Source organism: Podarcis melisellensis (genome assembly GCF_964234715.1).
Source record: "Podarcis melisellensis genome assembly, chromosome: 9".
NCBI classification, from domain to species: domain Eukaryota; kingdom Metazoa; phylum Chordata; class Lepidosauria; order Squamata; family Lacertidae; genus Podarcis; species Podarcis melisellensis.
In genome coordinates, this window is record NC_138541.1 from 18,192,363 (window position 1) to 18,336,541 (window position 144,179).

Sequence of the window (144,179 nt, forward strand, 5' to 3'; positions counted from 1 at the left end):
TAGCTAAAGTGGTGCTTCAGGATAAGAACAGTTTCAGGTTAAGAACAGACCTCCGGAACGAATTAAGTACTTAACCCAAGGTACCACTGTATTTGAATCTTTATTGTTTAGGTGTATGGATGCTATTGTGTATTTTATTATCCATTGAATTCAAAGGCTACCATCTCTGTTGAATTCTGTTGATTTTAGTGGGGGAATAATAGAATCAAAGACTTAACTATTAAGGTCCTCTCCAACTCTTTATCTAGTCCAACCCCCTACAATGCAGAACTCTCAACTGGATAATACCAAGGAAGAAGAGTCCACTACTTCTCATGCACTTATCTTCCACAGTCAGACAGTTGTTGCCACCATAAAGTTCTTCTAGATATTTAGTCAGAAGCTACTTTCTTGCAAGTTGAATCCATTTTGGTTTGGGTCCTACTCTCTGAAGCAGGAAAACAAGCTTGCTCCATCCTCCACAAAGACAGCCCTTTAGATATTTGTAAAGGGCTATCCTATCTCCTCTTGGTCTCCTCTTTACCAGGCCAAACACACCGAATTCTCTCTTTATGCTTGGTTTCCAGAACCTTGATCATTTCAGTCAACCTCCTCTGCACACGTTCCAGCTTGTCAATAACCTTCTGGACATAGTATTCCATGTGTGTTCTGGCCAAGGCAGAACAGAGCAGGACTATTCCTTTCCTTGATGTGAAGAACTGCCCTGTCCCACACTGCTTTTAATGGGTCTCGTTCCCTAATAAATTGACCTAGATTTGCTATAAGCCGACCTGCTCTTATGTTTACTTGGGCATGAGCTCCTCAAAATTCAACAGAAACTACCGGATGGCCCATCGCGTTCCACCGCCTGAGGCAAAACAGGAAGGTGCTCACACCACACAGCCCATCCTGCTACCAGACACCCAGCCTTGCTTACCAGGGCAGCTGTGGCTTCCAGCAAGATGGCACAAGGTGGTTTTGTAGGGCTCTTGCAAGATCTCATTGGAACCAGTGGCTTAGCGTGGGGGGGGTGCAGGGGTGGCCGGCCGCACCGGCCGCAACATCTGGGGGTTAGGGGGCGCAAATCCACGGGTTAGGGGGCACAAATTACTTGCCTTGCCCCGGGTGCTGACCACCCACACTACGCCACTGACTGGAACCCAGAAACCACCACAGCCGCTTGCAGGGCACCCCTTCAAGGCACACCCCGCATGGATTGCCCCATCCTGAGACTTTCTTCTTTTAGAAGTAATTATAGAATTACACCGCCTTAAGTATGTGCGCAACACCGGCTCACAATAGGGCCTGGGAGCGTTTCGTTTTAAGTGGACCGTGCTTAAAAGTTGTTATTTATTGAAGGGAGACCGTAGCCTTACGTATACTTTGCTGGCGTCCGAAGAAACGTTAAAGAGAGAGAGCTAGATGAGTCCTGGCTGTTCAGCTAGTTCTGCGGGAGCTCGGCTTCCCTGCGCCGGGTCCCGCTCTCCCCGCCCCCTCCGGGCCTCGCGCGTCTCGCGGCTCCCCTCCCCTCTCAGCTGGAGAGAGAGCTTCGCCGTCCCTCCTGAGCCGGGGAGGGGAGGAGCGACGCGAAAAGGGGCGGAAGTGCAAACAAGAGCCCGAGGAGAGCGAGCGAGCTTCGGCTTGCCGTCTGCTCTCACACGCTCGCGAGTTTGCTGGGAGCGCCTGCGCGTCGTCGGTGTGCTGCTGCTGCTGCTGCCTGTGCGCCCTGAACTCCGCGCGCCTCGGAAGTGAGTGGAGGGGTTTTGTCTTTTGCGCGGGAGGGAGTGGAAAAAACGGGCTTTTGCCGGAGGGGCCACTGCGCCGCCCGAGGTAAAGAGCGAGGAGGAGGAGGAGGAGGCTCCCTTGCAAAAAGGCAAAGGGGAGCGCGCGGGGAAGCCCTTCGCGTAGCCAAAGGAGGGCGGCGGCGGCGGCAGGGTCTGCGGAAGCGGAGAGCGACGCCTTTGCCCCGGGCGTGGGGCGAGGCAGGGAGCTGCTCCTCTTCCTCCCCGCGGCGCCGGCTCACTTGGAGCCGTGAGGGCGTGAGAGAAGCCCGCCGCGAAGGAGACCTGTGTCGGTAGCAAAGTGCGCGCAGAGGAAGGGAATAAAAGCAGGGAGGGCGAGCTCAGCGAACGAGGCTCGAGTACCGAGAGGCAGCTCTCAAAGTCCGGAATATAAGACATTCAGAGATTTCTTATTTCTCTTTCCAGTTCCACCCATCCACTACCCCGACTTTATCTTTTCGGAGAGGCGCACTCCTGTCCGTGGCAATGGGGTGAATGAAGTCTCAAGAGTGTCTGTCTGTCTGTCTGCCTCTCCCCTCTCCCCCCTTTCAAAGACCTGTGATCGAGTAAACGGGAAGTGAGCAGCCAGCTATAATCTTGTTTGTTAGGTGCCTGCGCTGCCTCTCCCTGGGGTCCTTTCCCCAGCTTCACTTCCCCCTTGAAAATGAAAATCACATTTCATCAGCAAGACTTTAGCTAGCCGTTCCTGCAGCCTGCTGACAAACCTGTAATCCGGACGTGGCAAAAGACAGCATGGAGGGGGAAAGAGTCTTAGGGAACACATTCAGGGCAGGGCAGGTTGAAGGGTGTGGGATTGTTTGATGGCTCTGTTTTTCTGGCCGTTGTCAGGGCTTTGGTAACTAGGCTGCAGGCAGATAGAAAAAGTAGAAGTCCCCTGTGTGTGTGTGCACATACATGCACACCCACATGGTATATGGTTAGTGTGGCTTGACTTTTAAGGGTAGGGCTTTTTGGTTTGGTGCCCTGTAGCTGCCATATTTTGTGGTATCCTTAAAAATATAATGCAGCGTAGCAACCTCTTCCTTGCTTATTTAACTATACAATCTTCATGGGAACAGATGCCCATCTGAGACTTTAGGGGAGCAATGAGATGCAACTTAAACATTGCAAAAATGTTGCGTTGGCAACATTAGCCAAGTGCGAGTCTTTAAATGTCAAAATGAGCATCTAAAGTCTCTTGAGGGGAAACGATTGCAGCTTCAATGAAACGCGGAGGTGAAACGGAGATAGCAGATGGTGGTGCTAAGCGAGTCTTTAGTACGTATGTTCTGCATACAGTGCATTAAACCAGATAACTACCTCCATTAATGCATTAATTTCCAGAATATGACATCCTCAAGTATAGACATGTCGTGTATTGCAGAAAGGGGCAGTGAGCATGTTCTATGAGCGGTTGCCAGTGGAGGTTAAAGCACATTGCTAACCTCTGACATTCTGTGCTTTGAACTCCTGCCTGTAGCAGTGAGTCTCAGGTTTGGTTTTCGGACTGGCAGAAAAAGATAAGGATTTTTCGCAGTAGTAAGGCTCTCTCTTGAAGGAGGTGAGATACCAGTACAGGTAGTCTTTCAATTTGACAACCACTAGAAGGATTCTGGTTCAACTATGTGCTTGTATTTAGAAGTTTGCCTTGGTACAGTGTGTCCCCCACCCCTACCTTGGGGAGGCTTGTTGTGCAGTTTGAGAAACTTTAATATGAATTGTTGTGGTATGCTAAACCATATTTGGGCAGCGTTGTCAATGCCACATTAAAAAATGCTACTGGTTTTGTAGTTTTGCCCCCCCCCCCCCACCAAAGCAGTAAATATTATTCAAGGAAATAAGAAGTATCCTTTATAACACTCCCCAAATCACTTGGGGTAAATGCATTTCCACATAAATACTAGGTAACTTTAGTATCTTTCCATACCATGCTTTGGTTTCGTTTTACAGTCTGTGCAGCCTCTCAGCCTTTCCAAATCGATGGGAATGGATAACAGCTTCTACGTAAGGCTCAGTTACAATATTTTATCTCATGTGGTGCTGAAACACTTCGCTTGAACTTTGAACAGCAGCAACAAATCTACCATTTAAAAAATGCCTTAGGCTTCATATGCAAATATTTCGCTTGCAAAATGTTGGTTTGTGTTATGTAACTTCTGCTAGCTACTGCTTTGTGTGCTTTAAAAGTTAGGTAGAAGATTTCAAGGGCTGTTATTCTTTTTACTGTATTAACTTTAACACTTGCTGTAACTGTACAGTAGTGTTCATATGCACGTATTTCTAAATTCATAAAGTCTGAGAAACCCTTTTTAAAATGAAAAATGATATAATTATTCATTTTAAGAATGTATTGTTTTATTGATTCCTTTTATGCAGTTTTAAAAGGAAGTTGCTTTGACTATTGGTCTATAACTTTATTGATTGTTTAATAACAATAAATTCAGAGAGCTGCAGATATTTCACAGCAAGAAAGCCAGTGATTAAGCATTCATAATTATTTACTATCCTAACCTGATATGTGCTAAGGTACATGCATATGTGTGCAGACCCCAATTCCACATTTTGCAGTATCATTTCAGCCTGAGCTTAGGGTAACAATTGAATAACCCTTGTGACTTGTAATTATTGTGTAACAATGCATTTCTTGTTGCATTGTATCATTTCGGCCTGAGCTTAGGGTAACAATTGAATAACCCTTGCTATTTGTAATTACTATGTAACAGTTAATGCAATTCTTTATTCTTTCATCTGTGCTCAGATGTTTCCTTTTGCTCACCTTAAGGCAGTGGAGATAGAACCCTTCCTTATCTTGGGGTGACACTAAACATTTAGCATAATCCTCCATGGTTTGACTGAAAACAAATAAGTGACATTCAAGGCTTTGGAGAAGCTAGACAGCAGAGGTTCCATCTTGATGGCTTGAGGGCGGTTGCAGAGTAGGAGGAAATGGAACAGCCGCAACCTAGAATCCTTTATGTGCCATGTTTTCAGTTCCATTCTCTTGCGCCTGTGAAGCATTTTTCCTTCAGAAGAGAGAGACTGAGGCAACACCCAGGGCTGAGTTCTGAGGGGACTCGGCCATGGAATCTATTTTTGGAACTGGGCTGAGCAGGGTTCATGTATGGCATTTTTCAGTGTGTACACAAAGCATCTTGAATGTAAACCTAAACATCATATGTGTAACATAGGAAGCTTGCTAGGGGTACATTTTGCTAGCAAATTTGGACTTCTTCCTCTGTGTGTGTGTGTGTGTGTGTGTGTGTGTGTGTGTGTGTGTAAAGGTAAAGGTAAAGGACCCCTGACAGTTAAGTCCAGTCACGAACAACTCTGGGGTTGCGGCACTCATCTCACTTTACTGGCTGAGGGAGCTGACATTTGTCCACCATTTTTCTGGGTCATGTGGCCATCATGACTAAGCCGCTTCTGGCAAACCAGAGCAGCACACGGAAACACCGTTTACCTTCCTGCTAGAGTGGTACCTATTTATCTACTTGCACTTTGACGTGCTTTCGAACTGCTAGGTTGGCAGGAGCTGGGACTGAACAACGGGAGCTCACCCCGTTGCGGGGATTCGAATATGTATATATATATGCAGTATCTAGCATCTAACCTTTAGCATAGGAGCTACACCTCTCCAGTCCCCACCCATGTTTAGAATGAAAGAGGAAGCTTTCTGAGCAAAGATGGCTCACTATTCTATCTGTAATTCTGTTGCTTCCCACCTTTCTATTGGTATTGGCAACACAGAATAAGAAAATAGCAGCAGAAGTGGGGAAAAAGCACCTAGAAATAACACCTAGCACTTATTTATTTTTATTTATTTATTTATTAAATTTGTATACTGCCCTTCATAGGTGGATCTTGGGGCAGTTCACATCATAAAATACAAAATATAAACAAATATATAGTAAAAACAAGAAAAATGAAACAATAACTCCCCCCTCCTCCCACAAACACATTTAAAAGTATGTAGGCAGCACATGAGCAAGATACTCAGGGGAGGGAAGCTCTCACTTTGTGCGAGCCTTAGAAGCACACAAGAACATGATGCATCTCTATCTCCAGGTGTTGAGGGCCGTCTGTCACCACCCAGAAGCTCAGCAGAGAGCGAGAGAAGGACAGCCCCCTTGAGATATTCTTTCTATTTGTGAATGTCTTACAAAGTAAGCGCCCATTCCCTCTCCACCCTGAATCCTTTGCATCTGCTGGAATATGGATGCGAGAGGTTTGTTCCTTTGGTCTGTGGCACATGGAAGGTTCAGGGAAGGGGAAGAGAAAGAGAGATCTCCTTCGTGCTCATCTGCAAATAAAATTGACAGGAAAACATTCCTTGTTTGCTAGTGGCTAGGCTACCTGGATAGGGATACTACATTAGTGTAACCCTGTGCCTTCCTGTAAAAGGATTTCAAAAGGGCAGCACCATTCCAGGGAAGTCCCTCTTTCCAGCCTGGTGTAACGTAGACTACAAACTTGTAGGTTTCCAGAGCAAGGTCTCTAAAGACCCTGGTGGGGAAGTGGTCCATAAGATACTAGTTGTAGGGCAGGCTTCCTCAAACTCGGCCCTCTAAATGTTTTTGAGACTACAATTCCCATCATCCCTGAACACTGGCCCTGCTAGCTAGGGATCATGGGAGTTGTAGGCCAAAAACATCAGGAGGGCTGAGTTTGCGGAAGCCTGTCTTAGGGATTTTAGAGAGAATTGGTCGCTACTGCAACATTTCATGGTTCTCTGTGGCTGAGCAACCATCAGTTACGTGGTAGTTGCCAAACAGTCTCTTAAGAGAAGTTGAGTTAGAATTCATTGTGGTAATCCAAGCAGGATTGCAAATTCCCTGTCATGCAGGAAGTGGTGCAGCTGGACAACCAGCCAAAGCTAGCAAAAAGCACTCCTGGCACAGATGCAACCAGCATATGAGGAACACGAGGTGTACTTCCAAGCTGCAAGGTCTATTTTTAGGCTGATATTTGCCCTGTCCAAAACTGGCAAGTACTCATCTCCTTATTTTACGAACGTCAGTGTTTCTCTTACAAAGGTTCTAGTTAATTGGTTAGTCAGCTTTTGCAGGGTGATTTGCATCAGAACGTTTTCTGAGGCCCTAGAGTATGGTCTATTTTAGCAGGCTTGTTTTGCTTGTATTTAGTAAACAAAGCTAAAAGCTTTGAAACTCCCAAGCTCACCTAGTATTTGTTTGCAGTGTTGCATCCATTCATTGTTACTTTTGACCTTATGAAATAATGCCCCCCCCCCCCGAAAATTCAAAGGCAGGGCTTTGGACGTTGGTGACTCTCCTCTTAGAGACTTCAAAATGTTAATATCTGAAGGCCGTATTGCAATTGTTCTTTGTAAGTGAGTTTCTTCAACTTTCCAAATAATCTTTTAAAACTTCCTTACAGGCATTCATTCTCTGGAATTAGACCTTGACTTCCAGACGCCATGAACAACTACAGCGTTTCTTTGGTTGGTCCAGCCCCCTGGGGTTTCAGGCTTCAAGGTGGCAAAGACTTCAACATGCCTCTGACTATCTCTCGGGTGAGCCTATTTTGCCTTTTAAAAACCTTTTTATGTCAAAAGCTGCAGCAAATATGTGCCACTTGAAACTAGTGAAAAGGAATATTTGGTAACATTATGTGCCTGCTGAATGAAGAGGCATTCAATTCAGTTGGGTGCAATTGGGTATTCATCTTGTTTTTAAGAGAAGTAGCAGTGTCCTGCCTTGGAAGTGGTGGTAATGGCCTTCAAAAGTTTATTATCTGACATAGTCACTAATTAAAAGAGTATTTCCTGTCCTTTTGTGTTTGTATCAAAATTAGTATTTTGCTCGTGTTCTTGCTTTTTATCAGTTGTGCATCTGAGTTACGATATGATAAGAGAATACACTTGAATGTGTTAATTGTGATAGACATTCTGGTTATAAAATGGCAAAAAGCAACAGCCAGAACCTGATTCACTTTCCCTTCATTTAGTGTAAGTGAGATGTGGGGAGACAGTGCTGTGGGACTTAATTTAGGACTGGAACTTTGTTAAAATGCCCAGGTCTTCTCATATCCATACTTTGGTAGGTAAAAGTAAACATATGGACTTAACCTTGGATGGTTAAGTCCAGTCAAAGGTGACTATGGGGTTGCGGCACGCATCTCACTTCAGGCTCAGGGAGCCAGTGTTTGTCCACAGACAGCTTTCCAGGTCATGTGGCCAGCATGACTAAATCGCTTCTGGTGCAACAGAACACTGTGACATAAGTCAGAGCACACAGAAATGCTGTTTATTTTCCCGCCACAGTGGTACCTATTTATCTACTTGCACTGGTGTGCTTTATAACTGTTAGGTTGGTAGAAGCTGGGAACAGAGCAAAGGGAGCTCACCACATTGTGCAGACTTTCTGATTGGCAAGCCCAAGAGGCTCAGTGGTTTAGACCACAGCACCACCAGCATCCCCCCATCCTTTGGTAAAAGTAGTCAACTGACTAGGAAAATGCTGTTGAATAATGTATATGTGCCCTGTGAAAGGGCAACCCTATGACTTTTTACCCAGAAAATAGTTTCCTGTTAACTATTCCAGACTAGAATACTTACTACTTTCTTTTGCAAAGGTAGCTCAAATTATTTCATTTAAAAATATTTAAAAGGGCCCTTGTGTGTGGTGATGGTAGACAGAAATGTTTCCCAACATCATAAGATCAGAGAGAACAGATGGATAGCACAGTCCAATAGTCTTCAATGTTTTTTAACCCTGGATCTTCCTATAACCCAAGCATACATTTGGGAACCCATGATGGTAATGTTTGTGGTTAAGTCCTCATCCACCAGTTGAAGGCCAATGGCATAGACAACGGAAAAACAAAGGAAATGGGTAATATAGCAGAAAGGAAATTCAAAGCAAGCAGTTTAAGATAACACATTAGGGGAGTCAACACTTGGAAAAATGTGTTCTCCAAAGCTGATTATGTTGAGGAGTTCTGAGCTGTCATGGAGTCTCTAGGTTGGATCTATTTTGTAAGTTCTTTTAAACTAGAAAAAATGTGTATTACCATGCAGGAGTCTTTAAAGTATCCTAGGGTAAATAAAGGGACTGTTTTCCCCCCATTGCATTTCTTTCCTCTGCTTCCTTAAAAGACAACATTTTTAAAATTGTCCGGCTAACACATTAATTCCCAATACATAACCCACTAGCGTCTTGTAACAGCAGTGCTGCCTTGGGCTCCTTTGGGAGGAAGGGTGGGATATAAATTTAACAATGCAAGTCTCATGAAAGCAAATGCAATTTATGCATCATGTGTATGTGTGTGTGACAGGTCCCCAGTGGATTGCATCCATATTAATAAATATGAACTAGGACTACAAATACATTATACACATACACACGCAGTCCAAATGTAGATTGGAGTTAATGTTCAGTGTGTGTTCCTTTGTACGGCATGTTGGAATTAACACACTTCATTCTGGTATGCTGATCAATTGCTCCTCTGATAGTATAATGGAACTGTGTTGTCTTATGGGTACATCAGAACAGAGTGTACAACACAACACTCTTCTCTTCCCAGTAAAGCCAGAAGTGCTAGCTAATTAAATGTTGATAAAGAAATGCGCGAACAAAGGAGCAGAGCTGTTTATGTGCCCTTTACCAAGGTCCTGCTGTCTTGTTGTGACCTTCTTGGGTTTGGGGGAAGTCATGCGTGCAATTCATTCTGTACTGCGAGAGCAAGTTATTTTTATGGCTTTGTATCGGGAGCTGGCATCTCCATACTGCTGCGTACAAAGGGAAGCTTAAAAATACTTTTCAACAGCACTTTTAAACGGTGACTAAATAGAAATTAGTTCCTAATGGATTTTATTATTAGCAAGAGCCATCCATAAAAGCAAAAGTCATATTCAGTAAAGCACCAAGAGTTTCCTTCATAAAAACTGCTGCACTCACAGCTTCAGTAGAATTGGTAGCTGCCTGTTTGAAATGGAAAAAATGATTTCAGCTTTCAAATGCCGGGTGAAGTAAGCTCAAGCGAATGGAGAAGGCTTTGATCTGAGCTAATTGCAAGCTACGAAACTTTAAACAATTTGCCATTTTTACCTTCACGGTTGCCATAGCAAGCCTGCTATTTTCAACCCGGCTTATGGTTCTGGAAATTGGATTATGGGGAAGACCCATGGAATCAGATTTAATTTAGGGCAGCCTTTCCAAACCTGGTACCTTCCAGATGTGACGGGCTATAATGACCGTCATACCTGGCCATTGGTGTGCTGGCAGGGGCTGGTGGGAGATGCAGCCCCATACATCTGGAGGGCACCATGCCTGGGGAAAGCTCATTTAGTGACTAACTTCCTAGAATGGAAACAGTAAAGTAAAGGTAGTCAGCAAGGAAGAGAGAGAGAATTGGAAAACATTTAATGGGAGTAAAAAGCGGACGGGAACAAAACTGTGAACGGAATTAAAGGGTATTTTAGGAGTACCATTATATTAAATCACCTTATGTATAATGTCTCTTTAGATTAGGCATTTATTTATTTTGAGTATTTATGCCCACCTACTAAATGAAGTTGTCTAGGTGGCTTATGATATATAGCTTAAGATACAGTAACATAAACAAGAAATATTATAGAAGTAACAAAAACTCATCATCGTCCCCTCCCCGAGCCCTCAGTTACTCCAGTTGTCATTCTGCTTCTGAATCTCTGGAGCAGGTCTTGGAGGAAATGACCCAGACTCGGAAATGACAGCTGAAGTAGCCAGATGCTGGTCCCCTGCAGAGCAACCTCCTCACATTCGCTGCTGCTGTTTTGCCTTGCAGTTCCTGGCTCTGTAGGCAGATGCAAAACAGGAAGCTGCTTTATACTGAGTTAGAATATCAGTCCATCTAGCTCAGCATTGCCTGTACAGTGGTACCTCGGGTTAAGAACTTAATTCATTCCGGAGGTCCGTCCTTAACCTGAAATTGTTCTTAACCTGAAGCAGCACTTTAGCTAATGGGGCCTCCTGCTGCTGCCGCACCGCCACTGTGCAATTTCTGTTCTCATCCTGAAGCAAAGTTCTTAACCCGAGGTACTATTTCTGGGTTAGCAGAGTCTGTAACCTGAAGTGTCTGTAACCTGAAGCGTATGTAACCCGAGGTACCACTGTACTGACTGACAACAGCTCTCCAGGGCTTCAGGCAGGGGGCCTCTCCCAGTCGTCCCTGGCATTGCTAGGGGTTGAATCTGGAGCATGGAAGCTCTACCACTGAGACAGATACAGTACTAGCATAACAAAGCTTCTGATCCTGTTCCATCTGCCATTCTCAAGACTGTGAAGGAGGTGCAAATGGGCACGAGGCGGTTTTGCTCCTAAGCTGAAAAGCAAGCACAAGAACCTTAGCCAGTAGATGTAGTTTAAAAACACTGTTGAGTACTTCCAGCATGGTATTGTGTTCATTGTTTCTGTTGACTAATAGGATGAATTTTATGCTTGAGTATGTATCAAATCTCCTAGGAGGCCTCTGAATCCCCCTTCTTTTGCTTGATTTTCAGAGGGCATATGTGGGTATCCTCCCTATCATAATTAGTTGTGCATTCCTTGTCTCCAAGGGAAGCTGGTTCCTCTGTGAGTCTAGTGAACATACGTTCATGCACCACAGTTGCTGGACTGGGGTCGAATTATACCACTATAGGAAAAGCAAACATTTTTTCTTGCTTGGCTTCATTCTTAAGTAGGTTGCAAATCTGGACTGTTTAAAATAAGAAACTTTCAGTTAAATGTCAAATGAAGGCAAGCCATATAGTTTTAAGATGCCTTTCATATCAACTGAAATGCTTGAAAGAAGCATGACACAGATTCCTGGATCTGTTGTGCACACCTCTCTCCTCACTCCAATAGACTTAAATACTTATGTCCTCTTATGAAATACGTGTAGCAGTAAACTTTGTAGAGTTTGTTTACTAGGAGTGACTGCCTATAAGCACAACCTAGTGGACAGAAAGCTTAATTTCACACCTGTAACAAAACAAATGAATGAACGAGTGGAAAGTTGCAGATGCATATGTTTACATAATATATTTGTATGTTTTGACCCCACTTCTCTCTCTCTGCCCTCCACTCTTCACACACAAACATGGTAGGTTTAGCCACTCAGTAGTTGTATATGTGCTCTCCGTAGTTCACTCATATCTGCTGAACGTTCCACTTATCCAGATACAGGAACACTCAACTGGATGATGCTGTTAACCATGTTAACCGGATGGAGAGGGGGAGAATAGTAGGTTGAGTAGCTTGTGGCTGCAGAGGAGATGGAAGGAAGGGAGGGAGGGAGGGAAAAGCTGCAGTGGGAGCTGGACTCCAAGCATGTGTTCTGCAAGTATTGGCTGTTCTATTGTGGGAAACCTGGAAATAGTGTACACTGAAGCTTGTTTGTATTGGGACCAGAGATAGGTTGGGCACATAGCAGCTCACGAGATCATACTTCAGCTGAATAGTGGGTGGCACTACTCATTTGTCTTTGTATCAATAGAGGGTTCTCAATGGGAAAGCTTCTGAATGAACTTGCAACCTAATTTGCTCTGTGCAACCAGTTCCACACTAGTTTCAGGGGGAATAGGACCTTTCTGGGCCACAATGCTGGGGAACACATGAAATGGTGGTGAAACTTGGCATGCCCAGGTGCCCAGTCTGTATTTTAAAGGGCAAAGAAGCAGTTTTCATGTGCCCTTTCCTCTACATTATACTGCTTGTTACTAGTTATCCACAATGCAAAATGTAGCATGAGAAACCATCCTAACTGAATCTGTTTCTACCTTATATTCATTTCAAAGAAAGAGCATTAACTGACAGGCAATGACAAAGAAGCAGATGGCTAGTTGCAAAACATCCAAAATGAGCCTTTGGGCAAGTTCCACACAAGTACATTCTGTTTAATGTAAACAAGGAAGAATTAGACTTTGTTTTTCTTATTTTCATACTAAACTCAGAGGGCTGGCTACTCCAGTCAGTGTCCCCACCATTTTGAAGAGCTATTTTTAGTTGAAACTGCTTTCTCATTATTCATTTGTCGATGGTTATCTTTAAGGGCATTGTGAGAAGAGACAGGGAGTTGAAAGGTTTGTTTGTTTTTCTTGGTTGAATGCCAGGAGATAATATGGCTTCCTAACTTTTTTGAAAGGAGGGGAGAAAGCCTTCCATCCTACTATCCATATAAGGAAATGCATGACAGAAGATTATCTTTTGTTTGCTTAAAATAGTGGGAAAATTGGTATTTCCTTGACCAAATAAAATGTTTTTCATAGTTGGCTTCTGAACTTTAGGAATGCAGCAAAACCCTGTCAGTTTAGGCCTTAAATGGATTCATGCAGTAAGTCTAATTGTTTTGTCTTGTGTCTGAAGATATCTTTATTTTTAAAACTTGCTTAATTTAGTTTACTGAGAGTGTCTATTCTGAGCAACAACCTAATTTTTTACTGCATCATATGATTGATGTACGATACCAATGTGCTTGTCTGCTAGACAGGAGTGAAACTTTCCCCATCAGAGAAAATCTATTCATCCATTGGATTCTCTTTGTACTTGTGCTCTGTGTAATCCCTTGCCACCTATTTATCTCTTTTTTATTGATTGATATTTTGTACTTTATTTGAAAGCATCAAGAGTCTGGCATACTTCTTTTTTTACCTACTTACTTAAGTGTCCACTTCACAAAATTGGCTCATACTCAAGACATGACAACCTAGTCTGCAATAAACTTGTTAATCCTACAGGAGCCATAAGCAAGTCTCTTTGTGCTTGCTGCAATGGACTAACACAACCTCTCTGGAATTAGACACTTGATCAGGAGCTCCAAAAGTTCCCATGTGCCTCACTGCCAGAGCACTTGGTAGTATTGCCTTAGGAATATGAACCATTTTTTTCAGTCTTTACTTGGCTGTTTTGTTGCTTTTCTTTGCATCCTTTAATGCTCTTAGAAAAACATGGTTGTGTCATACTTACCAGGTACTTTTATTCCTGTTTCCCTTGCACATTTGTTTTACTGTTGCATCATATTGGCTTGGCTCCCAAGTTAACTAAAGGAAATTAATTCATGGAAGGAAAGCTTCTCATCCCTTCCTTCCCCTTGCAATCACCTGCACCCTCTGCAAAGGTGTTCATATGAATAGTGGCCTGAATGACGTGGAATGGGACATGGTGGGTATTATGGGCATGGAGAATTATCCGAAAATTGGGGAACTTTCCTATGTGGACTTACTGAGTTCTTTAACTTCTATTTCGGGATTCATGCCATTGCACTGATGTTGTGAAGATAATCCACAGGGAGCCTGGAATTATTTTGTCATATGCATTCTCTCACTACCCCCAATCAGTCAAGTTGTTACAATCACTTCTTCAGGATCTCTTTAGTGACTCACCTTTAGTGTTATAGCCTTAGCTACTTTACATAATTTTGTCATGTATGGATCTTGCACCCAGCCCAGCTTTCTAGATGTTCAATGAATGTGAATTTAAGCTCGGAAAGAGCCCATGATTTTTATTACATAACACTCTGTGCATGTTATGCTTAAGTGCTAAAGCAAACACTCTTTACATGCAACCCAAAATATCTTTTAAACATATGGTCTCTTGGCTTATATAGCTTCTTTGTTCTATGTCAGTAATAGATGGGGGTTGAGGGAATTGGTCTTTCCCATTTTCTATCATGTGCTTGGCAGCGCTTCTGCAATATACACAATTCATTTGCGGCTCATGGTAGGTAGAGAAAAGGGAGCACTTTCCCTTTCAAAATTAGTAGAATGTATATGGGTTACTCAGATATGCAAGATTAGTCTTTTGGGAGCTGCTGCTCAAGGGCATGATGGTCAAATGGTATTTTATAGGGCAGTAAAATAGTGTTTTGTGTTTCCTACTTGCATTATAGTTAGCAAGCTGCAACACAGACATAACAAACTGCATAAGACAAGGAACTGATGTGAAATATTAAAGTTAACTAATACAATAAAAACAGTAACTAAGAGTCACCATTTATCAAACTGATTATTCCAATCATAATAAGAAATATTTATTACAAAGGGAAATTGAAATAAATGTAAGCAAGCTGATACATTATTATAGTATCCGTGATCCATCAGCACAAAAAATGAGAGCTTGAATGGTGCTGTGTTGTGCAACTCCGGGCCATCTACATGAGTTCAGTACAATGGTACCTCGGGTTACAGATGCTTCAGGTTACAGATGCTTCAGGTTACAGAGTCCGCCAATCCAGAAATAGTACCTCAGGTTAAGAACTTTGCTTCAGGATGAGAACAGAAATCGTGTTCCAGCAGCGCGGTGGCAGTAGGAGGCCCCATTAGCTAAAGTGGTACCTCAGGTTAAGAACAGTTTCAGGTTAAGAACGGACCTCCAGAACAAATTAAGTTCTTAACCAGAGGTAGCACTGTATAGCAGAGTTTGGGCACAATCAACCTGTGCACCAAGTTAGGCCCTGGACACATCCCAATTTGTCCTGGCAAGGCTGCGTCTCCTAAGCCATGCCCTCTCACCCCCTCCTGGCAGGTAGAGATGTGGCTGTGAGAGAACAAAAGGAAGGTTAAAAGTGTGCTTACAATTGTTTGTTAGCAAGCAAGTCTTGCTGTCTTCAATGATGAGGAACTCTGCAGGGCCCTGCTGTCACCACTGATGGACATTGGCGGCAAACCTTGCTTGCCAAAGAACAAATTGAGGCGCTCCCCATCCCTATTCTAGCAACCAAAATTGGAGCAAGACCGCAGCAGCTGTATGTATGTATCTTAATTGTGCCCTTCCATGTCATTGGTAGATTAGGTCATGTTGTTAAACCATTGGTATGGTAATTCTCGTTGCTGCCTTTGGGTTGATGTTACTTCTGGGACTGAGTTCCAGCAGTCATGAAGTGTTGCAAGCTTGACATTGTACCAGACAACTCTGGATTTAAAATTAGGAACAGGCCACTGTTCCTTTGGTTTCTGCTTCCCTCTCTTGTGGATGACAAGGCAGTTTGTAGAATCATATGGTGCTGCCATCATCCTACCCCAACTTAGCCCATGTGGTGGAGTGTTCTTATTGCTGTTTGCTAATAGAAGTAGCATCTTACTGAACCAAGATGCATGATTGTCCCCCATATGACTGCGTTAGACAGCGATAAAACATGTGAACCAGAATCACTGTAACAGAGCATGTTGGGTATAAGCATCACTGGTTTTATGCAATCCAGAAATTATCCCTCTGTCTCCCCTGACATTCCAACAGATTTGGGGGCACATATCTTGAACTGCACATTTATTCCTACTTTCTTTGTTATTTGTGGAAGCCTGGCTATTGTCATTGATCTTTTGGTTAACACAGTACAGATACTTCTGTGGCTGCAGCATACACGATAGACGTTTCAGACTTTTGGAGAAGATCGTGGGCTATAAGCTAAGCCAGTGAGGGTTGTGGTAATCATTTCCAGCTTTGTCAATGTGGTGCAGAAACTCCAAGTGACCTTCATGATCTTTCCCCTTTGTGGTATGTCTGTGTTTCCCAGTGTTGTTAAGTGACATTATGGTGCCTAACCAGATGACACATTTCCTTTTTTGGTATTTTGTAAAGCAGCTTCTCAGATGAACTTCAGGAAGAAATAGTAGTGGTTTGCATTTTTGTATTGTGGGTGCAGAAGTTGAAGGAACGGGTGTGTTTAAGGAAGAATTGGGTATTGGGACTTTGAATAAAACTCTGCTGTCTGAGTGTGGATTACAAATCACCTTATGCTTCTGTCATAGAAATATACTACACTAAGGAAACTGAGTGCTTTCTAGGAGGCGTGCTTACTGCTGTGTTGGTGCAAAGTTGCAAGTTGTAAAATTACAGTAAAGTTGCCTGCAGGTAGACTGGCACAAATTGGGGAGTGGAATCTTTCTAAATTTAATTGTACATTATATAGTGAACTGAGCTCTTTCAAAGAAGTTCTCAGAACCAAACTTTGCAACACTTCTTTAAAAAGTGGAATGAGATCCTCTTCCAGTGCCTCTGGCCTTTTGGACTGTCCCAATTTCCTCATAGAAGATTTCCCCCTCCAGATTGAACTTTTAAATGAAATGCTGATCATGGCAGGATTAAGTGTCATGAACTTGTTTTGATACTTGACCTGGGTGAGACTGCTGCCTTAAGTACTTAATGAATAGCCTAGGTCAGCTCCATAACTGTGCAGAATTAAGTTGCTGTCTCACTGACATGGCACCAAACATTCTGTTATCGTTTAAAGCCTTGGTCTGTCAATATTTTGATCTAGAATTGAATTAGTTCATGTGAATCCATGTTTTCTGGTGAGTTCAGTTATATATGAAATATACTAAGGTGATTTATATTGGTAATCGTTTGTATATGTATACTCATGGTATTTTTTCAGGTGCACATATGCAGTGTTAGAAACTCAGATATGCATTCTAGGTGCCAAATGGCTCCTTAAACCAAGGTTACAGTCACCAAAATGGAACATTTAGTTGCCATTTTGGGACAAGGCAACTGTAAAGTCTTATTTTTCAAAAAAATGGGCTGACTGTTATTGATTCTCATTTAAACATCTGGCCGTTTCAGACGACAACCTTGAGCTAGGTTAAGAGCTTTAAGAACTTAAAGAAGAAAAGTCACTTTTCCCAGGGACAGTCCACATATGTATTGGCCTATTCTGACCTCTTTCTCTTAATGGTATTGCTCCTGCTCAGGTTGCACAGAAATAGCATTTTGGTTCCAGAAATTCATTCCGATTGTGCAGATAAAATATAACTGATAGAATTCTACAGGATGGGGTATTAGTGTGTACAAACAGTCCAGATCTGATGCTTACCAGGCATGTACCTCCAGAAGGTGGAAATGTCAGGCACCATCTTGGTGCCCAGGCGTCTTCACTTGGTTGAAAGTGGTCAAAAGCCAGGTTCAAAATGCACCTGGCTAATTTTGAACACTGCACATATGGCCTTGTTAGACTTTCTTAATGGATGTTAAGTATTGAGAAGTGACTTTTCACACAGCTGCCCTATGTGACCTTAGCACCCTGACTTCCACTCTCAGTGATATTCTGCAATTATAGCACTGAAGACTCTTGATATTTAAGGACAGATTGAGGTGCTAGTAGTGCTATAGTGTATCACAAAGCTGCATCTTTTTTGGAGAGTTCTTCAAAGCTGTAGTGCTCAGCTGCTGAATACAGTACTTTCATATATGTAGTAACTAGTTCATCTGCAGATAAGGACTCTACAGTCCTTCTAGGAACTTCTATGAACAATAGAGATGTTGGTAGTGGGAGAAGACTGTCACTTCCATTCACTCCTTGTGGACTTCCCAGAGGCATCATTTGTCCACAGTCTGAGGAAGGACGCCAGACTGAATGAACCATTGGTGAAAATGTGACTAAATGGCCTGTCATAGAGCAAGCTTTCATTTTGGAGTGCTGCCTTGTTGGCTCAGTTTGCGGTGTGAATCATGAATCAAGCAGACACCAGTCAGAAGTTGGTCTGAAGATTGAACCAATGCACACAGGAAACATTGATGGCTACAGAGAAATAGGAGCCATGTAATAAACTGTATTGGTACAAGATTGGAGCCTACACTGCTGCCATGGCACTCTACTTGGGGACAGCATGGAAACTTCATTTGGTTCTGAATATGATGGCTAGACCTTTGTGTGGGGGGTGGAAAGGCAGATCATATGATGCCAGTTATGTTTCAACTTCATTGGTTTCCAATTTGTTCCTGGGCTCAATTTAAGGCTCAGGGATCCAGGTGGGGGCACATGCCAGTGGTTGAGCAGGTCAAGAGGCAACAAGGGGAGCAACAAATGTGACTCCTGCCTTTTGTACAATAGACTGCATTCCAGTCATGCCTAGTCATAAGTTTCTACACTTCCACCTGTGTCTCTATCCAGGCAAGCAAGAGGCATTAGCATAATTCTAGGACACTTTCCAGCCAGGCAAAAGCACTCAAGGGCGTGGAGCAGGGCCAGTTAGGCATGTGGCCCGGGGAAAGTCCCAAGGGCCTGGGAGACTTGGACCACCACTTTCAACCCTTGGGCTCATGGATCCCTACCTCTGATCTAAAGAACCACCTGAGGAATTGACTCTTTGACATAAGAGGCTGCCTGAGATTTGCAATTCAGTTTCTGAAGCATTCCTCATTGTCCCTTTGCCAGTGAAAATACAGCTGTTGGGAAGCAAAGACAGGGTCTTCTTAGTTATGATGGTGCAGCATATGGAAAAGCTATTGTGTTAAGGTGGACATTTTTTTTAGTCGAGTTTTTTTATGTTATTGGTCTGCTGTTGATGGTGTGGTTTTTATGATGCTGTTTTACTGTCATTTTTATCGTCTTTTAAAAAAACCCATTATGATTTATATCATAAGCCTTTGCGAATTGGATTTTGTTGCATGTAAATTCAGGATATAATGTCCAAATAAATAAAAGTTGAAGTCAAGGTTAGCTTTACAGTTTATCCAACACTGGGAATACTTTGAGTTAAAATCAAGCTAAAAATTCTTACTTCATAATTTTCAACATATTTGTTCCCCCCCCCCAGCTTTTGACAGCTAAAGGAGAATTGCCTTAGTTTTGACTTGTTCAAACAGCAATGTCATGTTAATGGTAGCTGCCAATCTGATAAGATGGTGGTTAGCATCTTGCTGAAAATAAAATGCTTTCTGAGGCAGCTGATTTTCCTGCATATAGAGAAAGCCACATTCAAAATAGTTGAATGTGGTAGATTTTGAGCTTGTAAACAAACAGAAACAAACAAACAAACAAACAAAAACAGAGCTAAACTTCCGTCTATTAACTGTTTTCACTTTTCCATGACTGCAGAACAGGAGAAGTTGCCAGCCTTTTTGGACCAGAAGGCACAGCTTAGATTTTGAGAGAGTTCTGGTGGCACCTATCACAAAATAATTGCTCTGTGCACACATGCACCAAAACACAAAAATAAGAGACAGCCACCACGACAACCTTATGGAAAGTCAGCTACGTCCTGCTTGTGGAGATCACACAATATTGATATCATCCTCTCTCTTGCACACAAACACTCTGATGCTGTTGTTAACCAATAGCAGCAGGGAACATTCCTCAGTTCCAGGGAAAATATACAAGGTAGCCACACGGCACTCGCTCTCATTTCACAGAAATTGCTTTAAAAGTACCTGCACATTTTGATCCATAACTTTCTTTCCAGGAGGACTAGAGACTTACTTAAAACAACAACAGCTCAGAGTCTGGGGCACCTTCCCAGGGCCACCAGTAAAAGCCTTTGCCCACCAGTGCTGAGTTGGCAAGCCCTGATATAGAAGTTGAGGAGAAAGCATAAATACGACAAGTGGGGCTTTAAGTGTTCTTTGTATCTTGAACTTTGACTCACTTTTAGACAAACTCCTCTCCTTTCACAGTCATTGCAACTAAAGTCTCATGCCTCAAGATACAGTGTCCAATGAAACAATTTTGCTACTAGCTTGCACAGAGCTGGGTTTCAAATATCCATCAGGGTTCAGCTTCTTCAGCCTGTGTGAAATTCTAGTGTACAGCTGGAAGGCTATGAGCACTATTTCCTAACTTCTTTCTTTTTTGTCATCCTTAACAAATACCTTCCATTGTGCCAGAAAGTAGATGCTGTATGCAACAGTTAGTGGAGCTGAAAGTGTTGCGTCAATTCCACCACCCACCCCGGATATTTATTTGTTGTATGCTGGGTCATATGTAATTTTATCTTTGAATGCAGTAACACAATACCACAACTTCGAAAGTGTGCATTTTACTAGCATGCCTAACTTCTCCAGCAGCATAACGTGTGAAATAACTTTGAGGAAACAAATTAAAATGGAAGTTTGCCCAAATTTTTAGGAGTGTGAAGGTATTGGGATACTGGTTTCCTTGTGCTTCAATAGTGGGTTTTTTTAAATAATAGACAGTTTTACTTATTTATGTAGTTATTGGAAAGTTTTGGTGACACATCATCAGGATATGTTTTACCACTTTAAGTCAATTGCATAAAGATTTAGTTCAGGTGCTAGTTCAGTCCTTGTACTTCATAGTCATAAGTAAAGGTAAAGGGACCCCTGACCATTAGGTCCAGTTGTGGCCGACTCTGGGGTTGCAGCGCTCATCTCGCTTTATTGGCCGAGGGAGCTGGCATACAGCTTCCGGGTCATGTGGCCAGCATGACTAAGCCGCTTCTGGCGAACCAGAGCAGTGCACGGAAACGCCGTTTACCTTCCCGCCGGAGTGGTACCTATTTATCTACTTGCACTTTGACGTACTTTTGAACTGCTAGGTTGGCAGGAGCAGGGACCGAGCAACGGGAGCTCACCCCATCGCGGTGATTCAAACGGCCGACCTTCTGATCGGCAAGACCTAGGCTCTGTAGTTTAACCCACAGCACCACCCGCGTCCCTCTACTCGTCATACTCAGCATAAATTGTACAGGTTGTGACACCTAGACTGCTAAGTGGTGCTATGCAGCCATTGCTCCAGAACCGCTAGTTAGCAATTATCCAACTGCATGTGTTCGAAAAGCTATAAAGTGTTGTGTGTTTCTCATGCCTTTTATTGTCTTTTCTTTTTAATAGCCTGGGAAAAAGCTCCTAACATTTACTGGATTTTTAAAAGCACTTTCTCCCTCCTTAGCTTCCCTAATGTGTCTCTTACTGCAGCGTATCCTGTACGTTTATGCCCATATGCCAAACCAATGACATGCTCCACATCATTTTACTGCAATAATCCTTCCAGATGCTAACTAACTCCAGGCCATTCCCATGAAACCTCCCACTGCAAACCGAGATTGCTTTTCCATTTCGGTTATGCACATCAGACATCGAAAGGCATCAGACATCAAAAGCATCAATCATTAAGTCCTTTCTCCCCCCCCCCCCCAGCTTTCCGAAAACAGTGCTTGATTTACCTTGCAGAGTGAAATTGTTGGCCATGAATTGCCCAGGCTTTACTGGAATAAAATAAGCGTCCGTTTTAGAAACGGTAAATCTTAAGCTGCCTAATGCTGGCTTTTTGGTTGATGGCAACTAATTGCTACTTTGCCATCCCTGAAGAGGAAAGGTCTTATCCAAACACCAGTGATGTGCATGCACAGAAACAAGTATTTATATGTGGGTCTTCTGTAATGGCAGTGTATCAGAATGCTGAGTAGTGGTGGAGAGGGCATCTGGGAGCACTGTTTCAGCTGGCCCAGGATGCAGGGAGACTAGATGCTGGCCCTGGATGCAGGGAGACCATGCTGGCCCTGGTATCTGGGTGTGTAGTCATATGCCTTGGCCGCACCCCCTACAGGCTTCTTTGGTGCTCTTCTTGCACCTGCTCGGCCTGCGCTCTGTTCCAGTATAGAATCACTGGTAGCTTTGGGGCTGAGTAGGAATTGTTTGCCTACCTGCAGATTGGTCAAGGAAGTTTGTCTAGTCTGCTCTTTACCAAATCTGAGAATGTTGAGGGGGCTGTGCTGTTAAATAATTTGGATGCGTAGTTAAATTGGTCAAATTGTTGGCAGGGCATATACAGGAAAGATTAAGGTTAGATAACAGGTGACCTTCCTTAGGTACTTTTGAAGGTGAAGGGCTTTTCCGGAAACTAGGCAGCTACCTGGTTTGTGGAGCCCTTAGCCTGGAAATGGAACATTACATCTACCCAGAGTTGTGGGACAGAAAGTACTCTGTAGTCAGCATCAAGTGGAGCCAGGGCTATTCCCTGTCATGCCCCTTGAAATGGGTAGGTTTTGGCCACCCAAGGTTGAAGTTTAGTTAGGTCCCCACTCTTCTCATTTCCCCTACAGGTACTGTAAATAAAATGTTCAGCCCATTACTTGTGTCTTGCCTCTTTATTCCTGGGTCTCGTCACACACAGATTAATTTAGCTTCAGCAAAGCTACTGCATCCTTTGCCTTCGAACCCACAGCATTAACACCTTAACAGGTATTTTTAAAAGAGTTAAACATTTGTTTTAATTGTAAACGCTTCTCATGCAGTTTTCTTTGGGGTAGCTCTAACCTGCAAAAATGTGGCTTACTGCATAGTGAAATTGTGCTAATTGTGGAGAGAAATGTGTGATGGACTTCATGCCACAGTTTTCTTTGATGCAGTAACTTCCAAATTTTTAAACGAGCAAAGTATATGCATTGAAAATTCAGAGTAAAGTACTGTTATGTATGCTTCAATTCTACAAATTAATGTCTGGTATGTGCAACAGTCTACACTGGAACACCATGTCCCCAGATTCCAGGAGTGTGCATTTATGACGTATATGACCTCTGATCTATATCACTTTGGAATCTTGGTTCCAAAGTTTGCTTAGGAGTGCTGTAATCAGTAGTGGATGCTGAATGTGCTACTTGTTTGTGCCTGTTTTTTCCTAGCACTTACTACACACTGGTTCATCAAGCAAGCACTATTTAAAATTTGTCTTAAAGACTTAAAATCAGAGTATAATACTCTGTCTTTAGATACTGTGTTTTAAAATATAATCGAAAAGCACTTCTGCATATGATGTATTGGAAGTGGGCATAACATTAAAATATTCTTTAAAGTATATTAACTTTAAATTTTTGTCTTTCTTCCAGGCATCTGTTGTGTGTTTCAGTTCCTTGTAATCTTATTTGCACATCTGGACATAAGCAGAATTTTTTACTAAAACACGATCCAGGAGTTTTGGAAAAAAAATAAGGAATATATTTTTTAAATCTGTAGGGTCAGTTCTCTCACTTGGGATGAGAGATGAATCTAAAGGTTCATTATGTAGCTGAACTGAAACTTAATATGCAGGGTAGTGTGTAAAAGTGAGGTGCCAGTGTAGGCTCTAAATAACTTCTGCCCTCCTCAGAGCATTAATGTTGAGTCTTTCTTGTATGTTACTATTGACAGTAGAGTTCAGGGCTTTGCAGAATCTTCTCCTGTGCTTGCTGTTGCATGCAAAGACCAAAAACAACTCAACTGACCAGTATGGTTAAGCTTCCATTTTTTCTTTTTAATTGGCCAAACCATTATGGAAAAAGCAAGGTTTAAAGTGTTTGTTCTTAAACGATAATATCCAGCAGTAAGCTCTGCAGGCCCTCTTTTTTGTATTCTGAGGACCTTAGGTGCAGAGTTAAGGTACTGTATTTTTTGCTCTATAGGACGCACCCGACCATTGGACACACCTTGTTTTAGAGGGGGAGAACAAGAAAAAAAATATCTCCCCCTCTCTGCTCAGTGCCCCTTCAGCAAAGTGGCAGGAGAAATGGAGACCCTTCCATTTCTCCTCCCGCTTCGCCGAAGGGGCACAGCACAGCTCGCTTCGCGTTGCTATCGCTGAAGCCAAGGAGCCTGCATTCGCTCCATAGGATGCACACACATTTCCCCTTAATTTTTGGAGGGGAAAAAGTGCATCCTATAGAGCGAAAAATATGGTATATGCTTGATTTCCCGCCCCCTTGATTCAGTGACGTAGCAGTGTTAGTCTGTTACAGCAAAGAGAAACCACAAAGTCTTAAATCATAACATACCACTAGGTGTACCAAAGCCCTGGAGTGCACTTGACATAGGTTGAGTAAACACCCTGAAGTGTACATCCTAGATGTCCACATTTGTTTTTCAACATCTGAGCTTTCTGTATCCACTAATCTTTTCCAAAGATTGTCCCTTTAACTTGCTTTAGTAGCATGTGCTCTAGATCTTCCATCCCATGGCCTTCAACAAGGTTGCAGGAAGCAACTTAGAGTCATGTGTGCCCATTCTGTTCTTTAAGGCTCTCAAGAGATAGCCTTAATGAACGTGTGTCCTACCTGACCCCATTGTGGACCAAGTTCAGCCAATAAGGTGTTGCAGAAATATTTATGCTAATGTTGTTCAGAAAGGTGGCTCCCAAGTTATTCAGGAAAGCCAGGAAGGAATCTGCACGTCTCCTAGTTAATGGCTGTACCATCGTAGGTAGACTTGTAGATTAGCTTGTAGATCAGCCTCTTATCACCCTGGGGCTTTCGGGATGTGCTGAACGATACCATGGCCATATTTCTGGAGCTGTTGGGAGTTCTTAAGGGCACCAGATTGTGAAAGGCTGCTATAAGATCCTTTTCACCACTGAAGAATTTAATTAGTTTTCAGATCATTCTGCATCTATAGATATGCCCAGACTCTTTTCTTTTGCTGCAAATTTATTTATTTACTTACTTACCACCCTTCATCCACAGATCTCAGGAAGGTTCACAACATAAAAATACAAGATAAAAGCATAAATAAATAGAACAAAAACAAAACTACTTCTCTATGCCTAGTCTGTTTTAGTGACAACTTTGATGGAAGCCAGTAGTTTCCTCCTACAATCATCCATTCCTCCTTCCCCTTATATTTAGCCTCTTTTACTGTGCCTCCTATTTCTTTGACTTGATGTTGTCAGCTCAGCCATAATAAATAAATTCTGTCCAGTTTTCTAGGAAAGGAATTTTGATTTATTTATTTATTTCGCTTTGAAGTTTGTTTCCACTGTACTCCTCAGCAGTACTCAGAAAGCAACATCTGTGTCTCTTTTGAAGCTAATCGCAATGTGGTAGGAGGCTTGTAATGTCCGAGAGACCTGAAATTATGATGCATTGTTCAGGACATGGCAAGGGACATAAAAGCCCAAGGCAGCTCCAGGATACATTTGTCATTCTTAATGTTGACACATTGCAAAGCAAAACTTCTAGAGCTACTGTTGCTTTATCAGCATAAGGTCCTGTTCTTCGCCTCTTTGATGCTTTCCTCACCCTAATCTTGTTTTTCAAATGATCTCCCCGGTCCCTGCTTCTTAAAACCAGTAGCTTTTAATTAAAAGGAGTTAAAATGTCATTATTACAACGTTGCTGCTTTCCAGGCTCCATAACTAAACATGATGTTGGAGGTATCTGGAGGCCTCCACAAGATTATCTTAACCGATTTAGCTACGATTCATGACAGTGATATGAAGCTTTTTAAGGCTGTACTGCTATATGCTAAAGCTGGTCCCACCGAATTAAGCAGGGCCCATTTGGTTTAACTTGGATAGAACTGGGTTTCACAATTCCTACAGAAAACAGAACTGAAACAAAATTTATCCCGTTACATTGTTAACATGGAGGAGCAAGAAAATGAGAGTTTTGAACAGTAGCGGGATTTTCACTGACACTGTGCTGCTGCTGTTTTTGTTCTTTTTAAAGGCATAAAGGATCAGAAAGGAACTTCCAATTATTTGAACCACCTTTTAAAATGAAAGCTTTTTAGCCTGTATGTTCATAGTGACAGCTTAAACTATTCCAGCAACTACACTCAAATCTCTGCAAGGCTCAATTTTCACACTCATCTCTTCCTTATTTGGACACTGTTTTTCTCTCTGCTTTTTCTTGGATGTAAAACCTCATACCACTTGTCAGGGCATGGACCTATTTGTCCTTTATTGTAGTCACTGTATTTTAAAGTATGTATTTTGCCTCCCTTGTGGTGGAATTCTTCTTAATGCACATTTAAGGTTTTGATTATTATTATTTTTTACACTACAAGCTTAGGTTGTTGTTCCTTTTTTGTAGATACAAACTGTGTACAGTACATAAATATATATACACTGCCTATAAAACAACCCAATTACTGCTAGGGCAGAGGTTAAATGAAAGAGTGTTTCCAGCGGTGGTGGTGGTCATATAGATGATGCAATATTAAGAGCCTTCATGGTTTGAGAACAGAACGTCAATTGTGCAATGTTACTTTGATGCAATCAAGCACTATTTTACAGACAAAACCCAACAAATCTTTAGTTGAAACCCAAAAAGAAAAGAAAAATTCCCTTTCTTGAAAAAGTGGCTGCGAAAGGATGAAAGCCCTTTTGGAGGAGGCTTTGTTGTTGCTGTTTCCCAACACCTATCTTATGAAATACATTTTTCCTCTTATACAAAGCCTATGGGCTTTTTTAGTTTTGTGTGTAGGGTGGGTTTTTGTTTTTTTTGTACAGCTTGGCTCTTATGAAATACTCAGGTGGAGTAAATGAAAAGTAGTGCCTTCAGTGAAGGTAAATGTAAGGCTTGTGATTCTTTTCTTTCTTTCCTTCCTTCCTTCCTTCCTTCCTTCCTTCCTTCCTTCCTTCCTTCCTTTCTTTCTTTCTTTCTTTCTTTCTTTCTTGTTCCTAGTCCTTGCAGTTGCAGAAATTAGCCTTAAGTGCATGTGATTGAATGACTGCTTGTAAAATCTTATAAGCAGACAGAATTGTCTTCTGGAAACAGGGTTTTAGTGTTCTTCATAATGCTTTAACCCTCTCCATGACTGATAGAAGCACAATAAATTATTTGCTGTACATTATTGCAGTGTGTGGATATGCTTGCTGGAAAACACATTTAAAAGCTTTAAGTGTATATCAAGAACTAGGGGCAGTTTGAGCTTTTTCCATATGCAAACACAGGCATCAAGCTGCTATTTTTGTATTAAACATGTAGCCTTTGCACCTCTTAATAGGAATTAGTCTTGGTCATTTTGTTATGAGGAGTTTGCAGGGTTGTATTTTCTACCACTGGCAATTTTCTTTCTGTATCTTTCTTAAGAATATCCACATGAGTAATAAAAATAACCATGTAGACCGCAATCCCATATGCTCCTTTTGAACTCAGTTCAGCTTACCTCTGAGCAGACATGTATAGGATTGAATACTCTGTAGATCTCTGACTGTGCTTTGTAGGATTTTCTGGCAATAAAATATTCCATAAGCCATTTGTTTATGATAGTAAGCCCTGTAGGTTTTAAAAGGCCAATGAATGAACGCTTTCAAAAAAACCTAGACTGCCATGAATAAAGATTGTGCCACAATAAATTATGTCACCATAAATTGTCAGAAATCTCCTTTTTTGAGCTTTCTTGCAAATAAGGAAGCACAAAAGGAGTCCAAGCTAGTAGACCAAAATTACCTTACATCTCAGACCTACTTGATGATTTTAAAGTGTGCTGCAGGGAGACTCTCCTAACTGTCTTTCATTTTCTTTTTTTTATATGACCATTTCTAGTTTCTCCATTATATAATCCTAAACTGGGCTGCAGTCCTGTACAGTAAAACAGAAAAAACAACACTATATTAAAACCAGTTCAACCCAACTTTACAAAAGCAGATAAAAATACAATAATGAAATAACCAGGGAGCCACAATATGGGTTCCTAACTTACAGCTGTGATAAAATTCCTAACAATCCACAGAAGGCCAAATAAGGAGATGAGTTTTCACTTGATGAAAAAATGACAACAGTTTCACTGCTAGTTGTGCTGCTTAAGGGGAGGAATGCCCTAGTCAGGGTGTCAACACTGATAAGACTCTGTTTCACCACTTAATTAACTTTTCTTGATGGTGCAACAATGAGAAGCATACAGTGTCTCTTAGCCTAATTTACCGGTTCTGAGAATAAATGTTGGGAGAGACTATCCCTTTAGATGGATGGATGAAAACCAGAAATTGACCAGTTACTCTGAGTAATACCCCTCCCCACCTTCTCACTATATAGAAGGGTCTGGAAACTTCTGTTTCAGTGTATCTGAAGAAGTGTGCATGCACACGAAAGCTCATACCAAGAACTAACTTAGTTGGTCTTTAAGGTGCTACTGGAAGGAATTTTTTTTGTTTAGAAATTGACCAGTTTGTTTAATTTTTAAAGAAAAATCTATGACGGCAGCTTGAGGTTGAAAAACAAGACACGCTGTCCTAACATCACATTATTTTATTTGTGAATTGTTTCCCATGTAGCATCTTGTATAGAAAGAACCATATACATGTAAAGAGGTTTAAACATCCATGATTGTTAAAACTCAGTGTGTTACAAAGTCAAGGGATAGAAACATCAGTAGGAGATTGCACAGTGCATATAAAGGGTTGCAGTGGTAGCACTTGTACTGCTACTTGGGATTTGGGTGGATCCATGAAAAAGGTAATAATAGTGGGAAATGAGGGCTGCTGCTATTAAAAGCAGAACCAAACTGAGGATGCAGAAATTGGAGCCTTTCTGTTTTGCACACGGCATTCCTGGGAAAGCACAACTCCTCCCTTTCAGATGAAATGGAAAACAAATAAGTGAGAGCTATTGGTGTCCCAATAGTCAGATCAGATCAAGAAAGAAGGAAGCTTTCTTCATAATACAGCTGATGTTGAAACATTCCTTCCCAAACCTCCAGACAGCACTTATGGTTTTTATTGCTCTAACTTTCTTTTTCCTTTCCAAATACCCCAAATGGCCTTGGGTTTGTTTTGATAGATTGCCTTTTTATAGAGAGGGTTTCAGTGAAGTGCAGCTAACTTGATCTTGTGAAACAGCTTCTCCAAACAGCCCCAAACTGTGAATGAGTATCAAGATGCTCCGCTCCCCAGACAATAGAATCATAGAATAGTAGAGTTGAAAGGGATCCCAAGGGTCATCTAGTCCAACCCTCTACAATGTAGGAATCTCAGCTAGAGCATCCATGACAGATGGCCATCCAACCTCTGCTTAAAAACCTCCAAGGAAGGAGAGTCTACAACCTCCCAAGGGAGGCTGTTCCAGACCAATTCAGTCTGTATCCCTAGCAGCTGTTACAATTGCTGTTGACTTAATCTCAGTATGAAATAGGGAAGGTTTCATAGTGCCACAGGTGTAAGCCCCATGTTGGATTTTTACTAGTGTGTGTGTGTGTGTGTATGTGTATGTGTATTTTCATACACAGAGGTGGGTTGTGCAGCTATCCTTGGAATGGTCACAATTTTGATCCTTCCCAAAAGGTATGTTTTTGTTTTAAAAGTAAAAATAAAATTCTCAAATAGAGATTGAAATAATATATTTAAGATACACATAATGAATATGGGGGGACAGAATGTTTGAATAGTCCCCAATCCTTTATTGTTATGCAGCAATAAAGACCTGGAATAAGTAGCACATCAAGTAGATGCCTAGGCTGAAACCTTTCTTTCTGAATGCTGTTTCAAATTGGCTGTTGGTCCCAGAGCATGGTCTATAGCTTCTCAGAGCTACAGTCTTGGTGAAGCTAAGCAGGTTTGGAGCTTCCTTGATAGAGGGCAGTCTGGGAATCCTATGTGCTTTGGTTGAATGGAGGAAATAATATAAATGATTTTTGTATGTCTCTCCTGCCTATATTAAGTGGTGCAGTCCCACTAGACTGTGCCAGATACCTCTTTGGAGCTATTATATGAAAACTAGCAGTATAGATTTTTTTGGAAGGCAAAGCAGTAGTGGGCTGTGTGCTCACCAAACCTTGACTATCCCAATGGTCCATAGCACTTCATGTCCTCTATTTGCAGGGAAGAATCGCTCTACTGTTAGCTCTGTTTAAATACTCTACACTTTATAAAGTAGTGTTGCTGTTGATTTAGGTACCCTTGGGAGAAAACGACAAGTCTGTAATTATTCACATACTTTCAATGCCAGTATTATGGGAGAAGTCTTCACTGCCAACTTCTTCCTCAGTACTCATTGGCAAACTAGGAATTAAAGACCAAATTTAAATCCAAAGCAAAATTACATAGATGGATTACAGAACAGTTGGATATAGTTAGTATGTGATAGAAAGGATGATGCAGCCAGCTATTTAAAAGGTGTGAACCATCCCCATCTAAGAGCAAACTGCATGCAGCCGAGTGGCAATAGCACAGAGCCACAGAGAAAAAGGAGCAAGGCATCAACATGCTCCGTGGCTTGAACCCTGAAGTACAGTATAAAGTAAAGGTAAAGGGACCCCTGACCATTAGGTCCAGTCGTGGCCGACTCTGGGGTTGCGGCGCTCATCTCACTTTATTGGCCGAGGGAGCCGGCGTATAGCTTCCGGGTCATGTGGCCAGCATGACTAAGCCGCTTCTTGTGAACCAGAGCAGCACACGGAAACACCGTTTACCTTCCCACTGGAGTGGTACCTATTTATCTACTTGCACTTTGACGTGCTTTCGAACTGCTAGGTTGGCAGGAGCAGAGACCGAGCAACGGGAGCTCACCCCGTCGCAGGGATTTGAACCGCTGACCTTCTGATCAGCAAGTCCTAGGCTCTGTGGTTTAACCCACAGTGCCACCCACGTCCCTGAAGTACAGTATACAGAAGTACAAAATCTTTTCTTAAAAAACAACCGAAGGCGCACCTACCCCCCCCCCAAAAAAAACCCAACCCAGTGAACACTGAGCATGATTAGTGGCCTGCAGGAGCCACAGAGTGTTGAGTGTCAACTGACAAAGGAAAAACTGAAGGCAGGGGAAGAAATAATAGCCCTGCTTAAGCTCAGTCTTTAAAGTATGCCTGGCTGCAGCTCTGAGCAGTACTCCTGTTATGGATTGAAAATACGCTGCAACAGGCTGTTGCAGGTCATACTTGTAATGTAACTGCTATTTCAATTGGTGTGGCTGGTGGAAAACTGAAGCCAGAATTGTGTGAAAAGTCATACCTGTACTTTTGATAGAAAGCAACCAAGCAACTTTGCTGTGAGTATTCTTCATTGTGTAGCACTATAATTGTAGCAGAGGTCTATCTGCTTAATAAGCATGCTACAGGAAGCTAAAATTTCTTGGCCAGATCTTCTGACTACAAATTTATCATGTTGATGCAGCTAGGCAAGTAGAATGCATGAAGCGTATTCTGAAATCCTTATTACTGAGGGCTGACATACCGTGGCATGGTATGTGTCTAATGACATTTACAGTACCAGCAAATGTCATGTACATTTTCATGCTGGGCTTTCGGCTCAGGCAGGCTCTTGTGCAGCACTAAGTAAATGGCACCTTTGTGAAACATAAGCTGTTGAATACCAACAGCACTCAATTTTTGCAGCACCTTCCACTGGGGGAACCAAACATTTCCCCAACCAGTTTGCTCATTTGTGACTCATTTTGAGTTTTGAAATGAAAGCACCTTGCTGTGAATCTGGAATTGCGTACAAGTTAAATTAAGAGAATGTGAAGGTAGGCATGATATTGGAATCGCCAAAAATATCATTCTGATTGGACTATATTTGCTTGCACTTATTTTTTGTTTTCATAAACAAGTGAAGTTATTCTCTTTAGGTTTATATAATTAATAGGCGGGCTTTAATAATTCTCAGAGTTATATAGGTAAACTTGTTAGACTCTACCAGGGGAACAAAGTCTTTTGGCTTAATGGAATGGCCCTAGGAACAGAACCCAAGCATACACATTATCCACTAAACTTCACATTTGACTCTAGCTGAGTCTTACATTAGACATTCACTGAACTCTAAGGGGGTTTCCAACCTGCACAATTGGAAATCTTGAGAGAAAAACACTAATGATTCCCAGGACCCTCCAGAAGGCACTTAGACTCTTCTGAAACAAATAAAACATAGGCAGCCTGCTCCAAAAAAACAGGCAGCCACTTCTAATTCCTGTAAATATAAAAATTAGACAGGGCAGGAGGCATTGGTGAGTGTGCAAAAGTGCTGGTGGCTTCATATTGTGCTCTCTGATGTATAGTCAGCTGGCATTTCCTGCAACATATACTCTCACCATCCTGTACAGTTGACATCTCCCCCCTGCTTCTGTATACCAAAGGCAGTTTGACTATACATGAAGGTAAGAAAAATGCTCTCAAGAAATATAATTTCCAAATAACAACCCATTGTTATATGGAGGGTAGTTTATGGGAAGAAAAATATGTGCAAGATCTTATTTTTCAGCACTAATCACTTGCATTTACTATATAAAATGAACATACAAAATAATATGTTTGAGTGCAAAGTTAGGAAACTTCACTCGAAATCAATTCCCTGTTAATTAGCACTATCAACAAGAATGTAATCCTGCTTTCCATTTTGACAAGATGAATTTTTACTGTAACATTAGCCAAAGCCACATTTTAACATAGATAACTCCCAGGAGGCCACTTTGTCTTGCTTATCAGAGGGATATCAGCACATATTTTTTAAAGGCACGAACACTTTTTTGGGGGGTTTGAGCATTTCAGCGCAAAGCTGAAAAAGATCTGCTGCTTTGCACACATTGATTTAGACAAAACTCTGAATCGTCTAGTGGCTGGTGGAGGTGGCAAAGGAGTGGGTGAATTTAAGCATGAGAATATAAGGTGCTGGAGGAACATATACCTTGATCTTAGTATGATTATAAAATCAGGAACATTGCGTCTGCACTGACTTAAATAGGAAAATAATATTGCTGTAAGGAGGAAGGTGTGTGGCAACAACCAGTTTAGAAATAATGAATCTTGGACTCATGTCGAAACTGTTTGTAGAAAGGGAACCTTGCTTGTCCTTTGGGGAGGAGGAATCCAGAACATTGCAGTGCTATCAGGTTATAAGAGGATACAAGAGAAATAAAGAGGGGATCCCTATATATAGCAGTTGGCTGAGTGTGCAGTTTCTTCTATGAACCATTCCAAATCAGACATCTAGCATGCACTCTGCCAAAAAGCGACATGTGTTCACCAAAAAGAGCAAGCAGCGATAGCAACACATCTTGAGTGCCATTTCATAGTCTTGCAGCTCAACCATACCACTGACTCTTGGATCTGCTGCAGAAATAGAAATTTTGTAGGACCGTAGTTAGCTAACATGCTGTCAATAAATAACCTCTGACACTTTTTTTTTTAAAAAAAAAAGTAGAAAAGCTTGGATTAATTGAAAGAGCCAGGAACAGTTGCTGCATGAAACAATGAGATTAATTTCCAATAAAATACAATGTTCAAAACGAGGCTATAGGGTTAAGGAAATGCTGATGGGAGAGATTAGGACAATAAATGTCTCCTCAGCATCTTCCTGACCATAGCAAGTACATCAGAGGTTGTTTCACAGTTATCTCTACCCTTCTTGAAGACACACAGCTCTCCATCTAGACAGCCAGTGAGGCATTAACAGGGACAAATTCTAGCCAGATGAATGTTAGCTCAGTTGGTAGAGCGTGAAACTTTTAATCTCAGGGTCATTGGTTCTAGCCCAACATTGAGTGAAATATTCCTACATTGCAGGGAGTTGAACTAGATAACCCTTGTGGTCCCTTCTAACTCTACAATTCTATGATTCTGACTCTTATGAAAGCTTTGTTCCCCTAGTTTATGAAGGTGACCCGGAAACTACAACTAATCCAGAATGTGGCAGCTAGACTGGTGACTGGGGGTGGCCACCGAGACCACATAACACTGGTCTTGAAAGACCTACATTGGCTCCCAGTACATTTCTGAGCACAATTCAAAGTGTTGATGCTGACCTTTGAAGCCCTAAATGGCCGCAGCCCAGTATACTTGAAGGAGTGTCTCCACCCCCATCGTTCTGCCTGGATGCTGAGGTCCAGTGCTGAGCGCCTTCTGGCAGTTCCCTCACTGCGAGAAGCAAAGCTACAGGGAACCAGGCAGAGGGCCTTCTCAGTAGTGGCGCCCGCCCTGTGGAATGCCCTCCCATCAGATGTCAAAGAGATAAACAACTACCTGATATTTAGAAGACATCTGAAGGCAGCCCTGTTCAAGGAAGTGTGACAGTTTAATGTATTTTTAATCTCTGTTGGAAGCTGCCCAGAGTGGGCGGGGTACAAATAATAAATTATTATTATATTAATATATCTGTTTTGCCTTTCCTACCCTCCAGAACTGGAAGCTGAACTAGCTTAGCTTACTGTTGCACTTGCAACAATTAAAGAATATAGTCCCATGGAACAGGATGGATAACACAGAGAAAAAAGGGTGGCTTAGGTCAGCCTCCTGCAAGCATCCCCAAAAGCTGAAAGGGCTTTTTTTCTGATAGAGTCCAAGCTTAGACCTGGGAGTCATTGCATGACAGAAGATATGCATGGGGAGATTCCTGCGAATAGAGCTGATTAAGTGTTATGACACAGGATAAAAGCCAAGGCATAGCGACAACTCCACCCTTCTGCTGTATTATGAGAGAGGTGCTATTGGAAAGTTTCTCAGGAAATAAGAAGGAGTACCTGATGTGATTAATGCAGGGTGTGTTTGCTGGTTGTAAGGCTGCAATGCACTTATATGAACTGGCTCATTCCCACATAACATTAGTGTGATGGTGCTGCCTCAGTGGGCACTAATGGATATGGACGAAGCAGTGCATGGGGTTAAAGGCATTTAGATGTGACCAGCAAAATGCGGAATGGCCATGTTCAGGTTTCTTGGACAAATCAGTTGTTTGTTTGTTTGTTTGTTTGTTTCATTTATGAAACTCCCAAAACTCTACAAGGAAAACATGCGCAGAATAATTGCACACATAAAAACTACTAAAGTGATTGCATGTAGGAATGTGTGTGTGTGTGTACAGTCATACCTCAGGTTGAATGCGCTTCGAGTTGAGCACGTTGGAGTTGCGCTCCGCGGCAACCCGGAAGTAATGGAGCGCGTTACTTCCGGGCTTCTCCGCTTGCGCATGCGCATGCGCAGATGTGCCGTCGCTAGTTACGTTTGCTTCTAGATACGAACGGGGCTTTGGAACGGATCCTCGTTCGTATCCAGAGGTACCACTGTATATATGTATATGTATATGTATATGTATATGTATATGTATATGTATGTTGAACCAACACACATATTAAATCAATTCAAATTCAATACTATTACCAACTGGGATAAAAATTATCTACTTAGAGGGTTTGTTGAAAGAGGAACAACTTCAATTGGTGCCTGAAAGACAATGCAGAAAGTGTCTGTATGATATACAAGGGAAGAGTGTTCCTCTTTTGCGCTGTGGGGGCATTTCTACTTGCTCGCAGCGGCTTAAACTCTTAAAGAAGTTTGTTCATGTGTGCACAAAAATGCAGTCATAGAATAATTAAGAGAAACAGCATTTATTCACTAGGCTGAATAGAAGAAATCAAATGACAGAGATTAACATTTTCATCTAGCATTGCTATATTTGAAAGGAATTGGCAAGAGCAGAAACCCAAAAGTGAGACTGATTTATCATTTGTGAGTTGAGTTATGGTTAATAGCTGGGAAGTAATGGTTGGAAATGCGAGCAATGGAAATTTCTCCCCTCCAAGACCGAATGCTCTTTATGTGAATGGGGCAGGGGTAATTAATTTATCAACAGTGAGGTCTATGTAGCAGTACAGCAGTGCAATAAATTATTAGAGAAAGGTATGGAAGGCCCATGCCGTGAGACACTTGAAACTAGGCAGAACAGAAGCATATGCCGAACATACAGAAGGGAATAATCCTACATTGGCAGGCTGAATGGAAAGGATAACTTGCTCTTTCCATCTTTATATTCTTTTAAGATTTTATTCATGTTCCCAGTGGCGGTGCTATTCATTCACTTGCTGCTGAATAATTACTGAACTGTTTTCATTCTCTTCAAGTAAGAGATGCTGATTTTGCCCTTGCCGGTTAATTTGATCTAAATTTTAAAATGTTAAATAGCTCAGTTAAAGGGCATGTATTTAGACTTAATTCTGAGGTTCTCTCTGGCTGTTGCTGCCTAATAATACCAATATATACTTTAAAATGAATTTTGATCAAAATAAAAGGGTTGTTTGTTGGGTGTTGCTCAGCAAAACAGTGGAATAAGGAGGGGACAATTTTTGGTGACTCTCTCCCCCCCCCCTACAGTCCCCACACCCCCTAAATCTGCTCCAGAGGAGTTTTTTGGGGGGCAGTTAATGCAGAGCAGATTGTGGGGGGAGGATGCAGGGGGCTTGCATAGGGGAAGAGAAATCACTGAAAATTAGGTCTCATCCTATTTTGCTGACAGAAGCCTTACTGCACAACATCAGTTGATAGCATTTGCAATGATCTACTAAAATTTGTTTCCTTGCAGTTAGATTCTTGAAGCATATTATTACTGCAAGATCTGCATATTTAAATGTGATCTGTAATTATTGAGCTCTACAGAGCATGCCCTCCTGGTTGCTCCATTGCCTTCACCTGTACATCTTGAGGTGGTCACTGAGAAGGACTTCTCTTCTGTTTGTTCAGCCTTTAGCATCCCCACCCTCACAAGGCGCCAACCATAACAACATTTTGGTGTCTGTTAAAAGAGGTGGTTTTTTTTAATTGAGCATTTGCTAATTTGTATCAGTCAGCTTTTAGTAGTACAGGTGTTACTCAACTAAGTCACACACAGAAAACAAAATTGGGCATGATTCCTAAGATAAGTTAACTTGAAGTAGGTCACTGGAAGGAAAGTTTCCTATACGCTGTTTCCAATACCATCCTACATTTTTTAAGAGACTCCCAGTTTTTCAAAGAAACTTTTCGGTGGACAAAGGTGGCTACAGAGGTGGGTGAGAAACTTTCCTTCCATGAACTTCTTCCATATTAACATTTCTTAAACTCCTACATTGTTAGACATAAGGAGTTTTTGGGCCTATTTTAGGCACCTCCCACTTGTATTCTCAGAAAGCATCTTTCCCCATGTCTGATGTAATATAATAGAGTATGAAGGCTGCTCCCTGGAACTGCCTGGAATGTTGTTTGGGCTTCCATTTACATAATCAATGCAGAAATAATGCATGGCTACACCCATACTTTGTGCTGATGATGGCGGCAGCTTAGATCGAGTTTCTGGATCCACTTATCTCACTTTCAGTTTTGTATGTCATTTTGTAGTGCTACTTCTTCACTTATAACTCATGAATAACCATGTCACATTGAATGATAAAGGATCTACAGTTCTAGATGCAATATGCTCACAACATGAGAGTGACCTCTCTAAAGAGATGCGAGAAGTTTCTGGTTTTCACTACTGGTTTCAGTGAAGGTTATTGACCTGCCCTGGGCAAGTGCAGGCATGTTTCCTAATTGGTCCGGGGAGTTGGGTGTGTATTCACAAGGCCCTCTCTAATCTGTACTCCGCTGACAACTTTATGGATGGAGTCCCAATTTCATGTGGATTGGTGATGCCGATTTCCCTAGATCTGTTTGCTAACAACTCTAGGTCCATAGCACTAAAGTTGCACTTGGAGGCATGATCCTCAAGATGAGGAGGGGGTTTGCTTTTGAATCACATAGTCCTACCAGCACATTGCTGCCACGAGAGAACCTATGCTGAGTACTACCTCAACACAGTATAACAACACAATATAGTTGTAGAGCTTGATATTCTTGATCTCAGGGTCGCAGGTATGAGTCCCACATTGGGCAAAAATTTCCTGCATTGCAGGTTGTTGGACTAGACAACCCTCACAGTCCATTCCAACACTACAATTCTGTAATTCTATGACTTGTTAGTGTTCTGTACTGATCACTGTATGGTTGTAGCACAACATGACCCAATTATTTACTGACATGCTGGAAGCTAATTTGTGTAAAGCTTAAGTGAACATTGCCAGTGGTCAAATAATCAAGTAATCCTTCCCCTCCATCAATTACTGTTGGAGCTGGACTTTAAAGTACGGACTGAATGCTCTTTCCTAGAGGCCACCATGCCCTGCTGGGATTGCGTGACTTGATCCTTACAATGAATTCTTATTGTAAGAACGTTTGTAACATTTGGTTTTTGAATGACCACTTAGAAATTTCACAAACTCTGATTAACTCTTGGGTGGTAATTTTTTAAAAATTCATACTTATATCTTTGCATTTGTTACCTTGCAGTTGAGTGATGGAGGCAAAGCGGCTAATGCAAACGTGGGAATAGGTGACGTTGTTCTCAGTATCGATGGGATAAGCGCCGATGGCATGACTCACCTGGAAGCACAAAACAAGATCAAGACCTGTTCAGGCAAACTGACTATGAATCTGCAAAGGTAAAACCTTTTTTTAAAAATATATATATATGTAATAACTCTTACTTCTAAGGAAAAACCACACATTGTTCTTTTTGTATGTTGGAATGCATGTATATCAACCTTTGCCTGGTAGCATCCTTTGATGTTTTGCGATGTAATGGAGTTATGTAGCTTGAAGGGGCATCATTAATTTAGTATTATTATTTTACTAAAATGGTTGGGTGTATTTGTATGACCCAAACCTGTCAGATCACCCTGTAGAGAAATATCTCCTGAGCTTTTAGCTTGCTAATACAGAGCTAAAATTTCACCTAACTTAGTGATATTTGTAACCTTTCCTCCTTATACTTCCTTTGAAACCTTGTATCATGTCTTTGTTTTTATGTCCTAAAGGCAATGAACTAGTATACTCTGAACCTATAGAGAATGAACTATCATTTTTAAAAGCCACCACCCCTCCCCCAAAATCTAAATCTGCTTCTGTGTCCAAGTATGAGACCTGACAAAACGTTTGATTGCATTACCTATTGCTTGTAAGTGTCAGTGTCCTATGTATGTTTTTCCATCCAGTGATTTGGTTTAGGGAGGAATGATAGTGGTGGTAGAAAACCAGAGTTTTAACTTGGAGCTCAGCCTAGGACCAGTTCTCAGTAAGGAAGCTTCAGCCTTGGAATATGAACAGTACCTAAAAAATAGAAGCCTGAGAGCATCTCCACTCTTCATCGCTGAGTTGACTATAGCTCATCCTGCACACCTGGAAATTAGGTTTTAGAGTGCATTATTTAGGCAGGGTTTAGATTACAGTAATATAGAATCATAGAATAGAATCATAGAGTTGGAAGAGACCACAAGGGCCATCGAGTCCAACCCCCTGCCAAGCAGGAAACACCATCAGAGCACTCCTGACATATGGTTGTCAAGCCTCTGCTTAAAGACCTCCAAAGAAGGAGACTCCACCACACTCCTTGGCAGCAAATTCCACTGTCGAACAGCTCTTACTGTCAGGAAGTTCTTCCTAATGTTTAGGTGGAATCTTCTTTCTTGTAGTTTGGATCCATTGCTCCGTGTCCGCTTCTCTGGAGCAGCAGAAAACAACCTTTCTCCCTCCTCTATGTGACATCCTTTTATATATTTGAACATGGCTATCATATCACCCCTTAACCTCCTCTTCTCCAGGCTAAACATGCCCAGCTCCCTTAGCCGTTCCTCATAAGGCATCGTTTATATAGCATCTGGTACTTGTCACTGCAAACAGTTTATTTGTTCTGCAGGAGAGAGCATCCTGCAGAAATGGACCTTGAATGTGGTGGGACCTTCCTTTATCTATCAGACAACCACTATCTCTGTTATCTTTTAGGTGTTTGTTGAGCCTTTATAACCAGCTGGGATAGCCATCTTCACTGAGAAGCCTCATTGAAGCCTCTTTCAACAAGGCTTCTCAGTGAAGATGGCTATCCCAGCTGGTTATCTGTTTTGGATTTGAAATTGATATTATACAAGTTGAATTACTGCTGCTTTTTATGTTGTTTTGCTTTTGTTTTTATATGTTTTTGCATATGACAGAATTGCAAGAACGATTTCCTCATCAGAGTTTGGGGGTGGGGAAGGAAGTATGTGGAGCAGTAATAGGGCAGTATGGGGAGCGGAATGTGGCAGCAATCCTGGTTTTTAGCCTTTATTTGGTACCTAAATTGGAAGATCCTTGGAGCTTTCCACTGAGTTATTCCGATAGTGAATGAGTTAGTGTTTCAGCTTCCATACAGGATATGAGTCACTAGTGTCTGCTACCTGACAGCTGGAGGCAAAGTCAGCTTATCACAGGATTAGGCGAGCAAAGATCAAATAAATTGTCCTTTGGTACCAGACTTGGTATCTTAGCATTGTTTAAGGGGGAATGCTGTCTTGTGGGTTTGTGCCAGTTTCCAGTCCCATATTCTCCATCTGTTTCTAATCCTCTTTGGATCCCGGAAACATTAGACAGTGTTGTCTCAGTACCAATGTCTCTCACATATTTTCCTACTGTCATGGTTAGTAGCAGAAGCAACAAAAGTTTTATGGCACCTCAAATTTTACTATGGTGCAAGGTTTTGAATGCTGGAACCCACTTAATCAGATGAGTGAATATCTGTTCTTTGTCAGGAAGTTCGTGTTACTGGCAACACTGCTTTGTGAATGGTCATTGTAATTCTTTTATATTCATTCAAGCCTGAATTGTCTCGGTCTTCTTCATTTCATTTTCCTCTTTCCTCCACTTATTGTACATATATTTATCTACACCCATGTGCATATAAATCTGCCAGTTTACGATTACACTTTTTGCATCTTATGATATAGCCTGTAGTCCATGAAAGCCTACAATATAACAATTTTTTCGGTCCTTAGGGTGCCATAAGACTAATATATTTGCTGTAATAAACTAACCCCTGGAAATGGTTAGTAGAAAGGATACTTAGGGTTGCAGGCTATGCTGTATCCAGATAGACGCCTGGGGCCCCCCATGTCTGCTGTATAGCAAGAGCTATGGAAGTCTGTAGCTTCCTTCATGTGTTATGAACAAGACCTCATGTGTTGAAGAGGAAGCTTGCCCTTACCCTGACCTTGTTACTGAACCAATGTCCCAATGTTGACACCATGCATGTGGATGTCCCCAAATAGGAAGCCTTTAGCTATAAAGCTCTATGTAAACTGGGGCCCTGCATGATGTATCTCTATGCATGTAGGTTTCTGCTCTTGGTTCCAGCAGTGACTTTTGGGGCTCCAGACTTTGAAAGCAGGGCTGCGCAAACAGCATCGTTTCCTCTTTATCATGTGTAAAGGTAAAGGTAAAGGGACGCCTGACCGTTAAGTCCAGTCGCAGACAACTCTGGGGTTGCGGCGCTCGTCTCACTTTACTGGCCAAGGGAGCCTGCGTTTTGTCCGCAGACAGCTTCCGGGTCATGTGGCCAGCATGACTAAGCCGCTTCTGGCGAACCAGAGCAGTGCATGGAAACCCTGTTTACCTACCCGCTGGAGTGGTACCTATTTATCTACTTGCACCTTGACATGCTTTCGAACTGCTAGGTTGGCAGGTGCAGGGACTGAACAACGGGAGTGCACCCCGTTGCGGGGATTCGAACTGCCAACCTTCTGATCAACAAGCCCTAGGCTCTGTGGTTTAGACCACAGTGCCACCCGCATCATGTGTAGACCCCTTTAATACGCATACAGTTTCAAGGCAGCTTCTGTTATGCTTTTACTAGAAAACAGGTAAATGACTGCAGCGTATGCCAGAGATTTCGGTTTATGCCGAAATAACAGCAGACAGCACTTTCATCAAAAGAGTGAATTGGTGTGAACATTCCTAAACTGCTCCCTCTGTCAGATATATTCCAGCAGTTGCCTGTTAAAATGCACAAGTTCCATCCTCTTTCTTTTTTAACACTTTGAACTGTTAGAATGGTACTCTAAGAGTGAAGGGGGATGTTGACAATGTTTTCAGCAGCTGCTGCAGCTACTGGTACTATCTTTATTAGCATCAAGAGTGTACCATGTTTTGAACAGAACACAGCAATGACATATTCCCAGTCCAGAAGCCTTGCTCACATCAGGTTGCTAAGATAAGAGTGGAACTGAAAAATCAGGGATGCAGTGAAGTAGGAAACTGGCACAGGTAGTGTTCTTGTGAATGCTTTCTGCTATCTAATTTGCTTTGTTTATGGTTTAGTTTGTTCTCATCATCATGCACATGAAATCTATTTAAGGTTGTGAGCATGTCCATAACCGTCTTTCACAGCACCCTAACTTCCCCAATGGCTTTGTAGGATTATTATTGTTATTTTGCTCCCTGGTATTTGATTTTTTTTCCTTTTTCAGTTGAAGTACAGACTTGTTTCCCATGAGAACAGATGGAAACCAGATGCAATTTTTTGGACAGACTTCAACTCCAAGTCATTTAACACACACTTGGATAAATTATTTTATAAGCTACTGAAAAATAAATGTATTAAACGGTACATCTATTTCCAGTTGAGTTGAATGGGGATGATACTTTACAACTTTTCTTGCGGAGAGACCAGTAATAGAAAGTATATAGAGCGCTGCAGTTATATAAGTCACCCCCCCATTCCATGCACCCATCTCTTTCTTGTACGTAATGTGAAACAGAGTGCCAATTGAAAGCTTCTTTCAATTTGGTACTGGAGAAATTTGAGCAAAGCAATAGTAGTCATGGGAAAAGGGTTACACAGACCCACCAACCACAGTTCAAACTATTTCTCTCCCCAACTCCCTCTGAAAATTTGGTTGTCTTTATAAACAAAAAAGAGCATCAGGGTTCCATTACACTAATTTGTGTGGAATGTACTTGGCATCTTTTGTTTTAGCGTTAATTTGGACAAGAGCCTATAGGGGAGCTTCTCACCATAGTGGATCCTTCTCATATTTCCTATAACAATCCTTCTCATGTTTTTTCCCTTTCCTTACAAACCATAGTCTCAATTTTAAGCACAATTATGTGCATGCAATCCTAAGTACCTAGTTATTCCAGTCTTCATCAATCATTTCTTCTGTGTAAACCGTATAGTATGCCTGCTCCGCTAAAAATATTAATCTAAACTGTGCACAGGGTGGGGACAAACATGTATTTATTTGGGGGAATGAAGCTATTGGAGATGTAACTATGATGATGATGATGTCTAGCTTTGTGTCTCTTCCATGTTATCAAGAAGGGGGGTGGGAGAGCATTCTAAGAAAGGTAATCTTTAAAAGAAGCTAAGAGTGGGAGGAGCTACACTGATAAGATTGTGGCTAATATCTTTTGTCACTTCCATTTATGAACTGCAAAATTGCTATTCATAAACTACCCCCTTCCCAAAAGTTCAAGAGATGCTCAAACGCTTTCAGGGGAAATTAGAAAGGTGAATCAATGACCTCTTATTTAAAGGACAAATTCCTCTTGTTTTCTCCTCTACACTTCGTTTTCTGCTTTGAGAGAGGAACTGTTCCTCTTTATTACATTGAGGACTTCTGTTTTCTGCTTCTTCTTTCCAGCTTCATTAACTTAAAAAATATCAGTAAAATGATATGTAGTATTCGCTGTACGTTTCTCCCACTTCTTTCTTAATGAATTCCTGCATCTACTCAAACTGTAGACCGCAACAACATAAACTATCTGTAGGAGACTGTGTGCCAATAAAAGTTATGGCATGTTAAAAAAAAATGCAGAAGGGTTGTAATTTAACACAATGGTTTTTCGTTGTGGCTAATTCTATGACACTAGGATGATGTTGGGCCTTGACATATATGTGTTTGAAGGGTGTACCCCAGAATACAGCCAACATTCATGCAAAGGAATTTTGGCTATCTAAAATACAGATAGTAGCAATTGCCCAGTTTAAATTTCTTGACTTGCCAGATGAAGGGATGCTTTAATCCTGCACTTGGAAGCAAGCCTCCTTGATGTCACTCGCTTTGAAGTACTTAGGCTCATGATATGATAAGTTGCTAGAGTTCCTAGTACTTGATCTCTTTTGCCTTAAATAGTCTATAAAGTTAATAGCTTAGGGTTTTGATTCTGGTTTTGGTTCAGAAATAGGATTTATTTACATCAGAGTTATTTTTCTATTTTTATTCTGCCTGATTTGGTTTAAAATGCTAGTTGCACGATGAGCACAGTATTAACTAACTGGCCATTTCCTCCTCCTCTCTCTCTCTCTTTAATGCCAGTGAGTATATTGGCAGGTACTACATTTCCCTTGAGGGGCTGGCAAAAGTTGATGTGAATTAGTTTCCCAGATGAATGCAGTTTTGTGGAATTTGCTATACTTCGGAATTCCTAAAACTTTAAATAAACACAAGGGGCAGAATTCTTGATTCCAGCTATGTTTAACCCTCGGCAGACAGCACTTTGCCCTGTGCTCACAGTTTTAAAAACCTCAAAGTATCCTGCAAGTAAAATGAATTTGACACAGCTAAGCCCCGTAGTGAAGTTCAAAAGCAATCGTGTTGGATAGAGATGGAATGCTGAAAGCTGGAAGGGAGGTGAAAAAGTCAGCTATTTTGACAGGATATGCAAAACTATCAGGTGGAAGCAATGTGGAATTCATCATAACAGAATGGTAATAACATTTCACAGCAGTCTTGTAAGGCACTTGCCAACATGTTGTAAAAGCTGTTATGCCTTTGCATTTATAAACTTTATCTGTAACAAAGATTAGCCTATTTCGCAGCATTCAAAATGCAGGGTTGTATCCAACTAAGTTTTACTCAAGGTAGGGCCATTGAAATTAGTGGCTCAAAGTTAGCCCTGGCTATCAATTTCAGTGGGTTTACTCCAAGTAGAACTAACACTTGTTTTGAAACCATGGCTCTCCTTTGTTAGTATAGTAATCATATCTGGTGTTTAGATTTTGAAAATTAATGTACATATACCAACAACCACTATCTCGCTTACCATGGGATGTCAAATCCTTCATTCTTTACCTTTAATAAGGCAGCCCCCTAATCCTAATTCCCAGCTCTTCCAAAACTCCCAACTTTTTTATGTTTGTGAATTTCTCATAAAAACCTTTGAAATGAGAACATTCTGCATCCCAGACAATACCCGAGATGCTTTATATTTTTTATGATTGCCATTGAGCCACCCAGTTACTGCCTAGTGATTAACTTGCTAAGTGCACCAAATGACAGCACAAAGCATTCTTATTTCTGAAATGCCAAATGGCTTCCCCCTTCCAAAAACAAACAAACCTCTCAATATGTGACATCCTTGTTAAGTCCCATAGAAGTGAAACTGCTGACCCATGACAGCAATGTTCCAATTCTCTTTCACAGACAGGCAAGACTACTTCCTATTATGAAGCGAAAGCATCTCTTCTCAAGTTAGCTGTGGAATGCAGGATTAGCCATTCCAAAGCGACTCTGTTCCCGTATTTAGCCACCAGACTTGCAGCAATGACGTAAAGACTTGATTCACCTGACATCCTAATACAGTAGCTGCCTTTATTTCCTTGATGATTGACGTTCAGTCATCTGGAATGCAATTTTCAAAAGAGCCATAGCAGCTGAAGGGGTGTGTGTATCGCTGGTCTAGCCTGTTCCCTTCCTTCCTCTTCTCCCCCACCCCCATTTTACACTGTCCTTCATTGTGGAACCTCATGTGCTTGAAGGCTTATGTTAAGAGTTTCAGATGTTGCACAGTACTGTAATTCTAGTTTACTTCATCTCCTCCTCTAACAAACGCATAACAGAAATCCAAGATTTGGGATGGGAGTGGGGGAGACACTGAAATAGCAAACTGAAATAGCAAAAATTATACCAGCTGTGTAAATATGTCCCCCAAATCTACTTAACTTGCAGGGGGAAAAACCTGGCACATACTGCAATGCACACACGGGTGTCTGCACACATCTCTTTCCCAGGTGGTGTCGTTGATCTTCTGGTTCAATGGATGCCTCCTCAGAGTTTTGGCCTTCAAAATAGCTGAGGAACTGTATAAACTGTATACTTATTTCATATGCTCTGTACAGCTTTTTTTTGTGGGAGGGAATGCTTTGCACATACATAATGATCCTAGTGTCACTCCACCCAGATTACAGATCAGGTCCACACCTCAGTAACAGCAACAGTACTGCAGGGTTGGGTGTTCTCAGGGCATTCAATGGGCCTCTGCATAGCTATCTACAATGGTGAAACCATCTTTTAAAAGAAAAACTATTTGTTACTACAACCTAATTGCTACAACCTGCTGAAATATATTGTACTGTGTCGAAGTGATTTAGTTAAGGTAAAGTCTGTGCTAGAATGTACATGCCTCTTTGTACAGACTAATTGGTGAGGTTGGCATTCATTAGTTACCGCTCCTCCCTCTTGCCTGGCAAGCTCTGTCGTTCTTACCTCAGGGAACTGGAATTCTTACTGGATTACATTCTAAAGGTGAGCTTTTGTCATCAAGCTTTTGATAAAAGGCTGCTTTTTGAAATTAGTTACTAAAGGTTAGATAAAAGTCTGAGGTAAACGTCTTGCAAAACCGCTTCTGAAGCTCTCCAAAATGTGCAGTGCTACATGTGGTCTTTGTGCCACAAGTTTTAAAATGGAATGTTGTGATATTTTCTTAACTTGTAACCAGTAATTGGGATGCCTTGGACAACATAGCCTGGTTCACATGTAATGCTGAACCATGGTTTGTTTAGCTTAGCAGTGGTTGGTGTTTTTTTAACCTACTCTGGACAATTAACTATAGTTTATTTATGTCTAGTCAACCAGAGTATGAAACAATGGTTTGAAGCTGACTTACAAATTTTGGCTTATGATAACCATGGTTTCTAGTTACATAGAATAACCATAGTTTCTAGAACTCACTGTTCACGGGTTTTTGTTTTGTTTTGTTGCACACTGGCTCAGAAACTTGCATAACTACAGAGGTGTGAGGTAAGAGTATCTTAGAAAATGAAATCAACATTAGGTGAAACAAACCACCATTATTTTGATCTCTGTGAAACTGAGCCTGCTTTCTTCCAACAAACCATGGTTTAAAAAGCAAATTAGCATTGCATTCAAATGTAGCCCACGTGTATTAAATTTTTGTGTTACCGCTTGTCCTTTTTTGTTTTTTTAAGCCACTTTGAGGTTTTATTACAATCAAGTGGAACACACACACAGAGTTAAATAACAACACTGATACCTCTTTCATGGTGAATCATTAAAAATATGTTGTCATCACAGAAAACTAAAATTTACTATAGCATAGACAAGGATCTTTTTACTGGTTACTCTCCATGTTCCCAAAGTCTTGGGTTGGCCATATCTTCAATCTTGTCTTAAAGAATTTACAGAAAACCACACCTTTCTTCACATGTTTTAACCTTACTTTGTCCAGATACACTAGTTAAGTGATGTTTACTTACTTGTTCAGTCTGTTGCAGACAGATAGATATCCCCCCCCGACTGGATTGTATAGAAATCACCTGTGAGGAGGAGCAAGAGTTTATAAATCACCCAGAGGTTTTATTTTGCACTTAAGCTATATACAAATTTTGTTAAATTAATTTTAAGAATGGCACAGTTTAAACATTTTTAGTGCCTCAGTCCTAAAAGCACACAGTCCAAATTAGACCTTTTGCTGTCACTTGAGAAAATTCTCTTCACTTCTTCAGCCAAACTCCATGTGCTTCTTCTACTAGGTTACATTTCCAACAATCCGGAGGCCTGCATGTGCAGCTTTTATTACTAACTATGGGTGGAAAGATTTTGTGAGCATGTTTGGGAAGGGAAGGAAGCCTGCTTACCGTGGATCACATTGTGTAGACAGCAATGGAATAGCAGTGGTGTGTGCAAATGTGTTAAATCATACCAGGTCTGCTCCCCATTCTCTCCACCCCTTTGCTCCCACTTGGGAAAGATGAGTCAGACGGTCTACCTAATGCATAGCTCCTTTAGCACATCATTCAGCCAGCGTTGGGATTTGCCAAACAGAATTTAGAACGTGGCACTATTGTCCTTGTACATTTATTTTAAGCTCTGCCTGTTGGGATAGGGAGAAGATGACAAAGGGAAACAATGCCAGTTTGGCCAGCATTTATCTTAACTTCTTAAAATAATACAAATGCTTTGGGTGGTGGCGTGATCCCTGGTGACATTTAGTCTTGTTGGTACTCTTTTCTTAAAAATAGCTGCTTAGTACCATGCAAAACACTGCACTTAAGCTGAAGGCTCATTGTCAAGCTGTAAAATAATATACTGTGATCCTAATGAAATATTTTTCTATTAGTTGATGATTGCATTGAACAGACACTTGAATACATACTTGCCTCGGAATACACAGTTTCCAGTAGAAGCTCATACCCTCCAACATTACTCTGATGAAAATTGGGGTGTGTGTCTTTTTGCGTGGTGCTGCCACTGGAGTCAGCAGCATTGCAGTGAGTGCCAGTGCTGGCTGCAGGCACCAGCTCATCTTCCTTCCCAAGCTCAGAAGCAGCAGCAATGGAGGGGGGAAACGAGATATTCCAGGATCAAATTAGAAGTTGCAATGACTTCTGTAATTCCAGGATGTCCCAGAAAAATTGGAGAATATGTAAACCCTTACACCATTTTTCAATTTTTTATTTCGCTGTGAGTGTAACAGCGGGAGTCCAGATTTTTCCTTTGACTCAATCCAAGATGGGGTTCTAGTGTGGAAAATACAGCCTAGAAGATTTTAGGAAATTTCACAAGTTTAAGAGCAATTTATTGATGGACTAGCTGCTAAGATGGCGGAGTCAGAAATGACAAGTGCCGTGGGAAACCTCAGCATTTCTTGTTTTTATCTGTACACTGTCAGGGGGAGAAAGTGTTACATTATTGTTAATAATAGTATAACAACAACAATAGGTTCATGCCCTGTTGGTTCAGATTCACCAAATTTGGAAACACAAAAGGGAACATTTCTGGTATGAGTGAGGAAAACTGAAGTTGCTCCACACATACAAACTCAAATACTTGTGGGTGTAGGCTACAGTACAGCGGTACCTCAGGTTACATACGCTTCAGGTTACAGACTCCGCTAATCCAGAAATAATGCTTCAGGTTAAGAACTTTGCTTCAGGATGAGAACAGAAATCGTGCTCTGGCAGCACAGCGGCAGCATGAGGCCCCTTTAGCTAAAGTGGTGCTTCAGGTTAAGAACAGTTTCGGGTTAATGAAACTGGAACGAATTAAGCACTTAACCCGCGGTACCACTGTACCTGGGTCTCATTTGAATGGGGAGAAAGTGGATTAACAGCTAAATGTGCTGTATTGTGAACAAGCTCTTTATTTTAAACTGCACACAACTCCCAGTTTAAAAATACTTACTAGGGAATAAGCTCAACTGAATGGGATTTAAGTTCTGAGTAAGCATGTATAGAACTGTGGTGTCTGAGTGTGTTCATTTTTAAGGAGAGCCATACAGTAGTTGCAGGTCCAGTGTATAAGTGCACAGTAGCTGGCAGGGATAATAAAGGAAGGTATGACGGAGGCATCTTCAGATAGGTTTCCTCATGCTTTCTGCCTGAGGGAATGTGCTGGCACATTTCCATGGACTTGGTAACATAACCTTTACGAGAGACATGCTAACTAGGCTAGGAACATGTCTGAAAATGGAAGGGAATTAGTTGCAGTCAAAAGAACTATCATGCCCCTGAAAATGTGAGAGCGCTTCTCAAATTCGGATGTTTGTAATCCATATTTTTGTTGTTTGGCTTAGCGGTGCAAGTATCACTTAGATATTCGGTCATTGCATAGTCCGGATGGTGTAATAGCCCATAGAAATTTCCAAGTCGTTTGAAGGTGTTAATATATCTAACAAACTTCGTACCAAGAAAATATTTCCTGAATGACCCACCGGAAGCAACTTTTGCTACATAGACTTCAAATTATAACACAAAAGCTCCATCAGGGTTTAATCTCTGGCCATTTGTCAAATTTCTTAGTAGTTTCTTTGGCTTTGTGTTAGGGATGGCTACAGCCCAAGAACATCTGCAAAAACCACAGGTTCACATCTCCACTTTAAGCATCAAGGTTCTGTTCAGGATCTGAGCTATCAGACTGATCTGTAAGAAACTCTATGAAGCCAGGGAAGGGAGGGAGAGAGAAATAAGGTATCCTAGCCTGGATATGGGAATGTGAGACATAATTTTACTGATCCTCCCCTTTTTCCTGCAATCAAAGGAGTTAGGAAACGGGTGGATAAAAAGTGCAAAAACCAGACACAACCACCTATGAAATTGCACAAGTTTTTGCTTCTTGTGTTCTAAAGTTTGGGAGAGAAATAGTGCTTCACACCCAAAATACTGAATCCTAATAGGTATGATGATGTCTGATTGAAGTACAGTGGTACCTCGGGTTACATACGCTTCAGGTTACAGACTCCGCTAACCCAGAAATAGTACCTTGGGTGAAGAACTTTGCTTCAGGATGAGAACAGAAATTGTGCAGCGGCCACGCGGCAGCAGTGGGAGGCCCCATTAGCTAAAGTGGTGCTTCAGGTTAAGAACAGTTTCAACTTAAGAACGGACCTCCGGAACGAATTAAGTACGTAACCAGAGGTAGCACTGTACTATGCATTGGGACCTGGCTATCCAGAGGAAGATTGGCCTGATCTCCAGCACTAAGATAGTTTATTTTACACCTGGCAATGTTTAAAACTCTGAAAGACTTAGACCCTAAATATCTGACATAGCCTTTCCTAGACCCCACTTTCTCAGATGTTAAGATTGGGTACCCTCATGGCAGTTCCACCGCCTCCTAAAGTACAGGGAATGGGGGCCCAGGACAGGGCATTCTCTATGGCACCCCTAAATCGTGTAGCTTCTCTCCTCTGCATCTCCATTACACAGTGTTTATTGCACTCTGAAGACACACTTCTTTGTGTTGGCCTTTTGAAACTTAAGGTTTTTGCAGGACTTTCCTCTATATATTGTCTGAGTTTTGCTTCGTTACTGTTTTCTTTGATATTGTTTATTTGGCTTGCTGGTAACTTGTAACACAGAGCAACTCGAAGGAACTTGAAACATACTTAATATTATAATGGTTTTGTGTTTTTAACATTCACACAAACGCAAACAATTCATAAAATATATATAAAGCAACACCTTCCCCACCCAGAACAACTGCAGGACGTTTTGGCAGCAAACGGACAGCAAAAACTGATTACATTGTTGAAATCCACTCTGGTATTTTATTATAAAGGTCAGAGAAGAAACCCTTTAAATAAATAAATAACCTTCAAGAAGTTAGGGAATTCTCAAGTTCTAGACTGTCTGGACTTGAAAAAATGGTTTGTTTGTTTGTTTTTCCAGCCCTTCCCTCAGGGGAATTGTTTCATTCCATCGCATTTGGTCACATCTTGCGTTCTGCTGTACTAACTGGCTACTTTGCAAGCACAAGTTTCATTCCCCAGTTGTGTTAAAACACTGGTGATTTGAACCATAGCTATAGGTGCATTGAAGGAGGAAGCCATCTTGGTTTCCTGGGCGTAAGCCCCTGTGTGAGCAGAGGGCTCACTAGAGAATTCACGTGGGGAATTTGAATTAAGCTGCTGGATTTCTGTCCCAAAGCTGGGAATCTGCTCTTCTTGACAGCAGCAGAATTAATGTGCGAAAGCTATCGAAAGTTGGATGATGGATCTTTTGTTTTCGAAAGAATGTGTGTCCTGACCTAGCTGAAATAGTACTCCCCACACTCGTTTCCTAATTCAACTGCAGCTAACACAGCAGTTTTGGGCCCTCTGCTATATACAAGCTGTAAGTATTGTCTGTCACTTGCTGGCAAAAGGATCTGTGCTCAACAACTTTGCTCCAAGGGGTCATTGAAAAGGCCATGATGTACTGCCAGTGAAGAAGGAGTTCAACTTACTCAGAGCAGCTCTTAAAGACCATGGCATTCAAATTTTAAGTTCTCGAATAACCTCCTAAACACTCAGTTCCGGGGTACCTAGGGTGCCGATTTTCATCATGACATCATAGCAGACCAGCCAATGGCTTCAAGTGATGGACAGCCAGAGCTTGGGGGCTGAGGAGGAGACGCCAAGACTGATGAGGTCAGAGGGACGATAAGAGAAGTGGAGGCACTTCAGGGAGGAGGCTTGGTACTGATGCATTCCCTTTTGCTGGTAATATCCACTTCTAAGCATTCATCATGGGTTTACCAGGCAGCGTCTTGAATTACTACTACTAAGGCTTCATTTCACTCTTCTTTCTGTTTTCACTAAAGAGCTGTTGACCGCACCTGAACCATATAACCACTGATTACAGGTTTTCTGTTGCTAACTTGCAGGCATCCCTTACAGCAGAATGTGGCATTCTGCCATGGAAAAGCACTCTTTAAACAGATTTCAAGGAGATTTCTTGGTTTACAAATAGCCGCTTTTCCTTCCAGCATTATCCAAGTAAGCAAGCATTTACAGCAGGCATGGGCAAACTCGGCCCTCCAGATGTTTTGGGACTACAACTCCCATCATCCCTAGCTAACAGCACTAGTGGTCAGGGATGGTGGGAGTTGTAGTCCCAAAACATCTGGAGGGCCAACTGTTGCCTATGCCTGATTTACAGCGACACTTCATACAGTACTTGGAATCCCATCAAAATACATCACAGTAGCCCTAATAATGAAAATAAAGATGCTTGGTGTTTAACATTTGCAAACTACATTGGCCTACCTTATGCAAGACTATTTTCCTAGACAGTTATCTCTTCCGTGAAGGAATAGCACCCATATGCCATAGCATTTGATGCAGGTCGACGTTGTCTTTTACAGTGTATACATGCAGCAGAGTACATAGCAGCAGGTACATTTTGTTTGATTGTTTAATACTGTTCTGTATTGCTTTATTATTTGCATTTCTAAGTGTTATGCATAAAAACAATGCTCAGAAAATGGAGCAAAACAGTTTTAAAAAAAGGACCATAAAACTAAAGAGCCAGTGTGGTGTAGTGGTTAAGAGCAGTAGTCTCGTAATCTGGTGAACCAGGTTCGATTCCCTGCTCCTCCACATGCAGCTCCTGGGTGACCTTGGGCTAGTCACACTTCTTTGAAGTCTCTCAGCCCCACTCACCTCACAGAGTGTTTGTTGTGGGGGAGGAAGGGAAAGGAGATTGTTAGCCGCTTTAAGACTCCTTCGAGGAGTGATAAAGTGGGATATCAAATCCAAACACCTCTTCCTCTTCTTCTTCTTCTTCTTCTTCTTCTTCTTCTTCTTCTTCTTCTTCTTCTTCTTCTTCTTCTTCCTAACACTGCCTTTAAAAGACTGCTGAAACAGAAAGTCTTAGTCATGCACCTGAAGTTCCGCAAGGAGTGTGCCTGTCAATCTCAGTTGGGAGGGAGTTCCACAGGCTTGGTTCCACTATCCTGGGTGTGTTTTTTTAAAGTAATATTTATTACAGATTTAAGGATTACAGAAAGAAGAAAAAAGAAAACACAAAATGAAACAAAACAAAACAACACATCACAATAAAGAAAAAAACAGAAAACACTACTTATCTTAACAAAATAAAAACAAAAACAGAAAGAATTAAAAACACAACGAATATTCCCATAACTTATCTTTCATTTGCTTGTTTCATTGACCTCCTCACACCTCCCTTTTTTGTATTCTAGTTCAGTTAGCTATTTCAGCAAATCCTTTCCATCTTTTTGCCCTATAGTTTGTCTTGACATGATCTAACTTTACTTTTCCTCCTTTAGCCAATTAACAATCTATTTTTACTTAATCCTTTATAACATTTCTGCTAAAGCCATATAACTTCATTCCAACATCCTTCTAACATTCATTAATTTTACAATGTTTCTGTAAATAATCTTTAAATTTCTTCCAATCTTCCTCCACCAACTCTTCTCCCTGGTCTCGGATTCTGCCAGTCATTTCCGCCAATTCCATGTAGTCCATCAACTTCATCTGCCATTCTTCCTGGGTGGGTAGATCTTGTGTCTTCCAGTACTTTGCAGTAAGTATTCTTGCTGCTGTTGTAGCATACATGAAGAAAGTTCTATCCTTCTTTGACACCAATTGGCCGACCATGCCCAGGAGAAAGGCCTCTGGTTTCTTCAGAAAGGTATATTTAAATACCTTTTTCATTTCATTATAGATCATCTCCCAGAAAGTCTTAATCCTTGGGCATGTCCACCAAAGGTGAAAGAATGTACCTTCAGTCTCATTACATTTCCAACATTTATTATCGGGCAAATGATAAATTTTTGCAAGCTTGACTGGTGTCATGTACCACCTGTAGATCATTTTCATCCACTATCCTGAACATAGTTAAAGCCAGCTATAACAATGACAGTGAAGAGTTTGAATGTTTGCTAGAAGCTTTGTATGGTTGCAATAACTGTCAGGCATTAGAGCATGGGAATTGACAGCAGTGCTTGGGAAATAGTGCTTGGTAGTGGAAAAGAATATGAACTGAGCAGATTGCAAGCGTACTTTCCAGAATTTTAAGAAAACGAGGCAAGTAAAGCTGTTATAAATTCCAGATAAAACAACTCTTAAAAAAAAAAATGTGTGTGGAAGGTGCTCCCTTTTTAAATTTAGCTCTTTAAAGACTTACCTCAAAGGCAAACCTTCCCCGGGGGTGGTTAACTGCCTTTAATGCGCTGCCATGAGTTTTAGGCCATGTGCATTCCAAGCACACTAATTAGAAGGAACGTTATAATTTCCTGCAAGAGAAATGTGGAAAGGAGAAAAATGGTTTCATTAGCTGAGAGGTAGAATAAGTAATAAAAATATTTAATACTCATTGGGAAAGATGAATGATACTTAGTTATACCTGGGCATCTTTATATCACTGTAATTAAAAGCAATGAAAGGCATTTTACTCCCAGTTGCTGAGATACCTCAACTAGGATGAAAGGACAAAACTGGCTTCCATTTAATAGCTGCGATTCTTCACATCCTCCTTATTTTAGTACATGGAAAAGTAATTGCTTGTACAAATAAGCAAGGTCCACTATAAGTTTATATTCCAGCTATTCTAGGTTTTATTTGTACAGAGCATATTTGGGTTATTTAAAAGGCATGCGTAGAAATTAAGTTAAAAGGGCAGAAAGATTATTTGCTTGAGCCCCATGTTCTAGCATGGCACACTAACATTCATATGCTAGTTTCATGTGGCGCAGTGACTAAAATCCTTTTACCGTACTTATATTGAAATAATTGTTAATTTCCATATTGAAACTGTTGCCAATCCTTTGGTCCTGTTATATGTTCTTGGTTTACCTTTTCTAATTAAATTGCTGCTGATAATCAGTCATACATTATGTTTTCCCCACCTTTAACTCCATGGATGGTTTTTGCATTTATTGGCTGTGTTTTAAATGCAATGCTAAACCATGGCTTAGTGTTACGAAAACGAACAGCAAAGAACCTGGGCTTGTCTTTTACCCACATGTCCTATATTGTCCTCAATTAGGTTCTCTCCCCCCCCCCATTTTATATTAGCCACAGCTTGTTGTGATGGTGGGATCCAATCTGTGGTTAATCTTAACTATGGTTTGTTGAAACAGCCCAGATTCCTAAGGTATGGTTTGAAGCTGGCTTGTTTCAAAAAAACATAGTTATTATTATCCATTGCTTGTTCAGGATTGGACATCGCAACAAGCTGCTATTAATCATGGCTGCTGTGGAGGATAAGAAAGGGAGTATGTGTGCCCAAGGGGCACTACAACTCATTCACATATTCTAAACTATGCCAGTGATCAGGAATTGAATTTGATTTTTTCCACTGTTTTTTTCAAGGACTAGATACTGACTGTCGAATCAAATGCTAAGAAAGGGGAAAAAACATGGTTCACAAACTAGATTAGTGAAATGGGGGAAATACTCATTGAGCAACATTGTTGTGCGTAATCTTAAATCAATTCACTGTGTCAGACTATACACATGTGAATGTGAAACTGCAGGTACATTGTGGGGTGGATGGATTGAAAGTGAAACAATTTTTCCAAAGATTTGTGGGCAAGTTCTAGCAGAGTTGGCAGTTTTTCCAACTCTTTAAACTGTCAGTATTTGACAATTCTACCACATGGTGAAAAAAAGTTTTGAGTCTTGTCTTTCATGTAGAAAGAGAATAACATTGTGACTGGCAGACTGCCATGTTAGCCAGAAATCAGTAATAATATTTTTCTGCTTAGTTTTACCTAATCTAGTTGTTACTTTCCATTTTCTCCTTGTTCCATCTGTTTTGATAGCAACGTAGATATACATACAGATTAGATTACAAGATGAGAATTATTCACCGTAATGGTTCTATGTAAGCGGACATTAGTTTGTGTATTTTTAAAAGTGATATACCTTCTTTTAGGAATTGTGAAAATGGAGAGAGTTCATTACAGGGAAAGCCTGGTCCTGCCCATCCAGATCTTGAAGATGTGGAGCAGTTCTTTTAAGGAATTCATCATTTTAAGCTGCTGAAGAGGACCTCTCTTTTTTTTGGGTCAAAATGCATTTGACAGATTTAAATGTTGGCTTTTAATTTTACTAGTTAATGGCATCATCATGTTGGTTTGTGTGTGGTAGCTATTTAGAAGTTTGAGTGTTACATTTAGAAGCAATATGATAATAAAAGTGTGAATCATAAGGTTTTGAGCGTGCTAAGATAAATAAATTTTTGTTCATCTGTAGTTAAAAGTGTTCTGATAATTCTTTACTCTATTACAAGGTAGAGTGTCTTGGAAAACCACGTGATGAGAAGAAAGTATGAAGATATATAATGTAGATGCTTTCATTCTGTATGGTTTGCTGTAGTCCATCCTTTGCATATCTGCTTACTTTATGTCATTAGCTCACAGCTTCTACCCTAAAAACTAGAAATTGGCCTCAGGCCTATTCCTCCCCCACCCCTTTGTCAGCCACCTCCTTTCTGCATTCATCACACTATTGTTTCCCCAGGTTCCTCCTTTTCAGTGTCATCTCCTGTTGTCTCCCCCACCTCAATTCCTTTACCATGTTCTCTGTCTGCTCACACTCTTTTCTTTCCATCAATCTCTCTTGTCTTTAAGCCCTGCTAGGCTTTTTCACAGCTGTATTCTTCCTCAGCTTCCTTCAGACCTGTCTTCTCCATCTCCTCTGACTAAGGGCTCTAGTATTTTCATCCAGTATGTGCTCTGTTTCCCTGCATCTTGGTTTCCTGTCCTTTAACTTCTAACTTCCTGCACTCTACCTGGACTGTGTTTTCAGTGTCCCCTACCTTGCCCACACATATTAGACACTACTAGGGCAACATGTGATGGCTGTTCTTAGTCAACCACACCTTTCACTTCAGCTCACAGAAGTGGAATATTTTTTTAAAAAAGAAATTCTGTTGCTGACCCATTTTCTTCAACCGACAATGCAACTTCATCACAGTTTCTGCTAAACCTCTGTTTGTATAACAGTAATAATGCTACTGTGGTTAAGGTAATTGCTTATGAATTATTGTATATGCTGCTGTGAAATTCTTGGAGCAATTACAGAAGGGTGAAAAGAATGTCAGCCTAAAAGTGGTGCAACTGATCTATAAGGTTAGTTAATGTGAGATGAGGGGGCATTGAGCCAACTGCCCTATCTCAATAAGCTTTATGCCTTAGTGAGGAGTTGAATTCAGGTCTCACTTAGCTAAATAGCTGCCCTCTAGCTGGCTCCCCCCTCTTCCCACTTCTTTTAGATGCTTAAAAAACCCCACAGTTGAAATTACTATAACCCGAAACAATGCAGCTATTGGCAAAGCACAAACATTTCCAGATAGCTGGATAACTTGCCAGAGCTCTTCATATTGTGTTAACCTATTTTTATGTCTGAAATAAGCAGGAAAAGGTGAATAAAACAAGAATGTAAAGAACGAAGAGTTTGCTGGTCTAGATTTCCTGTAGCAAAGAACACATTGCATCATTTTTCATATACAGTATGGCTGTGCTGAATGCTGGTACAATTTGAAGTGATTTTACTGTATCTCCCTCCCCATCACACAGGAAAATAAGAGTAAGGAGTGCCTTGTGGTGCCAGCTACAACAGTCTTATAAGTTCTCACAACAATGAGACCTGAATTTATTGGTGCTTAGTGAACCTCCTATTTGAAAGTGCATGATACTTCCAACTTGCTGAAGCTAAGCAGGTTTCGGTCTGGTCAGTTCCTCAACCAGCAACACTGTGTATCCTGCCTTGAGTTCTAGCAAACCAAGGCAGGACAGAGATATAATGTGATGTGTTGGTTGTTAATGGCACCATGGTGCCACTTGTTAAAATGCTTTATTATTATTATTATTAAACTTTTTTTTGCTAAGATAAAGTACACGAATAATTTCTCAGTGCTTGTAGAGAAGCACTTAAATACATTTTCAAATTCTTAAATGTTCATCAACTAATTATAATGACATGTATGAAAAATGTCTCCCAATGGATATTGTGGTTTCTTTACCAGTAATTCATAAAGGTGCCTTGATTCTGTGCAGACATAACATTTCAGAATTCTTAACTGAGGTTAAAGGGAGTCCTAGTGGCTGTGTGTGAAAGACAGGAGGAAAAAACACCCCAGTTTCTACTTCTGCTAATTCTTTTTACATCTGCACCGGTGTTAACACTACAGCGTTCTAAGGAGTTTCTTGTACTCTGGTTAAACCTAACCATTTTTATTAACGTTGGTGCAAGCATAATGCTGCACTGCGCTGAGTTTAGGAAATGGAGGGGAGGTGAAATCATGTGGCTCCTCTCTAGTCCATCACATTCCAGCCAGGAGCCAGGACAATGATGACGTGGGAAGGACTTGCAGAAGTAGCCACAATCATGTAGTCTTGTAGTCAGACTCTTTTCACGGCAGCATGGATTTCTTCTACACCAGGGAAGAATGGGGTCTGTTCATTTTTAACACATCAGCAATTCATTTGAATTCACGCTTAACATAATATACATGGATATTATTGTGCCAAAGCATTTTCCATCGTTAAGTGTTGCCCGTCTTTATTTTTCCCCTCCTCGTCAATTTTCACAACCACAGCAATTTTCTCATTCGTATTTTGATGACCCAACTGATTCTTATATATGGTTCTGTGTTCCATCTTACACAATACCCTGAACTGAGTAATAGCAGTTAGAACGTTTCAGGAATCTCTGGGCAGATAGTTATTTTCCAACCACAATGTGTTAAGGGGGAGGGTGGTGGTGTGGTGGTGGTAAGTAATTGAATCCCAAATTTATAAGAAACGTACTGTAAGGCATTCAGTTTTATCACCGGAATTTGTTCAATGCTATGCCTTGCCTGTGCAAATTCTGCATTTTAGGTTCTGCTGCAGAGCCATAGAAATGCTGCTTTTTTAATAAACAAAACTGGTATGTGCAAATAGCTGGGATAGAAATGGTTTGAAGCAAACCTCTCTTGCATGTCTGTGGGAGATTTGTTTCATATTGGGATTGTGACGTCTGCATGCCCCTCAGGACAAGTTACTCAAACTCAAAGAGGGAGGGGCTCCTAATCCCCATAATTGCCCAGTATGTTGTGTGTGCCGGAGGGGGGGGCAATAAGCCTTTATTTAATACTCTGGCAACCCCTCTGCATACAGGCACTGCAGCCATAGGGGCCTGGACCATATCTTTGGATATTTATGTTGTAAGGATGACATTAAATATAAACATGGTAATTTGAAGTGTTCCATTTGCATGCAGAAAATATTTTTTTCTGGAACAGGAGAGTTGAGATTTAAGATTCTAGTTGAAACTCTAGACGCTGTAGTTTGATTTCCTCCACTCCATTGTGCCAGACCTGATGAAAGCAAATATGGGAACAATACATGTTTTTCATTTTATATGCACAACTACGGAGAAAGCAACCATTTTCATTAGCAACAGCTATAGTTGAAGCTTTGCCTTGGTTTAAGTTTTGCTTCTATGTACTTAGGAAGCTGTTTTATACAGATCCACACTGGCCCTTCTAGCTTATTCCTAAATAGCAGCAGCTCTCCATGGTTTGACAGGGACTGTCCCAGCCCTACCAGAGATTGGACCTGGGACCTTCTGCATGTGTTTTACCACTGAACCATGGCCATTTCTTCATTGTATTTCTATAAACTGACTACTTTGTAATTGCATGTTAACACTGATTTATCCAAATGTTTATTTTGGGAGCCGTGTAGCCATGTTTCATTGGATGTTCCCACTGGATGGTCTCTGAAACAGGAGAACAAACCTGCTTCTCAAAGAAGGCAAAGGACTCAGCTACCTGTACATTGGCAAAGAAAAAGCGCTTTATATGCCTTGTATATACATGATAACACTGTGACACCAGATAGCGCTGTTGAGTTCCGTTTTTGCCAGCCTAATTTCTCATACAAAGTTTACAATGCATTTAACTGAAACACCTCTTTGAATGTATCTAGATCCAGCCAAAGTCTTATTTGTTCTTAGTGTTAATTAGTACGGATCCAGTAAGGAAGAGTGAGACCCCTCTGAAATTGTTTCTAACCATATCAGATTCCTCCCATTCAATCACTGATTTTCCTAAGTGTTTTGCCTTTCTGGAAATCTCTAAATTCTCCTTGGGTTTTTCTTTACTTGCAGTTCAGTGGCAAAATGTATACCTGTACATGGTACACAGTATCCAATGGGAAGCCCAACCTGTTGACTATAACTGGATGATAGAATCCATGTGTTTTTCCTGTATCTGCTGCCACCACCACCTTACAGCCTGTGAACTGAGTGGTTTCTGTTGGCTAACCCATTGGAGTGTGGTGCTGTGTCATAATTTAAGCATGGAAATGTTTCAGTTTCAAATGCATCCAATATACTCCGAAGTCATTCTTCAATTTTGGGATGCAAATGCTTTGCTATTCAAACACTAAGTTAAGCAACTGATTTCTTGTGGTTTGAAATAAGACTTTGGATTCTAAGAAAACTAATACACTGTGTAAAGCTCTGTGGGTCCATTGACAAATACCACTGATTTGAATTAAGCATTGCTTAAATCAGTGGGATCCCAACTGCTTAGCTTTTGATTGGATTGTGCTGTTAGAGGCTATATAGTGATTTAGAAGATTATTGAACTATGTGTGGTAGGTTTCTTTAGAATTTACATGGCCTGTTCTTTTTTCTTTTTTTCAGAGCACCTTCTGCTCCGAAACCTGATCCCATACCTGTGCAACAGGTAAGTCCTCCACTTCAAATCCAGGGGTAACCAATTAACTCCTTGAAATCCTTCCCTTAACGTGTATTAATTGAAGAGCTCTTCCAGTGCAACAAAAATGGTGTTTCAAGATGTTGATCTTGATCTGTAAAGCCCTATTTTTGCATTCATTTTGAGGATGACTGGGTATGCTATGCAGGCTATAGCCACTTATGCACTAGGATAATATGGGAGTTCAAAGCTGGGCACAAATGAAACAATACCAAGGAAATACCTGTTTCAGTCAGGACCAAGCTATGTTAACATCATGCATACACTACCTAGTCCATTGTTCCCTTACCTCTAGAATGTACTTAACCATGTACAAAGCCTTCTGGGAGATTATGGAGTCCATGTGTCTTTGTAATAAGAACTGAGTGTGCAGCTGTGTTTTTTGTTTTTTACTGAGGATACATTTGCTGTATCTTCCTCACAGACTGCTATGACTTCAGTCTCCAAAATACAGGGGGCCTGGATGTTAAGTCGCAGTTCATACAGTAGCTAAAAAGAACTCTGGAAAGGCAGAAAACATAACTTCTTGAAAGGGACATACTTGTGATAGGTGACCTAAGGTTGTCCCTGTCTTTTTTAGTAGTTGAATACTCCTTTTCTGTCTGATTCCATCTCACGTTATTAGACCTGAGTTTCATGACTAGCTGAATAATGCCCCCCCAAAAAAACCACCACTAAATGTGGAAATGGGACACGGGTGGCGCTGTGGGTTAAACCACAGAGCCTAGGACTTGCCGATCAGAAGGTCAGCGGTTTGAATCCCCGCGACAGGGTGAGCTCCCGTTGCTCGGTCCCTGCTCCTGCCAACCTAGCAGTTTGAAAGCATGTCAAAGTGCAAGTAGATAAATAGGTACCACTCCAGCAGGAAGGTAAACGGCATTTCTGTGCGCTGCTCTGGTTTGCCAGAAGCGGCTTAGTCATGCTGGCCACATGACCCAGAAGCTGTACGCTGGCTCCCTCGGCCAGTAAAGCAAGATGAGCGCCGCAACCCCAGAGTCGGCCACGACTGGAGGTAGTGGTGAGGGGTCCCTTTACCTTAAATGTGGAAATGGTAGGTGCTTCATGTCTCATATTGAGATTCCCTTTTCAGAACAAATATGCAAATTTGCCTTTTAATTAAACAACCCAAGGAGTAGTGCAGCCAGCAATTTCTGTCTTATTGGTAAGAAGAGCCCTGCTAGATCAAAGATCCATCTAGTTGAGCATCCTGTTTTCACAGTGACCAACCAGATGCCCATGAGAATCCTGCCATCAGAACCTGAGCTCTAAAGCAGCCCTGCTTGCAGTTCCCCGCAACTGGTATTCGCAGGCATACTTCCTCTGACAGTACTGGCAGAACTATTGTGGCTAGTAGCCGTTGATAACCGTATCCTCCTTGAATCTATCTAATCCTCTTTCAAAGACATGCAAGTTGGTGACCATCTCTACCTCTTCTGGGAGTGAATCTCATAATTCAGCTATGCACTGTGGGAGGAAGTATTTTATTTCATCTGTCTAGAATCTAGAATCTTGCAACATTCAGCTTCATTGGGTATCCCAATGGGAGAGAGAGAGAGAGAGAGAGAGAGAGAGAGAATTTCTATCTACTTTCTCCATGGATACTTCCATTGACCTCTGTCATGTGCCCTCTCACTTGGCTTTTCTCTAAATTGAAAGGCCACAAATGTAAACGTTCCTCCTACTGTATAGCCTTCTTTTACAAACTTCTAGGAAAACAGTTGAGCCGTTCCCTTTATAATTCTGGGTGCCGTTTTCTGACTTTTTCCCTAGAAGTGTGTAAATGAAGGCTATACAGCACAGTGAACTATTTTAAAAATTGTTAGGACCTTGGATGTGTTTAAGAGAACTTTTTAACACACACAGCCCTGCACACACTTTGAGCAGCACGGCCCCCAAGTGATATAGCAAACTGCTTGTGAAAAATCACCTTGAATCAAAATGACTTTGGCAGTGATTCATGGGGAGATGGTAATTTAAGAAACACAAGCCCAGAACTCCCTTGGTCACATTAGAAAATAGCAAAATGGTTATTCAGTACTGGCTGAAAAATGAAGGTATTTATGTTGGGCTTTGCATATTCCACTACTTACCTCTGATTCTTGCACTGGGTGAGTCTTCTTTATCTCTTAACACTCGAGCCCAGTCAATTATGAATATTTTTGGTCAGTTCCCAGCTCATGCGTGTTCAACTTTTTCTCCTCAATAGTGCATGCCATGTGTGTGATTAGAACTAGTGCTTTGTGGGTAAAGCTATGTAATGGGCAATCCTTCATTGGTCATCAGTTTGTGTTTCAAGATGAAACTGCAACAGATGACACTTATATTTTGCATGCCATTTGTATGTGCGCGTGTGTGTCCGTGTGGCTTTCTTGTGTATTTTTGTGTTGTTGTTGTTTTTATTTCACATAGGTAGAGCCTAAGGAACTAGTTAAGCCTGTGCCCATTCCGTCCGCAGTCGTGCCCAAAGTTTCATCCACAGCCAACATAGCCTTCAATAAGGCCCCAAGACCCTTTGGGTCTATGTCAGCTTCCAAGATCACGTCCATTCCATCGCCATCATCTGCCTTCACTCCAGCTCATGCGAGTTTTTCATCACATGCTTCCCTTACACCACTGGCCAATGTCACGCCTCCCACTGCATTCACCGCCTCCGGACTGCATGCTAACGCCAAGTCTAACGCTGACCAGCGTTCACCTGAGCTGAGCGCTGCTAAACCTGCAGTTAATATCCCATGGCAGCCCACACACAATGCATCCTTGAACACCTCTTTCAACGACAATGCCCAGGAGGTGGCAGAGGGACAGCGAAGAGGATTCAGAGAGAACCAGGGTGACAGTAAAGAGCAAAATGGGTAGGTGGTTTCAGGAAACCTTTCCCCCTCTTTTGATGGTCTTAAAAAGGGTTTCCTAGGCAATTTATCAACCTCTCTTTCTACCTTTTTGTTTTTTAAAAGAGCTTCTCAATGAAATTTGGCTGCATATCCAATAGCTTACTTGGTTTTAAGCCACTTTAATTGTAATGGCTTTTCCAAAGGAATCCTAAGGACTAAAGTTAGGTGAGAGTTCTGGAGATTATGTGTTTGAGACACCTCGGTCCTCTCACAAAACTGCAGTTCCTAGTGGTCCCCGGGGCTATGAAATGACAATTGAGCAAGTTTTAAGTATGTGGCATAGACAATGTTGTTTTGTGGAAAGGTTTTGTGGACATTCTTGATTTCATCAAACACTGAGGCCTGTGACTTGCTTCTTATTTTAATCCTTTCACAGCAGTTAAAGGTAAAGGTAAAGGTACCCCTGCCCGTACGGGCCAGTCTTGACAGACTCTGGGGTTGTGCGCCCATCTCACTTAAGAGGCCAGGGGCCAGCGCTGTCCGGAGACACTTCCGGGTCACGTGGCCAGCGTGACATCGCTGCTCTGGCGAGCCAGAGCCGCACACGGAAACGCCGTTTACCTTCCCGCTGGTAAGCGGTCCCTATTTATCTACTTGCACCCGGAGGTGCTTTCGAACTGCTAGGTTGGCAGGCGCTGGGACCGAGCAGCGGGAGCGCACCCCGCAGCAGGGATTCGAACCGCCGACCTTTCGACCCCTGCGTCACAGCAGTTAACCTTATACTATTTTACTGAGGCCAGGTTTGGAGAGCTTGTGGTTCTCAGCTTAATTTCATGCAGTATGGGTGAGGGATAAGGAGGACTCCAGCAGAAATGGGAAGTAGGCCAAAAGGTTGGAATGATGGAAAGAGGAGATAGGGAAAGTGCTCCAGGGAAATCACTAGTCGAAGAGCAATCTGTCATTTCACAACATGAAGAGAGATAAAAAAAGAGGGAGCTATATTGAGAGAGAATGGTTGGCCGTCTCACCCACCCTTTTTAAAAAATTAAATTTCTATACCACCTTCATTTGAGGATCACTGGACGGTTTGCAATATTATAACACAAAAATGTATATCATAGTAACAAACAAACAAAACATACACAGTTTAAAAGGCCATAGATTGTTTAATTAGCCAAAGACCTGGGAGAAGAGGAAAGGTTTTGCCTGGCGCCTAAAGCCTTTTTGGAGAGAGCAACCCACAAACGTGGAGCGACCACAGAAAAGGCCCATTCTTGTGTTCCTGCCCTCCAGACCTCTCATGGAGGAGGCACATAAAGAAGGGCCTCAGATGATGATCATGGGGTCCAGGTAAGTTCATATGGGTACCATCAGGGCTTTTTCATCTGGAACTTGGCAGAACTCTCAAGTGGGTTTATGGTGAGTTCTGGCATCTCTTTTTCTAGAAACATTGCACTGGTAATGGTTCATATACCATTGGCATGCAGCCCTCAACAGATTGTCCTTTAGAAAATATACCCTTTATAGGAAAATATGTTCCCCATCCCTGCCAGGCATAATGAGATGGACCAAGTTCTAGGAGAAGGCGTTGCACACAGAGATGCAGCAAACTAAGCCTTTTTAGCCCAATTTGTACATGTGCACTTTAAAGTCAGCTCCACTCTTATTTAATGTGTGTAGTGAAAGTTCATAAGTGCTTTGAGAGATAAAAGGTTTGACCTTTGTGTCTGGAATGCCCACCCCGGCCAGCACATTTACTTCAACAGAATGCCTACAATGCAACCCTTATGCATCTTATGTTGCACAGATGGCATAGCAATTGTTACAACTCTCATGAGCAGATGATGCTATAGTTCCACACTATCTAAAATAAGGGGGGAGAGTTCCTGACAACTCAAAGCAAACAGAAACATAAATATATCTTGGCAAACCATTTGTAGCCTTCCAGGAAAAGCTATCTTTTGCAAAGACACGGGAGCTGCCATTCAGCTGCGGTAATTAGCATTCAAATACAATTTATTACAAAGGAAAATAACTTCGTTCTGCCAAGGCTCAGGGCTGTCTCTCCCTCCCACCCCCTAAGTTGAAATCTGATGACAGGCTAAAAACTGCTTTCTAACCAGTAAATTTAGCAAACAGTGAAAATTCTGGTCATTAGATTATATAATGCTTTGCACGGTATAATTTTTAAGAAATAACTTTAAGTTGCTTCATGTACATGATCTCCAGGAATTCTTACAAGAATATCATAAAGTATATCAATACCATTATTTCCATACTGAAGATATGAAGGGGCTCTGACTTGCCTTGGGGTCACATGAAGAGCCTTGAGCTTTGTACTTTCTTGTTCATTTCCCCAAAACTGTTTTATAAATAAGTGTTATGAATAAATAACAGATCCATTATATTCTTCACTGCAAAAATCTAGCAGCAGTGCAGCCTAGCTAAGCAATTCTCCAATTTTCCAATATTATTCAAAGCCTAGTTTCTGATATTATCTAGCAAAGTAAAAAAGAAATAGCTGTAGACTTGTTGGGCTTAGCTGTACTGAAAATATTATGGTTTCAAATGATGCTCGAGCAATTATTAGTGTGACAAGAATTTGCTTACACATGAGAGATCTAGTGCTGATTAAACAGCAAGACGTTGCACTGCCCTTTTTATAAATATTTTTAGACCTCAGTAATACAATCTGTTTACTGGAGGTCTTCCTAGTCCGCAGCACGTCACATCTATACATGCAGTGCACTTTGAGATTAAGTACAAGCATGCTTTTGTGTATGACTTGAGGCCATAGTTCTAGTACAATTGCTTCCAGAAATTAGAAACTAATTCAGGTAACTATTTTCAGAGGGGTAGCCACGTCAGTCTCTTAAACAGCAAAAGCAACAAAGGGTCTTGTTGCACTAAAAACAAACAAACAAAAACTTAAAAAGAAAGGTAAATGAATGGGCAACTTGTCAATCTTTAAAATGAGGGCAAGGATAGCCCTTTTATGTGCAAAATGAACTTCCAGTCATTTCTATACATCTGAAAATGAAATTACAATTCTAAATCAAAATGTGTCACATGAAAGTGTATTTATATAAAGAGACCTTTGAAATTACATATTAACAGCCATTACTTTTATATGTGTTAGCAGAGGAATCTTGGCTTCTCTCTCGCTGGAGAGCAGTTTCACTGCCAGGATGGCACTTAACGCCCCTGGAAGAGTCTTTGGTATTGCCAGCAGAAAGCTTTCAGAAAGCTAGCGAAGAAGTACTGCTAGTAGTTTTTCTATCTGTCATCTATCTATCATCTACCTACCTACCTACCTACCATCTATTTATCTGTCTGTCTTATCATCTATCATCTATCTATCATCTATATCATCTACCTATCTACTGTATCTCATAAAGCAATACAATAAAAAAGCAGACTAGTCTAAAGAAAAACCAGAAAAACAAAGAGGAAAAACAATGCAATGTCTTCTCTCACAGGTAGATCTTAACCCAGCCATCCCCAACTGCGGCCCTCCAGATGTTTTGGCCTACAACTCCCATGATCCCTAGCTATCAGGACCAGTGGTCAGGGATGATGGGAATTGTAGCCCAAAACATCTGAAGAGTCGAAGGTTGGGGATGCCTTTCTTAACCCTTGTCTCACACAGAAATAGGTGGACCCTCCCAGCTTTCACCTGGGAGCTTCCCTTTCTTCTCCCAGCCTCCCATGCTGGGAGATCTTCCCTTCCTTGCCTCTCACACAGGGCCAGCCACCACCTTCATCTGCATACAGTCCCTTCATTAACCCAGCATAGAGGACAACAAAAAAACAAACAAAGACAAAATAGAAGCAAAAGTACTGCTAGTAGTTTTCCGGTGGTGGTAGGACCCAGGACAGGACATTTCAGGGTGATGCTTGGAGAGTAGATCCAAGTCCCTCTTGTTCCATAGACACACCTACCTATTGGGCCTGAAACCACTCCAGCCCTAGAGGCAGAATTGTTGATTTCCCTTCCATTATACCCAGTTAGGCTTTCCCTTTTTTAAAAAAAGAAAAAAAGAAAAATGGGTGGTGGCAGGGGGAACAAATAAAGTCAGCCCCGACTTCCTGCCCGAAGCATAGCAAGCTGCAAGGGCTTTAGGTGTGGCAGAGCAAGCAGCACAGAACATCAGCCTTGTCATGTTTTTCCCTGCAGTGTTCAGATTATTACAGTACTTCCTACAATAGGTGTTCAAGGTAGGCTACTATGATCGTTATGTGGCTTACCTAAGATCACCCTGGGGAAATTCATGTCTGAGCTGAGATATGAACCAAGGACCCACACCCACAGCATACATGTCCTTGATCACCATGCCACATGAGCTCTGATTAGCAAAATGTCACCCAACGTCCCAAACCCCCAGTGGGGGAGAAAAATAGTTCATGTGGGGGGGGATAAGTCCTGAGAAGACTTATGTTCATCTGCAGCATGGGCTGGCTTGGTTTTTAAGTTGCTGTGTGCCATTCTGTTTTTTATGTTTATTGTCTTGTCAACAACCTATGCATGAACATCGTTCTCTTAGCATCAGACCGATCACCTGACACCGCACTGAACAAAATGTGTTCTTACAAGTTTGCTGACATATTTAATTTTAAAATGTGAGGAGGCACTTGGACTTTGGTGACCCTGGCATATGTTCAGGATGCAGCAGTAGGGAAGTCAGTACAATAAACATACGAATTGCTCTTTTTTCTTTTGCAGGAAGCCACAGTGACAAAGTTAGTATCAGTAGCACCTTGAGTGGAATTGTGTTTTCATGTTTTTTAAGAAGTAGCATGCATGACAGTTGTGCTTTATAATTCAACATCTGCAAGACAAATGCAGCGCTTATTAAAAAGTGATTAACATTAATTGTTTGCATTTTTACGCTGCACACAGTATGCATTTTTTTTACCAAATAAGAAGTTTTGTTGCAGTGTTTCATTTGTAGCAATAATAATAGCAATAACAGAAACAATAATATAATGATTGATTTTACTGTTAGAAAAATTGTAACAATTAGACCTTTTATCTTACAATCCTATGCATGTCTCCATGGAAGTAAGCTGCATTGAGTTGAAAGGGATTTACACCCAGGCGCATATGTTTAGGATTACAGCCTCAAGAATGTTGCAGTTAAACTTGAGATAGCTAAAGATTTGTTTAGTACCCATTTTTTCCTACCTGCTTCCCCTGCCCTACTTTCCTGGCTAGAGTCAACTAAAATCATTACTATATAAATTGACTTTGTGAAAAGAAGCGAGTGCACTCTAACTTTAGCTTTGCCTGTGGCACCATCTTGCGACCAAACTTGGTAACTACTAGAAAGGGCCAACCAAAAGGACATGCTAACCTTTGCCATTCACAATACTTGTTAGCTTTTAACGTAATAGGTTCGTGATTCTGAGTGAGCCTGTTATTAAATCTTACTGATTTTGATTTACTCATTTGCTCTAATTTCCTAATTAATTTTCTATTAACTTTTTCTTGCTTCACTTTTATATGCAATTTCCTATCTGTACTCCGCCATCCTGGAATCTTCTCCATTGTCTGTCTGTTGTTCTGTCCCTCCCTTCCTTCAGTAACCCTGATGAGGTGTAAGTACTTCACTAATATAATTTGCCTCTTAACTACTTAAGCATGTTTTTCCTCACAACAGTAAATAAAACAATGTTGTATTTTGTAGCTATTCTTTGTAATTAACCCCTGGATTTCTTAGGAATAGCTTGCTTCAGTTAACAAGAAAAATGATTGTAAACATCACACAGTTGTATAAGAATATACAAAATCTTTATGCATACAAATTATGCCCCAGAAGACCTATGTTAATACTATGAGCTGCTTATTTGGAGAAGGATTCCTACCTCCTCCTCTCCCATTTTGTAATATTTCTTGATGGTAAATTTAATTGTGCATTGCACACATATTGAACCAGTTGCTCAAGGTAAAGGAAACCTGGATGGTTAAGTCCAGTCAAAGGCGACTATTGCTCAAAGGGGGGCTATTATACATATATCTAAGGACTAAGAGTTTAAAGCTTCTATTTTTAATACTTTAATACTTCTATTGCAAGTATATTTCCAACTAGTCTAGGTTATGAGAAACAAAAATAGAGAAAAGTAGCACGAAAAACAGTTACTGATTATTTATGAACTTCCTTTTACATAACCGTCCAGGGGTCCTTTACCTTTTTTACCTTTACGTATGTACTGGGTCTGTTTACAGATGTATCACTAGGGGCAATGAGTCCACAAGACCCTGTGCATTTTTTATCTTTTGTAAACAGTCCTATTCTTCATCCCATACTGACACATTGTAGCACATATGGCAGAGATTGTATGTGCACGAGTAAACAGTTCACAGTACTGACCATTTCCTTTACTTGACCATGTTTGTGTATATCTGTAATGGCATCCTTCTTGCTTGGGACAGAAAGGCAGGGTGAGAATGCAAAAATAGAAGAATGGGGGAAATATATATTAAATCTATTTGGTTATCAAATACAACAGAAACGTTCAACTGTTTCCTCTTAATTCTTTTTGTCTTCTGTCTCCTCTTTCCCCCTCTTCCTATTTCTCCTTATACTGGACTCTTTCCATACTTCTGCCATGCCCTTCAAATGCATAAAAGGCAAAACCCACCTAAACGGTAATAGCCAAAAGCTCACCTGTATGTGTAGTTCAGCAGTGTGTGCATGCTTCAAATGGAGCTTTTATGTTGTATGAGAAAGATAATGTTGGCTTATTCATAATCTACAGACGCTGGAAAATGTTATCCATATGCACAGTCAGCCTCTGTATTAACAGATAAAGGGAGGGGAGCAGCTTCTAAATCAGACAAACTTTGCTTCTGGCTCCTCACAGTCTTCCTCTTACTTTTGAGTAATGCTAGAACAGAGGTGGAGAACCTGTGGCCTTCCAGATGTTGTTGGACTGCAACTCTAATCAGGCTCAACAAGCATGACCAATAGCTGTGGATGGTGAGAGTTGATTTGGAGGGCCACAGGTTCCCCACCACTGTGCTAGAGATTGAGGCAGTGGCAAGTCAGTATTGCATGTGGCAAAAGCAGTGGTTCCTTAAGAGATGGTTCATGAGATGCAAGGTAAAGGGACCCCTGACCATTAGGTCCAGTCACGGACAACTCTGGGGTTGTGGCACTCATCTCGCTTTACTGGCCGAGGGAACCGGCGTACAGCTTCTGGGTCATGTGGCCAGCATGACTAAGCCGCTTCTGACGAACCAGAGCAGCACACAGAAACGCCGTTTACCTTCCTGCCGGAGCGGTACCTATTTATCTACTTGCACTTTGACGTGCTTTTGAACTGCTAGGTTGGCAGGAGAAGGGACCGAGCAACGGGAGCTCACCCCATCGCAGGGATTCGAACCACCAACCTTCTGATCGGCAAGCCCAAGAGGCTCTGTGGTTTAACCCACAGCGCCACCCTAAGGATAAAACAAATGTGCAAAATTCCACTCTCATTGGTGACTTGTTTCTTTTTAAAAAATGTTTCTTTTTAACTTGTGCTGTGGCTCCTTTGCAGGCAAGGCCCCGGTACCTAGATTTTAAAAAGAACACTTTAGATGCTGGACCCTGAGAAATGCTGCACAAGTATTTTGTGTGTGCTGTGTGTCTTGTATAAATCTGTTAGTGTAGGCATAATAGGGAAGGAGGTTAGAAGCATTCTAAGCAATGTTTACGTCTGGGGATCATGGAGCCTCCCTTCTTTACTTCTAGAGGTGCAAAGCAAGAATATGATATCTCTTTAAGAGGCTAAGGCGTGAACCAAGACAAGAAAAAGAGAGAAAGTGTTGCTGCACATTTTATAATGTTAGCTGATGTTCATGCATTCTGTAAGGTAGAAATTGATTGCAAATTACATCATATGCGACCATTGCGACAAAAGGGCAGGACTGAATCTTAAATGGATTTACTTGCAAAAATGAATGATACATTTCAGTGAAACTGATTTTTAATGCAGGTATTCAGTGTCTCTATCTCAGTCAGTGGGTTTGTTCACATGTGATGCTTAACCACAGTTCATGTCTTAATTATGATTTAATGCAAACAAGCAGTGTACTGTGGCTGTTTTAAAAACCGTGTTTTGGCACTGTAAGCCAAGTACAAACTTCAAGGATTTACCATTTGGGGATAAACAAATGTGAGCCAGGGTTTAGATGGTGCAACAAGCCAAGGTATGTAAACTGTGGTTTAAAATGACGTGCAAACTAGCTTAGTGTAATAATAATAGCAATGGCAATGATGCTGTTTACATTTTATTTCACTTACTGGTATTCCATCTTTTCTCTATTCTGTTAGTCCACCTCGGAAGCATGTTGTGTATACAAATACAGAGTTTTACCACCCACCCACTCACAGCAACAACAGCAAGAAACGATTGATTGAGGATACTGAGGATTGGCATCCAAGGACAGGAACTACCCAATCACGTTCTTTCCGCATCCTTGCACAGATCACTGGCACTGAACACAGTGAGTTCCACTTTCTGAATGGTTGTGGCATTTGACATTGTCCTATATCATGTATTATGGAAGCTTCAGCAGATAATAGCAAAAAAAAATAAAAAGCTGTGTATTTAATTCTGTGGGTCCTGTAGCAGTGGGTACAACAGCAGTGCAGTGTGTGCTATGCAGTAGCACTTTTGGAAAGTGAGGAGAGTTTCCAAAGTACTTTGAGAGTTGGGTGGTGAAATAATAAAATTTCCCAGTGGGGTAGGATGAGTCCCTTGCATCAGTCTAAACAGCTCTTTGGATCCCAGCTACCAGGAGAGTTTGCTTAATGTTTTCTATTACTTTTGCCAGTCTTTGAAAGTTACACTCTGAAAACGTTTTGTTGTTGTTGTTGTTCTAAATAATAGCCTGAGTCTTTCCAGGTATGATACCTATAAAGCTTGGTAGTTACATAATGTGATATTTAATTTCTCAAATGAGATTATTCCATACATTTAGTCAACCAATCACATTTTACAAATACTTTTGTTTAAAAGAGAGTGAGTGAGAGGGAGGCTGCATATATACCATGCATTTAGAGTGCAACAGACTCTTGGGAGATGTAGTTTGTTAAGGGTGCTAGGAATTACAGTGGTACCTCAGGTTTAGTACCTAATTCGTTCTGGAAGTCTGTACTTAACCTGAAACTGTTCTTAACCTGAAGCACCACTATAGCTAATGGGGCCTCCTGCTGCCGCTGCGCCTCCAGAGCATGATTTCTGTTCTTATCTTGAAGCAAAGTTCTTAACCTGAAGCACTATTTCTGGGTTAGTGGAGTCTGTAATCTGAAGCGTATGTAACCTGAAGCGCATGTAACCCGAGGTATGACTGTATAAATCTTTGAGGGGTAAACTACAGTTCCCAGAATTCTTAAATGTGTGTGTGTGTGTGTGTGTGTGTGTGTGTGTGTGTGTGTAATGTGCTTTACATGTATGGTGTGTAAGCAGCCAGACAGAAATGTCAGAAAATATTGGGGAGGGGTGTTTTTGATTAAAAATGGTGACAGATAAGTGGTAAAAAACCATTCATAACAGTTTAACAAGTGGTAATTGGTTAGGCATATTGAAAAGCTTAAAACAATAGTTTTACACTTCAGGACTAAGATTTATAGATTAAATCATTAATAATTATAAGATTAGTTGAACATTGGAGTGAGCTGCCCATAAAGAAAAATGAACCTAGTAGGTTTCCTTTAAAAATAGGGCACCCTACCTAATACACTTGTGATTTTAGATTTAGATTTAGATTTTGTGATGCTAGATGTCATTATTTTTCATAAAGGAAATTAGGCTTGGTGGTTCTCTGGATTATGGCAGAAATGTAAAAAAACAAAAACGTCTGTGGTGTTCTGATGGAAATGTAATTAGTGGTTTATTTATTTGCAGTGAAAGAACCAGAACCTGATAATTCGAAGAAAGCAAAGTAAGTAATTGATCTGAAATATAATTTGATTTGTTGCATGGTTTATTTTTGATTAACAGTGTGAAAAAAATATTCATGTGGGTGCAAAGTTCAAGACATGTTTAAAGTGTTTGCACGTTGTTGTAGATAGCAGCGTAAGACGCCCCCTTTAAAACTTTTGACATTCTTTTGCAAGGATGAATTTTGCTATAAAACCTGGCCAATGTTCACATTTTCTCAGGCTGTGTATAGAAATGGAAAGGCAGGAGCAAGAAAGCAGAAAATGAGATTAATACTGAGTTTTTAAAGGTGCTTCACCTTGAATATTGGGGAACCCCGTTCATCTTTAGATTACCTTCATAACTTCATTCGGTCCCTTTCACTCATTAAGCAAATGATCCTTTTCTCAAAATCATGTGGTAGTTACTAAACTTTGGCCCACTTTTCATAGAAGTGGCATGAGAATGTTTCCAATTACGTTGAATGTTCACTTTGATAAGCAAGTGACATTACCAAGGAGGCAGGCAGGTGGAATTCTAAAGATGCCCAGTTGTTTGAACAAATGTACATGTGTGGTAATACTTTCTCTGTAGCCTGTACCCATTCTGTCACGGTTGGGATCCTCTTGGTAGACCACTTACTCCAGCTTCCATTAGTCCCAACCAGCAGGGCCAGTGGTCTGGAATGATAGTACATCAGCATTTGAGGGACCAAAGCTTCTCCAGCCTTTGGTCTCCACTATAGACATTCAGCTTTCCCAAACTTTACTATAAGGAATATAAAGTGGTGGCATCTGTCTTGGCCAAGGTAGGTGGGCAATGGGACCTGTTGGATTACCAAGTGGAAGCAGAAAGCTTTACACACCCTTTTTATTGTCTAAACTTGTATCTACTGGATCAGTTCTGAATCAGATGTAGTTGTTCTGCCCATTACTAGTTCATAACAGAACAGATTTTCTACAACCAGTCTCAGCAGACTTATAAGTGCTTGGGATGTGTGGAGTGTTTGTTGTGGCTTTAGCAGTATATCAAAAGGATGGTATTCCTTGTGATATACTGGCCTTACAGTTTATGGTGCAATTATAGGCAAATATGTTGGCAGGGCTGTGTTCAACAGAGTTAAACAGATGCATGGAGTTGGCATTTGAAAAACAATCAAGATTCTGCACCAGGAAATGCTAATTTTTGTGACGTCTGTAAATAATGCAGTTTGAAGATTTGCATGGCTTCTTATATTACACAATTCTGATTTAACTAGCCATGGGAGGGACAAGGATAATAAAGACCCTCCCCCAACAGCTGAAAAACCAGGCTTTGTTCTGGCTTTTGAGAATTCAGTGGGTATTAACCACACATTGTCAAGTGCCTCTTGTCCCCCTTAGGTGCCAGAAGTTTGCTTTCTCTTAAGACCCTTTCACTTCTCTGAAATTTGCATCCCAGTGCAAGTACAGTTAGTGTAAACAAACAGAGTTGCTAAAAGTGCATGGAATTCTGCATGTTCAGGTTCTTGCATGCAGTGGGCTGCAATGCAAACCTCTTTCCTCTCTTATCTATCTCTTCTGTCACTTCTTTCCACAGGGAAAAGGTTCCCCTTCACATCATAGGCCCCAGATACACAAAATTACGTGACTGGCACCATGGCGTCTCAGCACGTGTCCTTAACGTCCAGTGACTTGCCAAGCTTTAAAAACAAAGCACGTGTCCCTTCCTTCTTCCTCTTTCTCTTCCACTTGCTTTGCAAATAAAGAAATGAAAACCATTAGCTTTGATTACATGAGAAATTCTAGCCTTTTCTATACTATTTTTTCTAACAGTTTCCTACTGATGTGTAAAGAATGAGATGAACATGTTCTGTTTTAAAATCAGTATCTAAATAGGCAGCCAGTGCACAAGTGGCATATAGAATATTCTAAGTAGCTTAGAGAAGAACCTGTTTTTGTCTATTGCAGAGAAAGAATAGGCTGCAGTAGTTCTAACATGAAAAAGGGACAGTACATTAAGAAACCATTCTGCTAATTCTGTACAGCTTTGTTTGAATTTGGTGAAAACAGTTGTTAGTTTCCTTATATAGCTTCTTCAGAATCGGTAGTAGGTGCATTTTAGAGCGGGATGTAAATGTTTCAAATGCATTAAAGGAAAAAGAGGCCATTTTGGGGATTTTAGGAATGTTAGCATAATGCAACTCTTCTCAACTTGAGAGAAATGTCACTGTGCATACATGGTTTCTAAACTCTCCTTGGCTATAAACCTAGGAAAAATAACACTGGAACAGGGCCATGTATAACAACCAATGAAAATAGTATGAGGTAGTGAGTGTAGGTTTTATTTATTATGGGGTGGTTTTTTTCTTTGTCCTTAATAGCAGCTTTGATGGCACATATTACTCTGTAATATAATGTATTATAGCAAATACATATTGATTTAATTTATGCTTTGTGAAGCTTGAAGAGTATTTAATAAATGTTACCTTTAAGTTAATTTCTTCCCTCTTGCCTTATTCTTCAAGTCTTTTTGAACTCTGTGTATAGCACACATGTTGACAGTACTGGCAAAGAAGGTCACTATATACCTGTAGTGTTTTTAGGAAAAAATATGTTTAAGCAAATTTCTTAGAGAAATGCCTGAATTTTGTTCCCTACACTCAGCTGAAGACATGGTGCAATTAGACGGTCATACTTTTACTGATAGCAAATCTGCAACTTGTAGACAACATAGAAGTGCAGGCAGTTCAACTGAAGCTAAATGGGATAAATGGCTAAGTGGCCAAACAAGTGGCCAAACACTTGGCTTGGGTCATGAACCAGCCAGTTGACTGAGCCCTTCCTAATCTGCTCCCAGCAGCAATGCAGGGGAAATGTAGACTTCTCCATTCTGACTAGCAAGCTATCAGCAGAGTATGTCCGTCTGGCACAAGGACCCCACTTCCTTACAACTTCATCTTGAGCCAGCCAGGAGTGAGGTGCCATCCCTCACCTGGGCAGCTGCATTAAGGAGCTTGCAATTAATCAATCCTACCCATGATATTAGCCCACAAGCCACGACCAGTGCCAGTCAGCCAAATTGTAGCATTTGACATAGATGGAAAAGAAGAAGAAGGAAATAACGAAAGAGCCCTGCAAAAGAGTGAATTAGTGTGGGAGGAATGTTTTTACTGTATTTCTCTTTCCTCTTGGTTTTAATGTATCCGTGTGGGGTTTATTATCTATTTGTTTGGTTGTAAGTCGCTTTGGATTGCCCTGGACAAGATAAAATAACTGACTGGCTGGCTGAATGAATGAATGAATGAATGAATGAATATCCATCCCAACTGTAGGGAACATGAGTTGCTGAAGAGTTGAAGATGGGCAAAGAGGAGGAGGCGGAGGCACCTTTTACTACAATGTCAACTCTTCCTCTTCTTTGCTGCACTGTGTTCTAAGCATCATTGTCAATGTACTGTTTTCACACATGATTTCCATTCCAGAGTTACATGGGAAGGGCAAAACCCGGTGAAGCCACATTTTCCTACTAGCTTTAAGCTCTGCTTATTTTTTTTAAAAAGATGCCTAATTAGGATCCTTCTTCAGGAAAAAAAACATTTTTATTTATAATTACAAATAAAGCAAATAAAAGAAAGCCTTGAACCGCTCCAGCTTCAAAAGGTTTCTTCTGCATCATTTACTTTGTGGGGAATGCAAGTTCTCCAGAGTCAACTGCCTAACAATATTTTCAGCTCACTATTTGTTGACTTATCTCTAGGGCAAGTCAAACAGGAAATGGAGATTTGAGGTAACTGCTCACTTGTTTGACATTAACAGCCACGTGTGCAGAAAACTTGAAATATGCCAGGGCAAGCTGTTAAACTACTAAGATGTGTTTCTGCTTTTTTTGTTACATTATAGAATTTTAAAAAAAACCAATAGTGTGCTATTTGTGATCAAATTCTGTTTGACTCTTTCAAAACCACAAGCTGTTTCAATGGGGGGGGGGGACCTCAATCTCAGATTGGTTTGATTATTACTTCATCGTTTTCAAATGAACTGAATTGTCACATTTGTTGATGTAATAAAATGACACATCTCTGTTTAATGCATGTGCATTGCACCGTAGAGAGTAGTCTTCAGGAATGTTCAAAAACACCACTGTGCTGTGTATTCGTTTAGCTGGTGAAGAGTCTGACTCAATGTAAAATCACTTTTATTATGTGAATGTATTGTGGCTTTTATGTAATATTTACAGTGAATTTTTGGGCACTAGAACGTTTTACCTTATTTTACAGTTTTACAGATGTTATTGTCAAGAGTGTTTTTCCTCTGTTTTTGGGCCCATTTTGTAGATTGTATATTCATTATGACGTAATCATAGGTTTAATTTTCATAATAACTATCTCTTCAATAACCAGCTTGGTTCATAATCAAAAGAATGCCCTATAGCAGATAAAGAAACTGAGTTATGAAGTCATTTTCCAGTTCAAATTTCACCTCTGTCATGAACTCACTGGGTGACTAGGCAGGCTGGTCTTTCTCATCCTCCTCTGTCTTCCCATTTGGTATATGGAGAGTAATAATCATAGAAATAAAGAGTTGGAAAGGACCCTGAGGGTTATCTAGTCCAACCCCGGCAACACACAAATCTCAACAAGATCATACATGGCATCCAACCTCTGCTTAAAAACCACCAAGGAAGGAGTTCTCCATCTTCCGAGGGAGTCTGTCCCACTGTCAAACACGTCTTCCTATCAGAAACCGCTCCCAGATCTTTAGTGAGAATCTCCTTTCTTAAAACTTGAAGCTATTAGTTTGGGTTCATTCCTCCAAAGCAGAAGAAAACAAGCTTTATCCATCTTCCACGTGACTGCCCTTGAGATATTTAAAGATGGCTATCCTTTTTTTCTCTCAGTTTCCAATTCCCTCAACCATTCCTCATAAGGCTTGGTTTCCAGACCCTTGATCACTTTGGCTGCCCTCCTCTGCACGTGTTCCAGCTTGTCAATATCCATCTTAAATTGTGGTGTCCAGAACTGGACACAGTGTTCGAGGTGTGGTCTAACCAAGACAGAATAATGACTAGGGCCACATGCACACCATGTACACAAAGCACATGCTTAATAAACTACATCTCCCAGGATTATTTGAGGGAAGTCATGACTGTTTAAAGCCGTATCATGTATGATGTGAATCTAGCCTTACCCTTACAGGGTGATTGTAAGAAACATTTCTAGATAATGCATCTGAAGTCCTTTGAACACTTGAAAGTGTCATACAGATGTTATATATTACCATTATTTATTACTAGTCTAAAACAGTTCCAGGAGTCACTTCACATAGGGTATGTCCTCTTTTTCCAGGACACTTTCTCTTTTTCATGGGTAGAGTTGTCGTAGCTATCCATAGTTAAAAGTAGAAGATGGCAAATGTGTCCTTTTTTCCCTTTAAAATATGGCAATCCTACTTCACAATTTCAGAGGGATGAAGGTGGAGCAAAGAGTAGTCATTTCTTATACAACTGGTTCTTCTACTTCTCGGTAATATTTGAATACCCAAAGGTGGAAGATGTGGTGGTGCTCTGTTTCAAAGGTTACAGAGAAATGCTGGGAATTCTCCAAATGTAGAAAGCTACTGCAAAACACAATGGATGTGCAGAATCAATAGTCCCTTGGCGATATTATCCAAAGGATAACCATGTTAGTCTCTTGCAACAAAAACAAATTTATTGTTGCCTAAGTTTTCATGGATATAGCTTCATGCATCTGATGAAGTGGACTGGAGCCCACAAAAACCTATATATAATAAAGATGTTAAGGTGCTGAAACACTTGTTTTTAATGATAATAGGCACTGTTCACTACCAAGAGCAACATTTCTTGTTGAAAGCCTGTTGAAATGAACGGCTTTTGCTGAGAAAGTTAAAAGTGAATATTTTATAGTTTGTCACAAGCCACTATAAAAGCAATGTAAAAAAAAAAAGTATTCTTCTCTGGCAATTGCTCAATTAAATGTTGGCAATTAATCTCAATTACAACTGTGTTTTGGAGAGTTCTGGTGGGCCTCCTTATTTGCAGGGTTTGATACAGGTCAGAAGCACACATAGCACAAATCACTCTGAAGACCATGTTTACATTTATATGAATGCAGATAGGATTCATTGCTTTGACAATAGTTGTAACACGTTTTCTTTTTCTTTCTCCCCTTCCCCCTAAAGTTGTAAGTTGTTCTTTTCTGTAATTCCATTTCTTAGCTGCTCCCCCTTTTTGCTGCAACCCCTAGCACCTAAATACTGATCAATTCTTATTGTACGTGGATTTGTGTTGCATTTGACAGTGTGCAGTGCATCCAAATCTCACCCAAACTCCCCATGCTTCTATTTTGACTACTTTGAATGGCTGGAAAGCAGCTTAGATTGCTCCAAGCCCATAACTTTTGTCATCACTTTTGTGTAGTCCAAGAAAAACTTTTTTCCCCCTGGCACAATGAGCATTCAACTTACCTGGATGCCTGACCCCCTTCTGCTAGAACACTTGAAAGTTCTTAATAACTACCAGATTCCGTTTCATTCTCAGCTGTAATCCATTAGCTCTGTCTTTGAGCTACAAATATGGGTCTGATGCAGGGTCCCCCCCCTCCCCTGGTGAACGATGTGTCAATCAGTTTTACTGAAAAGATGGTATCTAGTAGAGATGTACAATTTCTGAGAAATTTTGAAGCTTTTGAAGGGGGGGGAAATCCTCCCAGGTTTCCTTGTTTTTTAAAATAAAATGGGGGGGGGGGTTGGAAAAAATGCAGTACTTTTAAAAAAGTACATCAAAAGTTGCTTGACCTAAAATGGATTATATGTACTTGTACCACATATCTCAGTCCCTTCTTTCCCCCTCCTCCAAGACTCTTGTCTCTATCCTCCTTTTCCTCCTTTCCTCCTTTTCTTCAGTCTCTAATTGCTATTTTCCCTCTCCCCCCCCCGACCTTATCTCTATTTACGGAGTTCAGTGGCCAGGGCTGTCTTTACCTGGGGGTGCAAGGGGTGCGGGGCACACGGGCACCGAATTCTGGGGTGCGCCAGGCTCCCGCTGCTGAAGCCACCTAAACTCTTATCTACCTGTTATGAAATAATAAATAATTTTGATCAAGCCAGAAAAACAAAATACATATATATCTAGGTATTACCAAAATACATACCTACTGTTTCACTAAAGGACTTTCAGCTTTGGGCGCTCATTTACCAAAGATGCGCCACACCAGCGGCGGTGCTTGTCATTCACAACAGCAGCATTTGTCAGACTCAGTGACGGCGCTTGTCATTCTCAATGGGGCCTTGCATGCAAAATTAACTCTTACATTATAATAAAAGTTAATTTGGGGGCTAAACTAAATTTGGGGGTGCTAGGTGGATCTTTGCACCCCAGCGGTGCATAAGCTAAAAACTGCGCTGTCAGTGGCAACAGCACAGAAATCTTAATTCCCCCCCCCCCAGCAAGTCACATCTGGATGCTTGTTAGTAGGCGGTGTAGATGGCTGGCTGTAGCAGACCGGGGTTGGGGTGGGATGGAGGGGAGACAACTGCACTGAACAGAGTCAAGGGAAAGGGGGAACAGATGTATTGATGCAGGCATTTTCCTATCTACACTCCCATTATCATCCCAGTATCCCTTTTGAGCTGGCACCCACAGCACATTTAGCAAAGAAAAAAAAGTGAGAGATAGTTGGATTGAGACTTACATCCTGCTTTAGAAACTTTGAAATGGGTGGTACAGTATAGAGATCATTAAATTACACCACACTGATCTCGGTGGAACTAAAGTGTGGCTAACAGAGTGATCCATATTGCTTGCTGCTGCAACCAAGGCTCTACAAAACATGGAGCTCGCAACAGATCTGTAGCCCATTGATTCATGGCAGCTGCAGTGGAAAGTGAGGCTGGTAGATAAAATCTGAGCTCTGTGCCAATTTTAGGTAGTAATTTGGCCCATGGTAGACCTGATGCTGTCAAGTGCTGGCTGTGGGAGCACTTCAGGAACCCAGGCCAGCTAAGCCTTGCCCTCAGAACACCCCTTTTGGGTGCTTTCTGCTGGACTGTGCTGGCAATAATACTGCCAGTGAACCACCTTTCAGAGAGCAGAAAGGGGCATCTCTTCCAGCAGGAGGCCAGCTGAGATGCCTGAAGTGGGTGGAGGTAAGTCTATACTCAATCCAAATCCCCCTCAGCCAAGCAAAAGAGGGGTTTGGATTGCAGCCTTGCTTAGTCTAGGTTCGGTGCAAAATTAGTAGCTCAGAATGTATCTTTGTGTCCTTTGGCTAAAGCAATCCTCTTGCCCTCTGTTATCAAAATAATTGAACTGGTTACTGAAATTCTGAACACTCATACTAGCATTTCCTAGAGGTTTAGCAACTCTATTTTATGGAATGTTAAGCTAGATATATAGCCCCAAAACGTGTGACTGGTTACGTAAATTGTGTGTTCTCTGTTACTATTATGAATAAAGCATGTCTACGGAACTAACTAATGGATTGGAAACCCAGCATTCCCATACAGTAGCTACCCAGACCTGCGAAATACCTGATGTGTCAGAACAACCACCGTTGCCAGCTGAAAGGTCTGTTTCTCTGTCCTTGTTCCACCCATTCATGGTTCACTGACATGACTAAACTTTATTGTGGAAAACCGTTTTGCACCACACATGAATGCACATGACACTTGAAGAAGTCGTCATTATTCTCAAGTAGTTCATCAGACTTGCACTAAATTTGATAATTAAGCAAGCATTATACTTGTCACAATTGTCACTGCTTAATGGCACTGCTTTATCACTGGACCAGTGGATTCCCACTCCCTATTTTGGAAAATGATGGACCCAATATACTCACTCCCCATGAATGGTACTGGGCACAGCCAGCACTCCTGTCTGTTATGTGCATGGGAAGCTGTTAATTGCGAGGGAAGCATTATTGTGAAATATTTTTTTGCACAGGGCAATGCACACAGCAAAAAGCAGGGTGCCGTGGCAAACTGGATTGCTCTTATTCATTAATTTTAAGAGAAACAACAACATAAGAGCTAATAGTGCGAATGAGATATTGAAGTTGTATATGTGTATTCCATTGGCCAAAATAAAAGTTATTTCTGTGTTGGACTATGATTTGTTCTGAATGCCCTTGCCATTTTTACTGAAACTTCCATTTTTAATTTCAAGTGTGTTTTCAAAGCATGCAAAATCATACTCAGCTTTTAGGATCTCCCTATCACTGTTACGAAACAAACTTGAAAATTCTCACCAAGGTCTGAATTGCATTGTGAATTCAGCTTTGACTGTTCCAAATAAGTTCTAGAAAATGCTGCAACCTTCTGCTTTGGCAGTGGCTACCTGTTAGTGCCAAACTCTTGTAGACTTGCTGTCACCCCAATGGATTAATAGTTTTGTGCACAAATGTCATCTGTCAAATCACATTTAGATGTAGAATTTAACATTTTCTTCATAAACTTGACTTATTCTCTGATTTGGGGGGATGGAATTTAAACAAACTGCTATCTATCAGGGGAGAAGCAACTTCAAATACTTCTGTGGTAACAGATCCAGCTCTTATCACTATTTCTTCAACCAATCTTCCTGGTCCAAATCTTTCTACTACATCTCACAAGAGGTAAATACTTGCTGTTCTTTACTGGATTGTTGGTTTTGAAAGCTCTTCCTTTGCCTTATTTACTTCCTGTTAATGGGAAAGTGAGTTATCCCAGTTGAATAACACCTTCATATCCATCAGTGGTGAACCCGTCTTATCCGGGGGGCTGGTGGGGGGGGGAGAGACATTCCCTTGACAGAAAACATTTAAAGGCTGTACGTTGGTGGTGGATAAGGCCAGAGACAAAAAGTGAATGGGGCAGTAGGTGCAAATCCTACCTTAGAATATTAGGCAGCATTCCAGCCACGTAAAATTTCAGACTTACCCTCACCGCCTAGCTCTTTTCTTTCCAGACAACCATTACCACAGTTCAAGGGCACATTCCAGCTCAGGCATGAATTGCAGCCAATAAGGGGTATGGCTTGGGGGAGAGTGCTGGCTGTGTAGAGTCCCAGCTTAGTTAGACAGGGCTGATGTTCCCCACCTCAGACATAGCTAATCCCAGAAACTGCCAGCACAAATAACAACAGAAACTGTGTATCCTTATTGAAGTCTATGAATTAGACTTCTGGTCAATCGTGTGTACCTCTCAAATTCCACCTTGGGTCTCCAGTTGTTTTTGGACTACAACTCCCTCATCATCCCTAGCTAGCAAGGTCAGGGATGATGGGAACTGTAGCCCAAAAGCTGCTGGAGACCCAAGGTTGGGAAACACTGATCTAGCCCAGCATTTTGTCTTCTTTGTCAACAGACAGATATTTGCGGATCCTACATGAGCAGAAACTGGTTGTAGATAGCCATGCCTGTAAAGTTTGTCAAATTAACCGTGTAGTATGGGAACTTAAGCCAACTCCAGATACATTTGTGCAATTGCTGGGGGTGGGGTGGGGTGGATACTAAGAGAACTTCTGGTGTTAGAAACTTTGTCATTTTCTTCTTCAGAGAACTTTTTTTCAACAATCCATTGGAGGCCTTGCCCAAGTGTGCACCATATCCACCTGCTACTGTTCATATTTTAAGTGATAGCAGCCAAGTAGCCATTGTGTCCAAAACGGCATCAACCTACACTAGGTAGTTTCATACTAATTTATTACATTCTGTTCAAAGCATATCATAAATTATTTTTAAAAACTGTTTATCACTTATTCTCTGAAGCGTGCAAAATGCCTGTCAAACTTTGGTGAAGAACAGTGAATGTTAGGTTTCCTAAATTTTCTCTCTGCCTGCCTGCCTCTTCTCCCTCTCTCCTCAACTTTCTCCACGGTCCAACTTCCCTACTTCAGAGACCTATCCTACAGCTCTGCTCAACCTCAGGTAGTTGCTCTGCCCTAGCTTCTGCCAACCTAGCAGTTTGAAAGCATACCAGTGAAAGTAGATAAATAGGCACCGCTGCAGCGGGAAGGTAAATGGCATTTCCGTATGCTCTGGCTTCAGTTACGATATTCCATTGCGCCAGAGGCGGTTTGGTCATGCTAAAGATGCGAAAAGATGTCTGTGGACAAATGCCAGCTCCCTCGGCCTGAAGCGAGATGAGCACTGCACCCCAAAGTCGCCTTTGGCTGGACCTTACTGTCCAGGGGTCATTTACCTCTACCGCGCTACCTCTACCTCAAGTGACAGTCTGTATCCAGAATGAGTGAGAAGGGGGAGGTGAGGTATTTCATTCTGCTCAGACATTCAATGTGATCAAGAGATGGAAGTTCAAAATGTCTTTTACGTATGGTCCACTTTTGCTGGGGCCAACAACAAATGTCTTTGAAGCTCAACCAAAAGCAAATGCTACTTGCTTTCATATCACAGCATTTGTGTTTTCTCCATCACTTCCTGAAAAATTCAAACAAGTCACAAACTATTCTGAATTGGTTCTGGTCTAGAATGTAACTGATGGCAGTGCAAATGCTTGCATTTGGCTAGTCTGAGAACATGCAACGCCCTGAGAACAGATAGTTCAAATGTTCCTACAGTAGATATTCTGTTGTCCACAAGATGGCAGCAGGGCTCAGTAACAGCAGAAACCACAGATTTTCTGATCAATAGTTCCCATGAGCATCAACATAAAAAGCAAATCTCTGCTTGCAGTGGTATTTCGTTAGACACCCAAGTTAAAACAGCTTCTGTACACGTACCTAATCTTCAGTGATCCTGCCATGTCTCCCATCTGCATGTATAAGCAGTTTCATTGTAAGCTGGCTAGAGATTTTCTTACACTCAAACAGTATATAAATTTTGTCAAATGGATATAAGGGGACATGTTCTGTATGACTGTTGAAATTTGCGTTGTGTGTACTCCAGACATATGCAGTCTGGTTGGTATAACACTGGAAATGTTGGCGCACAGGCTTTCTTAAAATCCTACACTGACTGAACTTTCTGAGTTGTGTCAAGTGACCCTGACTCAGTATAATTTTTAGTTCTCCCTTCTGACCACCATCCAAGTTTTGTGTTAAGTATGGTAACATTCAAGTTCAGGGAATGAAATTGGGCGTATAATTTTTGTCAGTTACGAGCTGGAGGAGTGCCATCTCCGGGGAAGGAAACCATGACTGCCTTCGCATTCTCGTTATCCAAAGTTGACTTGAGTTATCCAAAGAAGGAGGGAGGGGGGAATTGGACATTTGGCAAATATAAACACCGGATATTTGTATATCACAGGTCTTTTGAACAGATGTAGTTCATTAAAAAAAACAAAAACCCCTATCGAGCACCATAACTGTTGGTTACGCTTTTTATTAGGTAACATTTAAATAAATAAGTATGGTATTTGTGTTTAATGTATCATAATTCTTGTTGAATTAAGGTCAAGTAGGATAAAAACTGGTTCTCCAGAGCTTGCCCCAGCTGCTGAAAGGTTGGGTGCAAATGAAGCTGATAATAAAAGGAGCCTACCCCTGACTAGCACAGTGGCAACTCAGACATTTGAGACACTTATGTCTCCAATTGCTCCAGAGGAATCTACTTTGACAGTCCAGACTGGGAAATCTGCATTGGTGCCCCCTCTTCCTGGCAGGTATTGGAATCCTAGAATTTTGAAGACCAAATTAGTTCCTGTGCTGTGTTGTTTTTTTGGGGGGGGAGGAATAAGGCTCCCTGTATTTATCTTGTGTGTCTGCAAAAGCATGACAAGGGGGAGGTTTTGCTTTTATCCATAAAAGTTAAACTGTAAAAGTAAATTCTTTTCTTTCTGAAATGCCAAGAATACATTGCAGAAAAGTTTCTCCAACAAAAAACAGAACAATTTTTTTTAGTAAATATGGACGGAGTGACATTTTCAATAACAGTAAGTCTTTGGCCAGGAAAACTGGCCACAAGGGAATTGTTGGAAGCTTAACCTTAAGCAGTAACAGCAGTGCTGCCACACCTCTTCTGATTGTTCTGGGGAGTCTAGTAACTTTGAAAATACATATAATGCTTCTGAATATTAATGTTGCTCAAAATAATCTCATACATTCCGCCCAACCCCAGTTGCTGTTTTTATGAGGGGTCAGCTAATTTTCTTTTAGCATCTGAAGTGAGTTATTCATTACAAAATTCAAGCTCTGTGTCCCAATGACCTGAAACCAAATACTCCATGCTTAAATTCATGGAAGACGATCAGAGACGATCATGCATCAAATTTTCTTTACAATTGCCTTATAAAAGCCACCATGCTGATTTGAAGCTTTAAATGAATTATGGAGATACATCTTAAGAAGATCAAAAGGAAGGTCTAAACCTGATACAAAGTTTAAGCTTGCTTAAGCCTATTGAAACCAATGGACTTCAGCGACCCCATTAAAATCAGTGGGGGCAAGCATGCCGCATTCTGTGTTGGATTTAGATTTGGATTCTCTATTGATGACAGAAACTGCTTCAGGCTCAATAACATTCTTAGGGAAGAAAAAATGGAAAATGCATAAATTCAATCAGCCAGGCCTTGCTGACTTTTCCATACTGGATTAGTAGTGCAGGCTGAACTTCATTTTTGAATGGCTACAATTCCAGTAACTGCATATCAATCAAAGAGGCACTTAGATATTGGAAGAGCTATGCTATTGACTAGTCCAACATGTTCAGTACTGGTCGGTCGGGAGACTCAAAGTCTTTCTCCAGCCTGAACATCACAATGACTGATGCCTCAGAGACATCAGGACACTTCAGGATCAGCAAAGTGTTAGCAGTCAGCGTGACAGACTCAGTAGCGCAGCAATATTGGCTAAACTACTTTATTTACATATAATACACTTGGAGCATACTGACTCAGCTCCTTCCTCATCAGCATCAAACAGCAAAAAGAGAAAGAACACAGGACAATAATTCTACATCACAGAAACACAGTAATCAAACATCCTGTCTCCATCACTTCCTACTATGTGGAATGAGAACATACACCGTCATGTGATAAAACAATTCCATGACTGCAACACGGGGAAAGAATCCTAACACACACACACACACACACACACACAATGCTGCATTATTGCTATTAGATTAGTCCAGGCAGTCTTTAAAGAGAATGTGAAGGCATCAGTTTTCCTGTTTTGTCTCGATTAAAATATGAGAGCCATCACCACTGCATGGGTTGAACATGGTCAAACTCCCATTACAGAGCCGACTTTAAAAGTCTCTGAAGCAGTTATGAAAATTTCATTAATGAAATTGTACGCTAGGTAGCTTAAATGTCTCCCCCCCCAAAAAAAATCATGGAATCATAGAGTTGAAAGGGACCCCAAGGGTAATCTAACCCAATCTCCTTAAACGCAGGAATCAACACGGGGTCCCCATCCAATGTGCTAGCGGTTTTGTTGCTGCTTTGCTAGGAATGAGCTTTGAAATTACTTCTATAAATGTGCCTTGTATATTTTATTTCTCATTTCCTTTTTCTCTATCCTCTCGCTTCCTTGCTTTTTCTCCATTTGAACTGAAGCTTCTACCCTATGAAAGAGCCACTGGAAAATCCACTGGGAAGTAATGTAACGTTTGCTCCAATCCCCTCTACTTTACTTCCAAAGGTGGAATCGTCACAAGTTAAGAGTGCCGCTGCTGCTGTGTCTGCTGCAGTTGCTGTACGGAGGTCTGGAATATCTTTGTATCTCGTGGAGGGTGGGAGGTGCAATATGTTCATTTGCAAGTGGTGAAATTCAGTGGTACTAACTTAACAGAGCTGGTTCAGACATGATGCTAAAACATTTTTCTTTAGTATTCTTTCTCTGAGGTAGCTGCAAAGATCGTTTCAGAAAGTTCTACTTACGTTTTTAAAATACTGCAATTTGCCATGTTGTCTGAACATGGATAAACTGGCTGGTTAATGAAAAGAAGCCAAATTCAGATGACAATGTTCAACTACTGTTAATCTAAAACAAGTGGAAGCTGCTATCACCATCATGGCTGCTCAGTAAGAAACCAGAGGGTCAAGGCTCTGTTTGTTTTGCTTTAGTACATAGTTGTGTGAATTCAACCAGTGTACTAGCATTTTACAATACACTCAAGATTCAGGGACATAGTATGGGATATTATTTGTCTTTTGAAAACCCACATCATTTCCCCAACCGAGCGAAATAATTACCTGAACATGCACCAGAGGGAGGGAATATATTCTTTAGTAATATAACTCCTTTCAAATATACACAGCAGAAGCTGAAAAGGCATGAATTGTAAGTTAGCTCTGCTCATTTCTTGAACACATCACACAAACCAAAATCCAGTCTTTTACCTTGGGGTTTTATAATGGATGCAGAATCCAGGATGTGTCACTCTAATTATTTAAATGAACCCATACAAGGTGATTTGGATGCACTTAGCAGTTTCTGCTCATTACTTTTGAACAACTATCCAGCCCAGCCTTCTAATTTTGATATAGTGATGTGTCCAAAACTTGGAATTATCTGGTTCAACATAGAATTTTGCATGCCTTATAATTCTCAAGCAGCAATGTTATTTCCCTCAAAAAGAAATATTTGCAATGAATGGAGAAGCATATGGGAAGAGGGCTTTTTGTTTTGTTTTTGGCTTGCTATAAGTTGAAGCTGTCACGAAAATACAGGATAGAAGGATAACTAGTAGAGCTTAGTAAAGCCTTTGCAGATGCTATTATTGGCTGCTGGGATTAGACAGCTTCTCAGAGCCTGGTGAGTCAAATTTGGAGGCTGCACATCTTTCCTTTTCTCAAAGGCTCAGGAGCATTGTATATTACAACCAGAATCATGAGTCAGTTTAAAATTATTGGGGAACAAAGCGGTGACAAAGGGCCCCTGAAGCCTGGGTCTCCTGCCCCTTTCCCCCTACTTATAGGCTGTTGAGGCCTCTGTCCCAAGCCCCTAAGTACTTTTCAACACCCCTGTTGGGGGTGCTGTGAATAGAGGGAGCATTGCCTTAGAGTTGGCGAGTCATTTCTGAATTGCACTGGATAGTTCACGTCTCACAACTGTAGCATGTCTAGTTAATCTTCTACTTTGCGAGTAACCAGCTGCCAAAGTAAATTCTCTTTAAATGCTTACCAGACTCTCTGATCACAGTACCTATCGTACACTGTTGGATGCCCTTCTCATTACTCCTATTATCAAACCGCCAACTATGGAAAGTACAAGACCATCAAGACAATCAGCAAGTGCTTCCGAGATGCAAAGAAACTGGAGACCGTAAGAGTGTGCGACAGGAATGGTTTTGCACTCCTTTGACTTCTTATCTTCTAACTTGTTAATGGACTGTCATGAATTAATTCACACTTACGTATACCACTCATGTAGTACTTAGCTCCAGCAATGGAGGTCTTCTTGCGGTTTATTTTCACTAGTACTGATCAGTCACTGTTAGCAAAATATCCATTGCAATCCATAGAATGGGACAGGGAATCTTGCTGCATGGGGGGAAGCTTTGCTGTGTGTGTGTGTGTGTGTGTGTGTTTGTGAGTGTGGAGTTGGGGGGGCCACAGAGCTGTTAATCACTCTAAAAAGCTGTCATTATAAATTGTGCAGGTTGGTGGTGGCCCTCCAACTCGTTTTGAATTTGTGATGTGCTGCATAGCACCGAACCTTTCCCCTTAATTTAAAAGAGGTGTGACCTTTTTGTTAACCGCAAGGTGGGAAAATGTTACCAGAGTGGAATCAATCATTTTGAATGAGGTACTGGCAACAACTCCATCAGTGAAGAAGCCACATTATTGTATTATTGGAACAGAGAGTCTTCTCTTCCTCAGATATTCACTGACTTAATCTTATGAGGCTGTTACTGTCGGTAAATGGGGAGCAAATAAATGGTTTTATACACATTTGACAGCTACTCCATAAAATGTTTCATGTTTCCTTGTGGGGTGGGACATTTTGTTCTGTGTCATACTTCCTGACCACAACTATGGTAACATTAGACCTAACTTTCCTTGGACGCTTTATTTAACCTACAAACCAGACGTCTGTGTTTTGATGGTTTAGATGCAACTAGCTCATTTATTGTGTCTAGCGAGCTAGTTTCCTCTAGCTTGGCATACACGGACCATTTCACTATTAACGTGCCTCAGGAGCAGGCATAATTCTGAATATCCCAAGTCACAGTATACAAAGGATTTTGTTTTGTTGTATTCATAAATTCCTTAAGAGCAGTGAATGTCTATTATGTATTCCACAGCCAGATGAGTGTCTCTCCCCCCCCCCATTTTTTTGATGCACAACTTTTTTTTTTGGTACTTCATAAAACGTTGTCCTTGTCCCTCCCCAAATCTGGGTTGTTATGCCAGTTCTAGGCCAGTTTTATAATATATGAAAGTACTACCATATGTCTTTCACAATAGTGAGGTGCAGAAAAAGGTTGGAAAGAGGGAACGTTTTCAAAAATCGTAGGCATATGAGAAAATATTATGAAACTACAGGAGTATAGGGTTTCACGTTTCAGCAGCACAGTCAGTTGAAAGCAGTCAGTCTTCAAAGGCTTGTTCTATCATTAAATAACAGGAGTTTTTGTGCTAGTGTAGCAGCATATGTGCTTCCATACATAATGTGCTTCCATACAATTGACCGCTGCCATATACTCTAGTCATGTGTCGGTTGCCTGTGGAATATCTTTGAATTGACCCATCCTGTGCAGAAACACAGGGGCATGACACAAAAAGTTTCTTCACTTCCTGCACGTCTGAAAACAGGAAGAGTGGTTGAATGGACATACCCTTTAGACTAGGACACGAGTGGGGAAATGTCGGCCAGTGAATTGCTTATTTACCACCACAATTTGGCTACCACTGCCTGTATGTAGATATAATGCTAACTCTCTGCAAACTGATTTGCTAGTTAGGAGCCAGACTCAGAAATGTGGTTTTTCCTCCTCTTCAGAGTCTGCAGCTGGAGTCTGACTTGGGGAGGGGGGGGCAGTGGTCTGTGAGGACCTGTACCAGCCAGGAGGCAAGAATCAGAGGGGCAGGGGAAGCTTCAGAGCTGGAGGAAGAGGAGGCAGAGGCAGGCCAGGCAAGTGAAGGGCCAGGTGCTTGCTCTGTTACTTGTACCAGGCAAGTGGCTGCCTTGGCTGCCTTTTAAATTGTGAATTTCCAAACTCCCTCTATTAGCACATAATTGACACCTTTCTAGGATTGTAACACTAATGATTTAGTGTTATGGAGGAAACCATGGTGTGTTTTGAGGAAACAGATTATGCTGCTTCTGAAAAAGAATGCTTTGTGCTTGATGCAACTTGGATTCCCACTTCTCACACCTTTATTGCGTATGCCCTTTTTAACAGAATCCAAGGCAAAAAAAACTTGAATAGCATTACCCTATTTGTTCTTTTTTACCTCTTTGTGAGTTTGGCAGTTCCTCCTTTTTCCTTATAAACCATTGGAAACACTGTTACTTTTAGCAACATAAACATTTACCTTTGTAATTTACAGCGGAAAGTGTTTTTTTAAAGAGCAGAATAGGATTATGGGGTGGAAAGTAAGAATTTCTTCTCCCTTTGTGTCTCCTGTGACCTTGGCACCAAGCATTTTTTTTATGTTGCCATCGTGCAGGCATTTTTCCTCCAAACATTTCTGTTATGCCTACAAACATTATGAAATGGCAGGTTTATTTTTACATCTGTTGATCTTTGTTTAACATTCCAGAAACCGCAAATTAGAGTTCAATACCTCCCTCCTTTTACTGGTGATAAAAAGGTGGAACCATTTTAAATACTTTGTGCATTTCTCTTTGTTTTTAAAAAGAGATGCCTGAAACATAGCAAAAAGTTGATTTTCATTAGAAGCTCGCTAGAAGCTAATCCTTAAATCAGAGACACGACTAAGGCTGTAGTCCTAAAGCAAAGGTAGTTAAACAGTTGTTTATTATTGTTTTATATATATATATATAGAGAGAGAGAGAGAGAGGGAGTATCTTTATAACAAAAGTCGAAAGGGAAGCTTGATTGGCAGTGGGGAAATAGAATGCTGGGTGGAGCTAGAGGGAAGTGACTTGTACAGAACATTAGAAAAACGGCGGTTAATTATGGTTGGGTAACATGAGGGCTAGCATCAGGAGAATATGGGGCAAACAGATATATATATATGAATATAGTTGTACCTTGGATCCCAAACGCCTTGGCTCCCAAACAAATCAGAGTGTTCCGATTTTTGAATGATTTTCAGAAGCTGAATGTCCGGCATGGCTTCTGCGGCTTCCATTTGGCTGCAGGAACCTCTTGCAGCCAATCAGAAGCTGTGCTTTGGCTTCCAAACGTTTTGGAAGTCAAGCAGACTTCTGGAATGGATTCCGTTTGACTGCCAAGGTACGACTATTTGTAAAAAGGAGTGGGAATAGTTGCTGGAGAGACAGTATGTTAAGTCAGAATGCTAGAGTTATAAGAATGCCTGCATCTAATAACTGTTTGCTCTGGTTCTTATGTTCACTGATTAGACATCTGTGCCACAAAGGGGAGTCTCCTTTTAGAAGGAGAGTCTTGCTGCTCTCTAGGTAGTGGAAGAAGACACCTTAGGAAAAGCCAGGACTCAGTAGAATAGCTTAAAGGATTGACCTATAGTTACAACCCAGCAACAGGTTCTAGAAAGAGTCCTGCTCAAATTGTGTTTCCCTTTCTTCATAAGCGAGGCAGGTGGTTATGGAATATGATCTTTGTGGTGGTGGTGGCCTGACTTTGGAATGCTCTCCTGCAAGGCTCATCTATTTGCACTTTTCAAGTTTCCCTCATGAAACATTGATGCAAAGTTTGTCTGAGCCCTTACACAGTATGGCTGACTCTCTCCTTTAATCTCCCTTCACCCAATATTTTGCTTTACCTGTTATGACTGTCTTCATATTCCCTTTGTCAAATGGTATACCATATAAGCAGAGTCTCTTATCAGCCTGCCTTGCAGTTTCCATGTACAGATTGGCAACAGTGGGCAAAAATGTCAAATTTTAGGGAGTGTTGGGAGGCAGAATAAAACCAAACACCCCTCCAGGGTGCTGTCACCCCTCCACCTCTGCTGTCAGGCAGAGGTGAACCATGCTTGATATAATGAGAATAAAATTTGACATTTAATGTAGAAAACAAAACAGGAAGGATTAAAGAGCACAAATCTTGCTGAGAAATGGTTTTGCTTACAGAGGGTACTGAAATGTATTTAAAAGTTAGAGTTAATTGCTTTGTGTGGTGAAAAACAAACTGTTTCTGTGTAGATTTACTTATTTCTGGAATTAACAGCACTATGGCCAGTGCTTAGGGATCTGTATGGGCAAGCTGTCCCACTAGTGGGGGATTTTTGACCAGGAATGTTTGCCTACTACTCTCTTCTTCAATGCAAAATGAAAGTAGTGGCTCTGAATTGTAGGCTTCCTGATCTAAAGAATCCAGCAGATGTCTGGCCTTTCTGACCTCTGAAGTGAATGACCACCCCACTATTTTGCTTAACTTTCTGAAGCACTTTTGTACATTAGCTTCTTGCTCATGTACCAAGTTGCAATCTAGGCAGACAATGGTGCAAATTTGCCCATGTTGAAGTTCATTCCTTTTCACAAAAGAGCACCCTAACCAGTACTGCATGATGTGTAACTTTTAAATTTCTTGCACCAAAGGGAGTTCCTGGATTGCAGCAGTTCTCTGTCTTGTCCCCATAAAAGCCCGAGAGAGTTCATTGTTCTTCAAGAATATGGCAGTAAATTAGGTAGATGAGGAGGAGGGGAAAAAAATCTTTAAAAATTATATGTAGAGATCTACTTTACAGAATTAATTCTAGCTTGGGGAAATGCAATACATAGGTTAGGCAAGTGCTTTGCATACTTCAGCTCTTCTGTATCTCATTAACTTTTACTTAAGTGGCTCTATTGCTCTAATTCATTCTTCATTAGTCACTGTCGCTAATTTAGCTTTTTACTAAATTTAATTAATTCTATTTTCTGCATGTTCAAATTATATTTCCAGCTGCAATGCTCTTAACAGTTAGTGAGTTTGATTTGATCTCTGGAGGACTTGAAGCAGGTTTCCCAAATCTTGAAGCTGAAAGCAAAATATCCTCATATGTAACCTCAGAAGTCAGACATGGGAAGTATTGATTTCAGGCAAACTGTCAGCATAGATCTCTGCTGTGAATTGAAATGAGATGAGAAAATCATACCCTTACACACCTTTCCCCCTCCTCAAAGTGATTCACAGAGCTCTCACAGAAGGCTATTGACTGGTCTTCTGTCAATGATACCACACTGGTCTGGACCACCTAATTTACCATTCTTAATACCCCCTACTAGGTGATTCACTGAGGATGCAATAGAGGCAAGAGAGATGCTTTTTTCACAGCCATCAGTGCCATCCAGTTGGAAGGGCTATGCACTCATGTCTCTATTTGATCAGATTCACACCGGAACATGTGCCACCTACTGTAGACAGTGTCTGGCCTCCTTTATCTTCTGAAGCTTTTCGGTAAACCAAGCAGCCTCCCAAACTTCCCATGACGAGAGAGGGGGTTTAGGAACATTCATGTCAATGACCCTTTCCACCTCACTATTCCACAGTGAAACCAGGGCGTTGACATGTGGGGTGTGAGTCCCTTTTGTCTTTCCTGCTTTAGGGAAGCACTTCATCATTTCAGGCACTTTTTCTCCCAATCTGTCTCCAGTATTGGAAGTGAGCTGAGAGAAAAGTACAGTCTCAGGGAGGCGAAGTGTCGAGAGGTAAGCTCCTCTCACTTGCGTGCCTCTTTGAATGCCCTCCATTTCAATGCATAAACAGGACAGACACATGAACAACAAATATGGCTGCCCCATCGTATCTGGTTTGGCCCTTTTGGTGGCAAAGAGAAAGTAGAGAATCTGAGGGGATGGAAGATGGGGAAGGGGCAGCAGGAATAGGAGGGCCGAGGGGGAAAGGGCCAGAGCTCTCACAGCAATTAAGTCTCCCCACCTTCAAAATTTCTCTGATCTTTTACTAGCTCTTTTGATAAAAGGAGTGTTGGTCGTTTCAGCCTAAAACTGAAACTTAATTAGAACTAACCTATCATACGTAAAAAAACCTGAAAATCACATGGCAATGCATTAAATAACATGTTCTAGCCTGCCTGCCTTATGTCTTGTAAAAGAAGGACATGGGAAGCTGCCTTATACTGAGTCGGACTCATCCATCTATCTTTGTCTTGGGGTGGGGATTCCTTTGTCCTCCAGGTTTTGCTGAACTACAACTCTCAGTCCCAGCCAGCATGGCCAATGGTCAAGGCTGATGGGAGTCAACACTATCCAGAGGCCAAGTAAATATGGCAGAATCTCTTTTCTTGCAGATGTTGGGGATTGAACCTGAAACCTTCTTCATGCATGGCACATGGTGTCTCTCCCCCCCCCCCGATTCTTAAATGCAATTTGAAAGGCTTTCTTAAAGCTACAGATCAGGGAAATTGTATCACTTAAAAGAACTTAAAAGTCCTTTACTACTTTTAATGGTAAAAGATGCATTCCTCTGAGGGAGGTACCCAGTTGCCGGGGGGGGCTCATTCTTGAGCTTTTTGCTGGCTGTGTTAAATGAACTTGACAGATGAGCAACTCTGCATTAGTGTTTCTTAATATTAATGTGGGATTTTCTTCCCTCAAAACACTGTCCCATTAATCAGTCTGACTGATACACAGAATTATGCCAGAAAGCCGATTGCTATGGAAATTAGCGCTTTTTAAGTCGTCGTGCTGCATATTGACAGCATTTCCATGATTACTTGAACGTGATGTAAAGATTACCACTGGGAGGAAGCCCAGAGGGAGTGCAGCGGCAGAAGAGAAAAATGTTTTCTGATGTGAAGAAGTAAATCTTACAAAAACAGTTCCAACAGTTATTGGTGTGTGAGACCTGCCGCAAATGTTGACAGAGAGTCTCCTTCTAAGCTCAGTAGGCATTGGCGTGAGCCATAAATCAAAAGTTTCATGAAAAGGCCACTTTCCACCAAGGCTGCAGCCTTTCCTTCCATTAAAATACCCATAGATTGTTGCATTGCAGCTGTATGGCTTTATTTTTTTACTGTTATCATTCATCCTACATATAGCGTTCCATTCTGTGCTCATTTAATTTGTGTGTAATAACTAGTGTGGTATTGTGAGTGAAATGTCTAGGACCAAGGGGAGCCATTTTCAAATCCCCATTCGGTCACAAAAGTTCACTGGGTGATCTTGGGCCAGTCGCTATCTCTTTGCCTAGCCTAGTATGACTCACAGGTTAAAATGAAAGAGGAAGAACCATGTACTCAGACCCTAGATGCTCCTTGGAGAAAAGATGGAATATAATTGCAATAGTAAGTAGCAGCAAAAAAATAACAGACTTGAAGCATCTGCTAGTTTCACTTGCCTACTGGAATGACTTCAAACGGAAAGCCTTGGGTGCATTTGACCAGTGTTTTGATAACAAAAACACTGACTTTTCAATAGTGACATCAGCCACAGTGAAACCTGGAATAAGCTTCTTATTTCCAGAGGTGTAAGCTTATCTTTTAAAAGTATTTTTCCTGATTTGTTTGTTCATTTGTCTTGGGCATTTCAGAAACACTATACCTTAGCATTATGTACCAATTGTGTAACTGATCTCAGCATTTTGCTATTTCAGCGTGTGCTTGGGTTTCAAAACATTGAAAATGAGAGCTGTCACGTTCCCTGAGTCCGAATTGTCATAAGACAAATACATTGCTGTGTGTGTTGGATATAATGAAAGATAAATATTTTGGAGTAGAGTTTTGTAATTTCAGATAAAAAATATCCCTCATATTTATGTAAATCAAGAGCACATTCATCTAACTTCATCTACCCTTGTTTTGTGAATGCTCTAAACTAAGGGATAATATTTTGTTTCCAAATAGTGATTCTCTGGAGCAAACACAGTTTACTGCTTACACTGCTGCCACAGTAAGGAGCATGCCTGAAACTCCAGAGAACGGCACACGTGGACCAGTTCCTGCCAATCCAGCATCTGTGCCAGCTGTCAAGCCAACAGGACCTCAGTATGCAGTCAAAACCTCAGGCTGGCAATCTTCTAATCAGCCAGGTACATTTACCAACTACTATTTGCTCAGTTAAAAATGCAAAAGGTGTATATGGAAAAGGTAAAATGATGAGGATAATTCCTGGTTGTAAATCTGAGGTTTTAGTTGCCTTACTTTGCTAGTGTGTTAAAGGCTATAATAAGAGTAGGGATGCAGGTGGCCCTGTGGTCTAAACCACTGAGTTTCTTGGGCTTGCTGATCAGAAGGTCAGCGGTTCGAATCCCCTTGACAGTGTGAGCTCCTGTCGCTCTGTCCAAGCTGCTGCAGTTTGAAAACACGCCAGTGCGAGTAGCAGTTTGAAAACATGTCAGTGTGAGTAGATAAATAGGTACCACTGCGGCGGGAAGGTAAATAGCGTTTCCATGCACTCTGGTTTTCATCACTGTGTTCCGTTGCGCCAGAAGTGGTTTAGTCATGCTGGCCAAGTGACCCGGAAAGCTGTCTGTGGACAAACGCTGGCTCCCTTGGCCTGAAAGCGAGATGAGCGCCACAACCCCATAGTCGCTTTTGACTGGACTTAACTGTCCAGGGGTCTTTTTTATAATAAGAGTATGTGGCATCATTTATACAATACATACAAAAAAGGCCACCCTTCTCAAGTATATCAGTAATTATTAATTATTAATATGATACACTTATACAGCCAGTTCTGTGGAGAATAAATGTTTCCACTCCTATATTTTTTCCTGCAGGAAACTTCTACTTTGAGAATAACACAGAAAACATTTTTAAAAATACAGTTCTCAAGGTACATAGGTCTGTGATGCCATATTGAAAAGGGAGTGGACGTAACTGTCCTGTATGGCTTAGTTAACAAATCTGTACCCTTATAGGCTCTTAAACACCCCAAATTTACTGAGGGTTGCTATCTAAAATGGGCCACTTATTTATTTCATAAGTTTTATACACTGCTTGATTGTTTTTTAAAAATGCCTTGAAGCTGTTTACAAGATAAAACAGTAAAATTGAGAAAAATTCAGAACTATACTTTAAACATACAAAAGCTAACAAACTAAAGCAGTTTAAAATTACCTCAGCTTTCTATGCATCTGGGTAAAAAGGCAAAGGTAAAGGGCCCCTGACCATTAGGTCCAGTCGTGACTGACTCTGGGGTTGTGGCGCTCATCTCGCTTTATTGGCCAGGGGAGCCAGCGTACAGCTTCCGGGTCATGTGGCCAGCATGACTAAGTCGCTTCTGGTGAACCAGAGCAGCTCACGGAACTGCCGTTTACCTTCCCACTGGATCGGTACCTATTTATCTACTTGCACTTTGACATGCTTTCGAATTGCTAGGTTGGCAGGAGCAGGGACTGAGCAACAGGAGCTCACCCCGTTGTGGGGATTCGAACCGCCGACCTTCTGATCAGCAAGTCCTAGGCTCTGTGGTTTAACCCACAGCACCACCTGCATCCCTTAAGCATCTGGGTAGGCTTGCCTAAACAATAATGTTTTCAGCGGGTGCCGAATAGCTTGACTATAAACCATCTTGAATACAGGATAGGGTCCTCTTACCTGCTTCTCCAATGATTCAAGTTGTAAAGCTGTATTTTCAATGGCACTTTAAAGGGATTTGTCCTTTCAGGGGAGGCAGGGAATGTGCTTACAAGTTAGGGGGAAAATCTCAAAGTAAAAGAGAGAACATAAGGTGTTAATGTGCCATGTATTTTTAATAATGCAGCCTTTTGAGCATATGGCTGTGTTGCAACCATTTAATAAACGAACAACTCTTTGGGCTTCAGAGGTGTGGAACTTCAAAGTATCCTCAAGGTGGCGATAAATATTCGTATCTATGCCCCATTGAACTCACTTTTAGTGGCAAAACGTGAGACGAAGTTAAGGCTGTTTACAAAAAGGAAAAGACGATAGCCTGCGCTGAATGCTCTGTGTTCTTTTCAGATATGCTACGTTTAACAAAAATGCAGTGTTTGACCTTCAGATTATTCTACTTGGTGGTGGAAAGTTAAGAGTGTTGAAAGTTTTAGTATGCGGTCTTCCATAACTGGTTGATTTTTTTTTTTTTAAGTATATGTTCAAAATCACATTTCAGTACTTTTTCTCTCTGATATTGCCGCTGTCACTTCTGCTGTTGCCAGCTCAACAGCAAGGGCCACAACTGTGTTAACATGCTCTACAGAAGAGTAAAGATTCTTGCTCCCTGCCTGGAGCTGAGCTGAACTTTACGAGTGCAGGTGTTTTTGTTTGTTTTTTAAAGCAAATGATTGTGACGATGGGAAGCACTTAAAAAAAATCCACCTTGAAAATTGGGAGAGAGGCATGGTGAATTTTAGAGGGATTTGAGGGCTGGTCCCTCTCAGAAAGGAATTTTGCAAGGTGGTTTTGGGAAAGAAAATGCCTTTGAAAGCAGGGATTGCACTAGTAACAGTGATGGTAATCCTGGTTTTCAAAGGATCTCCCGGTTAGGTGGAAAAGAGTATATCCCATTCCATCTTAGCAGGCTGAAAAAAGTCCTTTGAAAGTCAGGACCACACTTGTTGTTACTGGCACACTGTTTGTTTTCAAGAGCTTTCTCTTGGCTCCTCAGCCACCTTATAAAGTTATGTAACTGGTATGGACCAAGCCTGCCTCATCTCTGAAATTTGCCCCATCTCCAAAAAAGTGGCATAATAAAGAGGACAATGGTTTAGAAAAACTCTGCCAATTGGATTTGACACAGCACTGCCACTAATTTATTTATGTTTATAAAAAGATTTATATGCTGCCCCCAAGGTGGCTCACATCATAAAAACATAAGGAGAAAAAATTGAATAATCAGGGCTGATAAAAGGAGTGACATTTACTGCTCATTATAAAGGCCGATTAAAACAAGTAAGAGACTATCGTAACAACTAATATAGTTATATTCTGCAACATACCTTTCGTGCGGGGGTGGGGGAAGACATTTAAGAGAAGGCTGCTCAGAAGAGGAAGTTTCTTAAAACCGTTTTAAAAACCCACAGTTAAAGGCTATGCCCATCCCTGAGGGCAGTTGTTTCCACAACCTGGGTGCCACCACAGAAAAGGCCCTTTCTCTCAAGCTTACTAACCAAATTCACATCACACGCAGCCACATGAGCAGGGCCTCTTCACATCTCAAAGCCTGGGCAAGTTTGTGTCTTTGCCAATGGTCCTTCAAACAACCCTCTCCTAAAATGTTTAAGCTTTAAAGGTTAAAACCTGCACTTTGAATTGTGCTCAGAAATACCTTATAAAGCTATTATGTTTCATGACTGAGCCTATCATTCTTTTGAGTTGGTTCTTATCTCCTACAGCCTTGTTGGAGTGTGTGTGTGTGTGTTTCTTTGAAGTTAACACATTATGGGCTGAGGCTGACTTCCTCATCATTGTCATTTAATTTGTTAAAAACCATGTTCAAGGAGGCTTACAACATAAAACATAATAAAAGTAGTCATAAACAATAAGCAATAAATAAAACATAGTAAAAAGTACACATTATGAGATCTAAAAATAAAGATACAAAAATATGTATAAATAACTGCAACCACCACCACCACAACAACAACAACAAAACAGTGAAAGCCCCTAAACAATACCCCAGCCAAAGAGTGTATTCAGCAGCCTTAGCTTTTGTAGCTGGAGTCAGTCCGGGCCCCGCCGTGCCAAGTCAACTGGAAAAGGCCTGCAAAGGCATGGAGCAGGTCTTCCAGGACTCACACCCAAGATGTCTTTCTCAAGATAACTTGAGAGGCCTCTGAGTAATAAAAATAAGCCAAAAGACACAAAGAAATATAATGGTTTTTACAATCATATATCTAGCCATTTGCCTTCTAGGTGATTGGGCAGGGAAGGCCAGGATTGGTTGCACTATAAATCAAGAACTAGAGTTTTAAATTAGTGTTAAAAAGGAAGTTGGGCTAGTGCAGAAGATTAACAGAAGGATGACTTCAGTGACTGTGGGAGAAAGATGATTTTGACAGAGGCTCTGCGTATTGTCTGAAGGTGGGAGATGACTGACAAGAGGGAGTAGCTGTTGAAAGTGTACTTACTAAAAGATGCTGTGTGGGGGGAAATATAATGTGCCAGTTCTTCTTAAGTGAAAATAACAGCAATCACAAAGGGTTGTATCTAAAGGCATTCATGCAGATGAAATTGTCCATAAAAAGAAGGTGAGAAAAATCCACAATGGAAGCATAACAGTGCATTCATCAGCTTGTTTATGAAACTTGTTGGATTTCTTGGTGATAAATACCACCTGTGAAGCATTAAGGAGATTTATATACTGATCCTAGAACACATTTGGAAAACTTGAGCTTTTGTGGAAATCTATACCAAGTACAGGACATGCGAAGACTTCCCACTATTACATTTGGCTATTTTTAGCAGTGGATACTTGCTCCTCATGCAACTGCAGCTACTTCATGAAATATTTAAGTGCTTTTGTCCAGGTTTTGCAAAATACTTTAACTGCTAGGTAAAAATAGGTAACTGATTGTCTGGATCTATTTCAGCCTGGCTTCAGGCCCAGTCAGGGCACTGAAACTGCCTGGGCCCGCCCTGGCTGATGACATTTGTCATCAGAGAGAGATGTGGGGAGTATACTTCTGCTCATTCTGCTTGATGTTTTGGCACCTTTTGACTACAATATCCTTCTGGAGTAGCTCAAGAAAGTGAAAGTTGGGGGCACTGTACTTTATTGGTTCTGCTTCTGCCTCTAGAGCCATTTCCAGAAAGTAGTTATTGGGGGCCCCGCTAAGGCACTGTGAAAGTTGGAAATACAGGAGTCAATCTTGTTCCCATACTATTTAACTGTGTCTGACTCTACTGGGAGTGGTCATAAGGAGATTAGGAGTTAGGTGTTACCATTATTTAATTATACCCACCTCTGTCATTCTGTTCCATCTGAATCATGAGGCAGTTGAGGTCGACTCACTAGAAGTAATAGATGTAACTTAGCCGTGTCCATTAATTTCAGTGGGTATACTTTGAGTAAAACTTAGTTGAATACCACCCTAAGACTTGAAGAATTTTATCACCCTTCCAGGTTACATACTGATTGTTGTTGTTTAGTCATGTCCGACTCTTCGTGACCCCATGGACCAGAGCACACCAGGCACTCCTGTCTTCCACTACCTCCCGCAGTTTGGTCAAACTCATGCTGGTAGCTTCGAGAACACTGTCCAATCATCTCGTCCTCTGTCGTCCCCTTCTCCTTGACATACTGATTAGTTCCTTATAATATAAAGTGTTTTTTCCCCAGTCAGTAAGTCTCCAATATTTCATGCTTTTTGTATGGACTTTACATAGCGTTCTCTAATATTAGACTTCAGATAATATACTGAGGCAGGTACCCTGTTAGTGCTGCCCAACAGATGGATGCCCCAGGAATCTCTAAAGTTGCATCACTGATTCCATCTGTTCAAAATAAAGTACGATAAAAGCTTTCTGTTATTCTGTTTTCATGGGAAATATCAGCATCAGTATGAAAATACAGTTGTTTTGGAACTGACAATCAATGCATAATAGCAGCCCTTTTCTGTTCAACTTTGTCAGTTTCTGCTCTGACATCTGATACTCTTTGTTTAAAGATGTTTCTGGCCACAAGTGAATTCAGAGCCAGCCCTGAAAATCCATTCTAGTAACTTGGAAAATTTCTGAAACCAGAAACTGCTTGGAGCTGGTGCCATCTGTTTCTTTAAGTCACGTCTTAGGAAGTCTCTCTTCACCCATTTGAAATAATCTGCACCAATAATTAGATATTCTAACATGTGTTAGGCCAGAGATTGCCATAACACATAACTGTTCTTATTAAATAAGCAGGGGGCGATTTTAATACCCCAACTCACATGCAAACCCCACCACCACCACCTTTGAACTCTTTCTGTTCTGGTGATATTTGCAAAGCCCTCGATTTATGTGTTGAAAACAAACATTGGCAGCACTTTTGCTCTAAAGACCTTTAAAATGACCATATTGATCACAGGTGCCTAAAATTCAGGAGTCTAAGCATTCATTTTTATTTTTATTTTTGTAAAGCCCAAGATCCCAAAGCAGAAAAAGCTGTTACAAGATAACATGATTTTATCTGTTCTAAGTCTATGTACTATTTGTATAACATTTTTTCCTCTTACCATAGTAGACCACTAATTTGGATTTAGCACTATTAATGACTAGATCATTTTCTTTGCAGAAGGCAGTAAATAATATTCTCATAATGCCTTGCAGTGTTGAGGTCATATGTTTACAGGCATAGGGAGACCATAGGAATATAGAAATACTGATTATGCAGTGCTGGAGCTAAATCATGATTATTTTTTATTCAAACTAAAATACAACATTGTTGGACTCCTTTAAATGATCAGACCTAGACCTGCTTCAGCAATTTCACTTCTGCATAGATTTTTAAATCATTCTCTGGAACCCCCCCTTTTTTGCAGAAGAATCAAAGAGGATATGATTAGGCATCTCTGCAGTCAACCAATATAGGAAATGTAGGAATAGACCTTAATTCCCTACAAACATTGTATAGATAGTTCAGTAGCAACATCAGAGGAGTTTGATTCTAACAAATGGACAGTCTGGTATTAATAATTCTAAATTGTTTTTCTGTCACGAGGCGGCATACCACAAACTCTCACAAGTTAACTAATGTGAATTCCGACGCAGCCAAGGAAAGTATATTGTGAAACCACAGCAAAGCTATTCGTAAATGTCAACTGTTAAAGCCGAGGTATTTACTTGTGATGTGAAATGTCAACCTTTTGAAATCACTGTGGCAGTGGGGTTTATTTTTGGTTTTTATTTTGGAGGGTTTTTTTAGGATTGTGCAAATATAAATGAAAATATGTGAAATTCCTGGGACCACTGGAAGATACAATGGGGGCTATATCTTTGGGGGGGGTATGTATTGTTTCATTGGTTTATAAACTGATGTGGAAATATTTAGCATTATTCATATCTAGGTTCAGGTAGTGGGAGAGCGTTGAAATGCTTGCATTGTTTGCTTCCACAGTCCATTGGCTGCTCCCATGGCGTCAAATGCAGAGGGGATGGATTAATATGTGCCCATATCCTCTTCCTCCTCCCACCCACTTCTGGCAACAGTGCATCCTTCCTTGGCCTCTAGCCATGGCCCCAGTAATTCTGCAATGAGGCTACCCTGTTAGGTGGGATCTGCCTCCATTGGAAATTTAAGGGAGAGAACATTGTCTCAGCCACCCAGAGGGTGCATGGTTCCGAACAATATAACATTTTAAAATGGCAAAATAAGAGGTGAATTAACCCCGCTCCTAGAAAGCATTTGCAGTGCTGCAGCACATAGAGACATGCCCCAGGATCAATGATTGATAGAAATTCACCATACGTTATCCCAGTGGCGTAGCGTGGGGGGTGCAGGGGGGGCCGGCCGCACCATCTGGGGGTTAGGGTTAGGGGGCACAAATCCACGGGTTAGGGGGCGCAAATTACTTGCCTTGCCCCGGGTGCTGACAACCCATGCTACGCCACTGCGTTATGCAGAGTGAATTCAGACAGTCTTGTAAAAAACAAAAAGTTCGAATTTTCCCTGCTACCCCATGACAAAGAGTGATAGCAAAAAGCTGTTGAGGGTTGATTAGTTAATTAGGACATGATTCTCCATTGCAACATATACCTCTGCAAAAGAGGTGCTATCAGATCAAAATGGTAGCATTTGACACCGACTTCACATAGGTTGCTATGATTAGACGAGGTGCAGGCAGTTCAAAATCAGCTCAGGTGTTGCTACAGTGCTTTGAAAAGGTGGGGAATAAAGAGAGAAATATGGTCTGATAGTAAATGCACCTGTGTGGGCATATGTGTGGAAGTGTGTGGACAAAGGTATGGAAGAAGGAGCAATGGGAAAAGAAGAGACGTGTGAGAGTGGATACCTTAATGTAAAATGAGTAAGATTTCAAGTTCCTAGACCAGTCTTCCCCAATCTGGTAGCCATCAAATGTTTTGCCTGTGTTAACAGTTAAGTAAATATAGGATAGATTCAGTAATGCAGTGAAATAATCTAGATCTAGACTTAATACATAACTTTGATTTCACTTCCTACTTGTTAACAGACCAAAAAAAAAAAAAGATAGAATACAAAGCTAATTCAACTACAGTGGCACCTTGGTTTAAGAACAGCTTAGTTTATGAACAACTTGGATTAGGAACGCTGCAAACCCAGAGGTAGGTGTTTTGGTCTGTGAACTTTGCCTTGGAAGCAGAACATGTTTTGCTTCTTGTTGAGTGTGTTCCATTTGTAAATTGAGCCCCCCGCTGCTATGGGAAAGCACACCTTGGTTTAAGAATGCTTTGGTTTATGAACGGACTTCTGGAACAGATTAAGTTCGTAAACCAATGTACCACTGTACTAGTTAGTCTTGCTGAAGTATAGGGGAATACAATAACCTCTGTTAGTCTCTTCCATCTGTCCTTAATTTATTTCCAGTTGGTGCTAATTTTGCATGTGTTCATTCATAAATTTGTTTCCACATTAAACTGGTTTTTTTTAATGAGAAAAAAAATCCATCCAAAAATTCATATTAAAATATGTGTTTTATCTCATTGAACATATTTCTAAATGATTTTATCCTAATATATATATTGACACTTGGTACAGTTTTTGAGTCAAGGGCTGTATGGTTCCATTCCATTGTGCTAGTGTGGGAGATGGGAATCAGGTCAGTTCACTTAAAATTGCAAACTGAATGAAATTCACTTCCATTCCCTAGTTTAAATATAGTCCAGAGACAGGGTCTTCTTATCAGGCTAGATGATTTACAGCCAGCGCTCTCATCTCTCCTTTAGAAAATGTTGGCAGAAGTAAAATGGAAGTGCTGTTTAGTAGCAAGGATAGTACGGTTTTAAATGTCTGGGGAAACCCAGACATATGGCAACCCTAATTTTATTGTACCTGAAGGTAATGGCTTGTGAATTTTGCATTGTTAACTACTGGTTTTTATTGTGTGTTTATCTTCATTGTGCCTTTTGGGGGTCTGGTTGCTGCCATCATCATTCCAAACTGCATGGAACTGTCCATGCAGAAGTCTCTTGCTGTCTCGGAATGTGGGAATGTCTCTATCGCTCACAGCCATTTCTGCTTCATTACTTAGTAGTTCTACTTTTAAGAGTCCCAGTATGGCATCCCAATTACCCCAATGGCATTATCCAGAGCTTGGGCTGGGCGATAAAGTAATATATCGTCCCAAACCAGCTTGAAGTCCTTATTGTGATATTGGTTTCATAATTTTTGATCTCACAAATCATGAGAGGGGTGGGTGGGTGGGTGGGTGTGTACACTATGCAAAAATCATGCAGGGAAAACCATGAAGCCAGCCAAGACACAAGTCTATGACATATAATGAGTAATGCTACTTGATGCAAAAATTTGCCAAACTAAAATAAATAGATGGGTGTAAATAGGATGTGATGGTGCTCCAAGGTGCTACTTCCTTCCCAGGTTCTATAACTGCTGTTGCTTGGTGTTTGTATGTGTATGTCAGTACACACACACACACACACACATACACAAAAACACACAACTCTGAAATTGTGCTGACTTTTGAGTGGCTTATGGTACAGCAGATGAGAAGATGACCCAAGCCAACCCAGAATGCTCATTTTAATTAAGAAGCTTCACAGCCCATTTAATCTGAGCTCTTGAGAGATGAAAGGCTAGCTACTATAGCAGGAAACTAACCCTCTGAAGTTGTAACCGGGCCTCTAATGCACCTGTTCTGATTTTCATGGTGCACATTCTAGCTTTCTCAGTCATTTTAAGAAATGATAACAGCATAATCCTTCCTGTTCTGCCTTTCATCATGAGAGGATTTAAAGCTTTAACTGTATTCCACAAATTCAGCAAAATAAAATAAAATGTGGCTATTGAATGCTTTGTGCTCTTTCTCTGCTGCTAACCTGAGCCCATGATTCTTTGGGGGATCTTAAGGGACTAAAGTATCTCATACATTTACCATAATTATTTTTTTATTCAAGCAGGATAAATTCCTTCAGCTTCCACATGGACAGGAAATAAAGAACTGCTACTGTATAAGAGTGTGTTAATATTCTGCTGAAGAACCAGCATTTCGTTTTATACTAGTCTAATAGCACTATATTTCATTTAAGCAGTTGAAAATGAAATTGTGCACATTGAAGTAGTATTGTTATTTATAGATATTACATGACACTTGATCTTATATTTAAGTGAGTGCTGAACTATTTAGTCTGTTGTATTGTTGCCATGGGCAAGAGATCATCTGTCAGGGTAACTGCCTCACACATCTGACCTTACTCCCTCGTAGCAATGCTTCACTATTTTTTCCAGTTCACTATTGAGTTGGCAATCAGCAGTATAATATGCTATTAATAAAACCTTGGCTGTGCCAAATATTGCCACCTTTAATTTTAAGGCTTTAAAATAGTGATATAGAAAATCAAAATAGTAATAGTAGTAATATTTCATGGGAAATGCTGTGTTTGTATATGAATAGGTGAAATATTGTTTTGCATGCCTAAGGAGTGGTATTTCTTTATCCAGTTGAATATTTGTAAACATGTTTCTGAACATTACAATGCTCAGTTGGGGTTCAGCTCAAGCAGGCCAGTTCTGTCTCTTGTCCCCTTGCCTGGTTCTCCACCCCAACTGACATGCAATATTCTGTAACTCCTGTTGACCACTTAGTCCTCATTGGGGTGTGTTTTGGAGGATCACCCCATTTGGTGGTGTGGGGTTTTTTTGTGTGCTTCTGAGAACATTGGTGCTTCCTAAAGCATTTCAACACCTCTATCTTGTTTCTCTGTGGCCCAGCCCCACTTGGGTTCCTGTGGCTATTATGCAACATTGCACAGTACACATCAGGTCACCATTTTCAAATGAGGAAAATGCCTTTTTTTCTTCTTGGTAATAGCTAACTAAAGGAAGCAAGTCTTCTTTTATTTAAATGTACTTCTGGTAACGTCCTAACATTCCTTGGCATGCCTCCTGAAAGTATGCTTTTTTCAAACACGCTTCTATTTGTACTGCCTTTGTAAATGTGTCAGAAGGTAGGATATCATTCATCCCTCATTTGTTTGCTTAAAGTTTAATATCTATAGTGTTTCGCTTTTGAGTCACACTGTGATTCAAATAATATGAATGCATAGTTGCTCTCAGACTGTCTGAAAACTCTGTTTTTAGATATAGGTAGTAACAAGATAATAAATCTAAAAAACTAGTTTTCACATTGTAATGTTAGACATATAGTGTCAATAACTTTGTGTTTCATCCAGATCTTCAATTGAAAGGGAGGGGTCTTACTAACATTTATCCCACATAAAATCGGATTGTTCATCGTTCTTTACAGTGTCTTCATTATTTTTATGACGACCATATTTTAAAAATTCTGTCACCTCCCACTTATTTTGCTAAAACAACCTGATTGGCAATAATAGGCACCTGATGAAAGTTCAAGATGTTTTTAAACATTGTTTCCTTCTCTTAAGCCTGTTTTATTTGCAATTAAGTACTCGTAGCCATACCATTTTTGGAAACTATCCATGAGTATATTTTGAGCTACAACTTTTCAAGCTTTTTATTAAAGCATTTTTAAAAAAACTTTTTAAAGTGCAATTTTGTATGTATATATTCAGAAATAAGCTCCATTGAGTTAAATGACACTTATGTCCAGGTACCTGTACAGTTCTATTTTTAAAAAAAGAGATTTCATTAACAAATAAAATTTATACTATAACAAAAGACGAAAGATGACCTTTTAATAGAGAAATAAATTAATCTCACATACATAATCTCAAAACCAGTAACTCCTTCACCCACCCACCCCACATTTTCCATTCATAGCTACCCTTTACTTGAACTAATAGTTTGAGTGTATGGTTCTTGGATTCCAAAAGAACTTTTAGACATTTTGGATTCAGCAATGTATTTTTTAGATGGGTTTTTAATGCTTTTTGCTGCTCTCAGCTGCCATGGGAAATGATGAGGATGAGGATGATGATACTGTTTTGCAACAATTCTCACCAGTATGGAGTAGCAGCCCCTGTGTGTGTTTGTTTGTTTGTTTGTATGTTTGTTTGTTGCTCATGGCAACCATTTTTTGCTGGCACGCACCAGCACTTTTATCAGTATATGAGTACCAGGGCCACATTTTTCTTATTTACTAAATAAAGCACTGATAACAAACAATAAAAATAGGATTACATCTTAAGAGCTCTTATTGCATTATAACAAACCAATAAGGGCTCATAGTTATGACCTGGAATAAACTATTTTGTAATTATAATAGTAAAAAGGTAAAGGTAAAGGTACCCCTGCCCGTACGGGCCAGTCTTGACAGACTCTGGGGTTGTGCGCCCATCTCACTTAAGAGGCCAGGGGCCAGCGCTGTCCGGAGACACTTCCGGGTCACATGGCCAGTGTGACATCGCTGCTCTGGCGAGCCAGAGCTGCACACGGAAACGCCGTTTACCTTCCCGCTGGTAAGCGGTCCCTATTTATCTACTTGCACCCGGAGGTGCTTTCGAACTGCTAGGTTGGCAGGCGCTGGGACCGAGCAGCGGGAGCGCACCCCGCCGCAGGGATTCGAACCGCCGACCTTTCGATCAGCAAGTCCTAGGCGCTGAGGCTTTAACCCACAGCGCCACCTGTGTCCCTTATAATAGTACAGATTAATATATAGGTACACATCTATTTCATTCTCCAGTTGCTTAGCTATGACCCAATCATTACATATGCTATGTGTCAGGGATGAGTATGGTTGCTCGCGAGTAAACAGCCAGGACTCCAACCTGCCTTTTTCCAGGTTTTATTTGGTGCAAACTATGTACAGTGCGGGTGGCGCTGTGGGTAAAACCTCAGTGCCTAGGACTTGCCGATCGCATGGTCAGTGGTTCGAATCCCCGCGGCGGGGTGAGTTCCCGTCTTTCGGTCCCAGCTCCTGCCCACCTAGCAGTTCGAAAGCACCCCTAAGTGCAAGTTGATAAATAGGTACCGCTTTATAGCAGGAAGGTAAACGGCGTTTCTGTGTGCTGCGCTGGTGCTGGCTCGCCAGAGCAGCTTCGTCACGCTGGCCACGTGACCCGGAAGTGTCTCCGGACAGCACTGGCCCCCGGCCTCTTAAGCGAGATGGGCGCGCAACACCAGAGTCGGACATGACTGGCCTGTACGGGCAGGGGTACCTTTACCTTTACCTATGTACAGTGCAGAAATCCAAAGTTCATGTCTGCCTCAGTCACTAACAGATTTCAAGAGTGTGTTCTTCCTGTCCCCGCCCCCCAGCATAAGAACCTCGACACCCCCAGTCTCCTCCTCTTTTCCTTACGTTTGACTCCCTTGCCCAAACTAGGCAACAGGGGCTTGTAGTAACACCTGTGAGCCTTTGCCTCACCTCCCCCCACCTTTCCTCTTCCGTTTCGCCTGAGGCTTCGCTCCCCGCAGTCTCTGACGAAGTATTACTGCTCAACAAAGTAGGAGGCTCCCTGTATGTTCCTGCCTCCTTCCCCCCTTTCGATGGCAGTCCCCTGACACTATGCCTCAAAATTTCTTTGAGGTTACTCATATTTGTCACTGCAAGCATAGTTTATTATAAAGTTTTCATTCCATTTTGTTTTATAGCAGCTGGAAGTGGATGGACATCAGACAAGAGTGGAAGACCCGGAGCAACTGTGCCAAGTGAAAAAAATACAGCAGCCCCACCTCTGCCAACAGATGAAGACACTTTGGTTCAGATGGCAGAGCATATTCCGGCAGGAAAACGAACTCCGATGTGTGCTCATTGCAATCAAGTAATTAGGTTTGTAATTTCCCCCCTTTTAACATGAGGTGAAGGCTTTCTAATTGTTAATCTACAAGATTTTTACACCTTAATATTCTTAGCCCATAGACAAGACCATTCCAGGTCTTCTCTTAAAACCCCCACAAACATGATAAATTATAAGTTTTACTAGCTGGTGTTTCTAGAAGTCTACTTGAAACAGATTGTATATATAGATATAGTTAATGTTTGTGTAATTCATAGTAGAAAAAAGTTGCACATCACTGAATGATAATTTGAATCTGAGAAGAAAGTTAGCATAAATATAAACTGCATATCATACACTCCCAGTAGCTATGGACACTTTTTGAAACTGTTTTTAGTGACATTGGCACAGGGAGCAGGAGACACCAGAAGTGAAATTTAAAGCAAATAAGTATTCATTGCAATCAGACCCAGAAGGTAAACAAGGTGAAAAGCAAATAGCAGGTGATATGGAAATAAAACAAGAACTATGCAGTAACAAATATTTCTTTGAAGGCCAGAAGAAAACTAAACAATACCGCCTTTATCAAACTTAAATGGCAATTAAACAAACAATTGAATCATTGCTAGAACTATGCTTACACGAGCTCCTTAGGAGTTTGACTGCTTCTGACAAGTCGTCTTCAAGTTCAACCCATGTAATAACAATGATTGACAGCCTGCAGGTTGCGCTCCAGCACTGCCTTCTGTAACAACCTTGTCAGTGACAGGTATCCCAAATCCCCAAGGCAGGCTACAGAGCTATTATTGTCTGCCTGGATTAGTCAGTTCACACTGGAACTCTTAACTGTGGCCAGTCATCAAGGAAATGATGAAACTGTAGGGGTGTCAAGGAAGATGATTAGTCCACCCCTTCATGTGACTTAGTTGAGCTGGCTCTTGCACGTTAAATGGAATTGAGTCTTACATGATTCCATAAGGAAAAATTACGAGGAGACAAGCAATATCCGTACCTTGCCCCCACTCTGAGAACTCTGGGCCAACCCAAGGAGGATCCATGAAGTCCTGCATTTGGATCACCAGTTCTCCATGATCAGTCGTATCAGAGAGCACAGAAAAATGTAGGAGGATCAACAAAGCATAATTAATGCTCACAATATCTAGGCTGGGAATTATAAAATATATTGTATGGGTATGGATGCAATGTGTAATTGATGCCCGCAGTATCTGCAGGCAAATTAATCCCGGTGCTTTATTCAGGAAATGAAAGGAAGCAGAAAACACCAGATGAGAAGGATATGCACTGAAGCCATCTGACAATACCTTAATCAATATATCATGTTCTCCGTACACTCTTGCACTACAGTGGTTTGGGAAACTTGTGATAGCCTTCAGGGTTGAGGTTTTAGCATAATTACAGTTCATGCCCTTTGGGGCAGTATTACCTATGAAAAGGTAAGCGCTGGATCAAGTGACATTCCACAGCACACCTGTTTTGCAGCCAAACTGCATTGTAGACTTGGTTACTTTACACTGAGACATAAAATAACCATGAAATGCCAGCTCCCAAAATTTAAGAGAGGCCACCTCATAACTTTTTAATTTCTTTTCTTAATTATTGATCAAGTTATCATCTAGTCATCATAGATACTTTCCTGGGCCTACTTTTTTTAAAAAAAAATCCTTCTTTTTGCATTGAAACCTAAGACAGATGACAAATTCAACGTAGCGCCGTGGCGATCACTCTGTCAGTGCAAGCATTTCAGCTTCCCAGACAAAACAATATCCCCCTTCCTCACCCTGTGTGCTCTTCCATGGGTTCAGCCAGCCACCCCAGAGTGAGGTTTGGCAGGGTGCATTGCAGGGGGAGAGAGGGGGGAAGGCCTATTGCATATGTAGAAATCTACAAAATATTTGTAATGTGGATCTGATGGGGTGTTCTTTGACAGTACTCAAGTACTCATGCAGCATGACATGTCTTTGAATGTCAGAATAACTAAGTTAGCTATTACTTCCAAATCCATATTTTTATTAATGTATTTTTGTGTAGTTTACATGCAATGGGTTTATTTTAAAGGTTTTTCATTCTAAAACAAAGTTATCATAGGCTTTGTCAGCTGCTAAAAAAGAGTGGGGGGGATTCCCCAAGATGAATAAGGAGTTAAGTGTTGCCTGACACAGGAAATGAAAAAGGAATGCAGTATAAAAATGTGATTTTTATTTTTATATTATCTTCATTTAACGCGAAGAAATCAGGCCAGAGTTGTTGCCTTTTGGTTACCAGAACAGAGCAAACAGTGACACTAACTTGATACACTCCAGCAATCTTTTTCCATCAGTGCCCTTTCAGTTACTGTTTGAACAATACAAATCGAAGAAAGTGCTCACATTGGATGTGGAAACACTGGATATGGAAATATTGGATATTTTTATCCATGGGGGAACACATCTGTGTCTCAAAATTCTGAAAGGAATACTGGTTCTGAGTATCTGACCACAACTATAGTAACAGAAAGCAATTTGAGTGCAGGAAGCAATCAGTGAAGCAGGCTTAAACTTCATCCAAACCGTTGTTATTCATTAATAAATGGAGAGTACAAGGCATGTCCTATAAATGATTACAGTTCTACTCCTAGGGAAACATTTGAAGGACTTAGCATGGATCTTAAGCGTGTACACTCCGATGTAAGTTCTATTGATACTTCAAAGTGGTACAATGGACGGGGGAGAGACTGAAATTAGTACATTAACTGACAGCCAGTACTTAACACTTACGTTTTCTTGGCCCGTGTTGCAATTCACTTTGTGTTATTCAGAGCATGAGTATTAAATTCTGGATCAGTGAAAGTAATGTTATAATCACTTTGTGGTCTTTTCTTGGTGTGATTCCATGCATTAAACATGGCACTTTTAACTGCAAAAATCATGAATAACCTCTGAATATAGGGAGATACTGGAAGAAAACAGTTGCTTCCCCACCCCTCTTAAATTGGGACTTTTGTACTGCTTTAAGCGGTTCACTTTGCAATGTCAAAACTGTAAAATCACAGCAGAAAACTTAACTATAACAAGTATGAAAAAACTGCTTGCTAAATGTAACAGGTGGTGTAAAAACACTTCCTCCCTTCCTACTTCATTAGCATCCAAGTCTATCATTTTAGAGCAGACAATTGGAAACTTGATTCCACCTGGGGCCAGAAGGACCTCTTCTGTGTTCCTAATGAGTCTGGTAAATTAGCCTTTGCTGACACAGTGAGAAGGGAGCACTTTGTTGTACATAAGGACTTGTATTGTTTGATCGCTACATAACTGAAAGGGCATTGATGTAAAAAGGTGCTTGTACAGAGGTTGGAGGGTATCGGGTTAGGTCAGTATTTGCACCGTTCAGGTAATCACATGGCAGCAGGGGGTGTCTGTAGAATTCTGGACTGTCCTCTTAAAGCTGCATGGAGAACTGTAAATAATAAATAAAACCCTTTGCAATAAGTTCTAAAGTCACCAACAGGCCATAGAAAAGCAAAAATCAATTTTCTAAATGAAATAGCGTGTCCTCTTTTTCTAGATGTTTGAATGGTTGTGCAAACATGCAGCAGGAATTCTAGATCTGGCTGGTATTTAAAAGATAGCTTCCATTCTTTGGCAGAGGAAACTGGTTAAGCCAAAGACTTGTAAATAAATTTGATGCTGAAGTTGATGAAAAGGGGCTGCATCCACACACAGGACTGTTTCAAGAGTTTTCCATCGGATGGGCAGACTTCTCACGTGCATCCAGGAAATGAGTCTGAAATTTAGCTTTCATCTTCTTCCAAAATTACATTTATTCTCATTTTAGAAATGAGTATTAATTCTGTTTCAAGGTGAAGGGATAATAAAATGCCCAGAGCTGTTTCATATTTATTTAAAATGTAGTTTTACTTTCAACATTGCTTTACCTCACTTTTGAATCTTCAGTCGTTTACATTTTCAAATTAACCCTGGTTTCATGTGCCTGTAATAATGGCATCTCCAATGTGGTGCCCTCAGATACCCACTCACCCCCCTCAGTGCACACCAAGGGCTATTCCCCTCTAAATTTCTATTATTCAAAATTGAGAATTGGAGAGGTGTTTGTTGGGGAACGATGTCTGTTTCTCAGGAGTGTCGCCTGCTTTTCACTGTATTTTACTTGCTTCTTGTTGGAGTTTTGTGGGGAGGCAGAAGAATTCTGAGCATTACTAGTTTCATTCTGTGAAATAGGCATATCGTGGTGCTCCATTTAGATTTCTGAATGTGTCCCTGGCCCACAAAAGGTTGGCCATCCCTGTTGAATTAAGCTTGCCCTTTTCACCAAACATCATCATCATCATCATCATCATCATTATTATTATTATTATTATTATTTATACCCCACCCATCTGGCTGGGTTTCACCAGCCACTCTGGGTGGCTTTTCCAACAAAATATTAAAATACAATAGTTCGTCAAACATTAAAAACTTCCCTAAACAGGGCTGCCTTCAGATGTCTTCCAGCATTCCATTCCAACATCTTCAATTTTTAATTTCTTCAACAGTCTTGTCTTTTAAGAGATGCTAATTCAACACCTTTCCCTTGAAAAATGGATCATACCAGGGCAGGCATTGTTAGTAGAGTTTAACTTATTAAAACCTTTAAACTAGCTGTTGAAAATAATGTAATTACATTCCATTGTACCTTTTCATTCTCTCAGCATATATATTTTTTATAAATCAGCTTTGCTTTTAAGGTATGTTATCGGCATGTTCTTAACGTGAAAACAGTCCACGTTTCCCTGCTTCTAATTGCATAGCATTTGATGCTTTTGTTTCTGTTCAAAACAGAGGACCTTTCCTGGTGGCCTTGGGAAAATCTTGGCACCCAGAAGAGTTTAATTGCGCACACTGCAAAACCTCCATGGCTTACATTGGCTTTGTGGAAGAAAAGGGAGCTCTTTACTGTGAGGGCTGCTACGAGAAGTTCCTTGCCCCTGAATGTGCCCGATGCCAGAGGAAGATACTTGGGGTAAGTAATAAAGTTGTCATGTTAAAGTTTTGGGCTAGATGTTGGAATCCTTAACGCTAGGTCAATTCAGAAGTATTGGGACATATGCAGACCTAACCGTGGAACCTCGTAACCACCTTTAAAAGACTGAATTGCAGAAAGTCAGGAAACTCCTTCTCTTGTACCTTATCCAGGGTTAAATAATACATTGGCAGTGGAAAGACTTTTTATCATGTCCCTGATTAGATTTAAGTTCAGAAAAGAATGGGCTGGAGGCTGGCGGGGATGATGCAATAGCCTACTTCATAATCTCTGAATTGTGATTATGATTAAATATTATTATTATTATTATTATTATTATTATTATTATTATTATTATTATTTTATTATTTTATTTATAACCCACCCATCTGGCTGGGTTTCCCCAGCCACTCTGGGCGGCTCCCAGCAGAATTAATGATAATAATAATAAAGCGATAAAACATTCCCTAAACAGGGCTGCCTTCAGATGTCTTCTAAAAGACAGTCTTCTAAAAGACTTGACATCTGATGGGAGGGCATTCCACAGCCCTTCATCCAAAGATCACAACATAAAAATAAAAAAATGAGAACACAAAGTACATAACAACACAGAAACAAACCAATATGTCTCTATGAAGCCTTTACTAGTAACCTGTGAAATTTGTAATCATAATATCCCAGGTGGTGTTCTGCCTGAGATACTTGTAAAAAAATAAGCATCTGCTACCTAAAACATTTAGGTATGAAATTTATTCAGGGCAGAAAAAATTGTTCAAATTATATGTTCAGATTCATAGGCATGGGGCGACCTGAACTCACTCGTCTCTTGCTCCCTTGTTATGATTCTCAGCCTACGAATGGCAGTAACTTCAGAAAATCTGGTTCAAGATCTACATTCCTCAGTGCTTTCTCCAGTTTCTTTCCTTCTTTCCTTTTTTTCTTGTAAGAAAAAAAGGGTTTCTTCATGGTTAAGAGAACAGCAATCCATCTCATTCCAGTCCTATAGTGATCAACGTGGTGGTGTTTTTTGTCTCTCCTCCATCTAGGAAGTAATAAATGCCTTGAAACAAACCTGGCATGTTTCCTGCTTTGTGTGTGTGGCTTGTCACAAGCCCATACGCAACAACGTTTTCCATTTGGAGGATGGTGATCCCTACTGTGAGACAGGTGAGCATTTTACTTGACTCAGTATGCTTGTGTTAGTTACATCGGCATCATGTTTTTCCTCTATAAAACAAGACCCATCCCTTGCTGTTACCAGTACTTCAAACTTTTACAGATGGAGCTTCTCTAGTTTGTCTTGTTTGTTTAAATCAGGCTTCCTGAACCTCAGCTCTCCAGATGTTTTGAGACTATAATTACCAGCATCCCTGACCACTGGTCCAGCTAGCTAGAGATCATGGGAGTTGTAGGCCAAAAACATCTGGAGGACCGAGGTTGAGGAAGCCTGGTTTAAAGAAACAATTTATATACTGCTTAACTCCAATTGCCTCCAAGTAGTGTCTAAAAAAGACAATAGATTTAAAGGGTAAAAATCAGTTAAAACTATAAAATCAGATTTAAGTAAATTTGGAGTCCATGATTGGGTAGAAAAAGTGTGGGGGAAATGGCACTTGGTTCATTTCTGTCATTATTTTGATTATCTACATAGGGTTAGATCCAAAGGTTTCTTTCCTGTAATGGAAGAGCTATTTTCTGATGGAGAAAGGGAAATAAGCAGCTGGTATTTTTCAGCTGTTTTTATTTAGCTGTTACAGAAAACTGTACTTCATTAACCTGGACCTTGGTCATTAGTAACTGCTTAAGATGCTAGTGAGAATACTAAAGTAAGAATCCCAAAGTAACATGTTCACACATGTCTGAATTGGAATGTGTTTTGCAGAACTTCCTTTGATGGCAAACAATTTTGTTTTCCCTTGTGTTCTCTTGCTCCCTCCTGCTCTCCTTTGTTCTTTTAATAGTTCTCCTATTTTTATCATAAAAATGCAAAAAATGTAGAATTAAAAATCACAATTGTTTGCTTTTCCTGTGTTTTTGAGGGGGGTTGGTGGTAAGCTATTCCCCCCCCCAACAAGACATAGGTTTGGCAAAACCAAGGAACTGTCTTTTTGGCACAGGATAACACATTGCTGTGTGAACCCAAGAGATGCCTCAAACTTGGCAGTAGCTAAGAGTAGATGGCGGTGTAAACCCTGGGAACCAACCTCAGTGGCATTGAGTGGAAGTAGTGAAGCTGCAATACAGAAAGAATAGTTAGATGTCTAAGCTAAAGGCACCAGTTTTTCACCCAGCAAGCCTTCAAGCTAGATTTCTCTGTGGAATCAGAGACTGGAGATTAGATGAACAAGCTTCAATACAGGACATCACTGACTTGTCCTTTGTAAATTTTCTGTGCACAGATTACTTCAGGCTGCTGTTACCATGGTTAACGTAACAGGAGAAAAATCTTAGACTGTGTGTCTGGGGTTGAAAGGGAAGGAAAACAGAAGCTTTTCAATCTGCCCTGGCTACTGTTTTCTGTCTTCTGTAGAAAAGCTTGTAAACCTCTTGAAACTGTAAACAGCAGCCAAGTTAAATAGGCGTGCACCCATTTTCAATATGATACTGTGAAATGGAGAGGACTTTTTCAGGTTTAAAATGAGCTCTGTTTGAGTAGTAAGTTATACCAAACGTAGTAAACCCTTTAAGTTGTAGAAGTAGCTTCCATATGATCTTAAGGAACTGAGTTGGTCACTGGGAGAAGGGCGATGAGAGTTATAGCCATATGCTGAGATTGCTTTTGTTGTAGGAATGTATTGTGTTGGATTTCTTGGAGAAAAACGGAAGGGTTTCCTTGCTGTCTGTTTCTGATTTGCTTATATTGATTACATTTTTATTATTTAGTTTACTGTATTTTTGATTACGTGAGATGCTTTGACAGTTCTCACAAATGAAAGGGAGGTACAGTATATGAATTTCCTAATGAATAAATAAAAATGGTTCTGGCAAATAAAGAGCCAGTGTGGTGTAGTGGTGAGGGTGATGGACTAGGACCTGGGAGACAAAGGTTCAAATCCCCACTTGGCCATGAAGCTCCCTGGCTGACCTTGGGCCAGACACTCAGCCTCTCAGCCTAACCTACCTCACAGGGTTGTTGTAAGGATTGAAGGACGAGGGGGAATCATGCACACCACTTTGAGTTCTTTGAAGAAATGGGTGGGATATAGATGGAAGGGAGGAAGGAAGGAAGGAAGGAAGGAAGGAAGGAAGGAAGGAAGGAAGGAAGGAAGGAAGGAAGGAAGGAAGGAAAATAAGTATTGCAATGCCACAATTCTGCAGAATTTCGTTTTTCTGATGTGTCTCTCTTCAGTTAAGGAAAAACCATAGGGTGATAATCCAACTTATGTAGTACAAAGAGGAGACCCACTGAAAACAGGAAATACTCTAGCCCATTGTTTTCAGTCTCTCTACTCCAGGCATGACCAACATTGGGTGTCACTTATGTAGTGGTGGAATGCCCAAAGGGAAAGGGGATCATGTTCTCAATTCTTAAATCTTGGCATACCTTACCTATGGCGTGTCATTTGAGCACTTATGTGCTTATGTGACATTTATTCAGATTTAGTGTTTGTTGCAAGTTGAGACATTTTGTTCAGTGGCCATGTTTGTATCTGCCTGCACAGATTACTATGGACTCTTTGGGACCATGTGCCATGGCTGTGAATTCCCCATTGAAGCTGGGGACAGGTTCCTGGAAGCCTTGGGCCACACTTGGCATGATACCTGCTTTGTGTGCTCAGTAAGTATAAAAACTTAGTTATCAATGGCAGCAATGCTATTGCTAGCCTGAATAAGATAGGAGTAACTTCTGAAATGCTCTTTTAATAGCGTTATCTTGTGTGCGTTATGGATAATTCATAATTGTTTGGAGAGCACTTTGCTATTGTGTAAAGCTGGCCTTTTTTTTTTTTTTGCTCCTTAAAGATATATTTGATGTGAATTTGTTTGACACCGTTTTCTTAAAACCCTTTAATCATTCAGATTTGTTCCCATCAGTTGCCAAACATACAAGTTTGTAGTCTTCTGTTTGAAGGGCTGTAGTTCAGTTGTAGAGCAGATTATCTGCATGCAGGTGCTTCCTAGATTAATGGTTCCCTAGATGGGCTTAAACCATGGAGATTCAATTCCCAACTCAACTATAAAGCTCACTGGGTGCCCTTGAGTCCAGTCACTATCTCTATGTTCATAGAGAACATAGGAGGATAAAAAAGGGAAGCCAGAGCCCATTTACATATTTCCTTGGGAAAAGAGCAGTACAAAAATACAAGTTGTATCCAACCCATTGTGAGCACAAGCTAGTGGCATTCGCCACGCCATCCTTCCCACTGTAGCTCCTGGTTGTCCCAGAAAACCTCTCCTGAGGCTGACCTTCCTAGGTGAAAGGTTATTGGTGGCTTCTAACAACAGTAGAACATTCACAGAGTAAAGGCATCACTGAATCAACTCAGTTCAATAGTGAATTCATTTTTCAAGTATGGATCTTTGCTGACAGCCACACACACACACATGAGACACATCAGCAGCCTTGTGGGGGAAACCCAGTGTTTGCAAAAAGTATGCATAGAAAGAAAGCATCCTAAGGTAGGGGACCCAAAAACTGTTTAGTAGAAAACTGAGCATCTTCAGTAGCCAAGAAATGCTGGTTTGGGTTAAATGGGAGGATAAAGGAATGGACACCCATAAAGAGAGCATGACTGGCTAGAGCCCTGAACAGGAGCACTCTACACCACAACATTTTGTTGCAGATGCCACTTGTATTTTATTCATGTTAAAAGCAAAACAAAAAAACCCAGACTAGTTTGTTTAGAATTCAGTGTGATGAGCACCGAAAACACCTACATTGCTATTAACCAATGTGCTAATTTTTGAAACGAGAAACATTTCTGCCTTTTAAAATTTCATTTCAGGTGTGCTGTGAGAGTTTGGAAGGCCACACTTTTTTCTCCAAGAAGGACAAGCCCCTTTGCAAGAAACATGCCCACTCTGTGAACATCTGAAGCTCTGGGGGTTGCTGAATAATAGATATTGACAGGGAAATAAAGTTCCTGGGTTTTGGTTTTCAGTAGGCTTACTGAAGTATTTATCTAGACTTTTTAACTGTAGAAGCGGAGATTGGGGTGGGGAAGGAATAAAGCTTATGACTGTTTCATGTAATACAACAAGGAGCATTTAGAGCCCTGCAGATGTTGCTGGACTCAAATTCTCATCATCCCTGACCATTGGCCACGTTAGCTGAGATTGATGGAAATTGGAACCCAAGTATGTATGTTGTGTTATTATATAGCGATTTTATGTTGTAACCGCCCTGAGAGTATAGGGTGGCATACAAATTTAATAAATAATAAAATAATAATAAGAGCAGGGGAGGGGGCCACAGGTTCCCCACCCCTGATTTAAAATGACTTAGAGTAGTAATGTCAGACAAATGAAGATGGACACTCTCTCTTAGTGAGAGCAAATCTTTGGGACTTTGTGGGATGGGCTGTTTCATTTTTTTTTTAAGAAAGGGCGATATTGTTTCAATCACACATTTTGTAGCTCACCTTGCATTTGTATTTAAGTGCCACTAGTGGTAAACTAAAGGTGGGTTTGTTGCTGCTTCTTAGGTAGGAGAGAGAGGGAGGAGGGCCAATTTTAGATAATGAATCAGTTTAACTGGTATGTATCATATGCATTTCAGAAATATAACCAAGAACATGAAACTGTTTGGCACAAAAGGGAGTATTCATTATTGTACGTAATTAGGAAATTTGAAACTAAGCAGTGTTAAGCCAATTCTTTTAGCTCCCACATTGTATAAATATTTGCCTTTTTGCATTCATTTTCTCCCTTAAGAGATTTGGGGGAAAGAGTTAACATGTTATTAACCAATTAATGAGACACTTGGCCATGCAGAGTATAATTTGTATGAGTGCAGATGAAGAACATGCAACTTACCTGCTCTTAAAATGTCATAAATGTTTCTAGAAAATGACTGATGAATATTGGGATGGGGTAAGTCTGATTTGGGTTACGTAAGATCACATCTTATACTTTCTTGTATATAATTTTACTTTATTGTGTGCACATATTTATTTATTGTGTGCACTTCTTTGGTGTAACAGAAAAGGGAAGGGTGAAGGATGAAAAAATGTCAGCTTTCTTAGATGCAATACTCTCACTGCACTAGAGCATAGTAAATCAAATAAAAATTAACATAATATTTTGTGGTGTTAGGACATTGTGAATTATATAGATTTACCATTTTAACACAGGTGCTTGCTTGCTTGCCATAATTTGTAAATAGATACATGAATTAGTTGACGTTCTTTCTACATATGTCAATCCCTCTGGATTCTCCAGAGTTAGGAAGATGATTTTGTAATGAAATGCAAGGCAAAGTATTTATCACTTTGAAAGTGGAAAGAAGGGAAATAATTTTTACTGTAATGCAAAAGTAGCACCATCCAGATGTTTTTAGACTTCAGTTCCCATCATTCTCACATTTGGGATAGCTGGCTGGAGCTGATAGGTGTTTGAGTCCAACAACTTTGGGAAGATTACAAGTTCCCATACCTGTTTTTAAAGCATATCCTACTATAAGAGGAGCTGGGAAATTCCAATAAGGGCAAACAATTAGTCTGCAACCTCTGGGTAACTTTTAGTCGTCCAAACAAGACTAATAAGTGTGTGACTATGCACATACATTTTATGTGTTCTGTTGAAAGAATAAGTTGGCTTCTGTGGAATCTACATAGAAGATTAATGGGCCATGCTACCAAACTGGGGTGTGTGGTTTTTTAATTAAAGTAAAAGTAAATCAATCCTTTCCAGCTGACCATAGGAGCCAGTTTAGCTGTGCTTGCCTTGGTTTTCAGTCACTTCTGAAGAATGACTACAAAACAAAGAACTGTTGCTTTGAATTATGAAATGCTGTGTCACATTGCGTGACTTCACAGACTGGACTGTGGGGCATGAAATATTCCACTTCCAGCTTTATTCACTCCAGTGAAGTGGTATATAAAGTTTATGTATTCTAGCTTTTAAACTTCAGAAGCATAGAATGAATGTGGTTTTTAAGCTATTTGGCCAACGTTGACTTGTAAGTGGCCACATGCCAGTTTATACTTGCACACCTGGCTTCTACTCCCCCAATCAAAAATGGTGACTCATGATTCTCACAGCTACATGTTAGGCTATGTTGTTGTGCCATGGCAAATCCTGCTCAGTGTTCCATACCCTGGAAGCACACATGTTGCAGATTCTCACATAGGATGAGGAAATTGAACCCCTTGTTTTGGTTCATGTGCACATTATTGATTGTTCTGTCCTTGCTACATGGCAGGACAGTTTAGCTGGCTGGACCAGGTGGCTGCATACCCCACCTGGTTAATAGTTGTTTGCGTTAAACTGGTTCCTATTATAAACAAATAGAAACAAAGGGTTATAGCCAACATTAGTTGTACTGAGCTCAGGCCCACTAAAATAAAAATACATTACTAACTTAGGTTCTTGCATTGCAAGGTCCCTTCCAACTTATTCCAGTAGGTCTGTTCTAGAACTTAAGTTGGATACAGTCCTTAAAGCATGGTTCATTATTAACCTGGGATCTAGTAAGCTCTGCCAAGCACTTATGACCACCCAAAAATATAAATATACTCAAGAGACAAGTAAAGTCCATGGGAATTTAAGTTATATTTCCTACCATACTTTTAATAGCAGCGACCAACGTTTTTGCAGTGTACTTTAATTCAGTATCTCTCACAGGCTACTTTTTTGGTGATGAAATTCTTCTATAAACACATATATGATTCTTTTAAGCTTTACTTCTAAACTCTTTTAGATGTGTCATTTTCTTCATTCTCTACACATATATGATGTGGCAAAGTTCATGACCTGGCAATTGGCTGGGAAACTTACAAGTTGAAAAATAATATTCAAAACGGCTTAGTGGACAATGCAAAGAATTTATCAAGCAGTTCCACTAAGTGGTAGTCTCCAAATGTACCAGTAGCTATCAACAACAACAACAACAACAACAACTTAAAATAACAGAGAGTTTACAAGTTTCACTTAGAAAATAGCTTGTTTCAGAAGGCAGAGCTGAAACCCAAACTGTTTATGAGCATCAGGCATTAAGTAAAGTAAAATCTTAGCTGCACTAAAACGTTTTTTGCATATTGTAATAAGCCAGTACACAGTTATCCGCAAACAGAATATTTAAAGTTCCAGTAGTAAGAGAGCTAAAGCAAAATCTGGGACTAGTTGCACTTTGGTCTTCTTCAGTATTTCTCAGAAGTGGGGGAGTGATGACATTCAGAAGCAAGACAGACAGAAACAGCTCTTGGATTTCCCAGATCATTGTGTTCAGCTTTGTTCTGCTCCAGTCAATGGATTCTGGTGATATGCATATTATGCTTTGCTTTGTTGCTTCTCTCTCTCTCATTTTTTCTCTTTTTTAAACATCTTGTCTAAATCCAGTTGTCTTTGGATCCAGTTGTTACAAAAAAGCAAAGTCAGCAACATGATAAATAAAAAAGGCATGAAATTACAGTGTAATTTCTGTGATCTGGCTTACACTGTCAAAACCTGGCTTAATAAACCAGGGCATGCATGACACCTAAATCCTTTATATCTGGAGTAGACCTACTGAAATCAATGAATGATTGGATCCATGGAGTACACGATATCTTCCATTAAGGCCAGCATACATAAGCCAACTTTAAACCATGTCTTCATATCATGGTTTGCTTGGAAGTTTCCTAGTCTGCCTGTAATGGGAAGCTGTGGTTTAATTGCAGCTTCCTAGCTTGTTTTCCAACTCCTGCAAAAGGAGCAGCAAAGTGGGAATAAATAGCCTGCCTTCAAGTGCATGGAGCTCATGCATTTCCCATCTTAATTAAGCCAGGATTTGGTTGTGCGAATGCAACCTGTGTTTTCATAAGACAACAGCATGCTTAAATCTAAATTTGATGCCCCGTACCCCTTTAATCTTTGTTTGCAATAATTTATTGTTTAATTTCCCAAATCCTGGGTGCAAAACAGAATATTTGACAGAGTTGTGTGCAAAGATGTCTGATGTCCTCTGTAAACCGGAGAGAGTAAATAGGAACTGCAATTCTATCTCCTCTGACTAAGTTTATCTGATACTGTATTTAGCCTTGGCACAAAGCATTCTCTGATTTCACCTTAGGATACTTAACCATCTATAGTAACATGGTCAATTACTTCGTGATAACAGTAGCCTCATAAGATTCTTATGAGCTGGGTATCTTTTGACTAGGTGAATGTGCTCCTGTTTTCTACCTTGTTTGTACAAGGGAAGGGGGAGCACTGCATATGACTATAAAAAGCTACAGCCAGCTTTACAGGAATCTTGCCCCTGCTGCATTTGTTTAGGCTACAATTAAAGACAAATGCAAGTCTATTTGCAAAACAGTATATTAAACTCCAGAAGCCAAACTCTTAAAGGCATCAAGGCTGGGTTTGACATTTTAACAGCAGAGGGTTGGTTTCTGTCAACCAACAATATAATTTAACATTAAAATGCACCAAGAAACAAAAATAAGAGATCTGTCATTCATTCATTAAGAAACTGTAATCTAGTGTAATATTTATAGTCTTAAAACTCAACAGTGTGTTTTCACAATAAATCCCCTTTTACTGCTCAACCTAGAACAAATCTTTCAGTCAAAAAGGTTTCTGGTTGAAATGTACTGTGTTAAAGATCTTCAAAGCCTTTCTTACAGGACTGCACATAAATCCTTTTAACCAGCACAGGCTTAATTTAGGCTGGAGTTTTACTTTTCTGGGGACGTTAATATCTTGTGCTCAGACAAGATCTTGGTTATATCAGAAACACATAGAGCCTAATTTATTATTAGCAACCTGGTGTTAATTAGGGGGAGTTACTAGAAATAGTTTGCTTGATGGAAATTTATTAGGAAATCACACTTTACTGATGGCAGAATAGGAGTCACTGAAAGAGCCCAGCTCCTACTCGAAATTGACTAATTAACAGGGTGTCAAAATTCCTCTGAGGAAGACTTGGCTATAATCATGGAGACCCTCCCAAAGTCACTGGCTCCTCTGTGCTATTTAAATTTTAAAATGGTGGGGGGAGGGGGAAGTAGTGCTACCCAGCCAAAGTTTCCAAAATGTTGAAATGATCGGTTCTAAATGGATTCATTGATATCCGAGGCTCATTAAAAGAAAATAGGTGCCCCCTGTTCTGCAGACAAAAAGCATCTATGCATATTTATACTTCCTTGGTGGTGGTAATTTTTCCTTCCCTGTGAGCAGCCATTTGTGATTATAACTCGTCTCTCCCCCCCCCCCAAATAGCTATGTTTTGTGAACCATGTTTGGATTTTAAAATGGAAGAACATTTTTTAAAAAGCAAATACCTGCCATGTTTATATTAAGGAATATGTTAATGAAAGCATTGTTTGTTTGTGTGTGTGTGTTTTCTCCTTCATTTAAAAGTTCACATCTGTGTTTTGTGTGGGAAATGTTTCGGCAACCCTGTGGTTCATGCCAAATCTTTTTAAAACACACATAAAATGGTATAGCCAGAGCAAAAACTTGCTGCTGCCCATTAATACCGTGGGGAGTGCTTTTTTTCCAAGAGAAAAGGGGCCGGTACTCACAGCACGGGGAGGTGCCAGCGTGTGGCAGAGGGGGCAGGTTAGCTGCTTGAAATTCCCTTGCCCACCCACTCATCTACTGGCGCACTGCTACCCAGGTGAAGAGGTGTCCCCTGTGGGTTGCAATCACCACTAGCACTTGCCTGCTTGGGTGTGGGAGACACCTTTCCTGCCGGCAGGGCTCCTGAGGCCAGACTCCTCCCCTCCCCTCCCCTGCTCTCACTCTCTCACTTTGGGGCAGCTGGCTAAGCCATTGGGTGGTCAGTCAGTAGCTCCTGGATGCAACTTTGACCCATTGCACACATGCATGCACTCCCGTTCCCTGGTCAATTGCCCAATACTACTACTACTACTACTAATAATAATTTATTATTTGTACCCCGCCCATCTGGCTGGGTCTCCCCAGCCACTCAGGGCGGCTTCCAACAAAGATTAAAAATACATCAAAATGTCACATATTAAAAACTTCCCTGAACAAGGCTGCCTTCAGATGTCTTCTAAATGTCAGGTAGTTGTTTATCTCTTTGACATCTGATGGGAGGGTGTTCCACAGGGCGGGTGCCACTACCGAGAAGGCCCTCTGCCTGGTTCCCTGTAGCTTTGCTTCTCGCAATGAGGGAACCGCCAGAAGGCGCTCAATGCTGGACCTCAGCGTCCGGGCAGAACGATGGGGGTGGAGACGCTCCTTCAGGTATACTGGGCCAAGGCCGTTTAGGGCTTTAAAGGTCAATCCCAACACTTTGAATTGTGCTCGGAAACGTACTCCTCTCTCACACAGTTAGTTGCTTTTCTCTCTCTCTCCTGCGTCCATCCCCAAGCTGCCATGCAAGGAAAAGGAGGGTGAGCTGCTGTGTCAACGTGTGCATTGCTTGCAGGCTGTGGGAGGAGGAGGAGGGCACTCCCCCTCCCAAGTCCATCCTGCACTCTGCTGCTCTGGTCTGGGGCAGCGGCAGCGCAGAAACCACCAGCTCACCCAGGCTCCATCTGACCCATCATTTTATGGCAGCTGTGAGGAGGAGAAACCTTGAGCTTGCTTGCTGCTACCACCACCTCTGCTCTGCAGGGACGTTGCGAGCCACAATCTGCTTCCTGTGCCATGTCCCACCACCCAGTACTATCCTTGCTTCTCAGCAGCAGCCAAGGGGCAACCATGGACTCTTGTGGCAGTGTTCTGCCAGGAAAAAAGCACCAGGTGTAATTAATATAATATTTATTGTGATCACAGTTTTCCCCACTGCGATCACTCTCTCTGCCCAGTTGGTGTTGACCTGTGACAGTACCTTTTCAGTGGTGTTCCCTCCATAGTGGGATGCACCTGACTCCCATCATTACAAAATCTTGGGAAGAATGTGGAAACTTTCCTGTTTACCCAGGCATTTGGTGGCTGACGAATGCTGTTCCTGGTGACGGCACTCAATGGATGGAAGGTTTTTAACTGTGACTGCTCTTAGAATGTTTTGATCTATTTTAGAATGCTTTTGCTTTTAAATGTTACCATGTTTAAAATGTGTATCTGTTTGCTGCCCTAGACTCATTGGGGTGGGGGGTGGGGAGAGGCAGGATAACAAACAAGCAATTAAATGAAGATGTATGTTTTCATTTAAACTATAGTAATTATGTCTAGATTTGCATCTATACATAAATTAGCACATGCATTTTATGCAAACTGTTTTAATTTTTTAATGCGTGTGAGCATGCCAGTTTGACTGCCTGTGGGAACCCTGCCTATAGTTCAGCTGAAGCCTTTCCTTGTCTTATATACTGTGTTAAGCTCTAAACCTACTTCCCCCAATTTTTCTTTATTTGCACCCCCACCCCACCTCCAGAATACTTTGCATGGTGTTTATAAAATATAAGCACAAGAGCAAGCTTCTTCCAAGCTCTTCAGGATGGAGTTTGGTGCAGCTGCTCTGGATGATGGAAAGATCCTAAAGGGTAGTTGCCATGGCTCACTGTGTTAAACAAACCCCAGTGTGTGTTTGTGGTATGCAGATTATGTGCTTGCATCTGGTGATACTCCACGGCATGCTTTTGGTAGACTACTTTATGTCATTCCCTGGGGAATAACTGCTCCGGGATCTCTCCAGCCCTAATCTCTGGTTTGATACACTGCCTTGTCATTCGACAGAGGGTCTGAACTCCTTTGGAATTCCTCTCCATCTGGAATAGTTCTCAGTGTGGTGTTGTAATATGGACAGCAGCCAACATGTTCTACTGCAGTTTCTCTATATCTCTATCCCCCGTGGAGTTCTTAAAGTCTTCCTGTGGGCACATATGTTTTGGCAGCAGCTGAATTAAACCTCAGAGAAATGCACATTTACATACAACTTAAGAGAAGTGCATTAGGCTTTTTTTTGGTGGGGGGTGTCTCTTGGAATGTGTGGTGTAATTACAAGGGGGAGGATGGGCAATAGCCATTGGAGTAAGATTACATCATGGGGGATAAACCCATTAATCCTTAAGCTTCTCATCTCATCACTGTCTTTCCTAGCCATTTGCTTCCAAAACTCCTTCAGAGAAAATAAATCTCAAACTCGGTGGACAAATAATGTGGCATATTGCTTTGGAAGGATGTCTGACTTGGGAATTCATTCTTTACCATGAAGATCACAACATTCTTATGAAGAACTGTTTTTCGGTTTTCTTTTGCATCACAATGAAAAATAAGCTCCTATATTTGTTCTGTAAGGTTTCTTAACAGGCCAGATTCAAGTTGCTCTGTTAGTATATAAAAGCATGTAACAGCTCGGGACTACTTTACTTGGAGGGATCACCTTGAGCACAACATGAGCTCACTCAAATGCTTCAAACTGTGGAACTGGCACTTTTACAAGTGCAACATAATATTCATTCCATACCTGTAAGGAACCGAACCTTTTGAGTGGCAGCAGCTACTCACTAGAACCCCCCACCTTTTAATATTAAGGCACCTTCATTGGCATCCGCTGAAAACTTTTTTGTTTTGGCAAGATCAACCAGACATGTAATGTTATTATGCAGATGTGTTTTAAAATGCTGGTTTTATCTATCTATATCTATCTATCTATCATCTATCTATCTATCTATCTATCTATCTATCTATCATCATCTATATCTATCTATCTTCTATCATCTTTATTTTTATAAATGTTATGCTTAAAGGTAAAGGGACCCCTGACCGTTAAGTCCAGTCACGGACAACTCTGGGGTTGTGGTGCTCATCTTGCTTTACTGGCTGAGGGAGCCGACGTTTGTCCGCAGACAGTTTTTCATGTGGCCAGCATGACTAAGCCACTTCTGGTGAAACCAGAGCAGCGCACAGAAATGCTGTTTACCTTCCTGCCGGAGCGGTACCTATTTATTTACTTGCCCTTTGACATGCTTTTGAACTGCTAGGGCTAGGTTGGCAGGAGCTGGGACCGCGGGGATTTGAACTGCCGACCTTTCAATCGGCAAGCCCTAGGCTCTGTGGTTTAGACCACAGCGCCACCCACGTCCCTAATGTTATGCTTACCTGTTTTTAAAGTTAGTTTGTCCTTATATATCTTCCTGTATACATACAAACATAAGGCTGGCAGAACCAACGCTAACTTGTTGTGACTTGTTTGCAAAACATTTTGAGGATAAAATTGTTGCATTCACTGGCATCTTGACTCCACTGTTACAGGAGAGGACTCTCAAGGGGTGTCCAGTCCTATTGTGTTGGAAGAGGTGCTTGGGTCAGTCAGGATGATGGCTTATGCTCTGGACCCACTGTTTGGGGTTGTTGTTGTTTAGTCGTTTAGTCGTGTCCGACTCTTTGTGACCCCATGGACCAGAGCACGCCAGGCACTTCTGTCTTCCACTGCCTCCCACAGTGGGTCCTCCTTGCTGTGGCGAAGGGGCTTGAATAACTCAGAGAAGCTATGAACTATGCCGAGCAGGGCACCCAAGATGAATAGGTCATAGTGGAGAGTTTTGACCAAACGTGATCCACCTGGAGGAGGAACCGGCAAGCCACTCCAGTATCCCTGCCAAGAAAACTCCATGGACAAAGACTGTTTGGGGTACAAGCATGAAACTGCTAGTTTTCTCTAGTATTAGGCGTTCCTATTTCCCCACTGTAGCATTTAGACTAGTAAACTTATTTTCCAGGGTTATCTTTTGAATCGTATTGGGCTTATAGTTGAGCAGCTAGCTGCTATTTCTGGAACTTTATCAATCAAAACACAGATCTGGTTACAGATAATGTCAGTCATTTACTTAGTGAGAGAAAGTAATCACAGCTGCCAGGTCACTTTCACGTAGGACATCTGGCTACAAATGTTAAAAATCCATTGTGAAAATTATACTGTTAGCTCTCCTGTTGTTTTACAAGAGATCTTTGGTCACCCACGATATACAAATGCTCAGTAAGAAAGAAAAAAAGACTTGCAAAAAATTATCACGTTAAAGAATGGGTGTAATAAAGACTATACCGGCTTTGTGAATGCTGGCTGGCTCCTGGCTATCTTGGGAGTAATATGTATAAAATGAGTGCAGACATATTTGGAAATTTGCTGGTAACTTTAACTACATGGCAAGAACCCAGCACTTGCTTTAATCTCTTCACAGGGTGCTAGGCTGTGTGAGTGAACATTTAAAGAATGTCCATAATGGCTCCTCATAATCTCTTTGAAACTCAATAATGGGGGGTGACAAAGTGGAACACACTTTCAGCCTAACTAGAGATCTGTGGGCACTCCCAGACTGCTTCTGGATTCAATCACGTACCAGCAAATTCAGGTCATGCAATTATAGTTGAGTGGAAGGTCTTGCTCAACAAATCCACTTCTCCCAAAGACTGAGCTTTTTGCAGTAAGGAAAGTGATGGGGAAATGCAGAGGATAGCCCTCTTGCTTTGATTCCAACATTGTCTAACCACACTGCAAACTAATCAGGATGGATGCTTGATAAACAAGTTGTCCTGTGTGGTTTACTTGAGGTCTGGGACAGTTTCTTCTCATGACCTGCAGGCTCACAGGAGATGGCAAGCGAAGCTGGAGACTCGGGGCCCTTGGTGTACTATCCAAATAGCTGCATGTGAGGCTGCTCAAGAAGTGGGTCCTGTGGTTCTCCAAATGAACTAACTCCCATCACCTGTGACTACTGGCCATGGTAGCTGAGGGTCACAGGCTCTCTACCAAGGCAGTAGGTGGGGAGGGGCTTCAGAATAGGCCTTAGCAGAAGATCTGAAAATATGGGGTGGTCTGAATTGATGATTTGAGATATCCTGGTCCCAAGCAGCAGCCCCTTGAACTGTGCTTGGCAATACTAGTGATGCCAATGGAGCTGTTTTAATCCCGTTAAAAACGTATTAATGCTACAGCAGAAAATAGGCAATATTATTTCTCCAAAATATTGGCTTAGCCTTCCTTCTTTACTAGAGCTTCAATACTGTATACTTTGGCACTTCTACCTATAACCTAAGTCTCCATGCCATTCCATTTGTTTAGTCTACTGAAGCAGCACTTTGTGCAAACAATTTTTTTAAATAAAAAAAAAATCACTCAGGAACCAAAGTTGAAAAGAGCTTAAAGGTATAGGTTGTGTGCAGCCATGAAGACTGTCATGCACACTTGACACTTGTTCCTTGTCCCAGGAGACGCTTCTTAGTGATATTCAAAATATGGTATTTGCATGCCACAAGTGAAAGACTCTTACAAACAGAGCGATCATTGACCTGCAGTAGACAAGCACTGGTGAGATGCCCACAAATATTTCTCTGCACAACAGATACATTTTATGCATAGAAACTGGATTCTATCAGGGGTGTGTGTGTACACACATACCAAGAGATGGAGGGAAGGGCAACAGCAAAACTCTCATTTCAGAAATGGTGAAGTGAGTTAATTACAAGCCTGGTGCATTCTTGGTTTCAAAGTTCTGAGACAGGAACTAACCACAGGATCCAAGCAACCTACTTGGCTGTCATTTGTACCCATTAAAGACTGGTGGGTAACCTGCAGCTCTCCACATGTCATTGGATTCCAGCTGCCATCAGCCCTAGCCAGCAGGGCCAACAATCAGGGATGATGAGCACTGCAGTCCAACAACATCTGGAAGGGCCTAGGTTCTCCTGCCCTGTTAAAGGCAGCAAGATGGAGCTCTAGTCAGTTAGAAGCAGTCTCTGAGCAACAGGCACATGGTCATAGGAATGCATGAATCTCATCTTACTTAGGGCCAAACAGACTGCCTATTTCTGTCTGTGGTGGCTGCAGCAGGAGAAGTTTAGCCTTTGCTGCTCTGCAGCTGCTTCAGACTACTTGTGTTCTAAGGCCTGACAGCAGCATGGCAACACTGCCCTGGGCTCCCCTGGGCCAGAGAGGTGGGCCTAGGGAGACACCATCTGAATTTCCCACAGTGCCCTAGAGCAAGGGTGGATCAGAGCTACTGAGTGACCATCCAGAGATCGCTCAAGCATGCTGTTGGAAGCATCTGAATACCAGTTGTTTGAAACTGCAGGAGAGCTGTTGCGTTCATGACCTGTTTGCTGGCTTCCCACATGCATCTGGTTGGCCACAGTGAGAACAGGACGTTGGACTTCACGAATCTCCACCAGGCTCTCCTGTGTTCTTACATTGCTCTGGGGCATTGATGCTCAGTTGTTTAGAGTGTGGTGCTGGTAATGCCATGGTTGCAAGTTTGATCCCCATATGGCACAGCTGCATATTCCTGCACTGTAGGAGGTTGGACGACAAAATCCTCAGGGTCCCTTCCAATTCTACAATTCTGATTCTAAGATTCTAGTACAAGCTTCCTCAAACTCAGCCCTCCAGATGTTTTGAGATTACAGTTCCCATCATCCTTGACCACTGGTCCTGCTAGCTAGGGATCATGGGAGTTGTAGGCAAAAAACATCTGGAGGGCTGAGGTTGAGGAAGCCTGTTCTAGTACAGTGTTTCCCAACCCTGGGTCTCCAGCTGTTTTCAGACTACAATTCCCATCATCCCTGACCACTGGTCTTGCTAGCTAGGGATGATGGGAGTTGTAGTCCAAAAACAGCTGGAGAACTAAGGTTGGGAAACACTGTTCTAGTAGATCCCCGGGGCTTTCCTATTTATTTAACACCGAAGACAAAAAATGAATTTCCCCACTTTAATTGCATAGCTGAAATGAAGAAGGCTAACCAGGAGTGGTCTTTTGTGTGAAAATCTGTTTTCATTAGCAGTACTTATCGGCTTAGAATGTGCTCAGAGGCACGCTGTTCTTTCATTCTAACTACAGGCCTTTTGTGCCTGGCTCTGGCTGGTACCTCTTGGAGTTCTAGAAAAAACAAAATAGATCTGACAAACCCGAAGCCTTCCTACCACTGCCCTGGAGTGATGTTGCTTGGTGGACATCGTGCGCAATGAGCATGGCACCCCTAAAGCACAAGCTATTGATTGCAGTTCACTGATGCTGCTGGACAACCTAGCATAAGGACCTACCAAAATAATAAGTGGCCCATCAGATGGCACTTTACTGAGGGCTTCCTAAAACCCGAATTTTGTTTTGGGAGTTTTCACCACTACAGGCTGAATTCAGTGCAAAGGCTGGCTCTGATGGCACTAATGCCGATGTACCAAAGAAATTAAACTGGTTGGGCTTTACAAGTTAATTGATGAATTAAGCTCACTAAGGGCCTCCCATAGGGGCTTGCATACAAACAATACATTCCTTGCCCCTTTGGCTTACATGACACAAAAAGGAGTGGGAGGGAGGAGGGAGGAGGAAATAAGCACTCAGGTCCTCTTCTAAGAACCAGCTGGGGTGGGAACAGGGCTGGATTTAGGTTTGATGAGGCCCTAAGCTACTGAAGGTAATGGGGCCCTTTATATGTCTAGCTGTCCTTTGTCAACAACAAATTGTCGCTGTTTTTTGTGTTGAATATACGCTACATGGTAATTTATGGACCTAATAGGTATCTAAAGCCATTTGCACATGCAGAATGTAGGCAACCTATATATAGAAATGAGCAAACCAGTGGTATTTTAGGGAGCAGGCTAGCAGGCAGGGCCCATTACTTACATCATAGGAGCCTGCACAACACAAAACTCTTGCTGTATGAAAGTTTTATTTTATTTGTTTTTTTATCTTATATTTTGGAATATACATCCAGGTTGTTTTTTCCTTTACATTTTTTTGGCGGCCCCCAAGAGAGTGGGACCCTAAGCTAAAGCTTGTTTAGCTTATACGTAAATCTGGCACTGGGTGGGAAAGTTGACAGAGAGGAGCCAAAAGTTTCTCATCTCTCACTGCACTGATAGAGGGGCCCTGTTCTAAACACCTCTGCTACAGCCTGATGCAATGGCTCCTGCCTGGTGACAGTCAAAGGAGGGAGGAGTCAAACATGCCCACAGTCCATGCACAACCCTCAAGCTATTGGGAAGAAAAGCTGGATATAAATGGAACTTGTGGAGCACTGCAAGCCTTGACTGTAATGTAACATGGAGCACTGCAAGTGTGCTGACAGTTGAATGTGCTACATAACACAAGGGTTCACATAACAGGCTTGGCACATGCCAATGCAGGCCGAAAGTTAGCAAGGGGGGGGGGAAACCCCTCTTCCTGTCGCTGTCTGAAATTGTCCTGAGAATAGGCGGTCAATTGTCACTTCGGCTGGAAGCCCTTGCATTTGTTAAAATTTATTTTTCCTTCTGAAATCCTTGATACTATTTGGCGCCGTTTCTTATATTCACAGAATACTCTTTAACGGGTCTATGGCATTTTATTAGCCTTTAAAAGTTTTAACAGAGTATGTGTCTAATTTCTTAATGTGTTCCTATTTGTTTCCTTTTTGGTTATTTTTGGTACGAAGTTGTAAGTTGGTGGTGTTGGATTTTATAGCCTTGGCACTGTCATGGTTCCGCAACCTTCCACCCCGTAGTGGAAGCTATGTCAAAACTTCCATTATAAGCTCTTGTTTTCAGGAGTTTATGACTTGGGCATACAGCCGAATCCCTAAATATATGCTTTCCTAGCTGCTGCTGCTGCTGCTGCTGCTATTATTATTGTTGTTATTTATTATTATTACAAAATTAAATTCATAAGCAAGTAATTTAGCTTTTTTATATATCAAAAAAATAAGTTGGTAAATATTTTCAGGTTGCCTTGCACCCCTTTGTAATTAATCATATTTTTATGTAAAGCAAAATATTTGATCATGATTTCTTAGCATTGCCTCCCTCGACTTCAGCAAATGTACTGACTTAATAAGTGCTGTGGGATGAAACAAAAAAAAAAATGGCAATCAGTTAGCAAATAGTGTGATTTCATTGCCATTTACATCTTGTAAAAAATTTAAATGGACAGGATATTAAACATTGAAAAGTGGCTGCAATTACTTTTGGGGTAATTTTGTAAGGGTTTTTTGTTCTACTTTCCAATCTGTTTCATAATGAAAATACGCACAGAAGGAAGCATTTTAAGTTACTGAAAAATAAACAATATTGCTGATGGTGGAAAGTTAGAAGGACACTACAAAGAAGGAAGAAACTGATTATTATTTTTTGTTTCTTTGATATGTCACTTGATCTTTAAGCTCCACAATGTTTGGAACCAAAAGGAGAACCTTGCCCTCAAGGTTGATGGATCTGACAATAGGTGATGGAGAAGACCTCTGGCTGAGATCCTGGACAGCTGCTGGCAGTTATCTAATCCTGGGCAAGATAGCCTGACCAAGTAAAGGACAAATTCCCAATCATGCAGAGATATAGCAGGAAGTATCTTCAACAAGTGAATATTTGGACAGCAGATGAGCATGTTATTTTATAATATTGAAGCCTGAGCAGAGAATTCAGGAATTGCTGCCCAAGAGTTGTGCAAACTGGAACAAATTGCAAAAGCTTGATTATCAAGCAAAAACAGATTTGTAGCACAAAGCTCTTTCATAAAAGTTTCAGACCCTAGCAAAATGAAACACAGTATTGTGCTTTAAGCCTGTAAAAGGGTTTCGTGTTGGCCAGAAAATGAAGGTCTGGGATGCAGAGAAGCTTTTCCAATTGCATTTGGAACAGGTGTCCATAGCAAAGCTGTGGAAACAGAAAAGCAAGCACCAGGAATTCCCAGGCTTTGAAAGAAGTGTGCAGCATGAGACCATGGGATGTCCAGCACAGAGGCTGTATAAGAAATGAAAGAGAAGTGATATTCTCTATCCTGAGGTGGTTTTTAAAAAATTCAATAGAAACCAAATTAACAAGTTTGTAACAGGGATTTAATGTAGGTAGACCTCCAAAAACTAAGAGGCCTTTTAAATTTCAGAACAATGATTCGGCCTGAAATAATTAAGAAAATGTGAATTGTGCTGTAAACTTGAGGCTGTGTGTTCACTAGAGGTCTTTTTCTGATTCAAGACAATTCTTAAATTCATAATAAATTATGTTAAATAAATAAGTAGAATTCCCGTTACCTTTTTCTGTCAAGTTTTTAAAATATATGAAATTTGTTAGCCAAGGTTAAGAATAGCAAAAGAAAATATCCATTATGAGGAAACTGGTGGAAAGTATTTTTAAAGACAAAATAACCGAACATAGAGAAGAATAAGCCTTACTGAAGCAGAGCCAGCTGGCTTCTGCAAGGGCAAGTCCTGTATCACTAACCTGTTACACTTTTTGAAAGTGTAAACAACCATATAGATAGGGGAGATCCAGTTGATATTGTGTATTTTTACTTTGAAAAGGTTTTTGACAAAACACATCACCGAAGACTTCAGGGCAGTCATGGGATAAGAGACAGGGTCCTCTTCTGGATCACAAACTGGTTAAGAAATAGGAAGCAAAAAGTAAGGATAAATTGACAGTTTTTCCAGGTAGGGATGTGGAAAGTGGAACCTGTGTTTTCTAACTTGTTTATTAACAACCCACAGTTATAAATAAACTGTGAGGTGGCCAAGTTTGCGGAATTGTTCAGGGTGATTAAAACAAAAGTGGATTGTGAAGAGCTCCAAAAGGATCAGAGCTTTATCCATGTGGCTACTTTTTCTCATCTAGGTTGCTGCTCACCAAGCCATCTGCATTTCCAGCCTCATTTACTGCTTGCTGGGTTTGTTTGTTCCCAAGCTTGCCTCTGGAACCATCCACCACTCCTGCCTTCTGTTTCTTTCTCATTCCTAGCCTCATTCTTTCCCTTCTTTCTTTCTCTCAATCTGACTCTCCCCAAGCAGTGTTCAGACTGAGGGGCTGCTCCACCTGCTCACTCCTCACACTCACAGCTGTGTCTCATTCAGAGGTTTGAGCTGAGATGCAGCTTCCAGGTGTTGGGTATGAAATCCTTCTGTAGCTTCTATGGTTTGTGTTTGGCTTACCCTCCACCCTGATACAGAGGAAGAAAAGTGTTGTGCCAGAGAGAACACCTGCCTGCTCAAATTTTGCTTCACAAATTACTGACTAGCAGTGGTTTTCCAGAGGTCCAGGTAAGTCTTTCCTATAACTTGCTCCTTTTTTCCTTTTTTAAAAAAGGAACAACTGAAAATGCCAGTGATCAAATCTGAGGTCTGCGTACAAAGCGTGAGCTGTGGTCTCTGTCCCTTAAGATGCATATGAATAACATTGAACAGTTTGGAAGTGCTACATAAATGCTAAGTTTGATTATGATTATTTCTGTTATTATTTCTCACATGCTAATACTGTATTGTATTACACGTGGCCCTGCTGGCTCTTTGGGCCTGAAGCCAGAATTTCTCAATGCTTGCTTCACTCGCAACTTGAGATAGCAACAATAGCACGGGATGTGGAAACAGAAGGAAGTTCCAAGGTTTTCAGACTTTAAAATCTGGACTTAGGGGCATTATATTTTTGCCAGCCATATACTGGTACACGATGTTATTTCAAGTAAGAGCATTTTCTGATCCAGGGTGGTTCTATATGGAAAATGCCATGGAATTTGTCAGGAAAGGTCATAAATGAGTCATGCGTGCTCTAAGATACTCATTGTTAATCTGCTTGTTGAGAAGCAACATACTTGATATAACCATAACTTAACCCTCCTGTTACATGTGGGAGAAGCTGTAAAATCTTAGGATGCTAATTGATTAACTAAGATTCCTATTTTCTCAAACTTGCACAGATGGCAAAAACAGCAAAGGGAGCCAAAGGAAGACTAAATAAAGAGGCGCTTGATTTGTTATAGAATCATAGTCTCATAGAACTGTAGAGTTGGAAGGGGCCTTGGGGTCAACTGCTCCAACCCCCTGCAGCCTTACAAGGGAGTCTGTTCCACTGTTGAGCAGCTCTAACCATCAGAAAGTTATTCCTGGTGTTAAAGAGTTTCATGAGTCCATTCTGCAACCTTGAAAAAAGGACTGTATTATTGATTTCATACTATTGGAACTTTACGTTAAAGAATCAACAATAAGCAAGAAACAAACACAGATCTTTTGTGGTCCATTTTGCAGAAGAGGCTTTTAGAGACAGAACAGGACAAGTGGGTAGAGTTATAGTCATTATCTGAGTGGTATCATCTGGAGTTTTAGAGTATGTTGTCAGCAACATGCTGATGACACACAACTCTAGTTCTCCTTTACATCTGCAGGTGCGGTAGTGGAAGGTTGCAGACTGGATGAGGGCCTACAAACATGCTCAATCCAGATGAGACTGAGATGCTGTTTGTTGGTAGTTCCCTAGACTGGACTGATGGGCGATGGCCTGCTTTTGATAGGTTTACACTCCCTCTGAAAGAGCAGGTAGGCAGGTTGGTGGTACTTCTGGATTCATAGCTGTTATTTGAGGCTCAGGTATCCTCAGCAGTGCAGAGTGTCTTCCATTAGCTTTGGCTGGTGGCCCAGCTGCACCCCTAGCTGGACAGGGATAGTCTAAGCTCTGTTGCTTATGCTCTGATAACCTCCAGGTTAGATTACCTCAATGTATTATATGTAGGGCTGCCTCTGAAGATGCTTTGCAAAGCCTTTCGGGGGGGGGGTAAAAATAAATATATAAAAATAAATATGTATTGTTCTTTGCCTCAGATAGCAAAATATATTGGGCTGGATCTAGACATGAAAGAGAAAAACTTGATACCTTCTGCAAACAAACAAAATATTGTGTGTGTCCCCCAGTTTTCTCAGTTTCCCTCCTATCTATCTATCTATCTATCTATCTATCTATCTATCTATCATCTATCTATCTATCTATCTATCTATCTATCTATCTATCATCTATCTATCTATCATCTATCTATCATCTATCCATCTATCTATCTATTCCAGCAGGCTTGGCCTCCCATTTCAGAAAATGACTATGTGTGCTTTGTTCCATTTAAGTGAATGGTTGCAGGCACCTGTCATCCTTGGGTTTTAAACTGTGTCTTCCAAAGAAACCTGCATGCATGTTTTCTAAACACACTGATTCTACCACCATCAGAGATCAGAACTTTGAAAAGGGTCCTGAAGACATATGTCTTTAAAAAAAAAAACAACCACTCCTGAAGACAATTGCTTTTCCATCATGAAAGGCGTAATGATTTTTCCAGGTTTCAGAAACCATTTAATTATATTAATATGTCTGGAGTTAAATGGTCAAGGAAAAACCCCTGTTTGGAGCATAACAACTGGTCTTAAAAAACATCAGGCAGGAATCTCAATTGCATATCACCTCATTCGAAAAGAATGTGAGAAGTTACAATCAAAGGTTTACATGAGTTGAGTATTGAGCCGTGGCTAACAACATCCTGATGATATATTCAAACAGGATTCCAGACACCACTTTATATTTTATGGCTGGGATACTCCAGATCAGACATTTATAAAGTTTGGATACATTTCCTTTTCTGACTTTCAGAAATATTTCAGAATGCAAAACAGGCTGTATTAAACTGGGTAACAAATTATCTCAAGGAGCCAGATGAAAAGTATTTTGGATTAAGAGTCACATCTCATTGGTGTGTCACCACTGCTTCCTTTTTTTAAAAAAAAAAAGCATTTTTATGTTAAGGAAAATTATGAAAAAATGCACTGGAAAGTGTAGGAACACTTGGATGAAACATCATTTAACCTTCCAGGAAACATTTTAACATAAATGGTTTATATTGTAAGCCACCCTGTGATCCTGGGAGAAGGGTGGTATAGAAATAAAAAAAAAATAAAATAATAAAATAGTCGATGCTATCTAATCTCCCTGCAAACAAATCAGGATGGATGCTCAATAAATAGGTTTTCTGGAAGTTCCCCAAGTGTCGTCTTTTTCTTCCTGAAAAATGGTCTTTGAACAGTAGGCCAAGTAAAAACATGCCTTTTGTGCCAAACAGCAATGGGTATATGAATGAAATAATTACAGGACTCTCTAAAGAATTAAATAATTCTGGCAGGGTGGTTTGTACATTGGAGAATTGTCACTGAATTCACACACCCATATTCGTGCTAGAATACCAGTGGTGGAGGAGGAGGAGGGGTGAAGTGAAGTGAAATATCAGCACTCTCCCTTTTCAAAAAGAGCTGTCAAAAATATTTTTTGGCCTTCAAAGCAAAACTGGCACCATGTTGTAAGGGGGAGCAGGAAAAAAAATCAATTACCACTTGACTCTCTTCTGATTTTTCTCTTCACCAAAAGCACGACAGTTTTTAGCATCCAGACTTTGGCTCAAAGGGAAGGAAACAGTCAACAAGGAAACAACTTGTTTTAAGTGTTTTGCTGGTGAGATGGGTGGTGGTAATTAGTGGTTCTGGTTCTGGATGAAATCAATACCTCCACAAAGAGTTCCCATTCTGTTTACGGTAAATCCTATAAAAGCATTATAGTCCCCAATTTCTGGTGGGGCTCTTTAGGACTTTTTTCAGGGAACGGTAAATAATCTAAATGAGGTCCTTGCTGAGGATGGGTCCCTGCACTTCACTATTCATAAGGATTCTCCTGTGTTCAATCTGGTCCTAGCTATTTACAGGCATTCTCAGTTTAAACTGTAATACATGTCCTGATTTTAACCTTTAGCTGCTGGTGCATCACTGTGAAACAGATCTATTTGCAACAGAGAAAAAGATGAGGAAGTGTAACAGTTCTGCCCCCAAGCAAGCAAAACGAGAAGGTCAAATGTTTATGCAGAGATTGGCCTTGACAATCCTTGAGGTGGTCATTCAGAAGAACTGACATACAATTTGTGCTCTCTGCCATCTTTTCTCATCTGTGCCAACATGTATGAAATGCCATTCTTTCCCCATCTGCCTTATATCTATCAGCCAGTACATGATTATAAAAGAATTTTATTTTTTTGTCTAAAAGCTAGGGGTTTGTGGCAGTTAATTACATGACATGGATTAGTTGTTCACCTTGAATCCCTGTATAGCTAAAATGGGGGGCATTTTAATAATAATTTTCAATGCGCAAGGCTGCTGCTGTGTGTGGTTTGAGTAGCATGAAGAGGTTTGGATGAGTTTGGTTGTTGCTGAGAGGGAACAAGGAATCCTTTTGTAGACAATTCTTGGTGAATGGTGGCATGCATCACCTTGCCTCTTGCAGCTGCAAGTGACGGGGCCAAGAGGTTAGTTTATTAGGACTGAATTTAAGTCTTGATGAATGAATAGCTGTGGCTTGTAGCTATCACTATGAGCTTGTCCCTGACCTGTGCAGCTCATTATAAGCTCAAGGACTGGCTCATTCTCTTTTGAACATCTTGATAGTCCAAGGAATTACACTATTCTCCCCTGCAGTGTTGGCTTATCCATTGATCAAATAGGTTGGGTGCCTTGGCTACTAGTGCTTAAAGGAATCCCCAGCAGCCAATTTATCATTTATATCATTCCCTTCCATTGCTGCTGCCCATTCCCAGCTTTGTAGCCTGGGCTGCCATTTTGGTTGATATGTAGAAGGAATAAGCTGGGATTTGTTGAGGCAGAGACTGATGTTGGTATGCCATTGGGAGAAGAGGAGGCAGCACAGCCAAACACAGAAAGGGAATCAAATATGAATAGCAGCACATGTTTGGATAGTGCAGTTAGTTAGAATGTGATTTTGACGATGCCAAGGTTGAAGGTTCAGTCCCCGTATAGGACAGCTGCATATTCCTGTATTGTAGGGTGTTAGACTTCCTGACCCTCAGGGTCCCTTTAACTCTATGATTCTGTGTTTCTGTGTTAAAGTAGGCAGTGTGCCTACTCTGAAGGGATGGATGAATGGAATAATCTGAATTTAAAAACTCAGAGGAAGTGGCTAGTATAGGGAACAAATTTGCACTTTCCAAAACAATACATGAACAGAAACTGTCATCCTTCAAGATTTTCACCTCTCTGAATTTTGGAATGCAGTTTAACAAGCTAATGTTTACAAAAATGCATGTACGAGGGGTAAAGCATAACAATGCATTTGTTTGTGATAAATAACATACAAAAGCACATTACATTAGGGGAAATAAGACTGGGGGGCGGAAAATGAAATTAACAGATTCACCCATCCCTATATGGGTGTAGGTACGAGCAGCATGTCTAGGCTAGGCATTGTGGACTCTCCTTCATTGGTGACTGTAAAGTAGAGGTTGGAAGGCCATTTGTCATGGATGCTTTAGTTGAGATTCCTGCATTGCAAGGGGTTCCCTTCCATCTCTATGATTAGCCTAGCAGAGCTAATACCTGTTCAGGACACAAGCAATTCTGCCCTTCACAGTATATATATACTGCCAGAAAAAAATACTGAGAAAGTCATCTATTTAATTGGATAAGCACTCCTATTTTATTTTTTAATTTCATTTCATTTTTTAAAAAGGTTCTCTTCAGTCTACACTGCGATGAGTACATAATTGGGCTGGCCTTGAAAATGGCTGTCAGTATGTTTATAAATCATCGTTTTAAAATTACATGAAAGGTCTATGCCCTGTCTTTGTTGGGAGAGACAGCTGTACAGTCCTAAAAAAATAAGCAAGGGCTTTTGTTTATTTTTCTTAAGAGTTACTCAGCAGAAAATGAACATTCTGTTCTCTTAATCTAAGGCCAGAGATTCTTCATCCTCCTGTTCTACTGTCAGGTGGGGATTTGCAGGATTTAAAAGGTTGTCATAATACACAGTTGAAGCTCCTTCCAATGGTTAATATCTAACCTGAAAAGAACCGGGTCCCAAATCTGCTAGGATGAAATGTGCCTTGTCTTAGAAGCCCTAT

The 144,179-nt window shown here is 41.0% G+C and overlaps 1 protein-coding gene and 1 long non-coding RNA gene across 5 annotated transcripts; one reads left to right on the forward strand and one right to left on the reverse strand.

Moving 5' to 3' along the window:
* Positions 1-1,433: 1,433 nt before the first annotated feature.
* Positions 1,434-121,564, forward strand: PDLIM5 (PDZ and LIM domain 5). Of its 4 annotated transcripts, XM_081924895.1 has the most exons (22): positions 1,438-1,727; positions 7,155-7,290; positions 38,222-38,373; positions 60,911-60,953; positions 68,538-68,554; positions 69,398-69,412; positions 70,446-70,463; positions 72,133-72,305; positions 73,709-73,745; positions 77,462-77,491; positions 82,178-82,288; positions 83,229-83,333; positions 84,255-84,383; positions 86,110-86,319; positions 88,216-88,362; positions 89,789-89,926; positions 97,561-97,745; positions 111,323-111,500; positions 116,283-116,463; positions 117,510-117,630; positions 120,126-120,241; positions 121,410-121,564. In XM_081924895.1, exons 2-22 carry the CDS (start codon positions 7,195-7,197, stop codon positions 121,497-121,499), a joined length of 2,292 nt encoding a protein of 763 aa, XP_081781021.1. In that variant the 5' UTR covers positions 1,438-1,727; positions 7,155-7,194; the 3' UTR covers positions 121,500-121,564. The 4 variants fall into 4 exon arrangements, with proteins under 4 accessions (XP_081781019.1, XP_081781021.1, XP_081781022.1 ...); XM_081924896.1 differs by lacking the exon at positions 69,398-69,412 and having other exon boundaries at positions 1,441-1,727; XM_081924893.1 differs by lacking the exons at positions 68,538-68,554; positions 69,398-69,412; positions 70,446-70,463 and adding an exon at positions 63,393-63,835 and having other exon boundaries at positions 1,434-1,727.
* Positions 25,002-32,170, reverse strand: LOC309377849. Its single transcript, XR_014171726.1, has 3 exons — positions 29,930-32,170; positions 27,634-27,747; positions 25,002-25,286 (listed from the first exon to the last, which is right to left on the reverse strand). It is a non-coding gene; the product is annotated as an uncharacterized lncRNA (long non-coding RNA).
* Positions 121,565-144,179: the final 22,615 nt, after the last annotated feature.

Bases quoted from the DNA above. Each gene is read 5' to 3' on its own strand.
- PDLIM5 (XM_081924893.1), top strand. From the start codon at position 7,195: ATGAACAACTACAGCGTTTCTTTGGTTGGTCCAGCCCCCTGGGGTTTC. The intron at 7,291-38,221 runs GTGAGCCTATTT...GTTACCTTGCAG, and splicing joins TGCCTCTGACTATCTCTCGG to TTGAGTGATGGAGGCAAAGC. The intron at 72,306-73,708 runs GTGAGTTCCACT...ATTTATTTGCAG, and splicing joins GATCACTGGCACTGAACACA to TGAAAGAACCAGAACCTGAT.